This window comes from Triturus cristatus, chromosome 1_1 (assembly GCF_964204655.1).
Source record: "Triturus cristatus chromosome 1_1, aTriCri1.1, whole genome shotgun sequence".
Taxonomy (NCBI): Eukaryota; Metazoa; Chordata; class Amphibia; order Caudata; family Salamandridae; genus Triturus; species Triturus cristatus.
The window spans coordinates 97,042,045-97,186,223 of NC_140579.1; the positions used below are offsets into that span (position 1 = coordinate 97,042,045).

Genomic DNA, 144,179 nt, shown 5'->3' on the forward strand with positions numbered 1-144,179 from the left:
TCAGTACTGGGCTTAAACATGCAGCCCTGAGGTCTCTCCTGATAACAGGTGAATAAATCGGAATTCGTAGTTCGGCTGATTTTAGAGGAATTTTTGTACGTTCCAAAAATCGACTGATACTTTTCTGCTGAAAACCACACAATGGATTCCTATGGAAGGAAATACAAGTTACTGGTAAGTACGCTTAGAATTACTTTTCAGGGTCAGTGCTGGGCTAAAAGATGCAGCACTGGGTTCTCTCTTGATAACAGGTGAGTAAATCGGAATTCGTAGTTCGGCTGATTTTAGAGGAATATTTGAAAGTTACAAGACTCCACACTTAGAAACTTTTCTGCTGAAAACCACACAATGGATTCCTATGGAAGGAACTGTTACGCTTAGAATTATTTTTCAGGATCCGTGCTGGGCTAAGAGATGCAGCACTGGGTTCTCTCCTGATAACAGGTGAGTAAATCGGAATTCGTAGTTCGGCTGATTTTAGAGGAATATTTGTAAGTTCCAAAACTCCACACTTAGAAGCTTTTCTGCTGAAAACCACACAATGGATTCCTATGGAAGGAAATACAAGTTACTGGTAAGTACGCTTAGAATTACTTTTCAGGGTCCGTGCTGGGCTAAAAGATGCAGCACTGGGTTCTCTCCTGATACCAGGCGAGTAAATCGGAATTCGTAGTTCGGCTGATTTTAGAGGAATATTTGTAAGTTCCAAAACTCCACACTTAGAAGAATTTCCAAGTGAAACCAGTCAATGTTAGCCTATGGAAGGAAATTCAAGTTACTGTTAAGTACGGTTAGAATTACTTTTCAGGATCAGTACTGGCCTTAAAGATTCAGCACTGAGGTCTCTCCTGATAACAGGTGAGTAAATCGGAATTCGTAGTTCGGCTGATTTTACTTCGGTCCAGTATGTATAGAGACACTTTCCTACACCATCCCCTCCCTTCACCTCTGTGCAAACACGCCCTGTGGCGCATTTTAAGGTGGGGAAATAATTCTCCTTCAATCTTGAGGATCCGTAGAGTCCAACTAGCCCACTAGGTACATCCAGTAAGCGCCACAGAGCTTCGTAGCAGAGAGATGTAAAAAGGCGCACGGCCTGCACCACCTCTCTGCAATGCAGCGCAGTGGCACTTCCTGGAAGCAACTGGTGGGCTACTTAGCCCCCAGGGTCTCTCAGGATAGAAGAGGTATTTTTTCCCCAACTTAAAACGCACCACAGGGCGTGTTTGCACACGTCACCTCAAGCCCCGTCCCCTCCCTTCACCAGTGTGTAAACGCGCCCCATGGCGTATTTTAAGTTGGGAGATTAAGTCCCCTTGAATCCTGAGGGTCCCTAGGGTCAAACTAGCCCACTGGGTACCTCCAGTAAGCGCCACAGATCTGCGTTACATAGAGGTGTAAAAAGGGGCGTGGCCTCTGAACACCTCTCTGCAACGCAGCTCTCTGGCGCATACTGGAGGTACCTGGTGGGCTAGTTGGCCCCCAGGGACCCTCAAGATTGAAGGGGAATTAATTCCTCAACTTAAAACGTGCCACAGGGCGCGTTTGCACAACGGTGAAGGAAGGGGGCGGGGCCTGAGGTGACATGTCTGCAAACACGCCCTGTGGCATGTTTTAAATTGGGGAATTAATTCCTCTTCAATCCTGAGGTCCCCTGGGGGCCAACTAGCCAACCAGTTACCTCCAGTATGCGCCAGGGAGCGGCATTGCAGAGAGGTGTTCAGAGGCCACGCCCCTTTTTACAACACTCTGCAACGCAGCTCCGTGGCACTTACTGGAGGTACCTGGTGGGCTAGTTGGCCCCCAGGGGACCTCAGGATTGAAGAGGAATTAATTCCCCAACATAAAACGCACCGGCCACGCCATCTACCTTCACCACTGTGCAAACGCGCCCCGTGATGCGTTTTAAGTTGGGGAATTAAGTCCCTTTGAATCCTGAGGGCCCCTGGGGTCCAACTAGCCAACAAGGTACCTCCATTAAGCGCCACAGAGCTGCGTTGCAGAGAGGTGTAAAAAGGGACATGGCCTCAGAACATCTCTCTGCAACGCAGCCCCCTGGCGCATACTGGAGGTTCCTGGTGGGCTAGTTGGCCCCCAGGGACCCCCAGTATTGAAGGGGAATTCGTTCCCCCTCTGCAAACGCGCCAGGGGGCGCGTTTGCAGAGTGATGAAAGGAGGGGGCGTGGCCTCCTCCCCGATCTGTTTAAAAAAAAAAAATCTGTTTAAGAAGGGGGGCTGTGTAGCCCCCCTTCTTTTTCTTATTTTTTGGCCCTGGGGACCCCATCCCCAGGGCCTGCCCCCTAATTTTTATTTTTTATTTTAAAACTGTGGAGGGGGGCCGCGTGGCCCCCCTCCCGAGGCCTTAATCTGCCCCGGGGACCCCACACCCCGGGGCCTGGGCCTTTTTTTTAAATAATCTTTATTTGGAGGGGGGCTGCGTTGCCCCCCTCCTATGGCTACTTAGGGCCCCAGGGACCCCATCCCCCGGGGCCAGCCCTTTTTTAAATTAAAAAAAATAAAAAACATTTTGGGGAGGGGGGCCGTGTGGCCCCCCTCCCAGGCCACTAATAGCCCCGGGGACCCCATCCCCCGGGGCCTGGCCTCTCGTTGGGGACCGTGGGGGGGTGCCAATCCCCCCAAGGTCCCAGCCGGCTCCCACTTCCTGCAATGTGCTTTGCTTCATTGAAGCGAGAGCAGGGAAACCTGCTCTCGCTTCAATGAAGCAAAGCAGTTTGCAAAGCAGTTTGCAATGCCCGGGCTTGCCATTGTAAACAGCAGTGTCCCGGGGGTGGGCACTCCAGGAGCCGGCCCTGGGGGGTGGCGGTCCCCAGGGCCATCATTGGCTCCAGAAGGGGGGCCGCGCGGCCCATCTCCCACTTCATTTAAAGCCCCGGGGGGTGGTGGACCCCGGGGGTGGTGGACCCCGGGGCTTGGGGGTCCGTAACGGACCCCCAATTTTAAATATTTAGTGCCCCGGGGAGGTGGCGGTCCCCGGGGCGTGTGGGGAAGCTTGAGCCCCCCCACACAGTTATTTTATTTATTAAACAAGCCCCGGGGGATGGCGGTCCCCAGGGCTGCGGGGGGGCCATGAGCTCCCCGCAAATATGTAAATAAAGCCCGGGGCTGGCGGTCCCCAGGGCTTGTGGGGGCTTTGAGCCCCCCCACCCATTTTTGGCAATGCCCTGGGGGGTGGCGGTCCTCGGGGCTGAGGGAGGCTGAGAGCCCCCCCCACATATTTCACTAAAGCCCCGGGGGTGGCGGTCCCCGGGACTGGGGGTCCCCTCTGGCCCCCCAATACTATAAAATATTGCCTCCGGGACTTGGCCACCTCCGGGGGCTAACTGTAAACGAAGAGCGGGAGCCCGTGCTTTGTTTTTTTTTTCCGGAGCGGGATGCGCGGATCCTAAGCGCATCCCGCGAATTAAAAAAAATATATATTTTTTTTGGGCCTTGGGGGTCCTTGTGGGACCCCCTGAGCAGGCCTAGGGGGTCAGGGTGTTTCTACCCTGCCCCCTTTTTGCGTTTTTTGCGTGTTTTTTGTGTGCTTTCTTGTGCCTCGGTTCTACCGAGGCACAAGATGGCGGCCAACACTTCCTGATTCAGAGTGTTGGCAGCCAATTAGCATAAAGCTCGTGCTCGGGAGGATCAGCGGCCCTAGATATATCTATCTTTTTACTTTTGAATATCTCAGGAACTACTGAACGGATTTACACCATTTAAGCAAAAGGCACGAGTCTGAACTGAGGACTACCTCTTTGCCAAATTTGGTGTAATTCCGTTCAGCAGTTCGGGCTGTAGCTGCGTCAACAGGTCCTATGGGAAATTGCATGGGGAAAACGTGTTTTAGGACCCCCCTTTTTTCTCTGCCCCTGCTTGATGAATCACCACAAAACTTTCAGGATACGAGCGTACCGGAGCTGGCCAAAAGTTTGGAAAATTTCGCCAAGATTTGTCAACCGGCGCCAAAGTTATTCCCAATAGAATGTTGCGGATTTCCTATGGAAAATAGGTTCTAACTATAACTATCTACTGGCGACCGGCAGTAGATAATATATATATATATATATATATATATATATATATATATTACACACAGCTCTCTGCAGTAGGTATACTGACCTCCTGATGTAACTTGTTACCTGCAGGTTACACACAGCTCTCTGCAGTAGGTATACTGACCTCCTGATGTAAAGTGTTACCTGCAGGTTACACACAGCTCTCTGCAGTAGGTATACTGACTACCTGATGTAACTTGTTACCTGCAGGTTACACACAGCTCTCTGCAGTAGGTACATTGACCTCCTGATGTAACGTGTTACCTGCAGGTTACACACAGCTCTCTGCAGTAGGTATACTGACCTCCTGATGTAACGTGTTACCTGCAGGTTACACACAGCTCTCTGCAGTAGGTATACTAACCTCCTGATGTAACTTGTTACCTGCAGGTTACATTACTCCACGTCTCAAGTCCTGAAAAACAAAATTGTGGTGGGACTCACCAAGTCAGCCAGAATGGGTGTGACATCACTGTGTGAATCACAGGAAGTGCACATCACAGCACGTGACATCACATCTCATGACATCACAGCATGTGACATTTCATGTGGCATCACAGGAAGTGGCATCGCAACCCAGGACCTCACAGGAAGTGATATCAGATCTTAAGACCTCACATATGTTCAGCAGGTCTATCACGAGTATATCTGAGCGCTTTACAATATTTAACAAATTAGATTTTGCATCGGATTGTGCCAAAATATTGACACAACCCTGACGCAAAATCTGGCCCTCAATTTATACATTTGTTTTTTTTTAACCCTGCCATAAAGACATTGTCAACAAGGAGAAAAGTGGCAGTAATTCTGTTCTTAATTGGTCGCAATGTCTGTATTTTAAAATATCTTATTGAGTTAGTCAGTCAGTCTCAATAAGATATTTTAAAATACAGACATTGCGACCAATTAAGAACAGAATTACTGCCACTTTTCTCCTTGTTGACAATGTCTTTATGGCAGGGTTAAAAAAAAAAAAATTATTGAGTTAGTCAGTCAGTTGGGGCCGGCGCGATGGAGATCCACGCCTCCACGCGCACCTGAGGATTCCCGGCTCCTGGCTCCTCCCTTTCTCCTCGAGGCAGTGCAGGTTTCGGCGGCGGCGGTTGATGGCGTGAAGCGGTTGGCGTTTGGTGTTTGGTGTTTGGTGTCGGAGATACGATGGCGGGGAGCAGTACACCGTTATTAGCTTGACAGAAAGCTAGTTTTCATCATTCTGTTCCGGGCGGAAAACAGTTCGGCCCATTCAACTTGAGAGGTGCTGCTTCTCATACATTGCTGTACCTTGGGCGTTTTCAGCATTTCTGCATTGCAACGTTTTCAGCATTATTTCAGCCCAGTGCCTGTGTCTCGTATTGACGCTTATGCCTGAGGGTCTATGGATGCGGCAGTCGCGGTGCGAGTAAGCTGAGCTGCTTGCACCAGGGGCGCACCGGAAAAAAAATTAAATTCTTTTTTCAGCTTTCTCTTTTCAGTATTTGCTTATCGTAGCATTACTCGGTGACAACGATCAAAGCCTCTATCTGCTTTACTACACGCTGAATGCTGGACGCTCAGAGACTTTTGGGATGGGGAAGTTATTGAATACACGCAAGGCGAAGGCTTCACGTATCCAGGCTAAAGAGGCGCGGAACGCCGCCAAATTATTAAATAAGGGGTGCCTCGGTGATGGCAAGGCAAAGGAGAGAAGTAATAGTGCGGGAAGTTCAGAAGAGCTCGAGGAATCTATCTGTGAGACTCCATCTCCAGTCTTGAAAGCCTCTCACTGCACAGAAATCGCAGGCTCCTCGCACATCAAGGATGGGTCATCTACGCAGGCGAGCCCAGTGGAGGGGCTTAAAGGTACTAAATCATTTCCTCTCTTTGAAAAGAAAAATGTCGCGCCCGCCCAAGCTTCTCCTGCTCTTTCTCCTTCAATTATTCACCCTCCTAATTCTTTGCCTAAATCTAACATAGGGGCACCCCCTACATCATCTATGCCTTCTACGCCTTTGTCTAGAGATAATCCCTTAGTACATTCCCCAACAACTACGGCGGATGCATTGACTTTGGGAGGGAAGGATACAGGGACTCTATCTATTGACAAGTCTTTAATTCCCCCCGCTAAATTTGTCTCTAATGTCTCCAATGTGGACCACTTCAGTCCTTTGCTTGATTTAGATACTGAGACTGTGTGGGGAGATTAAGATGTCAGTCAAGGATATGTTAAATTTAATCCTCGATGAGGTTAGAGAGCTGAAGAGGTTTCAGAAATCTGAGCTTGCTTTAATCCATCAACGTCTGGACAAAATGGAGGATCTCTTTTCCACATTCCCTGCTCGATTGAAAGAAGCTGAAACCCGCATTTCTAGTTTGGAGGATCAAATGATCAAGGTTAAAGAGGACACAAATCAGCTCTCCCTCACTTCACGTGCACTTGAATCTAAATTGGACGATTTAGAGAACTATAATCGTCGATCTAACCTACGCATAGTGGGGGTTCCGGAGGGTCTTGAAGGGTCCAGCACGCTGCAGTGGGTCACCTCTTTCTTAAAATCTAAAGTGATTCCTAATCATGAGGGCGACCTGACTATCACGCGAGCACATCGCGTTCCCGCTCAACCTTTCCCAAATTCTTCTCTTCCTCGAACAATTCTATTGAATTTCTCTGACACACGGATTAAGGAGACTATTCTCTCAACGGCAATTCAGAAAAGACAATTTTTTGTCAATGAAACTGTGAAATGTCGCATTTTTTCAGACATGTCTGCGTCTGCTGCTCGGAGAAGAAAAGAGTTTGTCCAGATGCTACAATTGTTTAAAGCTAAAGGAGCTCAAGCCACGATAGCGCAGCAATCCAAACTTAAAGTTTTAGTGAAAGGCAAATTCTTTATGTTATCTGATATTGCAGCAGCACAGGAATTGCTCCGGGACATTTCCAACTCTTCATGAGGTTAAATTTGGGCAATCTATGGACTCTATGGACTCTGTTTCGTGTTTTTTTTTTAAAGATATAGGTTGATAGATGTGACGGATGTGCTTAGCTGGGAAAACTGTCCTGTCTTTCTCCTTGGCGGGTATGAGTAGGGCGAGGGGAGGTTCAGTTGAGCAGGGTGGAGTGCGGAATCCAGGGGGCCCAGGGGGTGCAAGATGTCACCCGAATGGCAGGGGGTTGGAACCGTTGGTCCGCGTGGGCTGGGGAATCTTGGCCAGTGGTGGGGATGGGGGTCACGGAGGTGTGGTTGGGGTTGTCTGGGTATGGGAGGGCTCCGGGGGGGTGGGGTCGCTGGGGTCGTGGGTGGTGGTGGGTGGTTCGAAACAAAAAGGAAACTGATGGTGTCTGTCTATCTTTCTTTATTTTTTTCATTTGTCAATATGTATTTATTGTATCTAGGGGGCAAAAGCGGTTCGGTGATAATTCTCCTTAGTCAATTTAATTCTGATCTCAATGTCTAACAAGGATAGTTTGAAGTTCCTTTCTCTCAATGTTAATGGTTTAAACAATATTAAGAAAAAGCGCGCTATGGAAGTTTGGTTAAAGGCCGAGAATCCCTCCGTTATTTTGTTACAGGAGACTCATATTCCCTCTTCCAAGCTTGATGGGTTTTCAATGCTCAAATCCTGGGCTTCGTTTCGGTGTTTCGCATCATGCGATGTATCTCAGCGAGGGGTGGCAATATTTTTGAATAAGAACTTATGTGCTGATATCATTCAATCACAACAGGGAGGCTCAGGACGTTGGTGCTGGGTCTCATGCAGAGTTAAAACCAGGCAGCGACCTTTTACCTTTGTATGTTGCTATGGACCTCTAATAGACGATGCCAGTTTGTATGAAGACTTGTTCCAATCTCTTTTGATGGTCTCAGGTGATATTGTTATTGGTGGGGATTTTATTGTGTTAATGGACCCGCATTTGGATACATCATCTCAATCATCCAAACAACTTAAACCGAAAGTCTTTCAAACCATCTCACATTATATCAAATTATTCGATCTTTCTGATCATTGGCGGGCTGATAATCTCTAAAAGAGATTATACCTGCTGGTCGGGTAGATTCAAATCCTCATCCCGCATCGATTTTTTCATAGCTTCTCGTAATCTTAAGCTCGGCTTTTGCAATACGTTGTTCAACGTATTCTCAGACCATGCTTTGCTTATTAGGGAGTTCACTTTTGGGGATTTTAGAAGATCCCCCAAAAGATGGGTTCTTAATAGAGCTCATCTTAATGACGATAAATGGGTCTCTGAATTAAAAAAACATGATTAAAGACTTTATAACTCTTAATATGGGCACCGCCTCCATAAGTATTATCTGGGACGCCCTAAAGGCCTTTATTCGCGGAATCATCATAGGGAAAGATGCGGCCATTTCAATTGTATCCAGGGCTCAAATCAAACTACTGGAATCCCGTATACATACACTTAGCGTTCTAAGGCAACAAAATCCCTCACGATCGGTTAAAGAACAATTAAATGAAGCTAAACAAAAATATACCACTTTTTTATATGAGCAGGGCGAGGTTTTTTTTTGTACTCAATATCAAAAAATATATGAAGAAAGTAATTTTACTGGGAGATTCTTGGCCTGGCAGGCCAAAGAACAAGCAGCATCTAATTTAATTCGGGAGTTAAAATGCCCGGTTTCGCATCAATCTACAATCGATCCAGATAAAATAGGTGCGATAATGCATCGTCATTATCAAAATATATATTCTCATCAGCTTAAAATCAATCAGTCTAAATTAAACTCCTTTTTACGGCAGGCTGAGATCCCTTCTCTTTCCCATTCCGAATAATTAATTATGGCAGATGAATTTTCTCTGGAAGAGATAGAGGCGGTGGTAAAAGATCTTCCATCAGGGAAAGACTACCCGCAGAGTTTTTCAAGGTTTTTTTTCCCTCTTTTTCTAATCTGTTTCTACTTTTGCTTAACTCCATGCTGTCTGGAGACTCAATTCCTGACTCTTTCCGCGAGGGCACTGTGGTCAGCTTTTTGAAGAAGGGGAAAGATGCTACCGATCCTAACTCATATCGTCCCATTACTCTTTTAAATTCCGATTACAAGATCGTCACTAAATTATTCGCTATTTGATTTAACCGAATTTCTTCTGATCTGATTCATAACGACCAAAACGGTTTTATTACCGGTAGACAGCTCATGACTAATACTCACTATTTGGCAGAAGCTTTGGATTACTTGGAGACACGGAGGATCCCTGCACTTATTTTGTTATTTGATGCAGAAAAAGCTTTTGATTTGGTGGTTTGGGAGACACTTTTTATTATTTTGCAGCACTTTCATATCCCATGTAACGTTATTAATTTCATTCGTAATCTTTATTCGGGTGCTAGTGCTAATATTATCATTAATTCACACTCGGTTGGATCTGTTTCAGTTAATCGTGGAACCCGTCAGGGGTGTCCTTTATCACCTATTCTTTTTGCTTTTTTTATCGAACCTCTCGCAATAGTTATTCGAAAGTCTGCAGAGATTTCACCCCCAATTCCATCTATGTCTAAGATGAAACTTTATGCGGACGATATCATGTTACTTATTAATTCCGATCTGCAGTCTCAAGCTCAGGCATTTCAGATTTTTGAGCAATTTGAGTCTTTTGGGGGCTACCGGATCAATAAAAAAAAGACTGAAATTTTGATTTGTGGCAATCATATTCCAGAATTATATCCCGATTTACGTGGCTGTATAAATAATAAACCTAAAAGATATCTGGGGGTGTTTTTTTCCTCTTCAGTTACAGATCTTTTCGGTTTGAACTTTGTTCCCCTTCTTCAAAGGGTTCGCTCAATGCTAACCCGCTGGAATAAATTACCTTTATCATTACTGGGTAGAGTCGCCCTGATTAAAATGTCTATTTTACCATTATTTAATTTCTTGTTTTCAACAATTCCGTGTTTTCTCCCAGGGTCTTTTTTCTCGAAAATAGAATCCTTATTTTCAAGTTTTCTCTGGGCACATAAAAAGCCCCGGATTGCGATGACTACTCTTTATGACGGTTTAGATAATGGTGGCCTAGCACTTCCAAACATTAGAGATTATTATTTCGCCTACTTTGCTCAGTATTTAACTCGTTTCAAGGTCCCTACTCCGAACCCAAACCACTATATTAGTTTTTTCTTCGATTTAATTTTTTCAGAGAGTCAAATATCCTCCCCTCTTCAAATACCTAAATCCCCAAAATTGGTTCGGTATAAAATATTAGCTTGGTTTTTCATGAAGCGTTCGGCCATGATTAGCAGATATTCTCTCTCTCTTTTTAATACCTCCTCTTTGCTGACTAATTTACTCTCCTCAAGAGGGCAGGGGGTAAGCTCGCATTTAATGCGCTATTGGACTAAGGCCGGCTTTAGCAAAGTGGGCGATTTTTTACATCATTCCAGGTGGTTAACTCCGTCCGAGATGCGCCTACTACTTTCTGGCAATTTTTTGTTAGCCGGGTCTTATAATATAATTTATAAACTTTTGCAGCCATTTGCACCCACCTCCTTCTATCAGATTTCCCCTTTTAACAACGATCTTTTTTTCAATAGTACTTTAATAAGGAAACCTGGTGAGTGGCAACGTCATCTTGCTCAGATTAAACAAGACGATTTAGGATCCAAAGTAGTTAAAAAATGGTGGGAACATGAAAAACAGGTTTTATCTTTAACGACGTGGCGGACCATTAATAAATATAATTTTTCCACATTACGGGGAGCCAATTGGCGCAGAATGATATTTTTTGGGAAATGGCTCCTCTACTATACCCCGGCGGTAATTGCCAAAATGTTTAGTAATTACACACCGATCTGCTATCGTTGTCAAAGCTTCGCCCCCGCTAACTGGACACATGTCATAGCTGAATGTTGCATGGTCAAAGAGTTCTGGGGAGATATTTTTGCTTTTTTATCTTCGATTTTTCATATACAGATATCTGTAAATTCTATTTTGATGCTTCATGGCTTTGATCAGAATCTTAATCTCTCTGTATCACTTGCCAAACTTCTATTTATTTGCATGGTAGTGGCCAGATCATTGTTACTTCAGAATTGGCGATCAACCCAGATACCATCTTTTTATGAATGGCTACGTAAAATGCGCAGAGTTAAGATCAGTGAGCGCAACTATGCGGCGAGGATTGGAGGGGGGAGAAAATTCGAAAAAATTTGGGGAAATTTTTTCTGACTCTCTTTGTATTAAGGTTATTTTCTTAATTGTTTCTGTTATTTTAGAAGGATCTTGGTTCATTGTTTCTGAGATGTTCTGGTTTTTGTAACTTTATATTTTTTTCTGTATTGTACTTAAATGTTGTATGACACCTTTCAGTTTCAATAAAAATAAAAAAAAGAGTTAGTCAGTCAGTCATATACTTTTATTCGATAAATTAATATCATAAAAAGACACAATTGCATTAATTAACATAAATATACAATTAAAAATAAAAACAAAAGGAACACCATAAATTCGTTTACATATCAATTTCATAAGGTATAAATTCAGGAACAAATGACACACTCCCCTCATATTCACTAAAAATTCCATGCAATTAATAATGAATAATAAATATTATAATAAATATTATACTTAAAATTAATTAAAAGGTCATAACCATTTAATAAAGTCTATATAAAAACACATCATCGTCCCCGGTCAAAATACAGCATTCCCTAGGCCTACTTTTTTCTTCGTGTTGCTGATTCGAACGGCTGCCACTAAAAAATTAGCGACATGAAAATTAGTCCGGACACTACTCAATAATTGTAAGTGTATAAGTGCCGGTCTAACCTGAGCAAACCCTACTTCCTTTAGCACCGGTAGTAGATACCTTTCCCTAATGCCTGAGTAATACTTGCAAAGCATGACAAAGTGCAAAGTGTCTTGTGATGACAGATTGTCACACTTGCAGGGCTCAGCATTATCCGGTGCTCCCCATTTGGGGAAATCTCCCAAAGAATAATGAATTAAATTAAATCGAAATCTAATTAACAGAGAACGATGGAAGGGTCGTGTAACTAGCTTCAGGTAGAGTTCCAGACCTGGTAGACTCACTAACCCAAAGTGTAGTCTAACTGAAGGTTTTTTCAACTCGAATTCCTCCCTTTCAGCTAATTGTAAGTTTACCATGGCAGTTTTTATCAGATCTATGTCTGCTTTCTTAATGATTTCCGGGGCCAAAAAAAGCTCTGGCCGGCCAAGTTTTTTAAAAGTGGATTCAATGTATGCTAACCACGGGATTTTACTGGCCATATCTAGAGCTAGGCAGTCATTCAGGATCATGTGGTTCAAAGTTATCTCCTCATTAACCAAGTCTTGAGCCAACATAATATCGGGGCCATTTTCACTTTATCTAATACATAATCCAGCCCCGTCTCCACATGTATCGAATAGGTAGGGGTTGACTGTGGCACAGATAATAAGGTTCTTAGAAATGTATTTTCCACCACTTGGATTTGATGATCTTGTGAGGTATACCCCCAGATCTCAGAACCATAAGTAGCTATTGCAAGGCACTTTGCCTTGTAGACCTTTAAAATAGCTTCCATGGGTCTGGCTCCAAGACGTTTTGAAAAGCCCATCAGGGCTGATGTGGATCTAGCAAATACATTTCTTTTAAGTTTCATTTGCGGTCCCCAGGACCCTTTTTCATCAAATAAGAGACCTAAGTATGTAAAAACAGGGACCCTACTAACCTCATCTTTCCCACAGAAAAATGTCATCATATTTTTCGTTCTACTTTGTTCCCCGACTATCATTACATGAGATTTTTTTGCATTTATTTTTAGATCAAGTGACTCCATAAATATGTCAAACTTCATTAACAATTTATTTAGACCGACTCCAGTACGGGCCAGCAAAACCACATCGTCAGCATAGAGGAGAACTGGTATAGTTGTGTCTGTCTCCTACTCTCGGAACATCTAACGATGCTCCCTTCAGGGCAGGTTCTAATGCATTAATGTATAGTGTAAAAAGCAGGGGTGCCAAAATGCACCCCTGCCTAACCCCTCTTTCTGATTTAAAATACTTTGTACATCTCCTGTCTTGGGTGACTCGTATAGAAGCAATCAAGCCACAATGGAGATCAGCAAGGAATTTAACTAATGCACTATCAATGCCCATATTTAGTAAAATTTGCCACAGCTTCGACCTATTTACTAGGTCAAAAGCTGATGAGAGGTCCATGAATCCCAGGTAAAGGGAACCCTTTTTAGCTACAGTATACTTATTAATAAGGACCTGTAAATTAAGACATTGATTTAATGTGCTCCTTTTGGCTCTAAAGCCATATTGAGCATTAGTTAGGATCCCGCTTCCCTCAAAATGATCTGTCAACCTAGCTAAAATAACTCTGCCTAGTATCTTCACAGCAGAATCTATCAGGGAGATAGGCCTGTAACAGGATGGGTCATCTCTTTGCCCTTTTTTAAAGACAGGAATAATGATGGATTTTGACCAAGAGATGGGAATTATGTTTGAACCTGATGCGTTAAAAACATTAGTCAATACCCTTGCCCAAAATCTAGGGTGACTTTTATAGAGGTCCGCTGGGACCCCATCCGGACCTGGCGCCTTATTTATCCTGGTCTCCGTTATTGCTTTAAATACTTCACTCTCCTGGAAGACCACTACTGGCGCTAATTCTGAATTAGAGATATCTACTTGTGGACTCTCAACCCCTTGACTTCCATAAATGTTCTCAAAGTGGGCAGTCCATTGGTCATCTTGAATATTACAATCAAGTCGGGAATTATATTCACCGGAAAAAAAAGGCTCGTTGATAGTTTGCCAAAATTTCCCACTATCCCTCAAGACCTTCTGGGACAAAAGTTTGTCCCATGCCTCATCCTTGATCTGATTTTTTCTTAACCTGATGACCTGTTTATAGGACTTCCTTAGCTCCCTAATTTGCTCCCTATTTCTAGGGCAATGTTTTAATGCTTTAAGGAGTGCCGAATGTGCCCCAGTACAAGCATTATCAAACCATCTTTTTCCACTAATAGTGGTTGTGGAATGTATTTGCTTCGTCAGCTTGCTACTAATATGTTTGCAAATAATACCAAAAGCTTCTACAATCAGTGTATTTGGTGCAACAATATCCAAGCAGATACTGACTTCCTTCTCTGTATTAGACATAACCTCCCCCAAGAAAACTTCAGGAATTACTTTCGTCCATTTCAATCTCCTGTCTTGGTCCGTTGATATCACCTCTCGTCTGGTGCCCATATTCTTGAATTCTATAAAACTTAATTGCCCCCCCTGGGCCATTTCTAAAATTACAGGGTTGTGATCACTAAAAACAGAAGACCCCACCTTATATGAAACAACACTGCCTAGGACTGGGGGAGTCATAAAAATATAATCTATGACTGTGCCTGTATCCGTGCCTTTATAGGTGGCTACCCTAGGACCTCCCACAGTACATCCCGATTCATAAAGATTTGTGGTGGTCAAAAATTTCTCTAGGGCCTCCCCTTGCATAGTGTGTTCAAAGTGTACAAAAGCGGAATATGGGGGACCATCTAAATTATCAAGAACACATTCTTGTCCACATGGGTGGATGTTAAAGTCACCCATAACAATAACCTCCGCCCATGGGTTTTTTACTTTATATGTCAATAAAAAGTCCTCTAGACATATTAAAAATTGATTTGAACATTCACTATTTTGAGAGTTATAAAAATTAACCAATAATAATTTCCCACACTGTGGCCGAGATAGCTCCACTGCCAGACAATTGTGGCAGCTCGCATCAATCTGTTTTAAGGAGCCATTCAAATTCAGGGAAAAAAACATTGCTAAACCTCCCTTTGCTCTACCATGCTGGGCCTGTTTAGCAGAAATAAAAAAATGTGTATACCCATCTATATAGAAATTATGGTTTGTGTCCCATGTTTCCTGAAATGCCATTATGTCATAGGGCTTTATCTCTTCCAACCAGGACCTATCCCTATGCTTACTTCTCATCCCGGCAATGTTCCAACTCAAACTTTTACAAGTTGATGTTTGGAGATCAGTATTAACCACTGGGCTTTCTATAACAGTTATCCTTTGTACTTCAACCCTCTCTGCCTCATTGGGGGCTGTATTAACCACCATCTGACCATATTTATCCCCTTGTAGTCAGTCACATTCTTCCATGCCAGATAGCACGTCAAATCTATTACACAGCAATATATTCCCCCAGTACTCCACTCCTTTTGCCCTCTAAAAAGCTGTTTATCCCCCCTCCCTGGAAGCGCGGGTGCGTAGAAATAAGACAGGGGAAGAGGGTGAATAGATGATACCGGATCGTTTTGGTACCAATCACAGATGTAATCCACCGCCCTCCAATCCCTGAAATTAACAACATAACAGTCCCCTCCCACTGACTTTGGTTTGTACCCAACCCAGCCCACTCTTCTGGCGTGGAGAATTTCAGCAGAGACATGTATTGGTAATGGACGATTCTTATTGAGCCAATGGATACACTTGTTCTTTAGCTCCTGGTATGATTCCCTCTTACCCTGACATAATGAAGGAGCCCCCACCAGAACCACTACATAAGGTGCAGACTCTGGAGGAAGCTGGATGTTTGGTAAAGGAGCTTCGCTATAGGCCATTATGCTTTTATGCGGTGCTTCCTTCTGTGTTAGAGGTTTACCAGACTCTCTTTGCAGCAGCATTCCCCTATCACCGGAATGCTCTACCCTTAACAGGTTGTTTGAGACTGGTTCAGGGGGATTTCCCCGAGGTTTTACCAAATTACCACTTGCAGACATTTTACTGGGAGCTATAGGACCCTTAGGGACTGAGGGGGGTATCTCTACTCCAAGGGTTGTAATTATCCCCTCTTCCCCTCCCCCTGCATAGTTACTGACTGGCCCAGTGGCTTGTTTCCCTTCCCTACCCTGGGATGAGGCAAGCAATAGTTCAAGGCATACTAATCTGGAGTCAATTGAGTCCAAACGTTCAATTAATGGGGCCCAAGACTTCTTAATCAAATGTTCCATTTTTGTCCAAAAGGGTGGACCCAACTCATTTATACTATTCTGTTCATCACGCGGATGGTTATTTATATCTTCACTTGCAGGGCAAGTACTTCCAGGAATATGTAGAGCACCTTGGGTTATGGGCTTGTTGACGGTCTGAGCTTTGCTAGGTTTTCTCTTCTTCCCAGGGGTCTGTACTTTATTACCATTACGGCTCCGTTTTGAAAATAGACCCTGTTCAGTTTTGGACGGCACCGCCTTGATACTAGTGGTTGACCGGGTTTTAATTTTATCAAATCATGTACCTGTTGCAACAGGGGTAACTATATCTATACTCGTATCTGGTATACTAGCGTTGCGGGGAAGCTCATTAGTCTGGGGTCTTGCTAATTCTGGTAGCCCCTGCACCCCCTCCTCCTCTGGGGATGCCATTGAGGCCACTGAATCTTGGGTATTAGTCCAGAGTAAATCCGGAGAACGAGCTTCAACTATCCTGCCCATAGAAGATCTTTTTTCAAAGGCGATGTCAAGGGATAGTCTTTTTTCAGTTAGCTCAATATCCTTAGCAAGAGCAGAGGACACTCTAACTAAAAAATTATCCAGAGTGCCCATTAACGCTCCTCCTATTGGCCTTCTATTATCTTTGGCATTATCCCTACAGATTGGTGGAGAAGCAGACATAATGTATACAAAAGTACTCAACCTAGCGTCGGTAATATATGCAGACAAAAGTTTGGTATGAAGTTTTCCGCAGACTGACCTTAACTGTAGATTGCAGAAAAAAGAAACTAAGGCCGGCCCGGCCTTGTCCGGTCCAGAACGGGCTAAAACGGGCCCGCCCTTGGCCCGGGCTTAGCCCGGCGCCGCCCGCGCGCGTCCGCGACGGGGAGGGAGCAACTGGTGTTTAAGCGCCTCCGGGCGCGCACGGCAGGAAGTGGGCGGTGCTGGTCACCGCTGTGCAAGCTGGGAGCTGTAGTCCTCCCCCACAGCGGCCGTGCGGTGTTACAGGCAACGGCGGCGGAGAGAACAACAGCGTCAGGGCCCCAGCAGTGAAAGTGTCCTCAGGGAAGAATGCGTGTCAATCCGACCTCAGGCAATAGGTAAATGAAGCCCCCGCTCCACCGAGGGAGCAACTGGTGTTTAAGCGCAGATGCTGGATTATGTGGCAAAACCATAATTATTTCGAAAGCTGCTTCAAGTCTCATATTTCCAGTAGCCTTGGTTATTCGACATGAGTCGGCATACCACTCAGTTTACAGTGCTTTTAATTTAGAGGAAAGCTGGTTGTTCATTGTTTTTGATGCGGATGGTTTAGCTATGTATACACTGGCATTCATAATTGTCTCTCTGTGATTAAAGGGAATGAGGCGCTTGCCTTATTATCCTGTTGTGTTGTCATCTTAGTACAGTGTGTCTACTGGATGGCAGCCATCTTGTTATCTGCAGCCATCTTGTTATCTGCAGATAACAAGATGTCCCAGATGTCGCAGCCGCCATCTGGGTTTCTGTCATGGCTCATTCCTCCCGGCACCCTTTCCTTTCCCTTGCTTTCCCAAGCGCCGCGCTCCACCCCTCCCCACCACAGAGCGCGTCCCCGCGATCGTGATTACTTTTGCTTTTGCGGCCGCGTTACTTTCACGGCCGCGGTGCCAATGCTTGTTTCTCTTTCTTCTACCATCGCTGATGCAGTAATGGGGCTATTGTCGGTACTTCCCTACAATCAATGGGGCATATTATCAAGACAGGCGATAAAATTATCGCCGCTTTAGCGGCAGAAAACTGCCGCTAAAACGGCGATAATGGGCTTGATAATATGCTCTATGGAATTCCAATTGAAGCCCATGTTAGACGTGAAGGACACATTTTATCGCCTGTCTTGATAATATGCCCCAATATGCGTTATATTAAGAGCAACGTAATAGTATATCTTTGAGCATGGTTGTGTGCGGGGCAGAGAAATAACGTGAATTTAGGATTATGCAGTTGAAGTGTTTGTTTAAATGGAACTGTCCCTACATTTGAGAGGCAGGTATGGTACTGCACAACCTGGCAGTGTTACCCATTCATTCTTTTTAAATGGTCACTTTCTAGATTTGGCGCTCGTTCCTCTGACTCTCAGAAGCGCAGTCGTGGGTCACTTCACAGGGTTTTTTTTTTTGTGGTTTTTTTTGTTATCTATTTCCTTTTGACGGTGCCACACGTTTTACTTTCCTGCAGCCCGTTGGATTTCCACTTGGCTCGCAGTACGCATGCTTGCTTTTTAAAAAATTACCCCTTTGTAGTGGTATACAGATATTGGGAGGGAATTATGAACTTTCTGGCGCACTGTCACTTTAATTCCGCTAGTTCAAAAAAAGGTCAGGCAGGACAGATGGGTAAAACAGCAAGAATAATAACCTCATTCATAAAACAGACGCCTACATAAAAGAATAATAACAACCTTCACGCGCCAAATGCAGAGCTGTTTACTGGATGCGTTTAAGCAACAAGGGAAAGTGTCCGTCTCAGGTGCAAACAGCTGATCGATCCGGGGATAGCTCTGCTGGCTGAGGCCACAACCCGCACAAGCTGTGTTTTTCTGAGGCAGTTTATAATTTAGTGAATGAACCTGTGACATGCCTGTAAAATGAGGGATCGCTTTGTTCTAAAACGCATCTGCCTGCAGCATCGATCTGCATATTCTGAGGATAGCGCTGCGTTCCAGAGCATCAGACTTCTAACTTCTGTGTAATAAAGGCGTTGTTGTGGTGTGTAATGGTGACACTTGCACCATCTGTGTAATCTGAGGAATAGCCGTGCTTTCTAATGCTTCCGCTTGTAGCACGCACTCAAACCGAAGGGTGGCTCTAATGTTAATTCACCTTCACGTCATTGCGCTATTACATTAATAACAGGTCGGTTATCTAATGCACGAACTTGTAGCATTCCTGTAATCCGGGCAACAGCCCTGCTGTTTCGTGTGCTGGCCTCCAACATCTGTGTGACATGAGCGACTGCTGTGCAGCCTGTAACACCTGAGTGTGTACGACATATGGGGGCAGTGCACCTGGCTCACATAAGGGCTAGTTCTGCTGTTTGATGCATAAGCCAGAGAGATCTGTGTAATACAAGGGATAGCTTGTCTGTTCCTCCAATAGTGAAATGGCCCGAGGAACAGATCTCCTATAGAAATGCACCTTCTTATAACGACCAAGCAGTGTGACGGATAGCAGCAGTGTCCAAACGCACATTATTCAAAATCTATAAACCTGAGAGATGGCTCTGCTGTACAATGGACCTGTGAATCAACGTCACCTGAGGGAGGTCCTTTATGTTGAATGTATCTGTATGCGTTCTCTTTCCTCTGAGCTATCTCAACTCTTTGCCAGGGCCTAGAAGGCCTTGTGGTCTGGATTCCTCGACATTCACTTGCCACATCAGTGTAATCTGAAGGGTAGTTATGTGGCATAAGAAATACATTAATAGTATATGTACGGCCTTAATAAAGCTGAGAGATCTCTGACCTGACTCTAGAAGACGCGATCGTAGGCTATTCAGATAAAATCGCCAACCACAACAAACAAGCATTGGCATAGCCAATAGGTCTTGCCTTTGGGACCTTATAAGTGTTTAGCCACGCAACAGTTAATGTTGTTGCAGTAAGAATATTGTGCTGCATAACTAAATACTTATAAGGTCCCAAAAGCGAGACCTATTGGCTGTGCCAGTGCTTGTTGTAAAAGCCGTGCAGCATCGGCAAAAAAGGGCATGCTCATGCAGCCACGTTATACCCGAGACTCACGCTTAGGTCTCCATCCATGAGCGTGCCTACTGAATGATGCAGGTGGTATCTATCTATCTATCTATCTATCTATCTATCTATCTATCTATCTATCTATCTATCTATCTATCTGTCTGTCTGTCTGTCTGTCTGTCTGTCTGTCTGTCTGTCTGTCTGTCTGTCTGTCTGTCTGTCTGTCTGTCTGTCTATCTATCTATCTATCTATCTATCTATCTATCTATCTATCTATCTATCTATCTATCATTTACCAATCCAGAACGGCAGAATATTCAGTTGCACTTGAGCACATTTCTTAAAGCAGAGTGGCCCGGCAACAACTGGGAGCTGCCACAGCGCCAAAAAAGTAAATATAAAAAAATAATTTGAAGCACCAGAAGGGATGAGAGAGCAACGAAGGAGTGGGTGGGGGGAAGCAAGACGGAGTTGGTGGAAGGGGACGCAGTCTCACCGACCACCTCCCCAACCACCAGCTCCTCAAAACAATCCAGTCAGTTTTCAGACCCAACCACAACTCGGAGACAGCTTTTATCACAACAACAGAAGACATCCATATGATCATGGACATGGAAGAAACTGCAGCCCACATCCTACTGGACCTTGTGGCAGTGTCCAAAAGAGTCTCCCACCCCATCCTCATTAGACAACTTAACAAGACTGGCATTCAGGGACCTCCTACCATCCGACAGATCTGCACTTTTATGAATAGAAAACTCAGCCAGTCAACCTTTCACCATAGTCCTTGAAGGCCAAGGAACTCATCTGCAGAATACCTTAGGGCTTTTATGCAGCCCTATCCTCTCCAACATCTACATGACCCGACTGGCCACCATCATCTATGCCCATGACATCAACATCCTCCCCTACGCCGACGGCAAACAACCTATGCTGTCCCTCTCAGTCAGATCCCCAACACAAGGAACAAAATAACTACCCGCATGGCCGAAGTGGCCTCCTGGATGAAGTCAAACTGTCTCAATCTCAACACCAACAAGACAGAAGTGGTGATTTTCAGAAAGGATGCCTCGCTGTGGAACTCCATCTGGTGGCCTATAGACCTCGGACATACACCCACCACCAAACCCTCATGCCGGAAACCTCAGTATCATCATTGTGGCTACTGAACGATACCAGAAAGACCATCAACCAAGCTCTCATCACCAGCAGGCTGGACTATGTGAACTCTGTCTATGCAGGAATCACCAAACATCTCAAAAGAAGACTGCAAAAATGTGAAACAATTACTCTAGCAAAGTGGTAAACTTTGTTCTGATGTGGATGGTAGGCACTTCATACTCGCCCATTCATCCTTTCAGGGATAAAGGTCTCTTTCTGGTGCTGATTTAATAAGGGGTGTGGCACACTATAGTGTTTTTACAGCTGAGCATGATCGCAGAGCAGATGTTTTACGAGGTCAGCGCCTTTTTTCCTTTTTTTAAATTGATGTGATTATGTAGTTAAATCTGATTTGAGCGTAACTTTGCATATAATGCGCGATCACATGCATAGCATGAACCTGTGCAGCAGGTGGAGTGGGACCGGAGCCAAGTGGCTTGACCTCCAGCACTCCTATTCTCCTCTATCCTACTTATGGCTGTTGAGAAGGCCTTGTAAATATGGGTCAGCACACAGCGCCACCAGAGCTTCAAAAAAAGTGGTGCTTCTGGGGCGCTTGGGGTCCGAGAGTCTCGAAGTGTAACGCTAATATAAATTATATTCTAGGGCCACCACCTGCTCCTTGTGGTGCCTCCAAAACTGTGTGCCAAAGGTCCAGGCGATAACTGTGAGATCCTGAAGAAGGGATGTAGGAGGTCGCCTCCTGGATGAATTACACTCACAGCACACTACTAGAACCCACTGAGTTGTCTGGCCTCCCAGACACTTTGGTGAGGTTTACCACATTTCGGCCAACTCAGTAGCCCCAAGGAAGTTGGAAAATATACAATGAAAATTAACAATATGGTTCCAAAGGAAACATTTTTTGATTGAGCTATAGTATGGAAAATAGATTTTCAAAAATAATCAATTTTTATTAATAAATATTTTCATATTTAAATGTCCCATATTTACAACACAACGCCGACAGGCAGCCAACAGACACAACACCAGCTTAAAAAAACACAATATTGCCCAAAACAATGGGAGTGTGGTTAAAAAGTTCTTCTGTCTAGACATAAGCACCCTAATTCCCGTTACAACAGAAGAGGCACACATTTCGAAACAACAGCAAAAACTGGCAATGATGTTTCGGTCTCATTATGTAAGACGTGCATGTGACCCTCTTCAGGACATTAGACTTTCTTATCACTATCTTGGTGCCCAAAGACACAAGGACAAATCAGTCTTATTCCCAGTACTACTTATGCAGTGAATAAACTCGAACAGGGAATCCTATATAAATCCCTAATTATTTCTATGATACGGGTGTCATACACTTTCATGACCAAAGGGTACACGGACATAATTCTAGCAATATTAATGTGACATAGCAGTAGAGACATAAACTGCAATTTATGGTCCATACCAGGATAATCCAAAAATCGTACCAGACAGGAACTCCATCTGGAATGGTAACTTTGTCACTAGGTTAAAGACCGCGTGGAGTGTCGAAACTAGTGCTGCTATGGTCCTCACTATGCACGCGACAGACAATTAGGCAGAGTGCTACCTCTGGAGGATGCATCCCTTTCAGACGAATTTCCTAGCTGTAGACACTGATTGTTTCTTTAATTCGTTTTCCTTTGGAAGCAAAATGTTCATTTTCACTTTTGTGAAGTCAGCAAAAACTGCTAGTTATGTGGCACATCAACCTTCAGTTTTGAAACCCAAACGCAGCTGAATCAGCTATTACTTTATTTAGACAGAATTTCCCACAAAACACACACACTAGTGTCTGTTATTAATCCTAGAATGGAGTGTGCTAATGCTATCCAATGACGATTAACAAATGGCCACTAACTTCTAGTGGGAAAATATCATTGTGAGTAGCCCACTGTCAGGGCCACTGGAATTATGCGATTCTACAGCAGTGATGTTTTCCGCATATTTATGGAGATGCCCACTTTTCACATAATCCACCATCTCACGCATAATTTCTAGATATTAAGAAAAAAATGGTTTGTATCTCAAACGGATCAAAAGTTTGTCAAAAAGCAGCCAGGTTTTGTCACGCAGTAGAAGGCCCTCGATTGGTCATCTTTCAGTAGCTTCCTGCTCCATTTCTGTATTTAACTGATATTATTGAGGTGAAACCTTTACTATGGCAGTGTTAGCATGGGTAACAAAGGACAAAATGATGAAGTAAAGCTATCATAAAATAAGCTGTATTGTGCCACATAATTTGCCTTTCATTGCCACATAGTTTAGTCAACCTTGTGAAATACTTTGGTCCTCTCCCGGTGCATAGTTCCAGTGGCCCTGCTCTTTGTATTCACAATATGTGCCACGTCGCACCCTGAGGTCTGCTTGTCTTTTTGTTATTTAAACCTCAGAGAATATTGTACCACAATATTGAAACCAAAATATCTTAATAGAGAACCATTGTGTCCGATGGGAAGATATTTTTGTAAGTGATATTCTGACATAAGGCCCCTGCAGGGCTTTGCGATGATAAATTCGGATAGAGCCTTGAGAAGTTGTAACAAATGATTCTTTGCAAGCTGCTGGTAGCTGGTTGAGCCAGGAGCAACTTCATAATACTTCATCCATCCTAAGCTCCTTGCAACTGTCAAGCCTCCCTTGCAGATCATCATTTTCTCCACAAGCATGCAGAGTTCCATTGTAGATCATTGCCATCCTACACATTTCCCTTAATAATACTTAATCACTAATCCTTTACTACACATCAAATCCCCACAGTAAAAACACAAACCCATAACAATAACACCAATATGAAAATATTAAATATACAGAAAGATTTAGCCTCTTACATAATCTTTCAAATATACCAGCAATTTGCGAACAACATTACCAAAATCCTGTGCAAATGGACAGGCCAGGGGTTTTGAAAGTGGGATCCACAGGCCTCCTTTACTAACACATAGGATGCATGTACTCCACGGGTCACATACACAAACACGCATAACATACACTTGGAATTTTAACGCTGTAGCGTCTTCTCCAACCAGGGTATCCGCCAATGACTACACCACACATGGAGCCCAGTTTTACACTTCTTTATTTATCTGTCTGCAACTGCGAGCTCAACATTCTAAACCAGCCTTCAATGCATTCCGCTCTAACACGTACGTCACAGTTCTCAGCAGCTAAAAGGGTTCTATCACTTCTTACTCGCAAGACACTACATCTTCCCTCTGTTAAAAAATGTAACCCTGGGCGGAGACCTCCGCTCCGCCCGCGGAGTGTGCGGAGATTTGCCTTCTCCGCGTTCCACGGAGAACGCAGAGAAGGCAAATCTCCACACACTCCTCAGCGGAGAAGAGTTTGCCAGCCCCTGCCTCCACCACCCAATAAGAAATACTTTAACCTTAATTAAAAAGAAACTTAAAACCACTTACCTGTGTAGGCAGCCCTCCTCCTCTTCCTCGCTGTACCAATAAGGCTTGAGAAAACTGCGCATGCACGTGTGCCCACGCATGCGCATTTCTTGCGGGAGATGTGCTGGCCTCTGGATCATCCTTGATGACTTTTGAAATTATGCCCTCCATTTTTGCCTCCATTTGAAAAGCAGCGTTTCAATGTGTGTGACCAATTTGATTGTCACCCACTGCTATGTTCCTGTTGCAACTGCCTTCACGGTCCCTCAGTCGGCTTGCAGCACCCACCAGCATCGTAAGCACACCCCCTGTGCTTTGCCTGGGCTGCAGCACCTGCCGCTGAGGCCGGACTGGCTCACTTTACTCAGGTTCTGGTAAGTTAATAACTATTTTATTCTTTGACGTGTCTATGGTTGCACTTTGTCTTCACCACTTTCAACTTGTATCATTATCTTGCAACTTGTGATTATTAATAGCTGCTCTTTGAAACCTGGTTGTGTCTACCTTTAGCGTCAATGTTCCGGATTACGTATGATTGTATATTGCGTAGCAGCACTGTACCTTGATATACAGTCTGGCCGTCAGGTTCTCAACCACCGATATTTAGAATTCTTTGCAGTGCTTTAGTTGATTTCAACTTCTTTACAACGGATGGAATTGTGCTTTGACTCTACATGCATTAAGTGCCGATTCTGTATTTCGACTGCAAAACATGTGACATGCACAAGCAGTATGCTTGCACCATGGCAAACTCTCTGGAAGAGCACTGTCTATCTTCGGGTTACTTATCCCATCCTCGTCGCCAGTTGTAGTGTCTTTCCCAGCCAGGGTACCCGCCAATGATTATTAAGCCACACACAAAGCTTATTTTTACACCTCTTTATTCGTCTGCGTACAACTGCGAACTCAACAATCTAAACCAGCCTTCAGTGCATTCTGCTCTAACACTTACATCACAGTTCTACGGAGTCTCTCAGGAGCCAAAAGGGTTCCTTCATTTCTTACTTGCAAGACTCTACAAACACTAGGTACCTTTCGTATAAACGGTTGCTCTGCTGTGTTGTAGAAGGAGTGGGATTAGATAACATGGTATAAAACTATCTGAGAGATGCTCATATAGGGCAAAACAACACATTTTTAGTGAGTGAGTAAAATAACCTTTAATACAGAATAGTGAGGGAAGATCGGTAAATGAGACTTTGAGCCTGATTTCGATTTTGACTTGTCTGGTCCGCTGTCACTTTTTTTGACAGTCTTCCCGTCCACAGCCTTGGAGGTCCTCCCGCCCGATTTAGATGTTGGCTGGACATTGGAGAGAAGACCGCCGCTGTCCTGCCTACTCCCTCAGGATATGCCTCCTGCATCGATGGCGTCCGAGGCTGGAGCAGCTGTTGGAGGAAGTCCCGCTGAGAATCCTGCCATCCAGATTACGAAGTTCCTTTCCTTCTAGGCAACTGTGGCTGGGAAGCCAGCAAGCTCATGTTGGCGGAAACAAAGAAATAGAGGTGAAACTCACCGTTTTTGGGACCACACCTTTGATTCCATCTTCAACGCCATTGTTCAGGTCCTCGTTGTGCTGCTGCTACTTGACCATGATGCTCAGCCACCCTGTTGTCACCGGATTTTAAGGTAGGCTTTTCTGGTGGGTGTGTGTGTACAGTCAATGTTGTGTGAATGTTGTTGGTGTGCATTGCTATTTGTAAAAACAATGGCCTGTACAAAGTACCTACATGCACGTATTGACATATATACAACATATATGTGTATTGAGATGTAAATAAGTAGAACTTATCTGTCTCCACGCCACCATTGCTCCACCACATCAGGACTTCGCTGCCAGGACACTGCCAACGGGAACATCCAAATCAGCTGTGCACATTCCTGCTGGCCTAATGGTGCCGGAGTACTGCTAGCCAGCAGAGAAGACTGCCACCTCGGAAGTCTTCTATCTCTAGCCACAACATCTAAGCACGGCGGGCGGACTGCCCGTGGCTCAACAGAGTACTTGGCAACAGCGCAGTGGCAGGACGACAGTAAGACCGCTAAGATCTAAATCAGGCCCTTACTTCTTTTGCACCAGGTCAGCTTGTGCAACTTACAGACCCTGCACCAAGGTTGTGATATTGCAGAAAAAGGACTGTCCTAGGCCTGGCAAACAGCAGGCTTGAGCTCTTAAAGTTTTAATGATGTGTATACTTGGATTCACATGTTTAAGCTGTCTGGTGACATGGGGCACAATATATAATGTTGTTTCCTTCTGTAGCTTACTTTCTCATATTGCTTGTGATCTCCTAAAGCCTTCTCCCCCTATAATTATAAAAAGTTGCATGAAAAGTTGAATTTGCTCTCCTCTGAATAGTTCCTTTCCTTCCTTTCTTCAGAGTGACCCTCTCCTTACCTTCCATCCTCTGCATGCCCTATGTTTCTAGAGTATAGGCTCGCTCATTCAAATGGCTGTCTGCCTTAATCTCTCTTATTGTTATTCTGCAAATGGCTTACACCTCATTTCATGGACCACAACCTCTCCTCCCTTAAAACCTCTCTCTGCTAACTAACAATAACTAACCCCAGTCAGCCTATCTATTTATCTCACCAACGATTTGCCTGGAACCACCTAGACACCACTTATATTGACACCTAACTAGGAAACTGGAGTAAATGCAAGAAATTTTTTTTTCCTTTCTTGAGAACACATTACTATTCCCAAAAACCAACCACATCACTGAACTGTTAAAAAATTATACTTAGTGTTGACTTTTGAAAGTAAAAAGTAGTTCTATTTCAAATTAGGCCTGTACACTTTTGACAAACCCCTGGACTCTGTGCATGGTATAACCATCTAGTGGCATACCGTATACAGAGCCAGCTTCCTACATTGGCGTTGTCACTGACTGGCGTTAGGCAGCCTGCCAAGCATAGAGATGTTTCTGAACCCCTGGGTGGAGAGCCTATGCCCTGGGACCACAAACAATTCACATACTGGATGGAGGTGTCGCACCTCCTCCCCCAGGATGGGCCCAGTGCGCGAAAGGGAAGCTTCAAAGGCCTCCCACCTTTGTAATGGGACCCCCAGCCTCTGCTGCCAGCAGCAGATGGAAGCCCCAGGTCTACTCCCCCACTGTGGGTGGGAAAACCGCGGGGAAACTTAGAAAGGCAAGGAGGTGTGCCCACCCTTGCCAACACCACCCCTCAGGTGGAGGAGGGAAAGTTAAGCACACTTTTCAGTCCCCTCTATCTTGAAGTTGAGGGGACTCCTCCAATCAGGGCAAGGTCAATGCCCCATCCCACAGGATGAGGGCATAATAGCGGGTGCTGTCAACCCAGGTAGGTGCCCATTGGCCCCACTTGCTAAAACGCCCCCTAAATGTAGTATTTAGGTGGCTCCCCCAGACCTGGAAACTAGCTACCTTTGACCTAAGAAGGACAAAGAAGACACCACACCGTGCAGCAAAGCTTGAAGACGAGTACTGACTTGGCTCTAGCCCTAGCGGCCTGACTCCAGCTTCCAAAACCCTGTGAGAAGACGATGCCTATCCTGACACCAGCGACTTCCAGAAACCCAAGGAAGACTGCCTGAACTTAAAAAAAGACCAGAAATCCAGAGGACAGTGGTTCTGTCCCCAAAAAACCAACGCAAAGGACTCCAGTGACCTGCCCACTCTGTACCTGATGCCTCCGGCCCGTGTCCAGATGGACCACTGACCCAGAACAGGTTCCCCAGCGATCCTGACCTCAAGTCCAGCATTGGCTGACCCCTCCTGGACTCCACGACGAAGCCTACAGCCTGACTCCAGAGGTTCCCCCTGACCACGACCTGCTCCGGTAAGAAGGCTCCGACTTCTAAAGGCACCCCTGCACCCGATGCCCCAGGGCCTTGGTGAGCCAGATTGATGGTGCCCTTATGACCCCCAACATCGCTACTTACCTCTGCTGTTGTTGGTCTACCTCCTAAAACCTCTGGTGCAACGCCTGCAGCCTGTTTGTTGAAAGCAAAGTCTCAATTTAAAAGCATTGGGTGCACGATGCTGAAATTGCATCCTGCACCCGACTGTCCCTGTGCCGCTTATGGTGTATGTTTGGTGCTGCTTTATGGCTCCCCATGCGGGTCCTAACCCCCAAACTTGGCCCCCTGCAACCGATTTACTTACCTGCCAGCAGCGTGGGTTCCAGCACCTCCAGTCTCCATTGACATGCATTGGGCTGAACTTCGATTTTGATCTCTGAGCCTGGCCGCACTTTACTGCTGTTGGTGCAGTTTTGGTACTTAACTGACCCTTACCCCTTGCTAATCTTTGGTCCCAAAGACAGGAACTGTAAGTTGCAAACTGACCTGTTTGACCACATTATTGGTTTCCTCCATAGGATAACATTGAACGGTTCAAAAATTGCAGTGTCTGCTTTTAAAGTAGAAAGTAGTTGTATTTAAAACATACTTACCTTATTACAAAGATCTTGGTCTTAAAATAAAGTACAAACAAAGCTTATTTTTCTAAAATGAGTGTGGATCTCCTTTCAGTCATTTGTTTATTATTGGTCAGTGTTGTGCAACAAATGTCTTACACTCCTCTGGGTTAGGCCTAAGGCTGCTCACCCACCATACCACTAATAGAGCACTTTGGGTTTTACATTTAGCCCTGTCCACTTTTGGGGAACCCCTGGACTCTGTGCACGGTATAACCACCTAGTGGCATACCATATATAGAGTCAGATTCTTACTATGCCTAGAGCCTAAGTTTACTGCGTCTGCATCATGTTCAATGCCAAACGAGAGAGAAAGAACCATGTTGGAAAGGAGCTCGATAATCTATTTCAACTTAATTTTATTGCAGGCTCGAAAGGCTTGTCTATGGGAGTTCCTGGCCTGTGAGGATTGTCTCCAGTGGTCCACCTCCACTGAAAAGGAATATGAAAATGGTCTGACCAGAAACTACCTGGGCTCTTCAACCAAAATGGGAAAGTTAGAAAATAGTAGATGAGTAGTATGTCCTTCCTTTTGGGTTGGGGGGTCACTACTTGAGTGAAATTAAGGGAAGCCAGCATATCTATCAGGATGCAGGCTAGCCTATGTGTAGTTATCAGTTTGTAAATTGAAGCCCCCTAGCAGCGTAAAATTATCATTTAAAAGGGTCAGAGCTTTGAAGAGCGACTTAATAAATTGCCCCACATGGTGGTAAATCCAGGCACTAGCAAAAGAAAGCTGGGCAAATACCGAGCGAAAACCTAGACCCTCAGCTCCCAATAATTCAGGCAGCAAAAACTGGTGCAGTGAAACACATGCTTGAAAGCAATGGCTACCCCACTACCCTTCCTTTTCACCCCTTCCAAGTGCACCAAAAAGTATCCTTACAGAATGGCTATTTATATGTCGGGAGCAACAGTCATTGAACCATGTTTAAGTCATAAATAGAAAATCTGGTCTTAAATCACTCAAAAGACTATATAAACATAAAAGACAATGGCTGGGTTCTCGGTAAGTTCCATGGCCATCTGTATACCGGGGCAGCGGGAGAACAACGCCTACCGTGGGACCTGGTCACACCTAATTGCAATGCTCCTCTTTCCCTAGCCCGAATGTGCCTATCAGGATGTAAACATGCCTTCTTTGAAGATACAATGCCAAAATTACAGCCAATCATGACCTTCGCTTAAACTGCAAGGGCACCACTGAGTACAGCCCTGCCGAGTTTCCCAGGTCCATGCGTGACTAGCTGCTCCAGTGGTGTAGAGTGCAGTGAAAAAGAGTGCAGAAGTGGAGAGTAGAGTTCATAGCGTAAAGTGGTGCAGACTAGAGTAGAGTGGTGCAGAGTGAAGTGGCAATAAGGGGCAGTGGCATAGAGTGGTGTGGTGCAGAGTGGAATAGAGTGCAGTGGTGTAAAGTAGAGTGTAGTGAGTGGCGTGGAGTGGTGCAGAGTAGAGTGGAGTGATGTAGAGTAGAATATGCAGAGTGTGGTAAAATGCCATTACAGACAACACATTTTCAATTGAAATGACCATTACATTTGCAGAAACATACAGTTTTACTAATAAAACTATACAGCGCACATACAATAATGTGTGGAAATGGCATTACCTAGTGCATTGACTTGTTTTGATCATATCAAAGTATTTGATTCCAACACACTTCAGAATGAACAAAAAATGTGCTTTATTTGTGCGTTCGAAATTCTGATATATTCTGAAATACTTGCACAATTCATTTAAATGTTGTTGTGTGCTAGAAAAAACTCTTTACTACCCCAGTATCCAACAAGATGGTCACATAAATCCTCTCACTTTTAAGTAAGAGAAAGAAAAGTAAACACAAAGCTCCATCAGAAGACAGAGACTGATATTTAATTTTAAATTGTTTAAATTGCATTTATATAGCACTTCCTATCCCTGACAAGGCATTGAAGTGCTTTACAGTGAGTAGCACGCTACCCAGGAGCCCATAGTTAGTGGTCAGTCCATTAGTTATTGGGGCTAGTTTTGAATACGAATTCCATGCATTCATGCCAGTTTCTTTGTGTTGTATTATTGACACAGATCTGATGATTGTAAGGGGCTCTGTGCTTGCTGGAATTAACAAGAGAGTCATGGTTTCCAAAAAGAGGTTAAGATGAATAGGCATGACATTTAGAACAACTTGTAACATAAAAGGCAGGCAGAAGGGAGAAGGGAAACCGTGGTGCACTAAATTGGGGGATGGAAGTAAGTAAAGTTTGATAGAATGTAAAATTTCATACAAATTGTAAGGAATAATACAGGTGTAGAATGTTTACATGCAATTTGTGGATGTAAACCCGCTGAAAGAAATACTTTTAAATTCTGCTCCTACGAAATGTAGCTCACGCAATCTTTCTAGAGACACTTAAGAGGTGACACCAATAATTCTAACAGTGAAAAGAAAGCCCAGTGCTTGTTGAGACAACACTACTGTCAAGTAGTGCAACAAATAAACACATTTTATTACCTGTAATCACACTGAGAACACCCCAAAGAGACCCCTTATACCTACTATAGCAGTATATTTGATACTGTAAAGAATTGTTACGAGTATGCAAATCATATGCACCATAAACTATACATATAATTTGAAACATATGTAAACACCCACCAATTTAAAAATACAAGACAACAGATACACACATTGCAGCAATCATTAGCATGTTCATTCCACGTTTGTGACTCATTCAATACCTGATTCAAACAGTGTTGCCCATTGCATGCTCCTGAAGACCACCCCCACAGAACACACAATATGTCCAGCAGAGTGGATGTGTCTGAGGTCACCTCCACCTTCTAGCATCTACCCTTGTCTTTGAATGCACAGTGAACGTGACGAGATAAGAACAAGATTTACAGGCCTGTTTACAGAAAGGACCACTCATGGAAGAATACAAGGAGAGTTGGTGTGCTTTGCTCCCTGGGAGGGACAAACTCACCCTGCACAGCCTAAACCAAATAAAGCCAGCAAATAGAGGGTCAGAAAATGTAAGTTACAAACAAACAAAGCTAATGGTAAGCCACGGGTGGAATGCATTCCCAAGGAAGCTTTCTGAATGTCCCCAAGATGTCTTTAGCAGCTGTCTGGAAGGCTTCGACCTAAAAGAGGACTGAAACAATGTGAGCAACTTGTTGTTTAAGCCAAATGATTGGCTACAGCTCAATCAGTCGGAAGGTACGCTTAGGATTGTTTTAGGTGTGGCCAATAATATTGACTAAAACCTCCCTATATCTAGCTGCATCAGCTTTCCAGACTAGAAAGTTATGGAAACCTTGTGAGCTGCCTTGAGTAAGAGAGGTGAGAGTGAATTCCAGTGGAATAGATTAGTGTGAAAATATATAAATGCTCCCAGGTTTAGTGTTAGTATCAGTACTGACTAAACAATAATACGACTATAGAGTTTAATAGTGGTAATATGGCTATAGAGTTTTACGGAGGGAGGTAGGAATGGGCAGGCTGGATGGGCCTACAAGTTTCAATTAAGGTGCTTATTTTTTGATGGGGGTTTCCTTGAAAACCTCTGAGCTACAGCAAGACCAATGAGCATAGTACTTGCATGCTCAATAGAATAAAAGAGAAACGTGTACTTTTAAGCAGGCCAAGGAAATCAGCAAACAATTTGGAAAAAAAACATTTGTATTCAGGTGACCTCAAGGCGGATTGGTTAACAATAGGGCGTGGCCCTCCAGATACAGATGTCTTGGAGGCTGAGCATTGGCAATGCCAGCTCTCACTAGCCTAGAATTTGCCAGCCACTTATGCAGGTGGCTTAGTCGATGATGCTTATATAGTTACAATGTTCTGAAACCCATCGTAGGTGAATGGCGGGCGTTTTAGGGGACATGAAGACTCCTTTAACTGGCAGGCGAGCTGGTTGACTTCGCAGGTGGTGTACTTCTGGTCACTTCGGAAGTAGACCCCATCAGGAGAGTAGAGGGAAGGGTCTTTATCAAAATAGTTGAATGGTCTCAGAAAAAAACCTGCAGAGTTTCCTGCCGTCGCAGTGTTGGGAACGTCCTCAGAGTGTGGAATGTGAAGGAAGCCAGCAGTGATCCAGGCAACCAGGTCCTGGAGAAATGAGAGACCAAAAATATTGATTTGTTTAATAACTGTGTAAAATTGTATTCACTTTTTTTTCATCCCCTTTGCACCTGCCCTCCATCAGTGATTTACGTGTCATTGCAGGTCAAGACACACCTGTAGCAGCCATTGACCATTAATTTATGACCCTAAACAGCAAACAAATTTCCTCATCGTATATGGTACACCAGAAACCTTTTATTGCTATTGTATTGTATTTATTTTACTGTTGTAAATTATATATAAAGAAACCTCAAACTCAATGTAAATTGAGACAGTCCTCAGACCTTTTGCCTGTAACTGTTCTGTTGAACTGTTTAAGTAAACAAACTGTTCCTGTTCTGCCAAATGCCTTTGGTCTTCTGTTTTTCAGGGAAATCCAATTTCAAGCAACACAGCAATCAAACGTGACTGTTTATAAATGTTCCTAGGACTTATGCCAGGGATCATAACACTGATCTAATTGAGTAGTTCTCTCAAAAAGTAGGTTGAGAACAGGAGACAATGTCAATAATGAAACACAATTGTGTGTTAGTGTGAGAGCTCAAATCTATGGACATCATAATCCCAACAACACTTTTATCCATATAGTGGCTGCTTGTGGGGAACAGGAGCCCCCAAAGTACACTGGAAAGAAATGCGAGAAAACGGGAACAATCCAGAGCCCAGAAATAATCTTAGTTTGATCATCTTTATCTTCCCACAAGCTAACAGTGGAACAACCTGATCTGAACAATTTGAGGACACTGAAGGGGATATTTAAATAATAGGTCGGTAGCAAACTCTATCACATCTTCTGCACAGATGTTCAGTGGTAACTGGCAGTGCCAACTAGTGGCATCACTGTTGTGGTTGTGCTTGCCTCTGCATATCCAACAACGGAGAGGAAAGGAGAGTCTGAAGAGGAAAGCATGGCAGGGAGCATCTAAGGCTCAGCCGCAACTTGTAAGATCAAAAAAGCTCCTTTCCACAAATGTGAACACATAACAGGACCTCTGAAAGGATTGCTGGGACTATGAAATGTGATCGGTGGAAATGATTGTCTGCTGCTCCTGGCATTATTCTGGGCAGCATCCCATAAAATATGTTTTGCTTCTTGATGCCACTACAGAAAGGGACCAAGCATATACATCTCGACCAGAAGAGTAAGGCACCACAACTGTAAAGCACTGTCTTACCGCATAATTAACCCCCAAAGTGTTTCTCTATTATTGAACCTCATGGAACTTGAGCTCATACGGCATGGCAAGCTACAGGCCCATGTCGTACACAACTCACTTCAGATTTTCCAGTAAGACAACAAATATGATGTAGGGAAATGTTTGAACCAATGCTTCTTGACCAACAAATGTATCTCCTCTGTTCTCTTACTGAAGGGAACTGTGAAACCATCAAGGAACTTCAAAAACTGAAGAACCGGGCAATAATTAAATTTGATCAGCTAAAAGTACGAAACTAAAGGTGACACGTTTTATTTATTTTAGATTTGTCAGTTGTGGAAAACGTCCCTGACTAAGACGTTTGACCATGGTTGGGTTGGTTGACGCTCTTCGTTGATGGTCTTCTTCTTGACACACTACCCTGTGCCTTGCTAGATTTCACTGCTTATTTACTAAGTTTTAATTTTTCTCAATAAGCTGAGCTGCAGCAGCTGGTTTATGAGACCTGAACAGGTGACGTCAAACGGGGCAATTGCTGGAGGTATATGGAGCCGATATAGAGATATGGAATCATGGGATTTGAATTCAATTCTCTGCTCCGCCAGAGTCAAGTGGAGAGATGTCAGAGTGGCTGTATGAAATGTTTACGGAGTCAGTTGGGACAGTGCTGGTGAGGTCAAAGCTATTGCTTGAAGTCATATTTAGTTCTCAGAGATCGCATTATCGGAAGGTCAAGTGAGAGAAACCTTATAAAAAGGGATTCAAATGCAGGTGGGCCTGCACTCTGCCTAAGAGAGAAGAGTTTACATCCAGATTAAGTAGAATCTGGAGGTGATTATGGAGACCATGAACATAATTGTGTTTTTCGACTATCAAAATGAGATCAGCATGTGCATGATAGGAGATGAAAGTAGAGCTTGATGAAGAGCATATGAGGATTGGCTAAAGAAGTTAGACATTTCCAATGAAATATCCGTTCTCATAAATTGAGATGAAAGCAAGGGGTGCATTCTTGGCAGGATGATGCAGGCAACTTTTTGGTCTTTGCAGAAGATTTTTGGTAGACTGGTGTGACTGGCAACAATTGTCTGTCTTCAGTGTCTACTATTCTTGCCTGCCAGACACACCTTAAATAGACTTAAACAGATATGCCCCTTTCAAAGCTGCAGTGATACCTACTCGTGACTCAGATTGACGTGTCACTAAAATATCGACGCATGGTTAAAGTTTTCGATGCATTGCAGCCCTTCAGTACCCCAAACTCTGTCCTCATGTAACAATTGTCACTAAGATTTGCACATCCAACAGATGCATCTTAGATGCATGTATCATTGCTTGTATCTTGGGAGAAGTCTCTCTCCCACCATTCCTGTTTGGGCCAACTAGTCAGAATGCATATTGTTTGCGGAAGTCTTTAAACCGCACCACTCAAATAGTTTCCCCATCTATGTGCACCATCAGTTATTGGGAAAAGTATGCCTTTTGCACATGTTGAGTTAATGGGCATTTCTGTGTCTTTTATTGCAGGACTTCTGTGTCATTCCCTACAGAGCCAACCTCCCCCTTCAAACCCTCTTCACGCCTCCGTCTTTCTCTCCTACCCATTATTTTACTACCTAATACACATAGTTAGAGCTCGACAATTAAATTGATACCTTTGTGGAAGTAAAATGCTGTGCTTTGGCCTCACATTAATTTCCACACATCTCCTGAAATCCAGTTATAGCTTTCTCTTGGAATTGCAGCCCATAAATCCCTCTGGCTCATGCACATTTAGCAATGTAATACAAACAATAGACAATGTTACACTCTGCACACCTTTGATTTCACAACCTGTGTCCTCTTCGCATGCAGGGGCTTAAGATGACTTTGCTGAAGCATCCTTTGTCAAAATCAGAGCTATAAAGTGCACCCCTTCAGCCACTGCGGCAGTAAGTCCCTTAGTCTGACGGGGCAGCACTTGTCCATGCATTTTGAAGGAATATATGACGTTACAACGCATGCAATTACAACGCATGCTTTTACAATGCAGTCTTTACATTGCAACTACCATTACATTGTATGATTTTACAACACGTCATTACAATGTATTTTTTAAAACTACCATTACAGCGCATTCCATTACAACACATACCATTACAACGCATAATACATTTAGGGCAACAGTAGGGTAACTGTTGGATAGTGTAGGGGTAAAAATTACTATTCCCACTCCAGTAAGTGCAACAGTAAGAAAAGTGTTGGATAGTGTAGGGGTAAAAATTACTATCCCCATGCACCCCAAAACCCATACCCACTCTAATGCTAAACAAATCTCCATTACTTACCTTATAATGCGTTGTAATGGTATGCGTTATAATGGCATGCGTTGTAGTGACATGCATTCTAATGGCATGCTTTGTAATGGCATGCGATGTAAAGGCAGTTGCATTGTAACAGTTGCGTTGTAAAGGTAGGTCATTGTAATGACTGCGTTGTAATGGATGTTTCTCCTTTTGAAGATTTCATCACCACTTCAGTTAAAACTAATATCCCATTTACTTATCGGTAATCTTCATTACCCCGAGTAAAGTCCTGCCCATCCCAATCATGTCCCTTCCCACCCCTTCTCTTTTGTTGTGTCTGGTCTTGGTACTAGCAGGCATGGAGGCAGGTGGGAGGGGCCTTTATTCAATTAAAATAAAGAAAAATACTAGCGTGTTAGAGAGGAGGTCATATGGGGGGGTAATGGCCCCATACACAAGCAACAGACCAAACCCCCATTATGATAAGAACTGCAGTCCCAGATACTAGCAACAGACTCGGGCCCCGAGCCCATTACAGCGGCAGCACGTCATAACCCCGCTGTCAATACAACCAATGAGCACAAACGCATACAGAAAACCAGGCCCCATTCTTATAAAAAACTGAAGGTCTCAGGCCCCGATAGCAGGTCAAACTCCACCCACCATCAGTAAAATACAAGCATTTGCAATGCAATAGGTCTCGCATTTATAAGAGTTTGAGCTATTGGCATTGTAAAATTACAATGCCTTTTATTTATGTTTTGGTTTTATAACAAATAAAAGGCATTGTCATTTACAGTGTCTGTAGCATAAACTCGCATAAAAGCAGTGTGTGGAGTGCAGCAGTGTGCGGCGTGCAGCAGTGTGCGGAGTGCAGCAGTGTGCGGTATGCAGCAGTGTGCGGCGTGCAGCAGTGTGCGGCGTGCAGCAGTGTGCGGCGTGCAGCAGTGTGCGGCGTGCAGCAGTGTTTCGCGTAGCAGTGTGAGGCATGCAGCACTGTGGCGTGCAGCGGCGTGCAGCAGCGTGCGGCATGCAGCAGTGTGCTGCGTGCAGCAGTGTGTTTCGTGTAGCAGTGTGAGGCATGCAGCACTGTGGCGTGCAGCGGCGTGCAGCAGTGTGCGGCGTGCAGCAGTGTGCTGCGTGCAGCAGTGTGCTGTGTGCAGCAGTGTTGTGCAGCATGCAGCAGTGAGTAATGCAGCAGTGTGCAGCAGTGTGTGGTGTGCAGCAGTGTGCCGGTTGCATCAGTGTGTGCCGTGCAGCAGTGTGTGGTGTGCAGCAGTGTTTCGTGTAGCAGTGTGTGGCGTGCAGCAGTGTGTGGTGTACAGCAGTGTGTGGCATACAGCAGTGTGCGGCGTGCAGCAGTGTGCGGCGTGCAGCGGTGTGCGGTATGCAGCAGTGTGCGGCGTGCAGCAGTGTGGCGTGCAGCGGCGTGCAGCAGTGTGCGGCGTGCAGCAGTGTGCTGCATGCAGCAGTGTGCGGCGTGCAGCAGTGTTTCGTGTAGCAGTGTGAGGCATGCAGCACTGTGGCGTGCAGCGGCGTGCAGCAGTGTGTGGCGTGCAGCAGTGTGCTGCATGCAGCAGTGTGCTGCGTGCAGCAGTGTTGTGCAGCATGCAGCAGAGACACGTGGAGGGTGAGGAGAGACACGTGGAGGGTGAGGAGAGACACGTGGAGGGTGAGGAGAGACACGTGTAGGGTGAGGAGAGACACGTGTGGAGGGTGAGGAGAGACACGTGTGGAGGGTGAGGAGAGACACATGTGGAGCGTGAGGAGGAGACACCTGTGGAGGGTGAGGAGGAGACACATGTGGAGGGTGAGGCAGAGGGTGAGGAGACACGTGTGGAGGGTGAGGAGAGACACATGTGAAGGGTGAGGAGAGACACATGTGGAGGGTGAGGAGAGACGTGGAGGGTGAAGAGAGACACATGTGGAGGGTGAGGAGAGACACGTGTGGAGGGTGAGGAGAGACACGTGTGGAGGGTGAGGAGAGACACGTGTGGAGGGTGAGGAGAGACACGTGGAGGGTGAGAAGAGACACGTGGAGGGTGAGGAGAGACATGGAGGGTGAGGAGAGACACGTGGAGGGTGAGGAGAGACACGTGGAGGGTGAGGAGAGACACGTGGAGGGTGAGGAGAGACATGGAGGGTGAGGAGAGACACGTGGAGGGTGAGAAGAGACACGTGGAGGGTGAGGAGAGACTCGTGGAGGGTAAGGAGAGACACGTGGAGGGTGAGGAGAGACACGTGGAGGGTGAGGAGAGACACATGGAGGGTGAGGAGAGACACGTGGAGGGTGAGGAGAGACACGGAGGGTGAGGAGAGACACGTGTGGAGGGTGAGCAGAGACACATGTGGAGGGTGAGGAGAGACACGTGTGGAGGGTGAGGAGAGACACGTGTGGAAGGTGAGGAGAGACACGTGTGGAGGGTGAGGAGAGACACGTGTGGAGGGTGAGCAGAGACACGTGTGGAGGGTGAGGAGAGACACGTGTGGAGGGTGAGGAGAGACACGTGTGGAGGGTGAGGAGAGACACGTGTGGAGGGTGAGGAGAGACACGTGTGGGGGGTGAGGAGAGACACGTGGAGGGTGAGGAGAGACACGTGTGGAGGGTGAGGAGAGACACGTGGAGGGTGAGGAGAGACGTGGAGGGTGAGGAGAGACACGTGGAGGGTGAGGAGGGTGAGGTGGAGGGTGAGGAGAGACACGTGGAGGGTGAGGTGGAGGGTGAGGAGAAACAGAGTTGGAGGGTGAGGAGAGACGGAGGTGGAGGGTGAGGAAAGACGGAGGTGGAGGGTGAGGAGAGACCGAGGTGGAGGGTGAGGAGAGACCGAGGTGGAGAGTGAGGAGAGACCGAGGTGGAGGGTAAGGAGAGACCGAGGTGGAGGGTAAGGAGAGACCGAGGTGGAGGGTAAGGAGAGACCGAGGTGGAGGGTAAGGAGAGACCGAGGTGGAAGGGAATCAGAAGTGGAGGAGAGAGGGAGGTGGAGGGTGAGGAGAGACAGTGGTGGAGTGGAGGGGAGGGGAGGATATCACTTTTACTTCCTCTCCTAGTGTAAGGTAATGCCCCCACCCCACAGGCCCTGCCGGGGCCGAGAGCAGATCACTGTTCGCATCAGCCGTCACCCGAGACCGCTCCGTACTTGTTGGTAAATAGAGGTTCACTATCTGTTGATATTGGGATTCACTTGGGGGGCTGACTTACCTCCTCCACCCCCAGGGCCAACACTGAGAAGGCATCAGAGACCTGGTGCTGCCTATGTTGCAGTACTGCGAGAGAGAGGGATGGGGGGGCGGGCGAGGAAGAGGAGTGGGGTTAGAGAAGGTACAGGTGGGGAGAGAAAGAGGAGAGAAGGGACAGAGACAGAAAAGGAGCAAAAAAAGAATTAGAGAGAGTAAAGAGGAGAGTTGGGGAAAATGAAAACATTACGAGAGAACATGAAGCAAAGAGGTGGAGAGAGAAGATGGGAGAGAGTAAGGACGCAGCCAAGAGATAGGGCAGAGACAAAAAGAGTCGAAACAATACAAAAGTATTTCCCAAACTCGTAAATAACCACGGGCCAAACAACTGATCTGCAATGAAGCATCCGAATCCGGTATATCATGACGTTAACCATGCAATAAAAAATAAATTAAAAACAAATAAAAAAACACGTATACACCATGTTGACCCTTTTCCATGCAACGTATTCTAAAACGCCATTCTCATTCATACATTCACAGCAAACCTGTTCACAAGGGTGACAGAAAATGTGGTATTAGTGTTATATTTTTATTTACATCCATACCCGCTCACTAATGCAATTAAAAGATTCATGACCACACGGTTAAACAAAACGTACTGATTGGCCTTGCCGTGAAGGAGAAACACGTGTTGACACACACCCGATCTGTGAAACGTTCACCCCACTTTCTCAAAATTGAAACCAGTGCATGTGTCCGACGAACTTCCTGCCGCTTATCTGAATGCACCAGTGGCAGAAGATAGTCACCATCTTGCAACAACACAATTAAAGGGAGGCATGTCTGTCTCTCCCCACCGCCACATGTCTCTGAGTTTTACTGTCTCATGCGAGATCCCCCTCCAGGAGACAGCTGACACCGACTCTTCCCCTGAGACAGTATGGGAGATGCGTGTGTGTGCATAGTGTGTGTGTCTATATGTATATATCTGTGTGTGTATGCATGTGTGTGTGTTTGTATGTGTATATGTTTGTGTATGCATGTGTGTATTGGTGTGCAAGTATGGGTGTGTCATTGTGTTCATTTGTCTTCATGGATGTGTACACATATGTTTGTGTGTATACCTCTGTGTATGCATGTTTGTGTGTATGTATATGTGTTTGAGTATGTTGGTGTGCGTGCTTGTTTATATGTGTATGTGGGGTTGGTGTGTTGGTGTGCATGTATATGTATATGTTTATGCATGTCTGTGTGTGTTTGTATATGTTCATATGTGTGTGTAAATGCATGTGTGTGTTTGTATGTGTGCATAGTTGTGTATGCATGTGTGTGTTGGTGTGTATACATGTGTGTGTTATATGTGTATGTATGGCCGGTGTGATGGTATGCAAGTATTAGTGTGTCAGTGTGCTTGTCTGCATGGATGTGTACATATGTTTTTGTGTGTATACCTATACCTGTAGATCCATAATGGCGTGCATGTATGTGTTTGTGTATGTTGGTGTGCATACATGTTTACATGTGTATGTATGGCTGGCGTATTGGTGTGCATGTACGTGCATATGCTTACATAAGTTTATGTGTGTTGCTGCCTGTGTGTATATGTGTTTGTGTGTATATATGTGCACGTGTGTTTTCGCGTGTGTGTCCTTCACACGTGCCTCCATTGGAAACCTACGCCAAGCGTGAGTTGAGATGTGGGAACAGCCAGTAATTCTGTCCGACTCCCGACATTGTCATAAAATACATTAGTAAATGCATGAAACGAATTTTTAATTTCCCTTTATGCGGTTTCTAGTAAAGGAGGGGTTCAGCCCTCGGTGGAGGGGGGTTAGACGGGGGTGCCCCGCTGGGTTCCAGAACTGTGTGCTCACTGTAACACAACTCAAACACCGTCTTTTGTCACACTCGTGGCCCGGCGCGTTGTGTATGGGGTCAGGCATCCTTCTGAGCCGTCCTCTTGTGTAGCGCTTCGAATCCGGAGGTCGCCTGATTCTAAGCGCTTCCACGTTTTGCCTGTAAGGGAACAGGGACTATGAGAGCGAGGGTTTCTCAGCATTGCTTCCTCCTGGCCATGTTTGACACTGCACACGTCCAAGGAGGTACATTAAAAAGAGAGTAGGACATCCGGGTATTAGCGGGGGTTTGCGAAGTGTAGGGGGGGCTGTCGAGGGTCGTTCGCTGTAGTTTCCAGGTTCACCGAGACTAGTTTCTCTCTTGCCTATTTTCCTTGGATACTTTCCTTCAACTCATTCATATACCGTTGACGAACCCATCGAGCTGGTTACGGTGAAGAAGGGTCATTCCCCAAAGTTGGGTGGTGAGACCACAGCTGGCCTGTTGATGCTGTCAACCCTCTGGTGCTCGGTAAACACTGAACTGGATTGCAGAGACGTCTTGCCAACTTGAACGCGTTCTGTAGAAACTAGAATGGAAATCTGGCGGGAAAAACAAAAAAATCTTATGGTCGGCAAGAAAGTGAAAAAAAATGTAAGTGTCGCTTGGTAGGCGAGTGGGGAGAGAGAGAGAGAGTCGGAAAACGAGTATGGGAGTCATGGTGGATAACCGTGGACCACACAAGCAGGCAGAGGGATGGGGGTGATACTCACGGACTGCTAGCGCCTGCTGACGGCCTTTCTCAATGAAATGGCGCCAGAGCCAAGGGTCAAATTAACAAGCCCGGCGGAGGCGAGACCTAAAAATCAGAGGGAAGAGTGCACTTGAGGGCAAAGAGGAAAACATACAGGGAAGAGTATGTGAGGGCAGAGAAAAAAAATACAGAGGGAAAAGCACGTGAGGGCAGAGAGAAAAATACAGAGGGAAGAGTCCATGTGAGGGAGGAGAGAAAAATAGAGAGGGAAGAGCTCATGTGAGAGCAAAGCGAAAAATACAGAGGGTAGGGCGCATGTTAGACCGGAGATAAAAACATAGAGGGAAGAGAGCATGTGAGAGCAGAGAGAAAAATATAGAGAGAAGAACACATGCGAGGGCAGAGAAAAAAATACAGAGCGAAGAGCACATGTGCGAGCATAGAGAAAAAATGCAGAGGGAAGAGTACATGTGAGGGAAGAGAGACAAATACAGAGGGAATAGCATGTGTGAGGAAAGAGAGAAAAATAGAGAGGGAAAAGCACATGTGAGGGCAGAGTGAAAATACAGAGGGAATAGCACATGTGAGACCAGAGAGAAAAACATAGAGGGAAGAGCATATGTGAGGACAAAGAGAACAAGTACAGGCTATGCAAAGCGGAAGTGATCGCGTTTGCGATCAAACATCAAAGCGGCGAAAGTGAAAGTAATCGAGCAGAGCATCAAAGGGCTGGGTGAGAAGGGAGGGGGGAATGCAAGGAGCAGAGGAGCAGCTGTGCACGTGCACGCCATCGTGCACTCAAGCTCTAGGCCAGCAAAACATGTAGGTAGCACTTTTGAAAGCCCACTTACAAAATGTCTCAGCGAGACCTAAATAATTGAGGGGCTTACAGCCGCAGCAGCGCACAACCCCGCTGTCATTAATGCTAAAGGCCCCAGGCACTTGCGGCCAACCAGTCCAGATGCCCAGTGTCAATAAAGGTTCGGATCCCATACAATGGCAGGAGGCCAGAACTCCACTGCCAATAAGTGAGTTTTTCTATTTCTCCTGTTCCATACTTGAGTGTCAGAAATCTCAGGGGGCGGCGGCTCAGCTAATAGTACCCGGAGGGGCCATCATGGTGCTTTAAGCTAGCAAGGTTACTCATAGCTTCCTAAGTATATCCATCTGAAGGAAAATACAATTTACCCACAGCTTCAAAGGCTGAAAAGTGCACCCTTAAACTGCCGAATTTGGTGCAGGAAACCAGGGTTCGAGCCTCAAGGTCGCGTCCACATCCTGTGATTCTGGGCAAATGGCTTAATCTCCCCGTGCCTGAATGTGTAATGTAAATACGGTGCTCATGTACAGCGCTCCAATACCTCCGGGTCGAGTTCGCGCTATATGAAAGATGCAAAAAAAAAAAAAAATACAATGCTTGGTTTATTTTATATCTTTGCCTGCTTGACGGACGGATGTTTCCATTTGAAACTTCCCGTCTTAGAAAAACATTACATATTGTATAGTCGCATAGTTACAATATCAGAGTTAACCTATGTCAAAAATTAAAATGGGAAAATGTACATTAATAGAGGTAGAAACTTCAAAGCAACATATATATGTGATTCAAAAAATTTAGAGGTAGAACTTGAATTTCTACCACGCTATTTACGAATTCTACCTAGCCGTACATTAACCCATTCGCTATACGTCCTCCTTAAACTTAACTCACATTTTTTTCTCTCGTACCATGTTTCTATTTTATTGGGTGATACCGCCCATGCCACCTCCTAGGCCCCTGTTTTTCTGCAACATCATAGTGTGGATATTGCCGTTTTCCATAGTGGAAAACGGCGATATCCTAGATGATAGGGCCTGTGGTTTTAGCCACAGAATCCTTCCCCCATGTTAAGTGTGCATTAGTCAGGAATTTAACAGACGTTAAATTCCTGCGTTAACGCGATTTAAATAATCGCTACCCTTCCTTGTTAATATCGCAAAGCTGCCTTTGCGATATTTTCCCTGGTTGGTTTCACAGCCACGCCTACTCTGCATCTCATTAGCGATGCAAAGTTAGGCGTGCTGGAAACGGGCGCTAAGTCAGCAAAACACGCGATAGCAAACGGCCGCAAAAGCGGCGATATTTTTATGGCGCCGCCTTGTTAATATGCCCCTTCATTTTTATCATCGGATAAGTACCTTTAGTATGGACTAGGGAACCTAGTGCAGATTAAATACATTTTGGCTGGTTGGTTGCTTCCTGTGGGGTTTTCCTGGTAGATGGCTCTAGGTGCAGTATTCCTTCCTACAAAATGCTAAACCACCACCAGCAGCCCTGTGAAGTTCCCCATGTCCCTGCTTGTTTTGCAACTCCACTACATGTTTTTTCTTTGAATTCTGGGACGTGTAGACATTGTTTATTCCATAAAAACACGGGATTACAAGTCCAAGAACTCAAAGGAAACAACCCAGACTGGAGAAGCTCATCACACATGGACTTGAGAAACTTGGCAGCTATGCACCAGGACTGCAGGCCTTGGGGGCTCAGAGACCTTATGAATCCTCTCAGAAATGCGTGTTTGATGCCAAGGTCACAAGGCTAAATCCCGGCGGGTCCTCTCAGCCTTTCATTCTTATGAGGTTAATAAAATGAGTACCATTGACTTGGGTGACAATAAACATCTGTTATCCATCGCCAAGATGTCCCAAGGGTGAATGTGTGCTTTACAAATATATTGTGTTATATTGTGTGAAGCTGCTTTTGGGTGCTACCATTGGCAGTGCCAGAGAGCCATCATCCACATAAAACACTCACCTATTGGTGGGGTGAGGGAGCTCCAACAAGGCAAAATATAAATGTTGCCTGGAGCGCAGAATATCCCTATAATGGAGGTGAATGCCACAACTAACCCTTGAGTGCTCAAATCGTTAGACTCTGCTGCTATCTTTTCTCTTCCCAGCCAGGTCATTGTGCTGTTATATGCAATATGCCATAGAAAATATGGGGCAGCAAGCATTTCAAAGAACAAGGGTAGCAAACCAAAATATTGTCAGTCAGAAGACTCCTCAAGACCTGGCTCTTCGAGCAGTAGCAGCACCCCCCTCCCCTCAGCGCCTTGAGACCCTCACGGGTAAGTAGTGCGCTTTACAAGTGACTGATTGATTGATTGATAGTATATGTTTGTTATTGTATGGCTTACCAAATTGCACCAGCACTGTGCCGTCACCTGAAGAGGTGTGGTGCCGCGGCCAGGGCGACTGACTCTGGAATCTGGGGAGCACGGTTCGATTCCCGGCGCCGGCGGCAGATTAGCCCAGCACCATGTGACTCTGGGCAATAGCTTGCTTAATCTTCCCGACGGCCCCCAGTGCCTAGCGACCCTTACGGGTGATTGTTCGCGCTTTACAAGTGTGGATTATTATTATTACAACTTTGATTACCCATTGACTATTTTGTTATAAAACTTGTATACTTAAATACAGAGCATCGGCCATCCTTTGTGTTGATTTCTCATTCATGCATAATCATGTTGGCCATTTCCCAACATGCATCAGTAAATAATGTAATGACTCCTTGGGGACCATTGTCTATATGTGGTTATAAGTGATATGGTTTCACTCTTCTTCCACTGACCTCGTTTGTGATGTTCTCCTCATTTATAAAGTCAGTGAATCTCACAGTCGGTGTCCAGGGGTCGTTTTGGTTGAATATGGAGGTGCTCTGGAGCTCTTCCTCCTTGCGCTTGGTGACCGCCAGCTTGTACCTAGGAGTTAGAAGAGAAGATATGAACATTGCTGAGCTGGGATATGGAAAGGACATTGGTTAGTGGCTCCACTGTCACTGATCCTGGTTAGTCTTTGTAGATTCAACAGAAGGGTTTGAGTATGCGGAAGCCGGGTGGGGGGGTAATGTTTTGGATATACCGCCTACGGTCCCAGTATTCAATAACACTGGCTGTATCAACTTCAGAAGCATGAAACGCATGATATGTTCACTGAGATTGAAGAAACAAGCGCATTAACCCACTGAGGGATTTAGCAAACTGCCTATGTCACAAGTGGGTACACTCACCCCTCCCCCTCACTCCCCCACGAATAAAACAGACATATTTCAGGTTTGCATCACTGTAGACAAATATATAAACTTTAAAGGGCTCAGAGCAAATTCCAAAATGCACACAACTAAAAACCCTCAAACCATCCCAGAGTGCTTGCACATACAACATGAAGACATAATGTTATGCCATTGCCTGAAAACGATACTCAGTGCCAGCAATAAAAGCAAAGTAGTGTTCTCTTACGCCCCCTCACTTTAAACCTACCGAAAATAACTTGGAATAGATGCACAAAATACCCAGATGCAAAATCTAAATTTAAGAATAACCACAACCCACCCCTCACATAAACTGACACCTCAATCTCCCATGGTATTCCTTCCAAACCGTGAGCATTTAATCCCTAACCTACATCATCAATACCCAACATAAAGCGACTACATATCACAATGTCATCGCCTCCTCGACCATCAAATGAATCTCTGATGCCTTCCTACACATCGGCAACATCGTCAATTGTCGCTCCTTTTGTGGCTCTTCACTTTCTCAGTATCAGAAAGACCCTATTACCTCCTTGTTAGTCTTCCTCGCCACATGACTAACAAAGTGAGCTTCAGCTCCACACCAGAACCCTCCAAAGCAAAAAGTCAGCCTCCCAAGCCTCCCATCCCTTCCCAATATGGCCGACCCATTACACCCTGACCTCTACAAGAGGCGGGCCGGCCCAACCCATCAGCCTAAAACTACCAAGCACAACATGAAGCCGATAGCCAGACAGGGAGGGAGGGATGGGAACTCATGTGGTGAGGAAGGCTATTTTCGGAGTAATGAAGGTTACCGGTAAGTAACCGGGGCAACTCTGCTCACGGAATATATAGTTTGAACACAGCAAGAAATGCAAGTACCCACCTTCTTTTTATTGGTAAAATCACAGAGTGGACCAGTAACATCAACTTCCAACAGCATATCAATCCCCTACCCGTCTCCCGAAGCATTGAGAAAACAACCATCTAAGTAGTCAACCACCCTCTACATATCATTAACAAGGGAGTCCCCGTCTGCCTATTTCCTCAAGACCCATCAGCAGCTTTTCATTTTTTGACCAAAAGCCACTCTGTGGAACCCTCTTCAGAACCAGGGCATCACAGATATCAACTTGGCTCCCTAGGTTCATCTTGGGAAGATGGTCCAGATGACATCCTCAAGGTCAAAGATTATCCTCAAGTCCAATGCTACTAACTAAAGATCATCTTTATATGGATTACCTGGTTTTTTACTCACCCAACAAGACATCGATCCTCTGAAATACACGGATGATGCACAGTCCTTTATCACAGTTATCGGCCAACAACTTTGCGTGTTCGAACACCATTTAACCATAGATGTCTGGTGTATTTCTAAAAACCAATGTCCCAAGACTAATTTCATACTTAAAAAATGCAACACTTTTTGCCTGAGCTCGCATCTATTGTTCCGTAAGCAACTTAAAAGGTGGCTTTTTACGGATTACGCTTCTGTTAAGGAGCTTGACTTTGGGGGTGCTTGTTTGGGGTCGCCACCGGTCTTTCTGTTACTCCTCTGCTCTATGCGCTTTGATGCCTTTTGGTCAAATGTGCTCCAGAAATTTTATAAATAAAATTAAATACAAATTTAAAGCCAATCCGTCTAGGACCCATCTTGATCACAGATAGGGTAACTTCCTAATAAACTATTTCTTCAGTGCGTACTTTGTGCTGGTGGTTGCAGGTGGGCAGCACCTGTGCTCTTAACCAGGGGAGCGGGACTTATTTTTCATTCTCAGATTTGTACCCAGACCAAAAGAGAATGGCAGAAAAGGTAGAAAGAGATTAAATTAAGAACAGGTAGCATTGGCATCTGGCAACCCCTGCATTCTGTAGCTCTAGTGGTGTGCTCCAAAGAAAAGGTTTGGGTCCCTGCACTTATTTTATTACATTTTATGTTTGAGAAATTAAGCACTGGGATTCCTGGCACCTCTCTTGCCCCATGTAAAGAGTCATGCCAGCCCTGACAAGATTCCATAGCCCTTGAGTGACTCGTTGCTTCATTCAATTTTTTCCCTTTGTAAACCTAGACGTGTAGTCCTCGATTTATAATGGGATGAAGTCCCGGAATCCATTGAAGAAACCTGGGCTGGAGTAGCTAGTCGTGCATGAACCAGGGCAACTTTGAAGGGCTTCTATACATATTGAGAGGTCTTCATGCAGCTCCATTCCCTTCCTATTTTTCACGTAAGAGCTGAAAAGCAGAAAAGGAAAAACCTGCCCCTCCAACACCGGACTATGCTTCGTCACATATAATAAGGTGTGCTAAACCTATAGAGTTACTCTTGGTCTTTTAGAAAATGACATCTCTTCCATAGGCTACAAAATGGAAGCTTCGAACAGCAGTGTAAGTATACGTACGCCTGTCTCTGACGTCACTTCCAGTGCAAAGGGCAGCTCAGGCGAAAGTAAACACTGTTCCCCAATCCCTGGGTCCTAATAGGCAGCACACACACCTCACTCCTCCACTACCACATCAGGGCTGACTGAATGGACAGAGAGTAATATTTACTAGCCGGTGGCTGTGAGCCAGATTCAAGCCTGTGGTTTCTCTGCCCTTGCTCTGTCCAAGCAGCTAGTGACCAGGCTCAAGAGTAGGCAAGCATTCTACGCCAATGCATCACTGCACTTAAAGAGCAAGTCATTGCCACCAAGGGGTTACTTCCTTTGGTCTTCTTCTGCTTCACCTGGGTCTCCAGAGGTCTGGATGAAGTAGGTGGCATGGCAGATGGTGGCTACTCCACCGCCTCTGAGCAGCACCGAGGGAGGTGAGGTAATGGGCAGAGTACTCTTATGGCCACCGACCAGTGACACTCCTAGCAGCCACAGGTCTATGCAGCTCACGACTGTCAGCATCCGCACTGATGGGGTCCACCATGGCACCAGCTCTCTGTTCCTACTGAGAGCAATGAGCCAGGTAATCAAGGAGGAAGGTGGAGAGAGGCCTTAGAGGAAGGTGGAGACAGCGGCAGGATGACGAGTATTGGGTTTTTATGGAAAGGTAGTTACCAAGGGTCATTATGACACAATGCATCATTTCAGCTGTGCTTTCGTTGTTTATTTCATGTCTCTGAGAACCTGTTGGTGGAGACACAACCCTGTTATTGACAGCTACTCATCAATAATATACATAGTAGACACTATGGTCAAAATAGAACTGGAATATGTTGTGCCATACTATTCAAATAGTAGCCTAGGTGGATGATGTCAGTGCATTTTACCGCTGTGTGACTGAGGCTATACAAATATCCATAGAAAGGTATTTAAATTATCCTCTAAGCAGCATCGTATTCTGTTTTTAAAATACAGGATATCGCTAAAGGGAATATGTGTGCAATATGAGTCCCACTTAAAATGGAGTTCAAATATCATGTACCATTGTTTTCCGCAATGGAACGACTAAAATGGATGGCAGTCTTGGTAGCAACTATAGGAATTGAATATATAACTCAATTTTCTTAGTACAGCTAATTTTCAACGCTGGATTGCATTTAACAACTCACAAAAAGTAACCGGATGGTGTATCAACTAAATGTAAATATGGGTTATGAAAATTAGGAAGCAATTGCTTTGTAAAGACGAGAACCCTCACTCACCCAGAGGTGACATGCTTCATCATTGGGTTCCCTCTTGCACACTGCGACCGCAAGGTACACAGTGTGGGCTACAACTCTCCCTCAGGAGAGGAGCGTGAGGTGTTTTTTCTCCAATGTTTCTATGAGTGAGGGGCAGAGTGCACGAAATATTTCAAAAGTGAGTTTAAAACTATCTCATTAGAGGAAAATAATTTTAATAAGTATCCCATATGGATAGAGCTAAAAAACAGTTCCAAAACTCTCACTGCTCTAGAACATAGTGTGTTGTCTAAAGGCCTGGGTTTTCTTCCCACAAAACTAGGTGATGATTTTATGATTCATAAAGAATTGGCAGAGTTTGTTCGGCAGGTACGATTACACTTTTTCTTTACTAATTTAGATAAGGATGACTCTAATCTCGTTCCAAGTACTGGTTTTAGGAATAAATCTACCTTCCTTCCATCATTAAGTGCCTTCTGGAATAAATACCTTTGAAAAAGCTGTACTCAAAGAATATGAGTCCAGGTCGGATCATCCCAAATAACCCTTCTGTAACATCTCTAATGTTGAAAGGAAATCTATTGAGGAATTAGGAAATGATGCCAACATTACGATTAAACCGGCTGATAAAGGTGGTGCCACGGTCATTTTGGATACTGAGGTTTAACATAATAAATGTCTAAGACAGTTGAATGATGCCAGATTTTATACTCTCATTTTACAGGATCCCACGCCCAGGTTACAGATTAAATCTCTTGTGGAAGAGGGAAGAGACTCCAATTGGATCACTAGGAGTGAGGCAGAATTTTTGATCCAAAAACATCCCAAGGTGTCGGCGTTCTATATTCTTCCAAAAATCCACAAGGAACAAAGACCTCTACCTAGCAGACCAATCGTGTCAGGCATTGGTTCTATCTTAGAACCCCTCTCTAGGTTTGTGGATCATTTTCTTCGACCTATAGTGGCTGAGATGCCCTCATATTTGCAGGACAATAAGCATGTTCTTTGTCTCTTGGATACAGTGTCTTTTGACCCTATGTTGAACATTATGGTGACATATGACGTTGAGTCATTATATACTAACATTCCGTAGAATTACACTCTTGAAATTATAGAACATCTACTTGGGTGTCACCCAGGCGAGGATCAAACACCTAATGCTTTTGTCATGCAGTGTGCTAGGAGGATGGCCTTAAAAGAGAACTTTTTTAGTTATGAAGGTGATCTATATTGACAGACGACTGGAACTTCGATGGGCAGCACCTGTGCCCCCAGCATGGCTAATTTGTATATTTATGGCTTTAAAAACGAAGTTCATATACTCAAGTACCAATCCATTTCAACCTTGCCGCAAACTCTGGAGACGATATATAGATGATATCCTGGTCATCTGGGAAGGTGACCAGAATTCTCTAGATGTCTTACTAACTGGTTGAACTGTCGGGACATTAATCTCAAGTTTACCGGTGAAGTAAGTGCCATGACAGAATCATACTTGGACCTTCGACTATACCCAAAAAATGGGAAGATTCAAACATAATTATACCAAAAATCTATGGCTAGGAACTCACTACTTAGCTACCATAGCTTCCATCCACGTGCCTTATTGACCAATCTCCCGATAGCTAAATTCTTAAGGCTTTTGTAGGAATTGTAGTGAAGTTACAAGATATAAACAACAAGCCAAAAAACTTAATTGAAGAACTACTTGCAAAAGACTATCCTATTAAATTGGTACGTGGAGCAGAAAAGAGAGCACGCAATAACCCCAGAGAAGCACTCCTTGAGTCATATGAAAAACCTGAAAATAAGAGAATGGTTTGTGTGACTACTTTTAGTAATCTGACTGACAACATAAAAAGGCAATTAACAAATCTTGGCACATTCTGAACACGGTGCAATTGACTTTGGAGAAACCACTCTTTGCCTTGAAACGGAGTAGTAGTCTCCGAGACCTACTGGTACATACAAGACCTAGACTGAGACAACAAAGGGTAGACAGAGCACCTTGTGGGGAGCATCCCCGGTGACAGGGCACTTCCCTTGTGGTTCTTGTTCTGTTTGTCCATTTACTAAACATGTGACATAATTGGACATGGGTTTGAAAACACCTCGGTTACTCAATTCACATACAAATTGTAATATGAGCGGAGAAATGTACTTGATTACATGCCCGTGCTCGTTGGTATATATTGGGATGACGACACACAAGGTTAAACACAGGATGGTGGAACATCAAAGTGCCTTTAGATGCAAAAAAACAAATACGCCCATGACAAGACACTATGTAGAAATGGGCCATACTGAGGACGACTTTACATGGATTGTTATTGACAAACCAAGATATAAAATCAATATGGAGCCCCTTGATAGAGTGCTTTTCCGACGGGAACAGAGATGGGTGTTCCGCATTAAAAGTCATGTGACAGGACTTCATGAGGATATCCCTTGGTGCTCATTATAGACGGACATATACTTACAGTTAATATGTAAATTAATACCCTGTGATTTCGACTAACACCTTTCTAGATAGTGACACTATTATACTAACTCTTGTGGTAGGATGCACTGCACACATACATAGGTGTTACTTAACTTGTAGCTACGTTGGTTCAGTCCATTGGAGAAAAGGTGATGGAATATTTTTCATTTGAAGACACTTGATAGGACATGGGCTTCTATTTAGTCAGTTTTCTATCCATAGTGTTACAACAGAGATGTTATACATGGATCGACATTTGAAAACTACAATTCCCATCACCCCTGTAGTCTTCGACAAACACATACATAAAAGAAAGTAATAATGTACTTTGTAAGCTGTTTGAATTATGTATTGAAGTTACATGTACAATGGAAACACTGACATTCTTGACATCTTTATTTTTATGATACTGCCCGTGTGAAAAGAAAAAAAAAAAAAGAATTTTCTTCAACATTAACTGAACCGGAAGTAGATTTTCCGCTTCCAGGTAGTGACGCATTAAGCAGGAAGAGTATTAAGAGCGGATGCGGCCGGTCTCCTTTCGGCCTCTACGTAACAGCTGGAAGAACCGGGAAAGTCGGTAAGGAGACCGCGTTGGAATCCCATTATATGTTGAGGGAATTGAGTGGTGTTTTATGCGATGCATCGTTGATGCTTTTTAGCACATGCTTGTTGTTTTTTTGGTTTTTATACCATTAGCATAGAATGCGGGCAATATGGACATGAATGATTGACAAGCAACAAAACGTTAATGATGAGAAAGTAATGTAGACTGTAGACTCTCTGTTTAGGATACATTGAAGATGTGCTGTATAAGGGACCGAGGAAAATGTATATATATGACATGGTTGTGGTTTTAATTGTGCTCTCCATGTTGCCTTTAGATTCTCGAGACTCATATGTAGAGGACCTCCTAAAGGGAGAGGCAGACAATTGGTCTGATATTGGTGAGATGACTTGAAATACACCAATTCCCATGTGTGTAGTGTGGTGATTTGTCGCTGGTTTCTCACATTCACTTGGGTATAATTTTTGTTTATATGGGATGTAAATATGATATAGGTAATGTGTTTTTATGTTCACAGAAAACAGAACAGACTGCAGTTGGTTCCTTGATCGTCCATATAAATAAGTATGTTTTTTTGTTTTAATTCACATTGACAGCAGAGTGACATGATGTCGGTCCTGAAGAATGCCACGAATCTCTGGTCATCAAGGCAGAAACATGTTGACCTAGTCTTCTAGGGAATATCCATATCCTTATTCCTCACACAGTTTTTTAGCTCTATCCATAGGGGATACTTATTAAAATTACTTTCCTCTGATGAGATAGTTTTAAACTCACTTTTGAAATATTTCGTGCACTCTGCCCCTCACTCATAGAAGCATTGGAGAAAAAACACCTCACGCTCCTCTCCTGAGGGAAAGTTGTAGCCCACACTGTGTACCTTGCGGTCCCAGTGTGCAAGAGGGAACCCAATGATGAAGCATGTTACCTCTGGGTGAGTGAGGGTTCTTGTCTTTAGAAAGCAATTGCTTCCTAATTTTCATAACCCATATTTACATTTAGTTGATACACCATCCAGTTACTTTTTGTGAGAAGTATGTGAGTGGAGTAGTACCGTGGATGGTAATAATTCCTCCAATTATGACCTTCTTGTGAGATTATATTTCATTTAACAACCCAATGCATTCTGGGAATGGTAGTCAACTTTTTATTGGCGAACATCCCTGAGATTGAGGGCGAGGCACTGGGCCTTTGCACTACTTTCCCTATGTAGCTCTCCATCAACGTTCTCATCTGAGTGAACTGCCTTTTTTTTTTTTTTGCATATTTATATAGCGCTGAACTCGACCCGAAGGTATTGTAGCGCTCTACACGAGCATCGTATTTACATTACACATTCAGGCTAGGGGAGATTAAGCCATTTGCCCAGAATCACAGGATGTGGACGCGACCCCGAGGCTCGAACCATGGTTTCCAGTACCAAAGTCGGCAGTCACAAGAGTTGCTGAAAACCGACAGTGCAGGTCGAGGGGAAGGTCAGCTAGGCAAAATAGATGAGGAGATATATCGCGCAATAATCACTCCACGCAAGGTAACTTAGCGTAAAAGGCCATTTTATTAGGACAGGGTTGGACAACCATAACCAAACATCAGACAAACCCCCCAACAATCCCCAACAACATAACTTCTCATTCCTCCATTCTCTCCCATACTCCAACTACTCCATCCCACTTCACACAGCAACCGCCTCACTTATCCCATTCGCTTCCTCACTTCTCTTCCAACCTCCTCCATCATCTCCATTCGTCGTAAACTGGTATGACGCACCCCCACCTTTCACCAGTATCCCCCTCCCCGGAAGGGTGAGTATGCCCGTCATGGACTCCTCCCCCCTCCCAAATCCGCTCCAAGCACTCACAACCCGTCCTAAACTGGCACGCTTATAGAAAAACTTAGTAGCCCTCAATCGAATCCCTCGACTGTAGGGTGGGCGGGTGGCCAAACAACCTAACTAACCCACCCTGAGGCGCTGGGGAAAGGAAGAGGAAGGACTTCCTCTTCCAGCCCCCTTTATCCTCCTAACGACCCCACCCCTTATCCCACCCCTTCCATACCCTGTCCCTCCCTTGCGCGAAATCCCCGGGGGAAGACTAGTCCGCTGACCTTTCTTCCCCCGGGGGCCGCATCGCGCAATAATCTCTCCACGCAAGGTAACTTAGCGTAAAAGGCCATTTTATTAGGACAGGGTTGGACAACCATAACCAAACATCAGACAAACCCCCCAACAATCCCCAACAACATAACTTCTCATTCCTTCATTCTCTCCCATACTCCAACTACTCCATCCCACTTCACACAGCAACCGCCTGACTTATCCCATTCACTTCCTCACTTCTCTTCCAACCTGTTCTATCATCTCCATTCGTTGTAAACTGGTATGACGCACCCCCACCTTTCATCAGTATCCCCCTCCCCGGAAGAGTGAGTATGCCCGTCATGGACTCCTCCCCCCTCCCAAATCCGCCAACCAGGGAACCCCCGGAGGGCGGTTACCTGCCCCACCCCATTCCAGTGCACCTTTCGCCCTCACGCTCTTCGACACCAGATAGACTCGTTCCATAAACCACTAATAACATCCCTCAACTCCATCATATAGTACGCATTGCCCATGTGCGAAAGGTGCACGCCATCGTCTCTAAAAAGCAGGGGCTCCTCAAGCCGCAGTCCAGTGTGCGCCAGCACTTTGATCCCAATGTTCTCACAAAAGACCCACATTGCCCTATTCAATTTCCTTTGGGCTCGTTCAACCGCTGCGGGCTTCAATGCCCCCCTCCAGATCCGACGAGGGATGAACTCAGTCCACACAATACAGGCACCAGCCAGATTGCGTTTCATAGCCTCCAAGTCCCTTTGCATCAAATACAGCAACGACACCCCTGATTGCTTCACCAGGTCATTCTCCCCCAGGTGGATGATGAGCAAGTCCGGACATCCCCTCTGCGACACTTTCTTCGTCAGCCAGGGCAATAGCTCCCCCCAGCGCATCCCACTCTTGCCCCACCAATGTACCTCGTGATGGCTGCTTCTCAGGCCCAGGCTACGACCATACACCTGCCTGTCGGAATACTTGGAGGCCCAATGCACAAATGAATGTCCAACGATCCAGGTAACCGTCTTGGCTCCCGGACCCCCAACACAACATACGAAGAAAGGAGAAATTAGAACACGAAACATAACAGAACCGCCCCACAGCCGTCGCGCCCCTGCGCACCGTGCCGCTCTACTTCCTTACGTACCGCTCGCCACAGTGCGACCTCCATCTACCAATCCGCCTGATCTTGTGCCAGGACCACCCCAGCCGCGCAGCCGCCGTCGCCGTGCTGATCCGGAAAGAGTGCGTCCCATACCCTGCCGGGTCCCTACCTAGTCGCCTCACTGCCATACGCAACACCGCCAGCAGCTGAAAAGCTGTGACCCGTTTCCCGGAAGCATGACAAAAGATCTCTCCTACACTCCTACCCACCTGCCCGCAAAGGCTCTCCATTCTCGCACAGGACAAACACCCGCCTCTCCCGACTCGCACAACCATACCCAAGTGCCTCTTCCAGCCTGGTCTGTTTTCGACCTCCCCAGCCAAATACCCAGGCGCGCTCCATCCATTCGAACGTCCTCAAATACCCTACCCGGAGCACCTCTAGCCCCCAACAACTCCGAAACCCGGAAGGCCCCAAAAAACATCCACGTCATGCAGAACCGAAACAGCGCCACTTCCACCTCGTCATAACAACAGAAACTCAATTCCGCCAAGATGTCCACCAGCAATTCAAACGTAATAGCTGCACGCACGGCTGCCCCCCCAGTCCCCCCACGCACCCTACCCCAACCCCTCAACATCTTACTCAGCAACTCACTCCGTGCGGGATCAAACCCCAAATAAACCATCCGATAGAAGGAAATCCCCGCCAACTTCCCCGCAATCGTAACTGGCGACAAACCCTTGTCCATGCAGTGCAAAACATACCTCAGCACTCCCTCCTCACAATCCCCCTGCGACATACGCCAGGCATCCTTCGACCATCCCAGAAAAGCACCCAACTCAGCCCAAGCCAAACGATACGCCCGCCTTGTAGAATCCGCAACAGACTTCTCAACCAACTCCACCACTCTCACTCCCCCCAGCTCCAGATACCCTCCGGCACGTTGGTCTTGAAAACCTCTGCTCCGGGCGCCAACGTTCTGAAACGCTGCCACTGCGAACGAGACAATGCATCCGCAACGTCATTGCTAGCGCCCGGCACATGCTTCGCGCGAAACAGCACATTGAAACGCAGACACAGCAGCATAAAACTTCGCAGCAAGCGCAGCACCCGCAGATCCCTGGCCCTCTGATGATTCACCAGGTCAGCCACCGTCCGGTTGTCCACATGGAACAACACTGATCTGTTCTGAAATTCCAGCCCCCACACCTGCAATGCCACCACAAAGCGGAAAAAACTCCAAAAACGCAATACTCCTGCCCTGTGTCAACCAGTGCACCGGCCACTGTTCCGCGCACCATCTCCCGTCCCAGAAAATGGCAAAACCTTGTGCCCCAGCTGCATCCGAAAAGATTTGCACCTGCCACACCATATTGTCATCCGCAAAGTCCAAGGAGACCCCGTTGAAATCGCTCAGAAACGTGTGCCAAGTCCGCAGATCCGCCCGCACGCCCATGGAAATCCGCACCTTGTGGTGGGGCAGCACCTCCCCCGACATGGCCAGCCCCAGCCGCCTGCAAAAAGTCCTGCCAGCCCTCACCACGCGACACGCGAAATTCAGTAAACCCAACAACCGCTGGACGGACCTCAAGTCAATCTTCCGCTGCACCACCACATGCAGCAAAAATTCCTGCATTTCCTCCGCCTTCTGCTGGGGCAACCGCGCCACCCAGGCGACCGAGTCCAATTCAATCCCCAGAAACAACAGACAACAACTGGGCCCAGCCGTCTTTTACGGCGCCAAGGGAACCCCAAACTCACCAGCCATTTGCTGAAAATGCCTCAACGCGCCCCCGCACTCGCTCGACTGCCCACGCCCGACGAACAAGAAGTCGTCCAAATAGTGGGACACCAGCCGGTGCCCCGATCTGTCTGTGAAAGCCCACTGCAGGAAGGAACTGTAAGTCTCGAACAGCGCACAAGATACCGTACAACCCATGGGCAAAACCTTGTCCACGAAGATTGCCCCCCCAAACTGCATCCCCAGCAAAGGAAAATCCGCCGGGTGAATGGGCAGGAGGTGAAACGCAGACTTGATGTCACACTTAGCCAATTCTGCCCCCCGGCCACACGCCCTCACCAGCTCAATCGCATCATCCACCGACACATATAGGACCCTGGAATCCTCCTCCGCGATGAAATCATTCACCGACGCCCCCTCCGGCCACGAGAAGTGGTGAATCACGCGAAACTCCCCTGGTTCCTTCATCGGTACCACCCCCAAAGGGGATACGATAAGCTCAGGCAAAGGCCACATGTCAAATGGGCCCGCAACCCTCCCTTCCAGAACTTCTTTCCGCAATTTGGCCTCCACCACCCCCGGCAAATCTTTCGCTGACCTCAAATTCTCCGCCCATCTGCGCTCCCGCGGTCCTTGATACCCCACCCAAAACCCTTCAGTGAACCCCCAGTAAAGCTTCAATGCCGCTTCCCCATCAGGATACCGGGAGAGCCACGGACTCATGGCCTCCACCTTAACCGGCGTAGGAGCCCTTCAGCCCAGACTGGCTCCGGCCCTTGGTAATCCGCCACTGCTCGGAGGGAGTGGCCAGCGTAAAACATTGTGTGACCGGGTGTCGCCCTCCACACTTAGAACACTCGTGTTTGAACTTACACGGGTAGCGGGAGCAGAAGCCCTTGTTAAAGTTCCAGCAGGCCCCCGTGGTGGCTCCCCCGCTCTTGGCCGACTGTCCAGCTGCGCCGGCAGCAGCAGCCTGTCCTCCTGCACTCGTGACACCAGTTTGTCCTCCCCCCGCCCCTGTCGAAGCGGGACGGGACTGAAAAGGCCGATACGTCACCGGAAGCCCGCTGGCCGTATGCGTGGACGCGGACGATTGTGTCGACGACATCCACTGTACCCACAACTCCTGGTCCACCTCTCCCCAGGGCTTATCAGGATTCACACTGATCCGGGCCCGAAACTCCTCATCATAGCTAAGCCAGGCGAAACCCCCAAAGTGCATCTGCGCTTTGCGAATAATATCTATGTATTTAAATAACGCGATGGCCCTGTCCTGATGTTTTTCGCAATAAATACTCACGTAAATCAAAAAGGCCGACGTCCAATTCTCCATGAACACATCGACATACTCATGTTTCCAAATCCGTGTCCTCGTTTTTTCGGACAAGTGCGACCCTAAAGGCATCGCCAAGCCCATGTAGGGCAGCTTCTTTTTGTGCTTCTCCCCCCCCTCATCTTTCCCATCCTTCTCCCCTCCTTGTCTGTCTGAACACCGGCCCCCACGAGCCGCTTCCCATCCCCCCCCAGGTCCGTCACCTTCTTCAGGTCCGTCCCCTGTGCCGTCGCTCCCGCCTCCCGCACCGATCCGTCACCTACCCCCACTGACCTGCATGTCTTCTTACTCTCAGCCTTGTCCCCCCCTACCACGCACCCCAACTGCAATGGTGCCGGGCACCTCCTGCGCCCGTCCGAACACTGGGGCCGTCGTCCTCTCCACGGGCGTCCTGCTACAGGTGGCCTGTTGCGCCTGCAAAACACCAACCTTTCGGGTTGCCGCCTTTCCCTTCACCTCATGCACCTCACGCAGCTCACCTTCCTCCAACTCCTCACCATCCGACTCATAATCCAGCTCCTCCTCGAAATCATCCGTACACAAATCCGTCCGCACCTCACGCACCACTCGCTTCACACCCTTGCCATGCGCACCCTGCACAAACCATACTCCGGCGCCGACGATGCCCGCTCCCGCGATGGAGGGCAGGCCGCCGCGGACCCCCTGGCCTCAGCAAACTGCGCTGGCTTGAATCCCCCCCCCCCCCGCGCGCGGGACCAACATAGTCCGAAGGGGCCCCAGCGCCACCAGGTCTCTGAAACGTCAAGTCAGTCCCTGACTCATCCACCCATGTTGTAAATTGAAACAACGATGTGATTAAGCATTTACTAAAGACATTAATTCCCCTTTTATAGATCGTGTTTTCTCTGTTATGTTGACCGAAGCTTGGACTCCATTTTGTATTGTCATGCTCTTGCGTGTTCCCCACGAGATGAGTCCAACCTCTGTGTTAGTTGCTCTTGCAATCTGCCTAGTAACAGTCTATAAATAGCTCCTTTGTCTATCTGGCACATGCCCAGACTTGACCACATCTGTTATCAGTTAGCCTTGCTTGACCATGTTTTCGCGGGCTCAAGGAGTGCGTTAGCTCCGCCCACATATTGATTCAGTATTGAAAATGACCATAAATGGTAATGTTCTTCGGCCTCATGTTGTATCCACCCGCTTATGAGCCCCTCTGTTGTGTATAAAAGGGGACCATGTACGAAGGTTCTTTGTGCTACTCTATGCAATACTGAAGAGTGTTGTGTGGATTGTAGAACCACCCTTAAGGGTTAATAAATGCTGTCTTTGTACTTTGCAGTTTCCGTGCCAACTTCCTTATAGATTCCATTACAGGAGAGCGAACCCTTGTGTCCTGCGGGCCTAGCTGGGGCCTGTATTCATCACCCATACCCACCAGCCGCGCCCTGCCGCCCGCCCCGCACTTCCCCCGCGTGCCGCCGCCCCGCCCTCGGACCGCACCCCCCCGGCGCCACCCCCCCCCGCTGCCCTCTCCCTGGCCTCGCACATCTCCCCCCACTTACGCTCCGTCTCCTCAATCAACCGACGCTGTTCCCGGATGCGCTCCTCCAACGACATCCCCTCCCACCGGTCGTCCCACCGGACATCGCCCCTGCCCACGCCCCCCCTAGACCCCCCCGCCGCCTTTGCCGGGCCCTTGCTTTTGCCCCCCCGCCCCCCACCCTTCCCCTTGCACCCACCCTGGACTCCGGGGGCAATTCCCCCCACCCACCCCCCTCCCCCCTGCCAACTCACTACCAGAGAGATACAGCGCAAAATCCTCCCCCACCGGCTCCTCACTCTCCTCCCCCGGGTCACTGTCCTCACTGTACTCAACCAGGCCCCCGCCCCTCCCCCGCCCAAGCGCCACGTCCCCCCCGCTCCGCCTGCACCCCTCCCATGATCGCCCCCGTGGGACCTCCTGCACCAGAATCACCTGGCCCCCTACCCCCCCTGACCCCCCCCTCCCCCACCCCGCAAACTCCTGTGGCCCCCAGCGCAGGGGGGCTCATACGCCGACCCCCACGCTTCCCCCCGTGTCCCCCTCTCCTGGCCCCCCCCCCGCGCGGTCACCGCGTGCTTTTTTGGAGGCGGTTCCTCCATACATGCTGCCACTGCCGCCGCCACCCCCGCGGAAGCCGAGCGCGGTGTCCGGGTCATCCCCACCCATGCCTGGTCTAAAACCCCCAGCCGCAGGAGATCCGCTGTCCCCGCGCGGCCGAGGAGCTGCAGCGCTGCGCGCACCGCAGCGTTATCTGGCCTCTGCCCCTCGCCTACCTTCATCGCCGATCAACCGCCTCCGCGCCCCCAAGATCCCCGCCTCCACCGATGCGTGCACCGCTCCCAGGCCGCCACCCGTCGCCAGACTGGGCCGCCTCGTGTCCGCCGCTCCGCCGCCTGCAGGCCCCGACAGAAAAACCAACGCAGATCCCGAAACCCTTCCAAACAACCTAACTAACCCACCCTGAGGCGCTGGGGAAAGGAAGAGGAAGGACTTCCTCTTCCAGCCCCCTTTATCCTCCTAACGACCCCACCCCTTATCCCACCCCTTCCATATCCTGTCCCTCCCTTGCGCGAAATCCCCGGGGGAAGACTAGTCCGCTGACCTTTCTTCCCCCGGGGGCCGCATTTTCACTTAACTCAAAGCCTCCTCTAATTAAAACAAATAAATAAATAAACCACATACTTAAGCGGAGACCACATGAGAACGTTGTTTTACAGTTTAATGGAGCCCACCAAAGTAAACATCGCAGAGTACATTGCTGATTGCTTTTAAACAAACAACTTCGTCCTTTGTGGATTTTTTGTCTCCTTTCCAGTGAATTGTTAGTTTTTTGAAGAGTTAAATTCACAGGGTTAGAAGAGCTTTCGTAAATAAAAGATTACTGGGACATTCTCAGAAAGATATCATTAATTATCCTGCCTACTTTTGAGTAGTTTTTTGTTTCCTAATTAACAGTGGATTCCAGGAGTACTCCTGGGAGAGTTGGAAAGTGCTTTTCAGGAATACTCCCATGCATTAATGTTTATGCATGTGTAAATGCAGAAGGTGTACATTTACACACTCGGATATATTTTGTAAAAGTGCATTTAAAACATGTTTCTCTATTTTTTAATCCTCTACATAGAAAATAGTATTACTCTTGGAGTGTTTAAACTTCAGGAAAAAAAATCAAAATAAAAACCATCCTTCTGGTCTTTATGTTTGTGTTCATTAATCATTTCATTCGTCCTGTGCGTAGCAGTTTTTTATTTTAAAAAACACGGCAGTAGGAAGGGAAAAGGTCAACGCCTGCTTCTGTTTTCCACATGCCAGTCTCCATGGTGACGGGATGCAAGAGGCAGGCATTATAATCGAGCCAGGCTCGAGGCTAGCCTTGCTCGGCTGGACAAACTATATATTGCAAACAGCCCAGGTAAAATTGAAAGTACACAAAACACAACCCTTAAAATCCAGCAAGTGTTTAATGTACCAGAACTCACCCTCTGAGAATAGTAACAACAGAGAGCGGTTGCTTCTACTTGTGAAGTATTTGCCCTGTTTCCTGATTGTTAGTATGATGACTGTTTGATTGTGGCTAGAACTGCCTTTTAAGAACATAACACTTTGAGGTTACTTCCTCGAGGGACCGTCCCAAACGTCCTCTAAAGATGCATTTTTATTCTATTATGTTTGATGATCCTGGCCCGATGTGCTTTCAACATTGCCACTGATGTATTTCAAATCTCCCTTGAGCACATCTGAATCCAAACTACCAAGCCAATTCTTATACTGGGAAGGAAACAAGCTTCCGGGGACCGGTTTCTGGCATCACAGCCTTCGTCGGCCCGGCTTGCCTGAATCCTGATGGTGCAATGAGCAAGGGACTCACGTCTGAGCATACCCTCCCACACCGGAAGCTTGTTTCCTTCCCAGTATAAGAATTGGCTTGGTAGTTTGGTTTGCCCTGTTTCCATCATGCACTGGGACAGGTACAGACTAATTTGCATGTAGCCAGGTTCTGAGCTGGGATGGTGCAGTGAGCTAAAAAACGGTGATGGATTAAAACCATGATCTCTTGACTTGGTAAGAGTATTCTGCATCATTCAGAAACTCTGTCCATCACCACCCCCTTTTTCCCTAATCGTTTTTATCCACACTCAGTGTGGGAGGGTATGCTCAGACGTGAGTCCCTTGCTCATTGCACCATCAGGATTCAGGCAAGCCGGGCCGACGAAGGCTGTGATGCCAGAAACCGAAAAAAAAACCCGGAAGCTTGTTTCCTTCCCAGTATAAGAATTGGCTTGGTAGTTTGGTTTGCCCTGTTCCCATCATGCACTGGGACAGGTACAGACTACTTTGCATGTAGCCAGGTTCTGAGCTGGGATGGTGCAGTGAGCTAAAAAACGGTGATGGATTAAAACCATGATCTCTTGACTTGGTAAGAGTATTCTGCATCATTCAGAAACTCTGTCCATCACCACCCCCTTTTTCCTACAACCGATCTATGTTCTGAACCCCCAAAATGGTATTTGAAGACCGACAGTACAATCTGGAGAGGGCTGCAGGAGATACAAAGCTGCCACTGAGAGTGGCGAATGCAGACCTTCTCAGGGCATTGGTACGACCCAAACATTTAATTGTGCCCATGACATCTAGAGTCTGTGAACTGTTCCTGTCTCGGAACGCAGCGGATCTAAACAATGGGTCAGTCTGTAATGCAACTGGCGCTCATGTAAAGCGCTTTCATACACTTGGGGCGAATTTGCGCTACATAAAACTGCAACAAAAAAAAAAGCAGAAAGGGAAGGGACCTCACACCAACATGTTAATGTTAATGTTAAGGCGATTTCTAAAGCACACGATTACCCGAAGGTGTCCTGGCGCTGGATTACTTCTCTTTAGACAACATGTCACCTCTCCTTTCACATAAAAGCGGTCTATGGTGACTGCAAATCGGCAAGAGAGCTATTCTTGCATAGATGAATGAAGGACCACAAAAACGGGCCCTCTCCTCTTTTACCACATGCGTTACATTGCTTGGCATAAATATTGCATCCACAACACCGACCTAACCACTACATCAAGAGGTAAGTAGTAGTAGATGTATGCCTAACTCAACCATGCACAGATGGGCGATGTGGCAGTGAGATATTTTTGCAGGCTGATATTGGTGACGTCGGTATAGCATCATACAGCCTATAGGCGAATGCAGACACCTACCTTGCCCAGTTCATTGAATTCTCTACCGGACTCGTTTCCGGCAGGTACTCCCCGGCGAAGCTGACAATCTGGATCCGGTAGGAGCGCGGGTGACCCCACTTGTTGGTCTGGTTGCTGGCGAAGTGGACGTAGCGGGGCATTTTGTCATTCAGACGATAGGCAGCCTGGTTTTCCGTTTCCACCACTTGTCGGACAATCTTTGGCCTTTGAATCTGCACTTCTGGTTGCCAAGGGATGTTGAAAGGCTCGAACTTCATGTGTTGTGTCAAAAAAGAGTTAGAGGTTCCTGGAAAACAAGAACAAAAGATGCAATTTGAGGCTCCACTCTTGCTGCCAAGCCTAGAGAAGAGGAGATGTTCTGTCTTGTGACACAAAGTTACAAACCCTGATTCACCATCTGACTTCTTGTTTGCTTTCCGGAATTTTAGAACAGTCCATCATGTAGATATTTTGAGCCTACCTTGAGGTCAACGTCAATATCTCATTAAATCGGCCATAATGACTCATGTTGACTACTAAAGACGCTTACATGCAGGCGGAAACTTATCGACACCAAAGGGGATGATGGACTTATCAACACACGTTTGTGCGAAATGATGTGAACATGCATGACCAAACCCATGGACATACAATGATATCCACCTTGATATACACTCACACCAGTGCTCAATGTGTAAAAGAATAAGCGCTGGGTCCCAAGGTTTTGCAAAGAAGCCCGCGGCCTGCGCTTTTGAATGCCAGCATGCCGAATACCAAGGATGCATTCTGTTGCTTCCATCTTAGTCATCTTTAATCCACCACCAGACACTTCCTATCTCCTTCTCTAACTCTTGCTTGTTGTTGATCCCTGCATTCTCCATGTGTCATTATTTTCTAGGTGTTCTCTTCCTCCCTCTTTCCCCCTTTTGTGTTTTTCTGGACGAAATCCTGTTGTGGAAAAATAAGTCCCGGTCCCCAGAAATAGGTGCCCCTGGCTCTCACCTGCAACCGCTGGCTCAAATTAAGCACTGACTCACCCATTCATGCAGACATCTCTCGGTGAACTAGGAGCCTTAATTAAAGAAGGGGGTCTGCCTTCCTCTTCATATCCCCACCTCATCTAGAGCTTGGCAATGCGGCGTTCCCGATGATGGAGCTGCTGCTGGCTCCACCCTCAGGCACTTCTGCTCAGTGGACCATACACCAATGGAAACAGAGTAGAGAGGCCGTCCAGTGTAGCACAGCCCTTCTAATGCCATCTACAAAGGATTTGTGTTTTTTTGGAGAACAGCAAATTTAACCCTCCTGGTCCAGAAAAATCTCTGAAATATACCTTCGAGCTGGGCGCAAACTGTCTTAAACCTTACAAAAAGCGATGGTTGGAAGACTTTGGGACAGACATCTGGGCACAACCCCCTACTTGGGAAGTCTCAGCACAGAATGATGGGTGAAATGCTTCAGATAATCTCAGCTGCCAGAAATTTCTCTGGACTGCATTTATATCCATTGTTTTTTCAGCTCTGCTGTGCCATTACAAACAGGCACCAACCTTATGCAAATGAGTCTTGGCTCACTGTGCCTTAGAACTCAAAACGCTATGATGTCTGGTAGGATAGGTATACCCAGCCACGGGTCTGAGTTCCATGTGAGATAGGACTCAAGATACACCTCACCGATGAGGCCCAGTTACCAGTCGCCTCCTCCTTTGGTACCCTGAACACTACCACTGATTTTGTTTTGTTGAGTGCTAATAGTTTGAATGGGGTTGTATAGGGGCCAGAAATCGAAGGTCAACAACAAATATTGTGACCAGATATCCACCAAAATCCATAATATTGTTAGTTAGGATTGTATTTCGATAGGAAGAGCATTTCTGTTTTCCTAATAACGTTGGTGCCATTTGAGGAATTTTCACAAAACTTTCCAATAAAAATGTTCTTTCACCTCAGCTCCAAACTGAAAAGTTTCATCAAGCGGGGGATGAAAAGAAGGAGGAGTCCCAAAACACATTTTCCGTTTGGAAATGTAGACACAAATACAGCCAAACCCTCTGAACGGATTTACACCAAATTTGGTGGAAAGTTAGATCTAGGTCCAGAAAATGAGCATTTTGTGATTTGGTGTTAATCCATTCAGTAGTTTCTGAGCAATGTAGGTTAAAAAAACCTATAGATATTTTATGTGGTGGATAGCCAAACCATGGACTCGGATTGGCTGGCCACAACTTTAAGTTCAAGTTGCGTCCGCCATCTTTGGACTCGGGGACTCAGTCCCCATGTACTCAACAAATAAGATAATTATGGTGCAAGGGGGCCGGGTGGAGGTACTCTCACACATTGGATGGGTTGGGGGGGGGGGTCATAAAGCGTCACCCTCTGTGATTTAAACAATAAATGTAAGGGTTTTGTTTTTGGCATTCACTGGAACTTCTGGTCCACCATGGCAATCTTCGCACGGCCCCTAAAGTTTGCTACACTTGAATCTACACACACGCACATATGTGTGTATATATGTATACTGTTCTTCACAATATATGTATGTCGATAGTAAATCTAAACTTACCTATATATAGTTACCTTTAAGATGCATCGTGAGAGTAACTATAGTATCTTTTTTTAGTTATATTTCTTTTAAAAAGGGACATGCATGGTCCAAGATGTTCATCTGATTCTTGTTCATGTTTCACTGGTGAGGTTGCAGGACAGAAGTGCTTTGGATGAGGGACAGGGAAAGGGTAGGGGTTGTAGGGACACCTGGAGAGGGGCCTTGACAAGGGTTCAGGAATGTTGGCAGTCACCCTCCAAAAGGCTTTGTAAAGAAGCAGTAGGGTTCAGGAGGTTGTGGGAGGGAGGAGGCAGTTTCCCTGTGCCAGTAGTGACAGGGTGGGGTGAAAGATGGAAACAGGAATGAAGAGTAATAAGTAGGGTGAAAGTAGGGAGGTTAGGAGGAGGGTCTGCGGAATAGGTGGTTGGATGAGTGCAGTCACTGGAGAGAAAAGCATGCGGAGAAGGGGTGCTATTTAGCCCCAGTCTCTCAGTGTGCTGGGAATCTAAAGTGAGTGGCTGTTGCTATGTAGGAGGAGGGGAGGCTTAAGTGGGAGATGTGTGGGATCAGGGAAAGGGGATAGCGCGAGCCAGACAGCCTTGCTGTAGTTGATTTTCTAGCCCCTACCCCTTCCTAGAATATGCTTTCATTGCTCGAATTTGCTACTTCAAAAGAGTCCATCATGAAAAGGGTAGCAATACAGCTGTTCTGCAGCAGTATTGTTGGCTCTATGGCACTGACGGTAAGCAACATTGTACACACACACAAGATACTGCCTGTAACTACTCATTGCCCTAGGAGCCAAGGAAAAGGCCTCACGGAATGAAGAAATGACGACTTAGAGCCTGACTTAGACTTTGGCAGAGAGGATGCTCCATCCCAATGTGACTGAGTGCCCTCTCCACCAAAGCAAAGTTCTGCACAAATCATTTAGGGTCAGGAGCAACCACGGTCCATGCAGGTAACAGCAGTGGTGCGATGGGCCGGGTAAAGGGGGGATTTTGAGGGACGCTGCAGAGAGAAAATTAAATAAATAATACATTTTTTCTCGGCATCGTCCCTTGAAATTGCGCCTTACACGGCCCCACCACTGTTACCTGCCTGGACCGCGGCTGGTCAGGAGGAACTTGATTATGTAGACAATGGAGAATACTCTGTCTCCGTCGCCTACATAGAGATCTGACAGACAGATGGAGTAAGGTTTGGCTGTGTGTTCCCCACCCTATTTGGAATGGGTGAACACATGGCAAGTTTTTATTGTCCGAGCAGTGAAAACTACAGAACGACCCCCATGCCATGGGAGAAATCTCCCATGGTGAGGCGGCATTGTTTCTTTTAATTTTCAAAATGAAAATTCTGCTAACAAAACTTCTTTTTGAAAATGAAAAAAATCGAAATTTTGACGTACAACTCCGTCAAACTTTCAATGCATTTACAGGAACTGCTGTCACAACAGTTCCTGTAAGTGCACGCGATGTCTGCTGGGCCGGCGTACATCTCAAAATGTGTCTGGCAGGTACTCCCTCGGGGCGACAGGTCCTTTCCTCCATCACCCTGACAGAGTAAATTTTGTCTTCCAAACTCAAAATCAGGTCCTTGGTTGGTAGAGGTCAAACAGGGAAGGTAGAAGAGAGAGGTGTTTGTCTAGAATAGACATTGGAAGAAGATCAGGCTTTGGAGGGAATCAGCCTTTACTACGCAACGGTTACAACGCATGCCATTACATCGCATGCCGTTGCAATGAAAAAGGTGTGCAGCAGTGGGTAGAAGGGGTTGGATTTAACACCAACACCTTCCCTACTGTTGCACACACTGGAGTTGGAATAGAAAATGAATCTATTCCAACTTCCAGCGCACCCCCGACAGAAAGTCGGGGTACAGGTTGGCGTTGCAACGGCATGCGATGTAATGGCACGCATTGTAACATCACAAATTCGGCTTTGGACATTGTTTACTTTTGAAATATCAAACCCTGTGATGAAGACAATGAGAGACTATTTGCCATCATTGATGAGTTCTGATGACTTAGGTCAGAGTACCATGTTGGCAATAGAGACAGTCTGTCTGCTCTACTTAGAGTTGGGCAGATCACCATGCTTCTGCTGGTGGTGAACCAGCTGGCTTCGCCAGCAGAAACCTTACATCGTCTGCCCAACAGACTTGGGGGTCTCAAGTTCATCAGACCATCCACCCTATTTACAGCAGACAATCCAATGTATATTTTTCCGTTCAAGACCACCAGCGAAAGCCCAGCATTCCCAAACAGAAGAAAAGAAAATGACCCCCACAACCTGGGAGAAAATTCCCGGGGTGTCAGGCTCATCAGACTTTTGTTTCCCAAAAACAAAGACCCACTTTGCGAGCTTGGTTTTGTAAAAAAAAAATGTTTACTGAATAGCCGCATGAGACAAGGTGGCCACTCATCAAACTTTCAGTGCCTTCAGAGAAGCCTCCTTTGAAGGCACAGAGATCTCTGCCAAGCCAGGAGAGATCTCTAAATGTTGTGGGCAACAGTTTGCAAGGTGGACGGACGTCAGGCCACCTGCCAACCTCTGAAGAGTCCCTAAGGCTGTACTTTCCTCCACTTGTGGGGTAAAGAGAGCACATAAGTACAGTTGCATTGAATCCTATTCTATTCAAGAATATTTGTTCCCAGAAGGAAATAAATGGCATACTGATTTATAAGTCTTAAAGTATAGGGTGTTAATTAGTGAAGTTTTCCTTTGCATTGTCTGTGGAACTGATTGATTGCAGGGGCCTTTTGCAGTGGTGTATAAAGGGGGGGCGGACTCCCCCATGCCCCCACTCGTACATGCGGCTGTCTCAGTAATCTGCCAGTACAACACCGGGGCTGCCATGGGCAGCCAAAGGTCTAGCTAAGGACAAAGGGGCAGATTTACAAGGACTGGTGCATCTGTGCATATTAGCAGGGATGCGCCAGTAAAGATACGACACACAAAAATACCCTTGCACCACCAGGAATGCGTTGCATTTACAACGCGGCGCACCGTGGTGTAAGGATAAACAGATGCGTGTTGCATCTTTTATCGTAAGGGCAGCGCATTGCTGAAGTTGTGTCGCAAGCGTGACGCAACTCTAGCAGTGCTCAGGGGCGGCCTATTCCTAACATGCTGCGTCACTCCTTACGCCTGCTTCAGGTTTCGACGCAGTGGCGTCATAAAAGTGACTCAGTGAAATCTTGTAGATTTCACTGCTTCACTTTTACGAGGCTTTTCTGCGTGCCATTACACCTGATGCAGGTATAATGTAGTGCAGGGCTTTACTATGTGACGCATCTCCTAGATGTGTCATGTTGTAAATATGTCGCAATGTGGCGCATTGTTAACGACACCGCTGCGTCCCAGGAGTGACGCAACTGCGGCGCAAATGTGTGGCAAGGGGCTTGTTAATCTGCCCCAAAGACTGTCAATCAGAAACGAGAACAGCCAGGTTGTATGTCAGTACCTATTAATAAATAGCATAATTGTGCATTCTCTGCATACGGTGTGAGATGATAATATGTACCTGTGTGCAAGGCTCATAATGCAAGGGGCAGCACTACTAACAGTTAGATACTTTGATAAATAATAAGTAATGTGTTGTAATTAGGGCTTGGACTGACCATTCCAGGCACAGGAAAAACTCCTGGAAGGCTGAGGACCAGGAGGCTGCGTCACGGGGTGGACGGAAAGATACGCAGCCTGGCTAACAGCCCCGAGAGAGCGCACACACTTTTCTTGTGGACCCAAATATAATGTTCTCCCCAAATTCCTACAGAGATGGTCAGACTCAATGACAACACTCACTTGGCACAATATATGTCAGATATAAACTAATTTATCATGCCAACATTTAGCTACCCATCCCCCACTGCCTGTACTATACATGGAGGGCTGCTGCCAAGGGCTATACTGGTCGTTAAAGGCCTGCTACCGAGTTACAGGCCTACAGTGGCTGAGGATTCATACAATAGCGGTGCAACCTAAGGCAGAAGGCTTATAATGCTAACAGAACATTCCACCCGCTGAAGGTGGATTGTTCTAACTTTTTAGGGGAGAAACGGAAAGCCAAGCATTGAGATGTTGGAGCAAAAGGTCTTTCCCAGTCATATTGGCCCTCAGCCCCTCCACTGTCTTCAGTGACCTCCCAAAACCCCAATGATCTAGTTATTGTTAGGGTTGCCCAAACCCCTAAATCCATTGAACTGATGTATAAATCAGCCTCCCACTTTTAAATTGTGAGATAAGATTAAAGAAGATTGGTTGCAGCCATTTGAAACTCAGCCTCGTCCTGTGGTGGCTCATTATTAAATGGAAGCTCAGCAATCTCAGCAGCAGTACTTCGATCACGGTGTGACCCTGAGCACATTGAAGAATTTGCCATCAGCATACAATAGAAGCGCTTATAGATTCAGGTGAATTATTTTGAAGCAGATTTATGAAGTCAATTTAAATAATCGCACGATAACTGTGCCTCTTGTGTCTGCATTTCAGAGAAGGTGACAGGGCCGCCCACCTTGTATGGGAGTGCGTCCTGCAGCCCAGGGCCCCCGGTAGTCTGAAATCAATACACGATGAGCATTGTCGGAGGCTGCTTGTATTTTTAAACATCCGGAAATATTTGCAGCTAAGCCACACCACTGCATCTACAAAAGGAAATGCCAAGGAGCCAGAAGCCAGGATCTTTTGGCAGGAATATTTGTTTAAAGCTGAAAGGAGCAATCATGCTCTCTCTGTGAAGATTCAACACGGGAGGCCTGGCCTCTGTGCCTGCCTGTGTATGCCTGTTTTATGAGCAAGAAAGGTGGGCCATGTGCATGACTGGCATGTATCACCACACAGGCCAATGTGCCGTCTTTAGATCCAGGAGACCTGGCTCCCTGTTCACTTGACAACATGTGTGATCGTGGCCAGTGCACTTCACCGTGTATCTCAGATCCATTATGCGGCAAAAACTGGGAGCACTTGGGAATTTGCCGATGCATCTATATAGAGCACCATATATGTATTTATTCCAGAGTTCTGTGCAGTGCTGCACTCGCCTTTCAGTCACTTCAGCGAGCTATGTTATTGCAGTAGAAATGTGCAAGAGACTAGGAAAATAGGGGCATATTAAAAAGCGGCAGCAATGATTATCGCTGGCCGCTCTAAGCCAGAATTTTTTATCGCTGGCTATCGCAGGAAATTATCGCCATGCTAGCGTTGTATTAATAACGCATAGCGCAATGGCGATAATTTCCCAGCGATAGCGATGTTTTCCATGGAACATCGCTGGTTTTCCAGCGATGTTCCATGGAAAACGGCGATAACCTTGCTGATACGACCCTGTGGTCGTATCAGCATAATCCACCCCCAATGGCAAGTATAGCTAAGTCTGCATTTTAGCAGACGTTAGTTTTTGGAGAAAACGGCTGTTTTCTCCAAAAACTAACGTCTGCTAAAATGCGTGGGCAGCATTGTAAATATTGCGATGTGTACATCAGCGATATTTACAAGGTTGTACTGCCTAGTGACGCCCACTTTGCATCTCATTAGAGATGCAAAGGGAGGCAGCGGGTAAAAGGGTGCTAACCTGCGCTAAAGCATGTTAGCACCCTCTTGTAAATAGGGTGATATTTTTATCTCCGCTTTTTTGGCTTTAAAAGCCAAAAAAGCGGAGATATGGCTCTTGTAAATATGCCCCGTAGAGTCCAGTATTTTGAGGTGGGGGCCCATTCGTGTATTCCGAAATCAATGGCAGCTTGTACACTTTGTGCACCATTGAAAAGACTGTTCACATGATGGGTATGAAAAGGAGTGCTTTCTGGTTGTCTGATTGTGTAGTCTTTGCACTCATTCTATGAGTTCCCAATTTAAAGCATGTTACAATAGAGCTCAGTCCTCCCAGGGTATTGCGCCATGGACTACCAAATTTGGCAGCAGAAAAACAGAAATGTTTGCACACAGAATTGTTCTTTTTGCAGCATTGTTACGGCGCTTTATGTTCCTGACATTCCTTTCATGTAATCCTTCAAGCAATAGAACCTGTTCTGCCTAAAACACTTTGGTACAGGCATCTTTAAAGTGAGTGAGATTTTGTGTTATACATTCCTTTGTGAGAACCTTTAAGGTGTAGATCAAGCCAAACAAAACAGTACATGGCTCCTGCACGCCACGTCAACAGCGGCTCCTCCGTTAAACCGTTCCGTGTTCATGACGAGCTCAGCTCGTCATGATTCACAGTGGAGCTGTGCTCATGACGAGCTCAGCTCGTCATAACTGCTGCGGCCCGCCCACGCGCGACTAATTCCCCGCCTGTGTGGGAGAATTAATCAGTGTGCGGGGTCGTGATGAGCTCAGCTTGTCATGAGCACAGCTCCACTGTGAGTCATGACGAGCTGAGCTCGTCACGAGCGCAGCGGCACCCCGGCCCCCCCTGCACCGCGGGGGAATTACCCCCGCAGGGAAGGGGTTAAGGCAGAAGAGCGTCACCCCCCCCCTGCAGCGAGCACAGAAGGTACACACAGAATAATACAATAATTGTTACCATTGTATTATTCTGTGTACCGCCAGTCGCGCAAGCGTGCGCATGACACATTTGCTGGCTTTATACAGCCGGCCAATCCGAAATGTGCACTTCAAAAGGCTGCAATCCCAGTACTGTAAAACAGCCGAGCGATTGCAAACACAAACTCTCAGTTTCAAAATGGGCGCTGGGTTAGCCTGCTCCAACCAATCCTGAAGCTGCTTTCTTCATATTTACAATCGTTTAGTTGCAGAAAACCCTTGTGTATTGTTTCATTTTCATGAATGTACGTTTGTTCAGTGCATTTCCCTCAAAAATGGGCAATCTCGTTTTTTTTGCAGAAAGTATGTATTGTTTTATGGGTATGTGTCTACAAAACGATGAGTCTGTGAAAAAGAAGCACAGTTTCTATATTTTGTGGAAAACCTTCACATTCTTCAACTTAGACAATTTGCGACATGCACGTTTTCTGTGGCAAACATGGCTAAATTTACATTACTTGCAGAAACAAATATTCAATGCCAGTTCATTTCGTAGGACCAAAGTGTCGGTCTTTTGGTGTGTAAGCCATGCCCCACTACCCCTTATTCACTTTGCTTTCTCTACCTGTAGAATAGATGCTTGTGAGAAGCTGGTTTGGTTTATGATGCAGCAATCCAGGCAACCCTTATGGTGATTTTAGTGGTCTTAGACAACCTTAAAAAGCTCTCTAAGTGGTAGCTGTGTAGAGCAGCCTTCAGACTTAGTCCAGAAAGAGTGTAAAGCAGCTTGTTTTACCAGAACATAAACTTATAGGTATAGATTAAGTGAAAAAGAACCACAGAGTGTATTTATAAAAATATGTATTTACTATAAGACACTCACTAACACATACAGATATCTTCTAGACAGAGATATACACAATGCGCACAAAACTTTTCAATAGATACAGGTTAGAAGCACAAAATATACAGTTGTCACCAGGGTAGAACAACCCATATACTAAAATAGTGGTACGCGAACCACGACTCGAGTCAAGACTATACCCAGAAGATGTAGAAGTGCTGGGTACCCAAGGAACCACCCAAGGTAAGAAACTAGGTACCCCACCGAGGCCGTATGCAGAGTGGGAACACGACCGCAGGTTCAATGCATGTCAACGGGTAAGTTGCGGTTGCAATTTTAAAGAAGAAGGACCCTTCCCAGTGGACCCTGAGGAAACCCTGTGGAAGACATAAGGTTGGGGAGCCTCCCCATCCATGGATACCCTTCGAACTAGGATACCTACAACAGGGAAGCCGGGTGCATAAGTGGGAAGTGGCGTCGCAAACCGCCATCAAACTCAACGGAGGACTGCAGGAAGATGCCGTTACTGGAGAAGGTGAAATTGTCCAGTGGAACACAAAGGTGGATTCAGGATGTGAAGTACTTGCAAGCAGAGGGGACAAGGTCTGCGCCACTCAGGAGTGACCAGGAGGCACAGAAGACGAATGGCCACTGATGTCGTGTTGCAGGAGAGATGATAGTGACCTTGAAGCTGCAGCTGTGAGGACCAGGCGACACTGTGGAAGACCAGAAGCCATTCACGAGCTGTCGAATGTCGAGAGTTGAGGGGTCGGTGTCTGTCGAGAACACCAACAAACCTTGGCAACTGCAAACAGCGTGGAAAGCAAAGAAGCTGCCGTGTCGAGACCAGCAAGGTCCAGGTGACTCACCACAAGCAGTGGAGTCAGGGCAGGCCCCTAGAAATCAGGAGAGCCTGCAGAAATCAAGGAAGACCCTTAACAGGACCCATAGGCCAAAGGCACTGGAGTTGCAAGAGGACCTTAAGCAGCTCACTACAGATCAAGGCCAACGGTGCATGTGATGTGGTGAGGACAAAGATCTTGGTCACAGGAGATGCTTGAGATTGGGGCTACTTCAAGCCTGAAGATCTTGATGGAAAGAAGCCACTAAGCCTTTGCAACAGGAAGTCAATGCAGTGCACAGTGGTTTGGTTCCTGCGGCTCTGGCGAGGGATTCTGGCCTCAAACCTGGTGAGAGGACAGGACAAGCCTTGAGGGATGTGAAGAACTACCTCCTGTGTTGCTGAGCCTTTTGGAGTCCGTAGGAGCTTAGGATCAGCAGGCCGGTCAGCTTAGTTGCGGTGTCTGCAGATGCAGGGGAGTGACTCCTTCACTTCAAGGGGGATTCTTTCAGGTGTTTTGGATGCTCACAAGCCTTGGAAGGTTCCTGTATGGAGCACATGCACGGACGTTGCAGCAGACGAGCAGGGCGGCAAGAGATCAGGAGCAGCAGGAGTCTTCCCAGTTGCAGCCTTGATGTCCAGAGTGCACAGACAGTTGAAGAAGTGGTGTCTTGAAATGAATATTGGCCCACAATTAATCAGGGGACCCACCCTCAAGTAAGCTCTTATGTACCCTAAGGAAAGGGTTAGGATTATTCAGGGTTCCTTCCCAGGGTAGGGGTTGGACAGTGGGGAGGATACTCTCATGTCCTTTGTCCAGTTTCATGCCAGAGCGGGAGCCAATGGTTCCCCGAGCTGCTTTGAACTGCACTATGCAAGAGGGCACCAAATGTGCCCTTCAAGCAGACTGAGTGGCGTTGGCAAGCGCTCCCACCCGGCCCCAATACACTAAACTCTGTCTGGGAGGTGGTGGCACCTCCCTGTGACAGCATACCTATTGTTCTGCCTTCCCCTGCTTGAGCTTGGTTCAGCAGCAGGAGGGCAGAATCGTGTCTCTGGTTGGCAGCTGCCATGTTGTGCTGTCTGGGTCTAGAAGACTGGTACCGGGAGCACTGAGGGCCTCCCGGAGGAGCTTTACAGTGCATGAAATCATACCTCCCACAGCATTTACAGTGTGGGGGTACGATTCCAACATGTTTGATACCAAATATTATAGGGTTCGCTACAGCCAGTTTAGAGATGGTCATCGCGTAATGACGCATGGCCACTCTACATATCGTAATGGCTGATGCACTTACAGCCTGGGAGAATGGACTCCGAAGGCTGTAGGGGTGTCCTGCTAATGCAGGGGCACCCTCACTCTTAGAACCGAGCACCCTGCCTTCAGGATTGAAAGGCCTGCTTTAGGGGTGACTTATAGGTCGTATGTGCAGTGACCTTAGATATAGGGAAAACTATATCTTTCGTAAGTGGTGCTAGCACCAGCTTACACAGGCTGCAATGGCACGCCTGTAGTTACAGTTTGAGTGGTCCCTCATGAGTGGCATAGTAAATGCTTCAGCCCATGGGGGGTCCCTGATGTACCTATGCCCTGGGTACCTCAGTACTATATACTAGGGACTGATAAGGGTATACCAGTGTCCAATCTGGGTTGTACCTAAGTACTTACCATACCAATTTAGGGGAGACAGCACAGAGACTGGGGTCCTGATTAGCAGGATCCCAGTCAGACTAGTCAGAAACTGCAAGCATAGCACCAGGCATAAAGTGGGGATATCCATAAAAGCAGATCCTACTTACCTACAATGCTTAAGCTGCACACACGTGTACCACGTGAAAACACTGGCAAAATGTACATGTGACCTGCACTGTGGGACGACTGAGTGTGGATTTAACATGGAGGATTTGTTCATCTCCACTTTCTGATTAATATTGAGAGATTTTACAGGTGGGCCTGCCAAGCGATTGTACAAGAGAAAGAAATTGAATTATTATTTTCTGGAATGTTGTAACACACACTTTTCACTCAGCACAAGCACATTTTGGTCTCACTAGCACACGGAGCACCTTGCCTAATTGTCTTATTTATAATATATTATAAAATTGCTTCAAAAATAATACCTACTCTATTTTTCTTAAGCTTGTGCTTTTCTTGTAAATCTTTTTAAGTCTTGGCTAGACAGCACAGTCTCAGAGAGACTGCGATATTCAATATGTGGGCTTCAGCCCTCACATGGGCTTCCCATTTGCTGGCTTCGTTGACTCTCTCGTATTCTTTCTCCCCATTTGTCCATGGCATTCATACGTCATGCCTCTTCTTGTGTTTAGCCCTCCCTGAAAGCATGGACCAATTACTACTATCCATCTACTGTTCCCATTTTAGAAACTGTTTTAGGAACTACTTTTTTCTTTGTTAAAGAGCACTTCATACAAGCGCTTGTGTTTTCACACACTCCAAGCTCCATTGATGTATACAGGCATGTAAATCTTGTTCTTATCTTGTCACATTTGTTGTGTATTCAAAGACTGAGATAAAATGTCAGATGCTGTGTTCCCAGGGCGCCTCGTTACTAGCCCTGGGCGGATCTGGCGTAGTGCCTCTACGCGTAGCTCCATGGAGTTTGGCAAAATCTCTGTGTAGCTCTGCTCCGCTCCATCTCCGCTCCCTCCCCGCTCCCAAATGCTTTAAAAAGGTGTAAATAAGGCACTTACCTGTTTTTCTGCTGCCTCTCGGGCCTCGCCGCTCTCCTTCCTGCTCCTGTCTCGTCCTCGAATTCCTTCTTAAAAAAACAAAAAACACTACGTTGTAAGACTTGCAGGTGCGCATGCACACTCGCAAGAGGTACAACGTAGTGTTTTTAAGAAGGACGTCGAGGACGCGAGAGGAGCAGGAAGGGGAGCAGCGAGGCACGGGAGGCTGCAGACATGCAGGTAAGTGCCTTATTTATACCTTTTTAAAGCATTTGGAAGGGGGGAGGGAGCGGCTAACTCTACTCTGCCACGGAAGTGGAGTTTTGCCTACCTCCGCGTTCGCCACGGAGTGCAGAGTAGGCAAATCTACACAATCTCTGCTGGTGGAGCAGAGTTACCCACCCAGGGTTACTCGTTACATTTCTTTCTCTGACTTCAAAGTGAGAGGAATTTTTAAATCAATGTCTCAAGGTTGCTTGTCCTTTACATTTCGACTCTTTGACACTTCCCTCATCGTGTCTGCCCTTCCTATTTCTTCTTGTCTTCTTCTCCTATATATATATTTGCTCTGTCCTATATTTCACCTGTCTTTCCCATTTCACCATTACCTGCATGCCCCCTGCCACAGGCATTTAGTGCACTTGTGCCTCACAATATGTGTGATGACAACTGTACCGCAAGCCCCGCCTTCCGAGGTATGAATTTGGGTTAGACCGTTCACTTACTAACTCTGTTTCTGCCTCAAATAATGTTGCTGCCCAAAATGTTTAATATTTATCAGCCTTAAAACAAAATCGAAGGAGACACAAGACAGGTTAGTTAGACAGGACAGCTTGCTGCCGGTTACTAAACGTAGCAGAAATCCAAAACAAATCCAGCATAAAATGGTTGCTGTTGATTAAGCCTCCCATCAGAGTTTTGTACTATTTGTCTTTTTTCTGTCTCTTACCATGAGGCTGTAGAAAGCAAATCTACCAATTTCCTTATTATGAAGCTTATAATTGGACAAATCCTTCCAGTTGGTAGTTTGAGTAGTTCCCTGCTAAGGCCACACACTCACATTATCCAGCATTTTTGGGGCACTTACTTTTTTTGTCAATATTATAAGTGTTGGACTCTAAGGAAATACCCTGGAAAGCGACAGTTTGGGTGTACAGAAGCAGAAAAGTGATGGGGTCTTAAAGTGGGAGATTGTGAGGAGCAGAGTCTGTTTACTAACTGGAGAGATGTAGGCAATGTTTTCTGATACCAGATTGAGCCATCATAAATGAGCCATTGAGGGTCCCCATAGCGATTCAAGAATTTATCACAGCAGCACTTTTTAATCTTTTGACACAGGCAACGACATATCTTTTTTTACAAGGATTTTCAGCCATGCTGACCAGCAGCTGTGCTGCTATACAACATGACTAAAAGACATTGACATTGAAAACGCCAATAATTCTTGCATTGCCGAGACCTATTGTCTTTGACAATGCTTGTTACATTTTTTTGTACATGAGGAGGGATTTGATAACTGCCTTTTAACTAAGAAAATGATGGCCAATTTATTCTGACAGAAACACTAATGTGTTGTATTGCCAGCATAATGTATGGAAACGGTTGCAAGGTATTAGGGATTTTTTAATTTTTTCAGCCTAAGAGCTCTTTCCAAAATTGGAATTCAGTACCCCTTGTGGGCCCTTATTGCTTGTGGTAGTCTTAGAGGAGGTAGCTCAGTTCCTCTTTACGCGTGGTTCAGATACCTTCTTTTCCAGCCTTTCAGAGGATCCAGGACAGTACTATTAAGAAATGCAGCGTTGTTCAGATGCATTGTTCATATTTTAAGTGAGTGACCGAAGCATTTGTTTGAAGCCAAACATTGGACAGGCAAGTGAGAAATTTTAGTTGTAAGGGCCCGCCTCACAACCCACCAATCTGAAGGCGGTGAATACGGACAGTGGAATAGGTGATGCAGTGTAAGATTAAGGGGCCGATTCCGATCCGGGTCGGAAGGCGGCCGGAAAAACAACGAGCCGCACGCGTGTTCTCCGGCCGACTCGTACAGCTGTACGAGCGAGCAGGTACGATGCGAGCACGTGAAATGCACTGACCGAGTTGTTTCCGGGTCTGAACCGCTCCGTACATCTTGGTCGTAAGCTAACTGTGGCGTGCAATGGATGCGATTTACAACCGAGCCAGTACGATGCACGCGTCGGACAGCCTGTGTGAGCCGGAGTGTCCGGCTCTCAAAACGTCCGGGTGGTTGCCTTTGGGGGTCCGCATCGGACCCCCCTGTCACCCGCAGCCCTACGACTCGGACACATGGGGAGACCCATGGGTCCCCCCAACACAGGCATGTACGGTGCGGATGGCACCGATGCATACCCACTGCGCGAGACGTACCCATTCAGTCAATGGGAGCCCATGTACGCGTCGTACGACCGGCTCCCATTGACTGCTTTGGGAGTCTGACCGAACCGAGACTGGCAGCATACGGCCGCATCGTACTCACTCGGTTGGACTGCAGGACTCCGGCTCGGTCGGAAAACACTCCGGATCCGGCTCGGTCGGAGTGCTTTCCGACCCGGATCGGAATCGGCCTCTAAGTTGTCTATTTCAGTTATTTTAGAATCTAGGCACCCCAGTCAGGGCTAGACTGGGAAAACAAATCAGCCCTGGTAATTCAGTTGGACCAGCCCCGGGGGGAGCTAGTGAGAAGCACTGCTGCTGCTTTTGTTACAGGGGGCCGATATTACAGCACTGCTACAAAACCAGCCCTAAGTAACAACAATGGCCCCCACCACTAAAACACTGGCCCCCACCCTTAAAGCACACTGGGAAAATGTCCGGTGCTCACTACAGCCAGTCCGGCCCTGATTCCAGTAGGTCTTCAGATAATTGTTGAGATACACAAGGTGTTTTCTTTAGTACATTTGGGTTGGACCGATTTGGATCATGTCGGCCGGATTCCTTTCCGACCGAGCCATACCGATGGGTTCGGTCGGAAAGGAATCCGACATGGATTTCCCGATTGTGGACGACAGGCTCGGAGAGCCCGTCCACCGTCCGGAAATCTCCCAGTACTCCCCCGGCCACCTCTTTGCGACCGAGAGAGTACGATGGCAGCTTTTCACTGACTTTTCGAGCCGTTTTTTCCGGCACGGATAGGCAGTCGGAAACTGTCTTTGGGGCCCCCCAGTAGGGCCCCCATGAGTGCGAGGCCGCCGAATGACAGCCTGGGGGCACCTAGGGTGCCCCTCTGTGGATCACTGCACCCGGTGGCAGGCACCTTGTTGTGCCGCCCACAGGGTGCACCCCTGCTTTCAAGGATGCAGGCCTGCATTCCTTGTATACAAGTGCGACCGAACCCTGTTCGGTCGCATCGTACTAGCAAGGCTGCAACCGACGACAGCAGGTTGGTCAGTTACGGCTCCTGATCGATGTCAGACGGACCTGAGTCTGTCTGACATCGGAATCGGCCCCTTGATGTTGGATCTGATGGAAAGCATTGGTGTTCTCCTCTGGAAAGCCGTGGACTGCTCACCATTGCCACCCTGAGGGTCAACTGCGAAATAGTGTACTTGGTGTCCTGTTTGCAGTGTTTTAGTAAGTCAGACCCCAGGACATCAGTGGTAAAAGGCCACAACCACCATGGTTGAGACCCCGTAGCCCCTGCTTGTCCCGTGAAACACGAGCAGTTTTTGACAATAAATCCGCAAGTTACTGCCTGTAGGTTTGTATGACAGCCATTAGAATTTGTCTGGCGATTCCCTGTTATTATCACAGAAAGTCACATGGTTCATCAAAGAGATGTATATTTAATGTCTTTTTTTCTGGCATTGGTAGCAGAAAGATGATAATGCCAGCCACAAGAAGGTGGGTGTTTGCTACAGAAAGGCTAATGGCATTGTACACTGACCACAAAACAAATGCTTTATTCAAAAGTCTATCTGTAAACCAGAAAAACAGGGAGTTCCAGACCTCTGCATATGGGGTGAGTCTGGATGGCATTGTTACTCATACAAATAGAATGGTCACAGTGGCTTTGGAAAGGAAAGACTAGGGTAGGGTGACTGTCAACTGATGTAGGAAGTCATTCCTCACTTTGTGAGATCTGGATCGGTGCAGTGGGTGTATGGCAACACATTGCGTCGTAGCAACCATAAAAAACACTTCCTATGATAGTGTGGAGATGACAAATTGAGTAACCACAATGAGCAGTAAGGGTTGAACTGTATATTTCTTAATGAATTCCCTCTAAATTATATTTTCAGTGCTAAGATCATCAACCAGCCAAACATTTTTACAAATTCACATGAGTCACCACTCCATAGACAGCCATTTAAACACCATGTGACGCTAAGGGGCCGATTCCGATCCGGGTTGGAAGGGCACCGAACGCGATCTGGCCGGAAAAACTACGAGCTGTTTTCTGGCCAACTCGTACAGCTGTACAAGCGAGCAAGTACGATGCAAGCTACATGAAATTCACCGACCGAGTCGTTTCCGGGTCCGGACCGCTCCGTACGTCTCGGTCGTAAGCTAACCGTGGCGTGCAGTGTATGCGATTCATAACCGAGCCAGTACGATGCACGCGTTGGACAGCCTGTTCAAGCCAGAGTGTCCGGCTCGCAAATCGTCTGGGTGGTTGCCTTTGGGGGTCCGCGTCACACCCCCTGTCACTCGCAGCCCTACGACTCAGACACAGGGGGAGACGCTTGGGTCTCCCCAACACAGGCATGTACGGTGCGGATTGCACCGACGCGTACCCACTGTAGGGGGCGCACTTGCCCGCGACGTACCTATTCAGTCAATGGGAGCCCATGTACGCCTCGTACAACCGGCTCCCATTGACTTCTATGGGAGTCCGGCAGCATATGGGCGCATCGTACTCGCTCGGTCGGACTGCAGGACTCCGGCACGGTCAGAAAACACTCCGGATCCGGCTCGGTCGGAGTGCTTTCCGACCCGGATCGGAATCGGCCCCCAAGAATGAAATTTAATGAAAGAAAGGGGAACAACCTTTACAACGCAACTTTTACAACGCACTACCATTACAACGCATTTTTTACAACGCATAATCCATTACAACGCATGATATTACAACGCATGACACTACAACGCATTTTTAAAAACTACCTTTACAACGCATTCCATTACAACGCATACTACCATTACAACGCATACCATTACAACGCATAATATTACACTATACTATCCAACACTTACCCTACTGATGCACCCCCTGGAGTTAGAATAGTAATTTTTACCCCTATACTATCCAACACTTACCCTACTGATGCACCCCCTGGAGTTAGAATAGTAATTTATACCCCTATACTATCCAACACTTACCCTACTGATGCACCCCCTGGAGTTAGAATAGTAATTTTTACCCCTATACTATCCAACACTTACCCTACTGATGCACCCCCTGGAGTTAGAATAGTAATTTTTACCCCTATACTATCCAACACTTACCCTACTGATGCACCCCCTGGAGTTAGAATAGTAATTTTTACCCCTATACTATCCAACACTTACCCTACTGATGCACCCCCTGGAGTTAGAATAGTAATTTTTACCCCTATACTATCCAACACTTTCCCTACTGATGCACCCCCTGGAGTTAGAATAGTAATTTGTACCCCTATACTATCCAACACTTACCCTACTGATGCACCCCCTGGAGTTAGAATAGTAATTTTTACCCCTATACTATCCAACACTTTCCCTACTGTTGCACCCCCTGGAGTTAGAATAGTAATTTTTACCCCTACACTATCCAACACTTACCCTACTGTCGCACCCCCTGGAGTTAGAATAGTAATTTTTACCCCTACACTATCCAACACTTACCCTACTGTTGCACCCCCTGGAGTTAGAATAGTAATTTTTACCCCTATACTATCTAATACTTACCTTAAATGTAATTTAATATTATGCGTTGTAATGGTATGCGTTGTAAAGGTAGTATGCGTTGTAATGGTAGTGCGTTGTAAAGGTATTTTTTTAAAATGCGTTGTAGTGTCATGCGTTGTAATGTCATGCGTTGTAATGGATTATGCGTTGTAAAAAATGCGTTGTAAGTGCATGCGTTGTAATAGTGTGCGTTGTAACGTCATACACCCTGAAAGAAACATTTATAAAGCTTGTAGCTACCCTTAGGCATCCCAGCGCTGGTTGCAGAAGCAGTCGAAGAAAACACCTTTACTGGACAGTGGCATTGAAAAGCCACGTTTTAAGTAGTTTCCGAAAAGACAGATGGTTGGATTCGGGATGTACGTGGTTGGGAAGGGCATTCCATAGCCTAGCCGCATTGTAGAATCATCAACAATCCTACCACTTTATAGGTGCATTGGTATAATCACGACATTCTAATTAAGGTTCACACAGATACTCTCCTGCCAGCACCATACTCCAAGAACATGGCCTTGCCTTTCTCAAATATTCTTTATGCACTGTAGCAGCTTTTCTCGACTTGATTCTTTCAGCAGCATCCTCCATCACGGCCATCGCCACCCTAACGTCAACCACATTCCTGCCCTCCTGAGAGCATCTTTGTCCAGCTTCCTCTTCCGCATGCTTAGGCCACCTCCTAACATCCCCTGCTACCCATGATGATCTATGTAAAACCTGCAGAAACACTTTCATTTAAAACTGTGAACTATTAGTTTAAAAACACCTTGAAACCCCATTTACCACATTGCAGACCTTTTAGTACTTGGACTGACATCTCCCTTTCCATATTTTCTCCATTTCTTTCCTGTTCTTTTCCCAGTTTATCTATATCGAGCTCACTTCAAAAGCAGCCCTTCTTCTTTCAAACCACTCTAAAAAGCTCCTATTAGGGACTGTAAGTGGTGTGGTGTCCGTTATTAAGGTAATTAGGTTTTCCTCTCTGTCTCCTTCATTAGTAAATCTCCTGGCACCACAAACTGTATCCTTTCATTTGTTCTGATAAATGTAGAAACTTTTCAAAGTGGCAGTTAGCTATCAACACACTTAACAAAGCCACATATTTTTCAATAGGTTCACATACCTTTTACTTCCGTGCATTCATGTGTTTCTGTGCTCTATCAACATCATTGTTATCAGGTGTCTTAGTCCAATTGATTCAGTTCAAGGATTCAAAGGCTGCAACACCCAGAAAGTAAAGATTTGTCAAGAGAGCCCAGGAATGGATACATGGACTGTGGAATCCCTGCTGTAGCTGAGGAACACTGCCACATTGTGTTAACTGCTGTGAAATTTTGTAATTTTGTTTGACTTTCTGGCTCACCTTTGTTTATCCCAGTAGACTCAAGATCTGTGATGCCTCTGGAGGTGCTCCATGTACTTTCCTGTTGTTCTCCAGCAGACCTAACTGGAGAGGGCACACAACGTGTACCCTTCAGCCATACTAAAGAGTGGCTACTGCTCACCCCCGCCAGGATATGAGGCGGCTGGTGGTTGTTTCTGTGCCAAGCTTTCAGTTTGACACAACTGGTGTCATTCTCATCCCCATGAGGGTTGTGCCATCTTATGTAAATAGAGACCCAGTGTTGGGTCAGTGGTGTCTTCTGCAAGGACATGCTACGTACAACATACCATGGAGGCTCCTGTGCAGAATAAGGCCATTCTAGCTTCTCTGTACTGCGCCTCAAGGTCTCCATCCTAGTTTCACTCTGATCGGGATTCTGGCTACCCTACATTCAGTTCAGAGCCTTGCCTGAACACGCAAGGGTGAAATGTGTTTGTTTATTTATTTAAATTCTAGAAAACTCATCCTAAATATATTGTCCTGGAACTGATAGATACTTCTCCCTACAGGAGAAACCCCAATTATTTCTGCTTGACTAGTAATGTTTTCAGGTGTTTCTTAAAATGAGCAAAGCCCTTTGCCCTCAGCCAGGAGCTGTCTAGAGGTAGCAAGGACTTCACTCAGGAAAACTGCATTGCCCTCATAGGGATCCCCTTTTCTTAGGCTACTAGGTGGGTACAGAGCAAGAATATCAATGTATAAATATCGATGTGCAGAAATATCGAGGTAAGAATATCGTGGGTGAGAAATATCGATTAAAAAAAAAAATATCGTTGTCAAGAATATCGATTGTTAGGTAAGTAATATCGATTGCGAAAATATCGAAGTATTAAATAAAATTTACAAAAATATAGTTGTAAAAAATATCCATTTATTATTAATGTTATGTATTTTAGTATTTTGTATGATATTTTTTTTTCATTTTTATTATATGTTTTAAAAACTTAGGTGCCGATTACGATCCTGGAAAAACCGGGTACGAACCGTCGGTCGGAGCGTTTTCTCCGTCCGACTCGTACCCGGGAAAAAAACCCTACAAACTTGCAAGTACGATTCGTACGGAAACACCATTTCCGTACGAGTCGGAAAAAACACCGACCGACAGTACAATACATACGAATGTGATCCGGGACACCGCGGACGTGACGTCCGGACGGAGTTAGGCATGTTTTTACGTTCCAGCAAGTACGATTCGTACCGACAGCAGTCCGGACGGCAATATTTTTACGGCACCCAAAAAGTGCCAGAAAAGCTAAGTACGCCGCAATGCGAGCGGAATAGGGGGCCCGGTACGCGCCGTCCCCCCCCCAGCCCCCGTATGTATGCGCCGTCCCCCCCAGCCCCCCGTATGTACGCGCCGTCCCCCCCAGCCCCTGTATGTACGCGCCGCCTCCCCAGCCCCGTATGTACGCGCCGAGCACCCCCCCAACCCCGTATGTACGCGCCGAACACCCCCCAGCCCTGCGGATGGACGCACCGTACCCCCAGCCCCCCCGCAGATGGACGCGCCATACCCCCACCCGTGTATGTACGGAGCGTACCCCCATCCATGTATGTATGGAGCGTACCTCCACCCCACCCGTGTATGTACGCAGCGTACCCCCACCCGTGTATGTACGGTGCGGACCCCCAGCGCGTAGCGCTGGGGGTACGCACCGTACATACACGGGTGGGGGTATGCTCCGTATATACACGGGTGGGGGTACGCTCTGTACATACATGGGTGGGGGTACGCTCTGTACATACATGGGTGGGGGTACGCTCCGTACATACACGGGTGGGGGTACGGCGCGTCCATCCGCGGGGCTGGGTGGGTGTTCGGCGCGTACATACGGGGGCTAGGTGGGTGTTCGGTGCGTACATACGGGGGCTGGGGGGGTGTACGGCACGTACATACGGGGGCTGGGGGGGACGGCGCGTACATACGGGGGGCTTGGGGGGGACAGCGCGTATGCGGGCACATGTCTCCATGGTTGCTATTGCAGTTCACTCCATACGGTGTTTTTTCCATATGGTTGTACAATCGGACGGACGAGACGGATCGTACTTGCGCGCTCGGACTTCAGTTTTCCGATTCGTACGTAAAATCGTCCGGGGACGTGTCGGACACTTTTCCCGACCCGAGGACGTGTCGGGGAATTTTCCCAATGCGATTCGTATGTATTTTTTCCCATACGAATCGTACTTGCCAGTTTGTACGGTTCTTGTACGATTCGTACGGAAAAAAATCCGGATACGATTCGTACAGGGAAAATTTTTCCAGGATCGGAATCGGCACCTTAGTAATTAATATTTTTGCGTTTTTAGTTCCGTAGCGGGTTGTGGGTTTATAGGGGAATAGGGTGGGAAGTAATTTAATTATATAGATTTTATTTATTGTTTATGGTAGTTAACAATTTTTTTTAAATTGAATTTTGCATTTTTAGTTCTGTAGCGGGTTGTGGGTTTATCGGAGAATAGGGTGGGAAGTAATTTAATTATATGAAATATATTCAATAATTTATATTTATTCATAATTGTATAATTGTGATGTTATTGAGTTAAATGTGTACATTAATTTATTAATAATTGTTTGATAGTTAGTTAATTTAAATTAATTAATTACGGTAATTGTTTAATTTTAGTTGTGTGTTGTGGTGTTTATAGATGTAAAGGGTGGGAAGGAATTTATTTTTTATTGATGAATTATTAATTATTTGTTAATTAATTTGTATAAATGTATTAGTAATTAATAATTGTAATTCATTTTAGTTGTGTGTTGTGGATATTATAGTGTTAAACAATGTGTAATTAATGAATATTTATTCCATTTTTTATTAATATATTTAAATTTCAATATTATTTATGTTAATAATGGAAATTAAATGTAATAAAAATGTAGATTTTTTTTTTATATTTATTGGCGTGGTATCCAGCACTTTCCCTACTTTAGCACTCCCTGGAGTGGGAATAGTATTTTTTACCCCTCCGCTATCCAGCACTTTCCCTACTTTTGCACTCCCTGGAGTGGGAATAGTATTTTTTATCCCTCCGCTATCCAACACTTTCCCTACTGCTGCACTCACTGGAGTGGGAATAGTAATTGTTACCCCTCCGCTATCCAACACTTTCCCTACTGTTGCACTCACTGGATTGGGAATAGTAATTTTTACCCCTTTGCTATCCAATACATTCCCTGCTTTTCACTCACTGGATAGGGAATGGTAATTTTTACCCCTCCGCTCTCCAACACTTTCCCTACTTTTGCACTCCCTGGAGTGGGAATAGTAATGTTTACCCCTCCGCTATCCAGCACTTTCCCTACTTTTGCACTCCCTGGAGTGGGAATAGTATTTTTTACCCCTCCACTATCCAACACTTTCCCTACTGTTGCACTCACTGGAGTGGGAATAGTAATTTTTACCCCTCCGCTATCCAACACTTTCCCTGCTGTTGCACTCACTGGAGTGGGAATAGTAATTTTTACCCCTCCGCTATCCAACACTTTCCCTGCTTTTGCTCTCACTGGAGTGGGAATAGTAATTTTTACCCCTCCGCTATCCAACACTTTCCCTGCTATTGTAATTATTGTCTTGTTAAATGTATGTTTTTTTTTAATAGTTTAATGTGTTAATTAATTATAGGATGTTTTATTTTATTTTAAATTATTGATATATATATGTATATTTTATTTTTATATAATTTAAAAAGTTTATAAAATAAAGATAATAGTTAATACAATGTATTTAAGTAAATATATGTATATGTACACATTTTTGTGTGTTTATATTTTTTTAAATTACGTTTATTTGTTACATTTAGGTACAAAATGTATTAAATATAATTTCTTTTGTTAAATATATTAATATTATTTAATATAGTTTGTTCAAGTTATATATATTTTTTAAGTCGATATTTTTTACATCTATATTTTTTACTTCGATATTTTTGTTTCGATATTATTATACTTACCTGTTTAAGTATAGGGAGTCGATATTTTTGTATTCAATATTTTTACAGCAATATTTTTGTTAACTATATTTTTTACATCGATATTTTAACAAGGAACCACTAGGTGACTTCCTCACTTGAGTGGCTCTTACTTGTCATCAGAGCACCCAGTTATAACCCCTTGATCCAGCAGTTCATATCCATCTAGACTTTGCTGCAACATCAGAGAGGACATTTGATTAGGGGCATAACTCTGTGAGCTGCTGTTTTCCTCAAAGCTAGGATCATAATCTCAAGGCTAGGATCAAAATTAAGACTTGGCTAGGAGGACAAGGAACAAGGCCCAGCTGAACAATGTCTGCTTAGAGGTTCTCATGAAAATGTGAGCCAATCAGGAACCACTAGCCAGATGCACTGTAGGCATCAGCTTTGAGAGACAGTTGAGGACCTGCAGGAGACATTCTAAGACCGTGTGCGGTCAGCCTGCACACTCACCCGCCACCTACCATTCTGTGACTTTGTAAAAAGCTTATATCAGCCCATTTTCAGGTGAGAAGAATGGAACTATTTTTCCATTCCATGTTGTGGTCATCTCCTATTGACTGAGGCTTGTCCCTCAAATGCTGAAACCACTCGACCATATTTCTAGCTCTTGTGGTTCCTGAGATACCATGAAATACTCAACTTTAACCTAACCTAAATACAGTTCCCTATCTAATAATATGAACTGGTGGCCCAAGCTGTGATCAAATGTTCGTGAGATATAGTTGTCTAAAGTTTGATACTCCTGGAAGACCTACTATGGCTACAAGACTAATTTCAGTCCTTTTTTGTGAAGTTGGAGACTAGTTAAGAGTTTAAGAGCTATTAAAAATAATGATGTAAGATATCCCATTGCTGAACATGTACACAACTGCGCATCTCAAGGTTATAACAAAAGTTTTAAATTCTTTGGGATAGAGCATTTGAAAGTAGACTCACGTGGTGGTAACAGAGAACTCACTTTGAGGAGACATGAGGCAAAGTGGATCATGCGTTTGAGGGCCGTGGAGGACGGCTTGAATTTTGATCAGGAGTTGCAATATTTTTTGGGTGATTGAGTCTATTGAAATGAGAATTTCTCATTAATTGATACAGAATTACTGAATTGATACATTCAATATTGTGTTTAGTTTTTACGATTCACCCTCTGATGTAGTCTAAAATTAAAAATTAGAAATTAAAGATGATTAATAATGGAATAGGTACACCTAAGTAGAGAAAAGATGCAGCACTTCATTAATAACACGTTTGATTGATATTATTGAGGCATGGCTTCTAGACGATTGTAATGGTACTTATAAATTGACATGATGTGTTTGCGATTAAGCTGCTAGAGAAAGCTTGAATCAATGATAAACTATTTTATTTCAAGGGGTATTAAACTCCTCAATGAGGGAATCATATTCATTGCACCTAAATCGGTGAGTTTATGCCATTCCAAGATGGCGCTGGCATTACAGGGTTTGTCCGAGTCCTTTTTCTATCTCGGATAACCTTTATGTGCTTCGGAGACCCGGAAGAGAGCAAACGTTACCTGTACTCGGGAAACGCTCTTGAAATTAAAGGTGAGAGTTAGAATATTTGTACAGTGCCTTAACCTATGTAATATCAAAGGGAGGAGTAGTTAATTTACTCTTTGTCTGTTATTGACGCTTCCTACCAGGATTTGGAAACATTGACTTATACATTGTGGCAGACAGCGTTTTTGGATAACTCTAGTACACGTGGAGTATTAACAGCTAGGTAAGAAGACTCCGATTGATTTATTGTTCTGAAATTTGTCTAGCGGCGAAAGTTTCTTGTAAATGCATTGAAAAGGCAACTAATGTTATGCCTGCAATAATGTTTACGAGTTGTTTTGGGGCTTAGATTAAATATGTGCTGGTATTATACTGATAGGTAAAAAGACCGCGATGGATTCATTGTTTTTAAACTTCTCTAGCGGCAAAAGTTCTTTTTAAATGAATAGGCAACTAATGTTATGCCTGCAAGAATATTTACGAGTTGTTTTGGGACTCAGATTGAGTGTATGCTGGTACCATACTGATATAGTGGACTCAGTACCTAAACCTCATTAGCTGGTTTAGAAGGATTTTGATATATTAAATAATGTTGTTTTTGTGACGTTGGATTATGGTACAATGACTAAAATCTAATATGACGTTATTTTGGTTTAGATTTGGAATCGATTATTATCCTGATTTTCACAAAGAGCTTATGAGATGGAGATATAACTACATAGTGGAGAGCTATCTATGATAAGGTATGGCTCCTTAATGAAAAGAAACAATGTTGTTACTAATGATTAAATATTCGAAGCGAGTGAACCCATTTGCCTCATAATATCTATAGCTGTAAGGATTTTATTTATGTTTTTCTAGAATACATCCAATAGAACTTTGAGGTACTTACGTCGGAAGGCTTAGTTTAATATTTTTTGCACAGGTGTAATAGATATAATTTACACTTTGATAGTGGTGTGAGAAACTGACAGTTTGGTCACATTTCACTGGAGAACTGGGTGAAGTGTAAATCCTCCTTGATCTTTTACTATGAATGCGTTGTGTATTCATAAAGGTTTATGTTATAATGTATTGCACCGGATCAAATAGTTTTGAATAACTCATTGGCATTTGGCTGTCACAAAATGTGGGCTCCATGGTTTTATATACACTATGATTACAATTACATACTCTGTATTACTTCCAGCCCTGATGAAGCCGTAGGTTAATCCTACCACGGCGAAACGCGTTGGCTTATGGGATTGGAGGAACATTAAAAGAAGAGCAAGAGCCCAACTGATTATTCGTTCTTGTGTGTTTAACAAACTGTAATTTGAATGATCATTGAAATTGTGTGCTCCGAAAAAATTGTATTGTGTTATTCGATCTTCAGATTGAATTTAGGGTAGTAGGGTGTTTTCTTCCCTTTATTTTGGATGCACCTTGGAGTTTGTCCTTTTGAGATAGAGTGTGATAACTATATGAGCGCCATAATCTATTCCTAGTACACCCGAATGATTAATTTTACTAGTTTGGAGTAACCCTGGGCGTAGTTCGCGAAGTAGCACTACGCGAAGCTACGCAAAGTGCACTTCGCACTACGCGAGCTACGCGTAGCACTTCGCGAACTGCGTAGTACCCTGTTCGCACTGTGCAAGATGTCGTTTTCAATGATTGCACAATGCGGACAAGCAACTGGCACTGTGCAATCATTAAAAACGGCATCTTGCACAGTGCAAGCTGTAGTTTTCTGCTGCTCGAGTAGATTTTTCCTCGAGCAGCAGCTTTCTCATCGCGGACTGGTTGTTTCTCATCGCGAGCGGTCGCGAGCATACGCGACCACTCGCAATGAGAAACATGACCTCCTCGCGTTGAGAATCTCGCCGGGAGGTTTATTTTCCACGCTCGCGATCGCCAACTTGATGTTGCTGATCGCGAACGAGGAAAAAGTCTCGCCGGGATGTCATTTTGCTTGCTCGCGGTCGCCAACTTGACGTTGAGGACTGCGAGCAAGCAAAAAATGACCGTTGCACTACGCAACACTACGCTACGGATGTTTGCACTGTGCTATGTGCAATTCGCGTAGTGCGAAGTAGCGCAAACTTCGCAAACTACGCGAGCGTAGCGTAGCGTAGTGCTTTGCCCAGGCTTAGTTTGGAGTATTAAAAGGTCACTCTTTAAATTGTGTGCAGTGTGTCCTTTGTCACTGACCACCAAAGCCTGCTATCCCCTTAAACTCTCTGCTACACAAACTCTTAGTATTCCTGCCGACAGGAACAGCAGTTCACCTATGGGTGGCAACTGCACCTACCATCACCGGAGCAGGCAAAAATCATGCTGTTATCGGTCAGCTGCTGCTATTGATCAGGCTCATTGGGCAATATGCTGATTTTTCTCATGCAACACTCATGGGTTTTGACACACTCCCAGGTTTCCAAGGATCCGTAAACCTGAGAATGCATCAAAACTGTTCGCCTCCCCAGGGAAGGCGTAACTAGGAGAAATATATTTATTTCTCCTCGTTTTTCCTCTTTCTATGTGTGCTACATTTTGCAGCACACATAGAAAGAGGAAAAAGCCTCCATTGATTGTTTTTGTGCATGAAGGAGGCCTTCTCTCCTCGAGGCAGGCTTCCAACTCCCAAGCTAATCCTTCCAACTCCCAAGCTAATCCTGGCACTGTTCTCATTCTGTTAACTAGCATGAGAGAAGCACCAGGATTGGAGGGAGCGGCCTCTCTCAGCCCTCTTAAGAGCACTGGAGGCTTGCGCTTTCTAAGACAGCTGGGTTAGAGAGGTTTAAAATATGCATGTTTGGCTGGTCGTCGCAAGACGGCCGGCCAAAGAGACATGCGCATTTTAAATTTAAGCACACAGCTCCCTGCTGCCACTCAGCAGCAATGGCCCGCCCCGTCTTGATGTTCAGTTTGGGCCGGATTGGTTGCTTAAAAATAAAATTTTAATAAATAAACTTTATTACCATTTTATTTTTCAGCTCTGGTTTGGGGGGCGATGCTCCTCCAGCTAGACCAGAAACAATGGGAAATGATTTTCACTCGCACCATCAATTTTTCAAGGCGCACCAGGACAAAACAGAATCCCTCTCGGCTTCATTCAACACCATCTGTCACCGCACCCTAGCCACCAGATCCGCGGCCACCGAAGTCATCTGCGGCATTCCACAAGGATCCTCGCTCAGCCCCACCCTCTTCAACATCTACATGAGCCCTCTCGCGGCCATCGCACGCCAACACAACCTCAACATCATCTCCTACGCCGACGACACCCAGCTGATCCTCTCCCTCACCAACGACCCCGCCACAGCCAGAGCCAACCTCCAGGAAGGAATGAAAGACGTCACGGAATGGATGAAGCTCAGCCGTCTGAAACTGATCTCAGACAAGACGGAAGTCCTCATCCTGGGACCATCCCACTCTGCCTGGGACGACTCCTGGTGGCCCCCTGCCCTGGGCACCGCCCCCAAGCCAACGGATCATGCACGCAACCTGGGCTTCATCCTGGACTCCTCCCTGACGATGACCAAGCAAGCCAACGCCGTCTCGTCATCCTGCTTCAACACTCTGCGCATGCTCCGAAAGATCTTCCGGTGGATCCCCATCGAAACCAGGAAGACGTTCAGCCAGGCCCTCGTCACCAGCTGACTGGACTACGGGAACACCCTCTATGCGGGAACCACAGCCAAACTCCAGAAAAGACTCCAGCGCATACAGAACGCCTCTGCACGACTCATCCTAGACATCCCCCGCCACAGCCACATCTCCGCCCATCTGAAAGACCTGCACTGGCTCCCAGTCAGCAAGAGGATCACGTTCAGACTCCTCACCCACGCTCACAAAGCTCTCCACGACATGGGCCCCAAATACCTCAACAGCCGCCTCACATTCTACACCCCCACTCGCCAGCTCCGTTCCGCCAGCCTCGCCCTCGCCACCGTCCCACGCATCCGCAGAGCCACCGCCGGAGGAAGATCCTTCTCCTACCTGGCGGCCAAGACATGGAACTCCCTCCCCACCCACCTACGGCTGACCCAGGACCACCTCTCCTTCAGGAAACAGCTCACGACCTGGCTGTTCGAGCAATAGCATCTCCCCCTTCCTCCCAGCGCCTTGAGACCCTTGCGGGTGAGTAGTGCACTTTACAAATCTGTTGATTGATTGATTGATTGATTGATTGATTGATTGAGACTCCACGACGCCAGCATCCGCGACAAGGCCCTCAACTGGATATGCTCTTTCCTCACCTGCAGAAGTCAGCGAGTCAGACTGCCGCCCTACATCTCGGAACAGACAGAGACCAATTGTGGAGTGCCCCAGGGCTCCTCCCTCAGCCCCACCCTCTTCAACAACTACATGGCCCCCTTCGCAACCATCGTCAGGCACCATGGGCTCAACATTGTCTCATACGCACATGACACCCAGCTTATCCTTTCCCTCACCAATAAACCCAACGTCACCAAACACAACTTCCAAGAAGGGATGAAAGTTGACACCACCTGGATGAAGAACAGCTGCCTGAAAGTCAACTCAGAGAAAACAGAGTTTCTCATCCTGGGACTTCACCCCTTCCAGTTGGGACGACTCCTGGTGGCCCCCCGCCCTCAGAAATCCACCCACGCTGACAGACCACAAACAGAACCTCGGAATCAAACTAGACTCTGCTCACAGTGAACCGCTACATCAACACCGTATCATTGACCTGCTTCAACACCCTCCGCATGCTTTGAAAGATGTTCAGATGGATCCCATCCGAATCCAGAAAAACTGTCCCAGACTCTGTCATCAGTAGCAGACTGGACTACAGCAACGCTCTCTATGCCGGAATCAACAAGAAACTCCTACGCAGACTACAGACCGTCCAGAACGCCCCAGCCAGACTGATCCTCAGCATCACCCGCCACAGCCACATCACCCAACACCTCAGCGATCTCCACTGGCTCCCAGTTGAAAGAAGAATAACCTTCAAACTCCTCACCTACGCATACAAGGTCCTTCACAACACCAGACCAACATACCTGAACAACTGCTTTTCCTTCCACGCACCCAAACGACACCTCCGATCATCCGACCACTGTCCTGTGCATCTACAAAGCCAGAACAGGAGGAAAATCCTTGTCCTACTTTGCTGCCAAGGCCTGGAACGACCACCCTCTCGACCTCCGGCAAGCCCCCACACTGCAGCAGTTCAGGAAGAACTTCAAGACCTGGCTCTTCGGATGACCCCAGCGCCTTGAGACCCTCGCGGGTGACTAGTTGCACTTTATCAACCCTGATTGATTGATTGATTGATTGGGAAACATTGATTAAGAAACACTGTATAAAATAGTGTACAGATGGCACTGCACTCCCGCCAGACTGCATGTTATGAACAACACACTCTGGGCTATGCTGGAGATAATGTGGAGGCGCAGACAGGATTCTACACATCCCATGGTTATGCCCCAAGATCGCAAGTTTTTGGTCACCGACCTCTGCCAGAAGGGAAATTGAGGATATGGACCTGATGGATAGTGCAGCCTGTGTTTTACTAGAAGCCACAAAAAGAGAATTTCCCATGGGTGATTGGTGCACTTTACAAATAGACATAACATAATATAACATATTAGCAACCAAAGAAACAATCGTGGGGCTATGGGGCAGGGCTGTTTTCCCACAAGGTAACACTGGGTACAGAAGATATGACAACTGATAGTCATTGAGAAAATTGCATATGAATTGAAGGACGAATAGAATAAATTTGTGAAACACAGGAACTCAGTCCCGAGGTATTTGAATAAAGACTGATAAGATGACGGTCCCTGGGGCCCCTGGACCCGGGCAGGCATCTTTGTGACTCTGATTAGAACTGTATTTTTTGGATGGCCCTGTGTGACTCTTCATAGCAAACTGCATAGTGAGAGTTGACCCAAGTGAAGGAGAAGGAGGGGAGGAGGGTTTAGTTACGGTTCAGTTTTCTGGTGGGAATGCATGTCTTGTGTTAAAAGTAGGATGGGCCACCGACGTTTACCCCTAACACTGAGAACAGGCTGTGTCTGTGCGGTGTGATATACCAAACAGTATGATCCCACTCCTGGGAGTGCCAGGCTCTAACACTGAGAACAGGCTGTGTCTGTGCGGTGTGATATACCACACAGTATGAACCCACTCCTGGGAGTGCCAGGCTCTAACACTGAGAACAGGCTGTGTCTGTGCGGTGTGATATACCACACAGTATGAACCCACTCCTGGGAGTGCCAGGCTCTAACACTGAGAACAGGCTGTGTCTGTGTGGTGTGATATACCACACAGTATGAACCCACACCTGGGATTGCCAGGCTCTAACACTGAGAACAGGCTGTGTCTGTGCGGTGTGATATACCACACAGTATGAAGCCACTCCTGGGAGTGCCAGGCTCTAACACTGAGAACAGGCTGTGTCTGTGCGGTGTGATATACCACACAGTATGAACCCACTCCTGGGATTGCCAGGCTCTAACACTGAGAACAGGCTGTGTCTGTGCGGTGTGATATACCACACAGTATGAACCCACTCCTGGGAGTGACAGGCTCTAGCACTGAGAACAGGCTGTGTCTGTGCGGTGTGATATACCACACAGTATGAACCCACTCCTGGGAGTGCCAGGCTCTAACACTGAGAACAGGCTGTGTCTGTGTGGTATGATATACCACACAGTATGAACCCACTCCTGGGAGTGCCAGGCTCTAAGACTGAGAACAGGCTGTGTCTGTGCGGTGTGATATACCACACAGTATGAACCCATTCCTGGGAGTGACAGGCTCTAGCACTGAGAACAGGCTGTGTATGTGCGGTGTGAAATACCACACAGTATGAACCCACTCCTGGGAGTGCCAGGCTCTAACACTGAGAACAGGCTGTGTCTGTGCGGTGTGATATACCACACAGTATGAACCCACTCCTGGGATTGCCAGGCTCTAACACCGAGAACAGGCTGTGTCTGTGCGGTGTGATATACCACACAGTATGAACCCACTCCTGGGATTGCCAGGCTCTAACACCGAGAACAGGCTGTGTCTGTGCGGTGTGATATACCACACAGTATGAACCCACTGCTGGGAGTGCCAGGCTCTAACACTGAGAACAGGCTGTGTCTGTGTGGTGTGATATACCACACAGTATGAACCCACTCCTGGGAGTGCCAGGCTCTAACACTGAGAACAGGCTGTGTCTGAGTGGTGTGATATACCACACAGGATGAACCCACTCCTGGGATTGCCAGGCTCTAACACCGAGAAAAGGCTGTGTCTGAGTGGTGTGATATACCACACAGTATGAACCCACTCCTGGGATTGCCAGGCTCTAACACCGAGAACAGGCTGTGTCTGTGTGGTGTGATATACCACACAGTATGAACCCACTCCGGGGAGTGCCACGCTCTAACACTGAGAACAGGCTGTGTCTGTGCGGTGTGATATACCACACAGTATGAACCCACTCCTGGGAGTGCCAGGCTGTAACACTGAGAACAGGCTGTGTCTGTGCGGTGTGATATACCACACAGTATGAACCCACTCCTGGGAGTGACAGGCTCTAGCACTGAGAACAGGCTGTGTCTGTGTGGTGTGATATACCACACAGTATGAACCCACACCTGGGATTGCCAGGCTCTAACACTGAGAACAGGCTGTGTCTGTGCGGTGTGATATACCACACAGTATGAACCCACTCCTGGGAGTGCCAGGCTCTAACACTGAGAACAGGCTGTGTCTGTGCGGTGTGATATACCACACAGGATGAACCCACTCCTGGGATTGCCAGGCTCTAACACCGAGAAAAGGCTGTGTCTGAGTGGTGTGATATACCACACAGTATGAACCCACTCCTGGGATTGCCAGGCTCTAACACTGAGAACAGGCTGTGTCTGAGTGGTGTGATATACCACACAGTATGAACCCACTCCTGGGAGTGCCAGGCTCTAACACTGAGAACAGGCTGTGTCTGAGTGGTGTGATATACCACACAGGATGAACCCACTCCTGGGATTGCCAGGCTCTAACACCGAGAAAAGGCTGTGTCTGAGTGGTGTGATATACCACACAGTATGAACCCACTCCTGGGATTGCCAGGCTCTAACACCGAGAACAGGCTGTGTCTGTGTGGTGTGATATACCACACAGTATGAACCCACTCCGGGGAGTGCCACGCTCTAACACTGAGAACAGGCTGTGTCTGTGCGGTGTGATATACCACACAGTATGAACCCACTCCTGGGAGTGCCAGGCTGGCTGGGCCGTGGATTCTTTGTATCAGTATGGTGAAGGTTTGTCAAACAGTATACTTAGAGCACAACACAACATGAAGACCCAGCATCATTTAACACTAGCACAACTTCCTGCAGAACACATTATACACCCTCTGTACAAACAAAGAGCACAGTGCACACGTGCCATATTGGGCAACAACCTGCTTCCAACAGCGCTTTATATATATCACCTTCCAAACAATATATGAGACAGAACATCTCACACACATCCAACATCACACATATTTACCACTTAGACCCCGACTGCGGTTGGCCCTGGAAATTCGTTTAGGGAGCAAAGTCCCCTTTGCAGCGAAAATACAAAATGTGCCTCACCCAGGGTTTTCCTTACTTCCTGGCAGGCTAACTGCACGCAGTTGGTTGAATGCATGGCCAGACTATTTGCAACTGTGCATAATTCCCCAATCAAAAAGCTGCAGAGCGAAATCAGGTGCAAATTTTAAACCCAGTAAATGTAGCCCGCTACAATTGCGGTATTTAATGGGTGCACAGTTTGCATCCACGCTTCATACTGGACATTTAATCGAACCACTAGGCTGAAAACAGCAGTCAATCATGCCATCAATGCTTACGACCAGGCAATAGTACACAGCTAAAAACGACTTGTAACAACAACCCAACTCAGTCAAGATAGTCAGCAGATGGATATCAGGACTTACCAGATGCTTTCAGTTAGTTCATTCACATGTAAATTAACCGGGTACTATGGCAGGCAAGTAACTCAGTTATCATGTAAGTATGTTGGTTACACCTCCCCAAACTTATAATATACACAATTATCAACAGCAGAATATCAGATATCCTCAAACTGCCTCAAATTTACCACCAGAATGCTGTCTGAGCTGGAACTCTCAATACTTGGGAAAGTAGGTACCGAACCTGATTGGCACGGTAAAGTACACACCAATGGAAGAATATGTGCCCTATATATACTCACAAAACAACATACCCTCCTAACCAGCCACCACCATACCTTGGGCCAGTAATACTTCATTCCACCCATCTCCCCACACTACTGTATTGTCAGTAACTCTACCTTCCATCCAACTATAAATGATCTTTGCTAGTAAAAATTCCTTTTCACCTATCAACCCATCCAAAGCAACTTCCAGAAAACCCTCGTCCAGGTCACTTCTCCGTTGCTAAAGCAAATAAAAATTCCTTCCACACAGCTATCCCCCGTGCCTCTACTGGAAGCCATCCTACCTACAAATTATTAAAACCATTTCACACACCCATGTTATTTTCATGTTACTTTACTTACTGGTTGCCATAATGGTTTCCCCTGTGCGCTACTGCAGGGCTGAAGGGATATAATTTTGTGTGATGTGGCATCCATGACCACCTGTGCATTTGTATAACTACCAGCCCTATCAGAGCTGGGTATAGCTGCCACCTATATATGCAACTTCCATGCAGGGACAGATTAAACCCTATTGAGACCCCTAGGCAGTCGAAATTTCATGGCCCCCCTCGTAAATGATCTCCTAATACCCAAATGCACCAGATTTGTGTGCAAACTGACAGCTGACAGAAGATGTGCTTTTTAAGAGTCAAACTGTTATGTGAATCTGATGTCTGGTTTATTAACTTAAAGTTGTATTTTGATCCATTGTCGCGGGGCATCTAAAAGGAGTGGGGCCCATAGGCTGGTGCCTACTTCGCCTATTTGGTAATCCGGAACTGCTTCCAAATCACAGTGGTTTGTTTATTTGTACCTGACAAAGGTATTCTTCAGTTAAGTAATGACACAAATCTTGGTGGTTCCAACACGGTGTACTTGACACATGGCTGAATTTGTTTTCTCTCCCCAATAATACAGTATCTGTCCAACTGTTTGCACAGAGCTGTGCAGCGTGATCATTGTTTATATGTAGGCTTTCCTGTTTCCAGTTTCTATTTTTGGTAAATTCCAGTGGGGTTTTTTCAGTGTTTTCAAGTGATTTCTATACCTTAAAAAACAGTGGTTATCAGTGGTTACACATTTTCGCGCCATTAAAAACTATAGAAACAGTGTGTTTCCCGTGTTTATGGAACGTTTTGCTTTTATTATTGCTTGCTTTCTGCACAGATAGCGCATGGTATATAGATAGTGTAAGTATATTGTGTATGTGGTCCAAATAGATTTTTGCAAATTAAACTTATTGTAGTACACCATACAATACTTCTTCAGTGAGTCTTTGGTTATGTGCACTCGCTCTTTCCTTCTCATGTAAACTTCTGTGAAAAGGCCCTCTCAACATTGACACTTGAGATGGGCAGAGCCAAAATAGCCAGTACGCAATTTGTTAAATCTGGCCACTGGTATAGCTTTCCATGCCAATACTGGTACACTTGAAGATTGCGATACTCAGGGCAGGGTCTTCAGTATTTGCACTGATCTGGACGCTTATACCCTCAGAGTTATTGAAGGGGTCAAAAATGAGGCAGCACTTTTGAACTATGTAGGAAATTCCCCTTTACAGAAGGGATCTAGAACAGAGTACCACAGTGAGGTGTCATTGACTTCAAATGTCATTGGTGGTGAAGGGACATTTCTATGCATCATTGCAAGCCATTTTTCATACATTGTAAAATAAAAGTTCCTGAATTGCTCTTCACCATTGCTTTGGAACATGTTACAGTGCCAAAGTCACTAAAGGTGTCACCCAGCCTACTCTCAAGGAGATGTTTCACATCTACACCAATTATGCTGAACACTTGGCAGACAAGGGTGTTTTCAGACTCTAGTTTTTATTATGTCCACTACAGCAGTTATGTTTTCCTGTAAAAATCTAAAAATCTAAGATGCAGTAGAGTGTACTTTGTTTCACACCACTATCAATATGCGACCAAAGATCCTCACATTTCTTGCCACTGGCATCATCACTCAGCAAACATTCTGTAAACGGTTGCCGCATGGATAATATGGCATCCACAGCCCCTTGGAATGAGAACCATCAGCTAAGGGACACAGTTGGGATGACTCTTTCTTTGATGCCGCATAAAGCACCAAATGATAAATATTTGGGTTTTAGTTCCTGTGCATAAGAAAACAGTGAACCAGAATGGACTAAAATGTCAATAGCATTCCTCATTAACTCTGAAGATTGTAAAGATGCTTTCAGCATGCCATCTAACAAGTGGCAAGGATCTCTTACAGGGAAGCACTTCAGCTCAGGTTTCAATTTTGACAGGTCATCACGCAGCTTTTTCATATACAAAGCTGAATCACTGCAAATACAAACAATATAACTCCAATCTTTGTTGAACTTGGAAGGAACCTTTTTTGCAGAGCATTCCAAGTGACACTGCATTCCGTGTTTTCCAAAAGTCTCGTGTCATGTTTTAACCACTATCCCAGATGCTTGGTGACAGCGCTCTTTTCACATATACTTGTCACTATACCTTGCATTGAATGTTTAAAGCCTGAGGTGTTGGCAATTCACCTATTATCCATATTGACTCACTAGAAACTGGGGTCTGATGCATTAAGGGTTTTTACCCATTCTCTGTGGGTAAATGTGATGCCACATATTAGAAAAGATTATTATAAAACCAGCCATTTTATCTATCAGTTAAAGAATCAAACGCACCCAAAATATCAGATATGATTTTGATTATTCCTGATTCTCGACAGTTCATAAAACAATTAAACAAGACCTAAAACATGCTTCTAAACCCTGCATCTTCAGACCTGAGACCACAAAACTGAAAAAAAACAAAAGGAAGCAGAAACAATATTTTAGTGGCACCCCTAAACAACAAAACTCAAGCAGATTAAGGTTAGCCCAGACTTTCTTACTGCTAGCTTGTATAACAGAGTTACATTGTATTGGCCCCTTCAGGAAGAAAAAAACGATTCTTTCACTCTCTTTTTCCTTTCTTTGAATGGCATTTAGTGTGTGGTTGTACGGGTGTTTTTTCAGTGTTTATATGTTTTCACTGGTGAAGGCTATTTTTCTATCAGGGGGGGTTTTATCAGTTATTATAGGTTTAGGCCTAACACCGGTCAGCCTATTTATATGTTATATTCTCCATGACTTTTCTCCCTAGCCCTTTCACCCGGACCTTTTCCCTGCCCTGCTTTTTAGGTCTGGCCTATTGGCAAAACGTTGTAAGTGTTCGGTGTTCCCAAAACGACTCCTGTCAAGAAGAACAATTGATGCAGGTTGTTGGCAGGGAAAATGGGGTGACACTGCAGTCACAACAGGAGAGAGGAAGGGCGAGTTCGAGAGGAGGTTGCCAACGCCAGGATACCAAAGAGGGGTGGACCAGTCTTGTACCCAATGAGGTGTGATTGATGGGTATGTGACATGACAACACAACAGTGGAACATGGGGGGGAGAGGCAAGAGGGAAGCAGGCTGAGAATCCAGACATAGGAAGGTATGACGTAGTAAAGTACTTACAGTACCTGTGGTGGTGCATAACTATGCCCAAAAATGGGACTTTCTAGATAAGGTGAAACTTATTTCATTTGTAAATGTTTGTTCACTCTGATTCTCCTGTTTTTTATTCTTTTGCCAATCTTTCTTTGCTCTTGGCTCATTCCATCATCTTCCTATTTTGCTCACACCTGCTAGTTAACCCTGCTGTTACCCCCTTAACTATTGTGCCTTACTATCTCTTATCCCTAATTCAATCCCTTCCCACTGTCCTTCTTATTCTTCACATTTACTTAGGCCTCTCCAGCTCTTACCAATATTTTTAGATGTCTTAGAGAAAGCTACAGCTGTGTCGCCAGCCTCATATAAACAAAAACAAATACTAAATAAAAAATACACTTATATTTACAAAAAGGAGTTCTGGGTTACTCTATTTAACTGTCATTCACATTTTGCGTCCTTCTACCAAAGCATACAGCATGGCAATTGATCAGCCCACTCCAGCCATTGGCTCTCTTGCATTGTGAGTGACAGCATTTAACCCAATCACATGCGTGCATCCTCCTAATGAGAAGTATACTTCAGTGCTAGGGCTGGAGGGACAATAATTTCCTTTGCCAATATTTATTTTCATTCTTTAGCCTTTTTTCATGTTTTTTAAGCAAAGCCAATAGTGCAATTTCCGTGAGCCAAGAAGACTTTTTTCCTGTGTTCGTCATTAGAACTGAAAAGGGTTTCAATACCCATTTCACATACGCTTGCTTGGTACCAGGCCCCCGTAGTCTTCTTTAAAATTATCTGTGATGGTTATATATATTTTTTTATTTCATTGTTTTTGGAAGCACATGATCGCCACAGGTAGGTGGCATGTTTTCCTTTTTAGCATTTATTTTTATTTTTGTTGCATATGTTAGAAACAAAAAATAATAACTGTTGCACCACCAGACCTATTGGCTTTACCCATGCATGGTATTATTTATTACATTATCAGGTGAGTCAGATTAAGATCTCAGCAGACAATTTCCCCAGATGGGTTTACTCTTGTCATTGAATGTCAGATAATGCATACAGTATTCCACAATATGTTATGTCTAAGAAATGCCCATACAAGATTCCATATCCCCCCCAAAAAAACAGATCCCAGCAGAAAGATGGGTCAAACACTGTGCTTAGCCGCCATGAATCACCGTAGTGAGCTACAGGATTTTTAGGTCTCGCTGGCGTTGCAGCGCGAAGCGCTGCCGCCAACGAGAACTATTGTTGCCGTGATGCCTCTCAAGGGAGACAGACCGGGGCACACGCAGCGATCGGGGTCTGTGGACGCGCTTCTGAGACGCACTTGCGCAGACGCACACGCACACACACAGACATGCGCGCACACACTCCTCGCCGCTGCCGACCCCCCTCACCGCATCCGTGGCTGCCTAACGCGCGCGCACACACCTCGCCACCGCCGCCGCTCCCCCTGTACAATGGGCAGTCATTACCTGCTTCTTGTGTGAATCCCTGTAGCACTTGAGTGATTTTCATGCATGACGTCACAGGCCTGTGTTGAAGTCTTTCAAGCGGGTCCAGTAATTAGAAGTGACTTGAAGTCAAGCCTACCGCGAGAAGAACAGGGTCAGGCTGACAGCCGGGAAGCTAGAAATCATTCGGCACCTGCTATTCTCAGAATACATTCCTCTTCTCAGTGCTGTCAAAGCATAGGCTTTCTTAAGCATCTCACACGCCCAGCAAAGATGAACACTTCCTGCTACACGTGCGAAAATGTTGTTTTCATTCTTCTCTATAATTATTTTCAGGTCAGCTTCTCACATGATGCTGCAGTTGTCACGTTTGCTTCTTCCACGTCCCTGTATTTAGTTGTGTTTCGTCACCCAGCATTCGATGGTAGCAGCTGCTGTAAATAGAGCAGGCTGAAGTAGCGTCTTGGTGTTTTTTTTTCTACGTACTTACGTCATTGGCAACATCAGACGGAAGCGTGCGTGTGTCATAAGTAAAGTTGCCTCCTTCGCAGAACTGTAATTGCGGAAAGCGACGCACGCGTGAAAGGAGTGGAATGTTTTGGGTGGGTACGTATAAGTAATTCACTGTAGCAATCAGCTGATGGCATCTTCTAATAACACCTTATAGGTGATGAATGTGTTTGATGACCTCAACCTTATATAATGAGATTAAAATATTATGTATACCTCGGACTACGTGGGGCCGAGCACACACACCTGTGCCAAGTTCCTGGTAAATTGAAATTGAAGCATACTGAGGCAGGGTTGAAACCCTCCGAGTGGGGAATGGATCATAATGTTATAGGTTTGCCTCTATCGAGGCTTCTTCAGTGTCAATATTGATTACTCTTTAAACTGGAGCTACACCGTTTGGTTAGTATCTACGAGTGCTCTGGCTATACTGAGGTTTTGCTTAATGACTGGGCTTGCAGAATTGCCTTTTCGAGCTAAACGTGTTTGATGAATTGGGGTGCAGTTTCAAGGCTGCCATGAGCCCTAATGCAAGAGAAATGTCTCTGATATTAGTTGGGCAGTGTAAGACAGCCAGAATTGGTGTGCAGTGGGCCCATCACACCCCTGCACACAGTTGAATTGCACGTGCTATAACTGCTATGCTAATGATACTGTTAACAGACCCTTCTCTGTTCTTGTTGTAAGCATTGTAATCCACGAATGATTTTCCAAATGTGTCCGAGATTTTGTTGTTCATTTTGTGAAAATGTGCTACCACCAGCGTGACTCGTTATGTTTCTGTGTTGGGTGGATCTGTTTACATCAGTGAGTTAAGGGGGACGGTTCTTGGTGTGTGATGGGTGAGACAAGAGGGCCATACAGAGCCTACTTGCCTTCTAGGCTTGTTTGCATGTTTATGGCCCGTCAGAAGTACATGGGTGTAAGACTGTTCATAGTAACGAGTGCCATTTTTTGCCATAGTAGACAATCAACATATATTTGTGCTGCCTTGGATGTATATTAAGCAAAAGACACACAATTGATGGCTAGATTCAAACTGGAACCGCATGGTGAGCAAAAAAAACGATGGATTTAGGCCCAGATCTCTGTACTGGGGTGAATGTATGACATTGTTCTGCATTCTGTTCATCAATTGTTCTTTTTACATTTGTCACCCCGAGTGGGACGGGTAAGCCCAGACGTGGGTCCCGTGCTCTCCATGCCACTGAAGTCAAGCTATCTTGGCTGATGAGAGCTGAAAGCCCAAAACCGGTCCAAGGATGCTTGTTTACCAGTCCAGGGAGGACCTGGCCTGGCAGTTCGGGTTGGACTGTTCCCATTGGGCGCAGGGTCAAGACTGATTTGCATATGGTTGGGGCCAAACTGTAATGGCATTGTGAGCAAAAAAACAATGGATTTAGGCCCAGATCTCTCTACTCGGGTGAATGTATGACATTGTTCTGCATTCTGTCCATCAATTGTTGTTTTTGCATTTGTCACCCCGAGTGGGACGGGTATGCCCAGACGTGGGTCCCGTGCTCTCCATGCCACTGGAATCAAGCTATCCTGACTGAAGAGGGGTGAAACCCCGAGACCTGGCTTGGCAGTGCGGGCTGGACTGTTCCCATGAGGCACAGGGTCAAGACCGATTTGCATATGGCTAGGTTCAAGCTGGAACGGCATGGTGAGCAAAACAAGCATTTGCAATGCAATAGGTCTCGCAGTTACACGAGTTAAAGCTATTGGCATTGTAAATGACAATGCCAATAGGCATTGTTATTTGCAATGTCAATAGCTCAAACTCGCATAAATGCGAGACCTAATGCATTGCAAATGCTTTTTTTATAAGTCGCGCAGAAGGCTGCCCTTCTTTCATATTTTTTAACTTTAGCCTTTATATCTTTTCAACCAGTAAATTTCTCAGGCTCTCAGTGAGTCAGTGATGGGAGCAAAACACTCACCTGGTCTTCCCTCTGTCCATTTCAGCAACAATATAACTTGCCTCACAGCCACTGTTCACTGTCTAACTTACTATGAGAAACCTTTAAAACTTTATGGCATGGGGAGGCACATTTAAAAGAACAAAACCTAAAAGGGTGGCTGGCGATCACTAGCCTTTTAATAAAGCTAGCACTGGAATCAGCTGTGAGAAGAAAGCTGGGAAAACATTCCTTTGATAATGATAACTCCATGTAACATTGCCCATACTAGTAAATTTGCATCCCACGCAAGGCCAGCAGAGGTATGTGTGAATAAACACAGGGACACACTCAACATATGCAAAACACCTTTTCAGTCCACATGTCTGCATTTACATAAAGAGGACATGTTGTTGACAAAAGAAATGAAAAATACAAATGGAATCAAAAATCTACATTTGATCTTAGTAAAAAATAGCTGGGAAATTAATTGAGTATAAATTCCGAAGAGCAGTAATAGCACTCACAATGAGCCTAGTATTGGAAAAAACATCCTTGACCCCTTCTTTTGATTGACTAGAACCAACCTCAAAAGCAAAACAGAAGCCTTATGCCTTTAGTGGCCAGGCAGAGTTTTGCTATGCCTAAAGTATGGTAAAATTGAGTAAAGGGGATTAACTTACCTCCAATGTCTAGGTCAACTTTATAATTCATGAAGTGGGTATGGAGCGTTCCCAAGGTGTGTTCGCCAACTCTAGACCCGAAATCGAGACCGTCGGCATAGAGGTATGAAGAACTTATGTAGCCCGTGGCAGACACTTTGGCTTCAATCACTCCATTCTGGTAGAACATAAAGTCCCACACATAGTCATAGTTGATGAGTGTGGAAACGGCCCTGATTACCAGGACGGTACTAGGTAGACCACCGTAATACATAGAATGCAAGTTGGAATAGTGCCGCCTCAGAGGTATACCTGCATTCTGCTCAAAAATGCATATTGAGTTTTTGACAGTTTCTGGAGTCTGGGATTCAATCATATGCTGGGTATCCACGTAGGTAGCTAGATAAGGGCAGTCCACTCCCCTGACCAGCTCATGCGCAAATCTTCCGATGCCAAAACTGCTGTCTATGTACCTGGTTACGAGTAAACCTGGAGCATTCGAACCATAGATTGCAATGGCCTCCTGCACACTCAGCTCGTAGACAACCCTCTCCCCCTGAAATCTTACATCAAAGAGTCGCAACCCAGAGTTGACGTGCTTTCCAAAGGCGAAGCTCCAGGACTGAAAGAAGACTTGGTTGTCTTTGACACTGTAACGTGGGCCGGTGGGCTCATATTGGAAAGGAGTATTTGCGGCGGTGCCCCCTAAAGGATTCATGGAAGCAATGTCCATTTCAGGTGGCACTTTACCCATTTTTTCAACCATCACTTTGCCTGTTTTATACTCCTCCTCCAGGTGAACCATATCGTTGAAATACTTGCCCTTGTAAAACACTTTGACCACTCTCCACTGGGAGACATCTAGACTTTGATGATCAACCAGGATTTCCAAGCCCACCGGGTGCAGGAAGAAGCCACTACCACTAACGTTATGGAAGAGGACAAACCACGTTTTGCGGTCCCCAGATCGGAACCCACGGGGGACCGTGGTGAGAGCAGCAAAGTTTGTCCCATCATAGTCATACGCATCTTTCAGGAAGGTAGGCGCCTTGGCAAACTCTTTCTGGTAGATCAAAGAGTACATTTCCATGTACTCTTTCCCAATCACAGGTCTGCGGTAGTAGGGGAGCTGGTCTTTGTACTTCTGCAGAGTGATGTCTGAGTGGTAAGTTGGGCGAGGCAGAGGGCCTACCACGTACTCCGTGATATTAGGTACTTGCTGTTTGCCGAAGAAGACCACCGCCAGCGCCTCTCTTTTGGGCTGTGGTCCTCTGTTGTCTAAGAAATTCAGGGCATCTTGCTTTTTGGGGAGCACGACATCGACGTAGTAAATGCAGTTGTCGGAGGGGTTCGCTTCCGCGGCGTCTACAAAGTCATCGCCAAGGTTCTGCTGAAGGTAACGCACCACCTGCGATAACTCTGTAGGGGTGAGGTCAGAAAAGATCACACCCTGGCCATCCTGCATTTCCTGTTGGCCAGTCTGCCTTTCCTGCTGGCCACTGTGTTTTTGGCCCCCGCACTCTTGCGCCTTGGCCCCTCCACCAGACAAGAGCACGCAGACCAGGGCTAAAATGGTGGCCAGTGCCAGGGCGAGCAGCACGAGCACGGCCTTAATATTCATGCCGGGGCAGTAGGCCCTGGGAGGAGAAGTGAGAACGGATGCTCCGGCGTCCTGCCCCGCGCGGCTGGAGTGGGTTTCCACTTCACGTGCCGCACATATTAAATGTGCAGGGGGGCGGCTGAGTTTCATCAGAGGATAAGAGACAGGCGAGGGGGGAATGAATGTGGCAAGCCAAAATGGGCGGGCTACTCTTTGTGGCATCCAAAAAAGGATTGCTTTCTTGGGATTCTGCACCGAGACAGCCGAGTGTCTTCAAGGCCGCCTCGAGCTGAGGGGGTTCATGTGAGGGCGCGCGGTGTTGTTTCCGCACTGAAAGCAGTCTGAGCGCTGACGGTGACGCAGTAAGAAAGTAACCATATTGTACCCATCGAACCCTCTGCCGGGAACTGCAGGCCTTCATTCTTATGTTTTATAACAAGTTGTCCACACCCTTTATGAACGCAAAGCAAAATAATTTCATTAAAAAAAAATGCAGAAGTAGGCATGAAAGTGTAGAGCGAGACTCTGGGCGGGAAAGCGTCCGTGAAAGTTTAAAGGTCAGTGCAGCACGTTGTAAATCAGCGCGTAATATGATTATTGCACCACACAATTGAAAAGCTTAACACCATCATGTTTATTTTTTTGTTGCATATTTATGTAGCGCGAACTCGACCCGAAGGTATTGGAGCTCTTTACACGAGCACCGTATTTACATTACACATTCAGATACAGGGAGATTAAGTGATTTGCCCAGAATCACAGGATGTGGACGCGACCCCGAGGCTCGAACCCTGGTTTGCAGCACCAAAGTCGGCAGTCTGGCCGACGGACCACATCCCTCCCCACTTAATGGATTTTCAATTTTCTTAGTGTAATGCGACCAATATTCCCGGATCCAGACATTCATAACTCAACCAGCCCTGTTTTTAAAACGGGGTGAACAGTACTACAAGTCCCAGAATGCAAAGACCACTTCTGGACTGAATGAGCCATTCACGAATGGGCCTGGAAAACCTGAAAGCTCTGTGGTCCATTATGAAGGGGCCTTTGAGGCGCATAATGGCAATGGTATGCCTTCGGCATTTCTGGCCTGTTTCAGTGCTTAATTTGAGCCTGTGGTTTCCGGTGCTCGGCACCAGTACTTGATTGTCAGCACCGGTACTTTTGACAGACTACCACATTGCGGCGCTGTATATCTCATTTAGAGATCAGGGCAAGAACAGTTCTTTATTCGTTCAATATAAGGTAAAAATTACTAATACCTGCCACCCACACCATCCTACTAGCATTGGGGGCATGGCAGAGTCCGAATTGTCTCACTTGTAGCAGTGTGATGGTTAGCAGGCTGGCATGACATTTGACAGCGCTGGCAAGGGCAATGGCTGTCCCAAGCTGCAGTTGCCTCCTGTCGAGGACCCAAACGCCTATGTCCCTGGCATCCTGCCTTTTCTTCTTCTCTCCTTCCCTCCCTCCCAGCGGCCTGGGTTCATTTTCAAAGCAGAGATGTAGGGATGGAATTCTGCTGCATGGCCTGCTGGTGCTGCGCGTTCCTGCTGCGTCTTGCTAGCCCTGTGCTTTCCTCCAGTGAACTAAGCTATCATGAACATCCACTGGTTGTCCTCCATCTTGCTCTTTGCTGTTCATCGTCAAGTGATGCTGGGGTGACCAGGGTCTCCCATTGTGTACTCTGCCATCTGATTGGGAGTGACTCCTGCCTCCTCAGCCCAGACAGTGTTGTGACTGGGGGTGGTGGCTGCAGGTTAATGAATACATCGCTAAAGGGTACCCATAGAAACGCACCTCAGTGGCATAGTCCAGCCTCAGCTGACCTGGGGGGAAGAGGAACTGAGAAGTATCTCTAAAGGAGCCCCAACAAGGTGAGACGTGACCCGGCTACTAGCGCAGTCCATCCATGAACCTCTTTTGACCTGTCACGTCAAGTTCTCCAACAAGCCATTCCATATCCTGTCTCAATCAACCGGGGTCACCCTGAACCTCTTGTTACCTCACAATTACAAACTTAATCTGCTCTCCCAGCCATGACACACCAGTACCACGCTTGGCTCGTAATCCACGTAACCAATCACTCCATTAGCCCTCATCAGCAAGTCACGTGATTTCAATCAATTAACTCGGATTTGTAGAGCACAGCTAATCACCCGTGAGGGTATCCAGGCGGAAGGTTCTTGCTGGGGTCAACCAAAAAGCCAGGTCTTGAGTCCCTTCCTCAATTCTGGGAGAGAGGATGATGTTCAGAGGTGAAGGGGGAAGGCCAAATTTACCCCTCAAGACATCATTTCTATTGGTCTCCTAAACCAATTAGCCCCTTCAGCCGCTCACTTGTTACCCGATCAGTCATTCTAGATAGTCATCTGTCATCCCAGTAACACCTAAACTCTGTTTCACTCCACGTCTCCCTCCCCACCCCAACCAGTCACACGTTGCTCCTACAACTACTAAAAAAAACACCAATTGGTCACTCGATCCGCCAGTCATTTCAGGGACCTATAATTCTATATTCCCGCCCCCTCCACCACCTATTACTATACCTCGTTTCCCATCCCTTTACTATCACTGCCATAGATATTGCCTTGTGCTCCCAACAACAAGCTGGACCTAGAGAAAGTGCCTTTTAGTGCAGCGTTGAACACAAGGCAACACTTATGGTCATTGTTGCATCCACTTTAACCAAAGGACTGCCCCTCTCCATAGCTGCACTGAAACACCCACAGCAGTTAGGGAACTTGCCTCCTCGGGGCAATGTTTTTTGTTGTTGTAATTATAGCATGTATGTCAGGCCTCCCTGCTTGTTCTAGACCTTTCTGAGCTCCAGGCCGATAGACAACAGTAGTGTTCACAACATGGGTGAACGAAAGAAGCCTAGACATGTATCCAAACACTCGCACATCTCATCCTTCTCTGTGCATGGTCAGGTGCTGAGACCTTTTTGTCCAGCTGTCTCACTAAATAGCCCATAGACGCTTTCTCCCTAGGAGACCTTGGAGATAGGGGTGCCTCCAAACGAGGTGCTGTCTCGAGCTTGCTGTTTACTCCCACATACGCATACCTCCAAAGAACCAGAGGTGCCGTATAAAGTTAGTGCATTCACCCCCCTCCATAGGTAGGCTTGCATCACAAGAACATTATAACTGCCCAAAGTTGCCCTTGCTCCAGCCTGCAGTGCGGGTACTACGTGAACATTCTGTGGCATGTCGGTCATTAAACAAAGGTGATCACCAAATATTCAGGGCACTTTGCACGCGTTTGTACTGAAAGGTATTCTTGACCAGGAAGTATTGGAATGTTCCTGAAGCCTGCCCCTTTAAACTATTGCATCAGCCAGTTGATGGACCCATCATTGTCGACAGCGCAAAATCCATTGGTGTCATACTCGACAAAAAACTCAATCTACTCTCCCACATCGATTCCATTGCAAAGTCTGCTCGATACCAACTGTGCCTTCATTGGGGGATACGTCGCTTCTTCCCGGAGCAAGACCTTAAAACCCTGGTCCAATCACTGGTTCTCTCCAGACTGGACTACTGCAATTCTCTTCTTATTGGCCTCCCCAAATCCCACCTGTCCCCCCTTAAATCTGTTCTCAATTCAGCAGCTCGTTTCATATATGGGGCCAAAAGAAGCGACCACATCACACCCATTTTATCCACCCTCCGTTGGCTTCCCATCGAGGCAAGATCTATCTACAAGACTGCCTGTATCACCCACAAAGCCTTGCACTCCTCCTCTCCTCGCTACCTGAGGAATAAACTGAAACTCTCTGGAGGCTCCAGACCATCACGTAATGCGGAAAATTTGTGCTTGAACCTCCCACTTTCAAGAAGGAAAGATCGATGGCCCAATCCTTTTCAGGCAACGCAGTGAGAATCTGGAACTCACTTGCGCCTCAGCTCCAGACCACCACCTCTTCCCAGGTCTTCAAAACTGACCTCAAAGTTCTCCTCCTGCAAAGACACTTCCAAATTTAATTCACGCCCTCTCTATTATCTGAAGGAAGTCCTGCCGTTATAGGAAATTCTGTTCTCCATGCCTATAGAAGTGCCTTCCCAGTGTGTTCTTATGTTTTGAGTGTCTGCCATTTATTACAGAATTATACTTCTACATGTGTTTTGTACTCTTTTGTAACATGCACACATCACTTTTCCTCTTGTAACGTATCGTTTGTTACCTCTTATATTTTGTTTGTTTTTGATACATGCACAATTGCCAACATTGCCTCATGTAACGTAACATTTGTTCTTGTGTTTTGAGTGTCTGCCATTTATTGCAGTATTATACCTCTACTTGTACTTTGTAGGCTTTTGTAACATGCACATATGTCACCTTTTCCTCTTGTAACGTATCATTTGCTACCTCTTGTATTCTGTTTGCTCTTGATCCATGCACAATTGTCCCTATTGCCTCAATGTAACGTTTGCTTTTGTAACATGCTCACTTGTCATTTTCTCCTCCTGTATCATTACTGTTCCTATTGTGAAGCGCTCTGACACCTTCGGGTAAAGTCTGCACTATATAAAAACGCATAAAATAAATAAATAAATAAATAAAATGGAGCTGAGGACTGTCTGCATCACCCATGCACCAAAGGCAGACCAGAGGCACAACCTTCCTATCCAAACCTGCTAAAGTTACATTGTTCAAGTCATTCATGGCCACCACTTAGAAGGTGAGAAGGGTGTAGGCAGTGATCCTGGCTATGGTAACCCACTCGCTCCATCTGGTTATAGCTTTAATCGATAACACCGCAGAAAATGACAATCTACCCAGGCGGACAACCTCCACTGCTGTCCTACCCTCCTCCCTTTCAGGGAGTTGCAAGCCCAGTGCGGGCTCCTATTCAAAGAGCTGTTTGCAAGCATCTTAGCACCACATACATGTGTTCTAGGCATACCAACACAAATATGGCATGTCACTCAAACATGACTGTATCCACAAACATCTGCCCACTGGAAAACACCACTGAAGTGACACAGAATGATCCTGGGTGCCCATTGTTTCATCAGATTCATAGGACATGACTACAAGGAAGGGTAGATGAGTTGAGAACATCGGTGACATTGAGTCAAAAACAAGCACCACCACTGTCTCCATAGCGGAGGCTGATGATAAGGGCCTCTTGGGTATAGGCTAAAGGAAGGATGGTACAAGGGGGTGCAGAAGTCAGAACTCAGGAAAAGTGCTCTGATATGATCCATGGTACATGGTGGGAGGACCAACCCTCACCTCACTCTAACCAGATAATGTCGGAAATGAATCGGGCCACCCACGACACAGCCCAGACTTGCCCTCGATGACAAAGCAATCCAACCAGATATTCACACCCTACACAGATGAGGCTGGACAGAGGGAACCACACAAAGAGCACAGGAAGGGCAGGCAAGGAAGACAAAGAGGGGGCAGAGGAGAAACATGTATATGTGTAATTGCAATAATATTACCCATTTATGTTGGTGTTGGTCAAACTGATTGTTTCAGGGCTTGGTTGTTTTTATAACTACTCAACCAAACCAATTTTGATAGTTTTAGAAGAATAAAAGACTGATGAAAATCCTGCAGGCTCTAGTTTATGCCTTGATTGTGACACACAAATGTCTGCAGTAGGTGCATCACTCACTGAGCTATTTTACTATTATTGTAACTTGTGTCCCACATGTTAATCAAAGATCCCTGTAACAAAAACAGTGAGCAACTGAGCTACTGTAGTTACAATACAAATCTAACAACCAACATTATATGTGCTCTGGTGCAGGCACATCAACCCTCTAAGGATTCATGAGGATTGAAACTATTACCATAGATTGACCTGCACAGTATTCTCATCCCAAGTCAGGAATAACAATTGAAATATAAAGAGGCTTTCCTGTTTTCAGTTTCTATTTTAGGTAAATTCTGTTGGGGTAATTCAGTGTTTTCAAGTGATTTCCGTGCCTTAAAAAAACAGTGGTTATCAGTGGTTACACATTTTTTCGCCATTAAAAACAACAGAAACAGTGCTTTTCCGGTGTTTATGTAACGTTTTGCTTTTATTATTGCTTGCATTCTACACTGATAATGCATGGTATATATATGGTGTACGTACAGTCTATATGAGGTCCAAATACATTTTTGCAAAGCACAAGTTTCTTACCTTCGGTAACGATATATCTGTAAGAAACAATAGTAGTGATAGATTCCTTACCTTACAATTACCCCAGGCGTCAGACTGGATCCGGAATGTTTTTGTCAGCAGTACCCCTGCGCGTCAGTAGGCATCGTCGTGCGGCTCTGCGTGCGTCGTTAGCGCTGGAATGACGTCCCTGGAGCTATTTAGACGCGCCCACGCACGCTGACATCAGTTCTGTACACGACTTTCCGCGCCAGGAACGCAGAGCCACGCAAGAAACTGACCACTGGTGCCATGAAACCAGGGCCCTGAAAGGGATGACCTTAACCCTAGAAATCAGTTCGTAAAATAGGGAAGTTGGGTGGGGCGGTAAGGAATCTATCACTACTAATGTTTCTTACAGATATATCATTACCGAAGGTAAGTAACTTGTGCATCTGAAAGAAACACGTAGTGATAGATTCCTTACCTTAGAATAGATACCCCAGCAATAGCAACCCTGGTGGTGGGTCTGCGAACCAAGATCACACCAGAAAGTCCTGGAGAACAGAACGGACAAAGAAGCCGTCTCTCCGGACTTGGCTGTCCAGCAGTAGTGCTTGGTAAACGTGTGCAGCGAGGCCCACGTAGCTGCCTGACAGATGTTATGCAAGGGAACACCCCGTCCCAAAGCAGTAGTGGCTGCCGCCGCCCTGGTAGAATGGGCGCGCAGCCCCACCAGAAGCCCTTTTTTAGCCAAAGAAAAGCAAGCCTTTATGCACAGAACGACCCACCAAGAGATGGACCGCTTGTGCACAGCCTGACCTTTCTTGGCGCCCACGTAGCCAACAAAGAGCTGGTCATCCACCCAGAACAGTTGTGTGCGGTTTAAATAGAATGAGAGCGCATGCTTTGGGTATAGACGGTGGAGCCTCTCTTCCTCTTTCGAGGGATGCGGAGGCGGAAAGAAGGTAGGCAAAGTGATGGTCTGCCCGATGTGAAAGGCAGTGACAACCTTCGGCAGAAAAGATGGACGAGTCCTTAGAACCACTTTGTCCGGATGGACAGAGAGAAAAGGAGGTTTAGAAGAAAGAGCCTGGAGCTCACTTACTCTTCTGGCAGAGGTGATGGTCACCAGGAAAGCTGTCTTTAAAGTGAAAAGACGAAGAGGACAGTTGTGAAGTGGCTCAAAGGGAGCACACATCAGATATGTCAGAACCAGGTTCAAGTCCCACTGAGGCATTATGAAAGGAACATGAGGGAAAAGATGAGTAATGCCTTTTAAGAATCTATTTACAACAAGGGACTTGAAAAGGGAAGGCTGATCTGGAAGCCGGAAAAAGGCTGAAATGGCCGAGAGATAGCCCTTGATAGTGCCCAGAGCAGAGCCCTGCTGGGCCAAAGAAAGGAGGAATAGAAGGACCTCTGAAAGAGGGGCAGAAAGGGGATCCACAGCCTTTGCTGTGCACCATGCCACAAACTTTTTCCAACAGCAGGCGTAGACGTCTTAGTGGAGGGATGCCTGGCTGCCAAGATTACGTGACAAACTTCGGGAGGCAGGTCAAAAGACGTCAACTGCCGCCGCTCAATCTCCACGCAAGGAGGTGGAGGCTGGACAGGTTCGGGTGGAAGACCGTCGCCTGTTGCTGTGACAAAGATCCTCCGAAGAGGCAGTCGGATCGGGGAATCGATAGCCATGCTGAGTAGCTCGGGATACCATACTCTTCGAGCCCAGTCCGGAGCCACAAGAATGACTTGGGCCCGGTCGTGCTTGATCTTCTCCAGCACTCTGGGCAGAAGTGGTATAGGCGGAAAGGCGTATAGTAGACCGCAGCTCCACTCGTGACGAAAAGCGTTGACCGAAACCCGGGATAAAGGCTGAAAGATGGGAATAATAGCCTGAAGATGCCGGACACGCTCCTCGGGAGGATAAACCCGGCACTGCGCTGAATCCAGAACCGCTCCAATGAAGAGGAGCTTCGGATAGGGGATCAGGTGAGACTTCAGCACGTTGATGGAGAACCCCAGCAAATGCAGGAGGTCGGCCGTAGTCTGGAGGTGGGAGATGACTGCCTGGGGCGAGCCCGCCTTCAACAACCAGTCGTCGAGATGGGGAATACTGGGACCCCTGATCTGCGCAGATGAGCTGCGACCACCGCCATCACTTTCGTGAGCACCTGAGGGGCGCTGGTAAGGCCAAAAGGGAGCACGGTGGACTGAAAAGGCTCGTGGCCTACCGTGAACCGCAGGTAACGCCGGTGGGCTGGCAGGACGGGAGTATGAAAGTAAGCGTCCTGCAAGTCCAACGCTACCATCCAATCTTGCGGGTCTAGGGCAGACAAGACCTGAGCAAGTGTTAGCATCTTGAACTTCTCCTTCCGGTGGAAGCGATTGACGTTCCGAAGGTCTAAGATAGGACACAGACCCTTGTCCTTCTTGGGGACCAGAAAGTAGTGGGAATAACAACCACAACCTACTTCTGGCCCAGGAACGCGCTCGATGGCCCCCTTGGCCAAGAGGGCTGTGACTTCCTGCTGAAGAAGCGCAAGATGGTCCCCCGACATGCGGTGGTATTGAGGTGGCATGGCTGGAAGGGAAGTCTCGAAGGGGAGGGAGAAGCCCCTTTGGACAATTTGCTGCACCCACTTGTCCAAAGTGATGTTGCGCCAGTGGGGGAGATGATGGCGAATTCTGCCGCCCACTGTGGTTTGATGGGCCTGAAAGGTCGGACTAGGAAGGCTTTGCAGTGGATGCTGCGGAGTGGAGGTGGACTGACCCGCCCGCTGTCCCCCTGAACCGCCTCGACGGTTCCCTTGTCCGTGGCTGCGCTGTTGTTGCTGCTGCGTTGCTAACGTTGTGGGCACCCCTTCCATGGCTACGAAAGGCAGAAGGCGGAGGAGGCCGAGTGGCCAACAGACCCAAGGACTTGGCCGTTGGCCATGAGTCCTTAAAGCGCTCCAGGGCACTATCTGCCTTATTGCCAAAAAGTCAAATGCCATCAAAGGGCACGTCCATCAGATTGTTCTGGACATCCCCAGAGAAGCCAGTTGTTCTCAGCCAGGCGTGGGGCCTAAGCGCCACCGTCGTGGAAATCGCCCTGCCCAGTGAGTTGGCAGTGTCAAGCCCACAACGGATGGTGAACTTAGCTGCGTCTCTCCCAGCAGCAATAGCTTGGCCGAGTACTGTCTGGGCCTCCTCCGGACAGCTAGGAAAACGCGTCCCACACAGAGTGGGAATAATGGCCCAAGAGGCATGTGGTGTTCACCGACTGCAGCCCTAAGCTGGCAGATGAAAACAGCTTCTTGCCAAGCTGTTCCAGCTTCTTGGATTCCCTATCCGGAGGTGCAGAAGGGAAAGAGCTCTGGGACGCAGAGGCTTGGACAACCAAGCTCTCAGGAGTGGGGTATTGGGAGAGGAAGAGGGGGTTGCCTGGAGCCGGGCGATGGTGTCGGGCCACGTTCCCGTCCACAGGAGCCCCTGCATTGGGCCTGGACCAGGTGCCCAAAAGAACGCCAGACAGTGCTTCATTAAAGGGCAGCATGGGCTCCAAAGAGGTCGCTGCCGGCTGGAGCACTTCTGTCAGGAGGTTAGTCCTGATGGCCACTGTAGGGAGTTTGAGCTGAAGGGCCTCGGCCACCCTACGCAACAACACTACGTAACTGGCTCCCTCCTCCGTGGCCACGGTAGGAGAAAACAGCAGGCCAAGTTCAGGTGAGGTGTCAAGACCACTGGCATCCCCCAAATGCTCTGCCCAGTCTGGGTCATAAGCACAGTCTTGTGCGAGAGGGTCCTCAGACCCCTCCCAGTCCTCCCCTTCCTCCGAAGTCTGTGGAACAGGCTGAAAATACGGAGAACGGACGTAGGAAAAAATGGCCCAATCGGCGTCGGAATCGGCGCCAAGCGGCGCCGATCCAGCACCGTGTCCGATTCAGGGCTGAAACTTGGGACGACGTCGTCCCGAGGAGCGGGCGACGTCGGAGGTGGTGTCGGTGGGGTCGACGTCGGTGGAGGTGTTATAAGGTCAACCAGCGTCGACCGGGGTCCAATTCCGGATCCCAGGGCGTCCTGCGGTGCCGGAGCTACCGGTGACGCCGGGGCAGAGTCACCGGCGATGGAAGGACAGGACCCCCATTCAGGCCTGTGGGGCCCAAAGGCGCACCGGCGGGGCCAGGCGGCCCAAAGAGTCAGGCCATGGCAGCAAGAAACTCTTGCACCTGGGCAGGCGTCGCCGACAGACCCGGGAAGGGTGGTTAGACCAGCGGCGATGTCGCAGGCTCCGCCGGAGCTGCGGGGGTGGCACCACCTGCACCCTCAGCCACGTCGTGCGACGGGCGAGGGGAAGTCGAGGAGCGATTATGCTTCTTCGACTTCTTTTTGGAATGTTTCGACTTACCCGACCCGAGTGCGAAGACTTAGCTCCAGAAGAATGGTGGTGACGGCTCCGCTACCGGTCCCTCGACCTCCCACGGGACCGGGACCTTGAGCGGCGCAGAGCCGACTGCCGGAATTCCAGCAACTTTCTGGACCGCTCCCGCAAAGTCTTCCGCGCCATCGCCTGGCAGTCGGGGCACGACTTGGAGTCGTGGTCGCACCCCCGGTAGTAGAGAGACACGCGGTGTGGGACCATCACCGACATCATGCGGTGACAGTCCCCACAGTTCTTAAACCCGGGCACCCCTACGACACCAGGAGTCGATCGACTCGAGAAAAAAGGAGACAAAAGGCCTAAAAAAACTCAGTCAAAAAATGACTGGAGGTACCAGCTCTTCCCGGATCTGCGCTTACTGGAACAGAAAAGAAAGAACTGACGTCAGCGCATGTGGGCACGTCTAAGTAGCTCCAGCGACATCATCCTGGCATCAACGACGCTAACAACGCATACGGAGCCGCACGACGGTGCCTACCGACGCGCAGGGGTACTGCTGATTAAAACTTTCCAGATCCAGTCTGACACCTGGGGGTAAGGTAAGGAATCTATCATTACGTGTTTCTTTCAGTGTAGTCAACCATACAATAATTCTTCAGTGAGTCTTTGGTAATTTGCGCTCGCTTTTTCCTTCCCATGTAAACTTTTTTCTGTGAAAAGGCCCTCTCAACATTGGCACTTGAGACAGGCAACACCAAAACAGCCAGTACACAATTTGCTATCTCTGGCCACTGACCTAGCTTTCCATGCCAGTACTGGTGCACTTGAAGATTGCGATTCTCTGGGCAGGTTCTGCAACAATTGTGTTGAACTGAGCGCTTATTAAGGGTGGGCGACAAATTCAGTTCCGCTCACGTAAATTGCGAAATTTTGCCATTTTCGTGTTCCGTGCGGAACGCAAAAATTTCGAAACTTCCCGATCCGTGGGGGAACGGAAATATGCAGGGCAGGATTCATTCTGGCACGATACTCCTGTCATTTTAAACCTCAACAGGAAGCACAAACAGATTTAAAGCAGGTGCCCTAGTTGAAGGTCACTTTCAGTAACGCATTAATCAGCACAAAAGATTCGTGAGCACGGTGGAGGCTAGGCAGGTGTGCTTTCTCCCCATATCTACCGTCAACAATTTGCTGTAATCCTTGATGGAGGTCTGTGCATCCATGAGTTTCTCGCGCGCAATCCCCGTGTAGTTCCTGACACCAGGACGTTCTGTCTCCTCATCTGCTGCTCTGGTCGGTCTCTGACCCTTTATAAACAAGAGACATGTTAACTGCATAGAAGCCCCGCCGTTTGGCCCCAGCCCACACACCAGTGGTGTGCAACGCCTTCCCACCCTTTCCCCACTATGATGGACCGCTCACTCGAGGGACCCCGGCGCCCATCGGCGCGGTGGCAAAAGTTACAGACACACATGGTCGCTGGAGACAACTCTTCTGGCCCTTTACGCAGCTGTAGTGTAGGAAAAACACTATACATTTCATTACCCACCGACGTAGCACTTACTGATTAGCCAGTAGAAAGTACTCCAGTTGAGTATTGCACAAAACTGTGGCATCTTCTTGTATGCAGGGCAGGATTCCTAGTGGCACGATGCTCCTGTCACAAAAATTAAACCTCAACAGGAAACACTTACAGATATAAATAAAGCAGGTGCCCGAGTTGAAGGTCAAGTTCAGTAACGCATTAATCAGCACAAAATCTCCGCGATCACGTGAAATTTTGGGTGATCGCGGAGATTTTTTGCAGTTTCGCGATATTTTACGAAAGGCACTTTCGCAAATTCCGCCCACCCTTAGCGCTTATACCCTCAGAGTTATTGAAGCAGTCAAAAATGAAGCAGCACTTTTACAACTGCAGAGAAAAATCTCCTTTACCGCAGGGATCTAGAATTTGTACAGAGTACAACACTGAGGGTTCATTGACTTCAAATGCCGTGGTTGGTGAAGGGACATTTCTATGCATCATTGCAAGCCATTTCTCATACATTGTAAAATAAAAGTTCCTGAATTGCTCTTCAACATTGCTTTGTTTACCAAGTGGCAAGCACTCTAACATAGAACATGTTGCAGTGCCAAAGTCACTAAAGGTGACACAGAGCCTACTCTAAAGGAGTTATGTTTTCCTGTAAAATTCTAAAAATCTAAGATGCAGTAGAGTGTACTTTGTTTCACACCACTATCAATATGCGACCAAAGATCCTCACATGTCTTGCCTTTGGCATCATCACTCAGCAAACATTCTGTAAACGGTTGCCGCATGGATAATATGGCATCCACAGCCCCTTGGAATGAGAACCATCAGCTAAGTGGCACAGTTGGGATGACTCTTTATTTGATGCAACACAAAGCACAAAATGCAAAAATGGTGCGTTTTAGTTCCCGCGCACAACAAAACAGTGCACCAGAATTGACTAAAAAGCCATTAACATTCTTCATTCACTCTGAAGATTTTAAAGATCCTTTCAGCAGACCATCTAACAAGTGGTGAGGATCTCTTACAGGGAGGCACTTCAGCTCAGGTATCGATTGACAGGTCATCACACAACTTTTTCATATTCGTAGCTGAATCACTGCAAATACAAACAATTTCACTCCAATCTTTGTTGACATTGGAAAGAACTTTTTTACAGCAGCATTCCAAGTGACACTGCCTTCCATGTTTCATCCTGTCATGTTTTTACCAGTATCCCAGGTGATTGGTGATAGCACTCTTTTCATATATACTTGTCACTATACCTTGCATTGAAAGTTTACAGCCTGAGGTGATGACAATTCACCTACTATCAATACTGACTCACTAGAAACTGGGAGCTGATATATCAAGGCTTTTAACCCATTCTCTGTGGGTAAATGTGATGGCACATATTGGGAACAATACTTATGAAACCAGCCATTTTACCTATCAGTGAAAAAATCAAATGCAGCCAAAATATCAAATATGATTTTTTTTTATTTTTATTTTTTTTTAATTTTTTTTGACAACAAACTTTATTGGCATTTGTAAGGACACCGGGGAATTTGTCCCCATACACGGTACAAAGATGAAGAAAAGAACAGTGAGAAGTGGCATCCTTGTTCAGCCCCCCCCTGGTCTGCAGAACATCAGACCCCCAAACCCTCCCCCCCACCCGCACATCACACCCGCCCACGGTCCAACACAGATATGCAATATTTCCTATCCGCATGAGCTCCATATTCCGATTACTCATCCACAATGCATAGGGCCCGGGGCCCCGAAGGGGAACCCACCGGGGCTCTGATTAGCCTCTCTATTGGGTCCAATGGCACTGCATCCCCCCGCACAGACAACACAATACCCCGATATCGCGCCCATCTCTTCCAGACTTTACCATGCTTATTCGGACAACCCCTTGCCAAGAATACCGCCTCTTCCGCAGACATGCAGCGATCTAGTGCTTTCTTCCAGGCCTGAACCGGGGGCGGGGCAGAAGACTTCCAATGCTGGGCAATATCTCGCTTGGCCAGCGTCAAACCCAAAAACAGGAGGTGTCGCTTATAGATGTTGCCCCCTATCTCCTCGGTACAATGCAACAGTGTTAAGCGGGGATCGGGGGGAAGCTCCCAACCCAGCACCCCCCCCAGGCAGGACAGAACCGCCGTCCAGAACGGGCGCAGCCGCCCACAGTCCCACACCGTGTGCAAGAATGTACCGTCCCCATCACCGCAACGGAGACACGTGGGGGACCCAATTAAGTGCATGCGCCAAAGGCGGTGCCGGGTGTAATACGCCCTGTGCAGGTATTTGAATTGTATGAAGCAGTATTTGGTGGCCACCGCAGCATATCGCGGACCCGCTATAGCGTCTGCCCAGTCATCCTCCGTGAGCGTGGGGATATCGCGCTGCCACGCCTCCTTGGTATTATCTAGGGTAGTGTTCATGAAGGTTGTCAGTGTCTGATAAATCTGGCGGATTTTGTGATCCCCGAGGTCTCCCATCAACAGTCTACCCTCTAGCGGGTGGAACTCCGGCAGAGTGTCTAGGTGCTGGATGCTAGGTGTGAGGGCATGCCGCAACTGGAGATATTTGTGAAACTGGGATTTATGCAGCTCAAATTCGGCCTGCAACACCTGAAACGACTTAAGCGACACTCCCTTCATTACATCCCCCAGCGAGGAGATCCCTATTATGTCCCAATAGCGAAAGCCCTCCAGACTTGCCGTCTCCTTGAGCAGGGTACCCTGCCACAATGGGGTGGCCCGCGTAAGCCTCAAATATGATTTTGATATTTCCTGATCCTCTGCAGATTATAAAATGATTTAAACAATACCTAAAACATGCTTCTAAACCCTGCATCTTTAGACCAATGTCCACAAAACTGAAAAAAGCAAAATGAAGAAAAAACAATATTTTAGTGACATCCAACAAAACTCAAGCAGAATAATTTCAGCCCAGTCTTTCTTGCTGCTAGCTCGTATAACAAAGTTAGATTGTATTGGCCACTTCAGGAAGAAAAAAAATGACTCTTTCCCTCTCCTTTTCCTTTCTTTGAATGCCATTTAGTTTGTGGTTATGTAGGTGTTTTTTCAGTGTTTATATGTTTACACTGGTGAGGGCTATTTTCCTTTCGGTGGAGTTTTGTCAGTTGTTATAGGTTTAAACCTAAAACCAGACAACCTAAATATAAACTTAAAGCAGAAACTGCAAAATGAAAATATGCCAAAGGTATTTTAGAGCTGATGATTTTAAATGATTTAATAAAGGCACACTGCTATATTAAAAGCTACTAATGAGATTAATACAAACATTGTTTTTTATGTACCCCTGGTGGCCCTTCCAGAACCCCAAACCATGCACAAATATCCTGTCTTTTTCTCTGAGAAGTGGCATAAGTCCAGTCCTGCAGATCTTCTAAGAGTATGGGGACCTTAACTGGATGCTCACACGCAAGGTCGCCTACATAGAACCAATACCCCTTGGATACCAACAGGCTGTTACACCATGGCATGTGTGCCTAATGGTTCTGAGACAATAGAACAGCAGTTGCAAGTTTTCCTACCCCGTATAATTGGTACAGCACACAATCAGCAGTGTAAGCATCCCTCATATAACAGGTGCAGCTGGACAGCATCTGTGCAAGTGTCCCTCCCTTAGGAGCAGGTACAGCATAGTAACAGCAGTACAGGCATTCCTCGCTGACAGAAAAGATCTAGCACTACATCAGCAAGACAAGCTTCCTGAATATAGCAGGCACAGCAGAGTTTGCCGCAACAGTGCAAATACCCATACCTATTTGAAGGGCATGCTTCAGTATGATTGTGTGGATCGGAAAGTGTATGGATGGCTGAGGTGGTGACTGGTTAAATATGGATGGGTAAGTGGGAAGTGAATGGCTGAATCAGTGTGGGAGTGGATAGAAGAATGGGTGGTAGGATGGTACGGTAAGTTGGTGGGCAGTTGGGTGAATGGGAAGCTTGATGGCCCATGAAGTTATGTTTGGATGATTGCTGAATTTGTGTGGATGGATGAGTAGATGTCTGTGGATGGAGAATGTGGGTGAAAAGATAGTCTGTGGTTTGAGGATTATTTGTGCAAAGGTGAGCAACGGTCAGTTTGTGTGTCTATGGAGGGAATAATGGGCACTTTGCCTATGAGGTTTATGGGTATTCTTTTGGTATGTGGGTGGATGTAAATGTGGAGTGATTATTTGTAGGTGAGCAGGTGCTGATGGATCCTTGCACCTTCATGCTTCTGCATCTGGAGCTACGCTTCTTGGCACATCATGAATAGTGATCTTGTAGGGCACTGACAATTGCATGCCGAGCAACAAAGCTCGGTGTATCACTGTAATGGGACAGCAGCACCACCTACTACAATTAGCTATCCTGATACTAGGACTGGGGTCCTGGCTTTTGTGCACTTATGTGTCATATACCACTGTTAGAAGATTCTTAAAGCATGCTGGTAAAAATTATCTCATCTGTGTCTCTGACAATGCTGGCTGTAAGATGGGGACAATACAAAAAAGCTCATAACTTTAGATGGAAACCTTCTCGGAATGATGTATAACAAACGGTAGCACTTAAATAAAGCTTTGACATGTACATTCTAAAACATGAGCCATCTATGGACGAGGTGTAACAAGCGGCAGCACTGAAATAAAGGACTGACATGCACATTCCAAAAAGCGAACCACTTCAGAATAAGGTATAACATGCGGTAGAACTGATAACAAAGTGGATGGCATGCACATTCCCATAAGTGAGCCATCTTATAATGAGGTGTAACGTGGTAGCACTGAAATAAGGGTTGGCATCCATGGTTCAGACAGTAAGCCATCCCAGAACGAGGTACAGCATGCAGTAGTACTGAAAATAAAGGGGTGAGATGCACATTCCAAGAAGTCAGCTATCCGAAAATGAGGTATAACATGCAGTTGTATTGAAAAGAAAGGAGTAACATGCATATTCCGAGAAGTGAGCCATCCCAGAATAAAGTATAACATGCAGTGGTGCCGACATGCATGTTCCAATTCTATGATCACATACACACAGCTGTGGCTCCAATAAGCGTGTTAACAAACTTGCATGTTATCAGAGCGCTCTTTATTTACAATGCTTAGGACTAACATTGCACAAAGCAGCAATAAGAAGTAATATTCTGTATGCTAAGGAACTGTGAGCACCTGTACATGTTTGCATTCTGATTTTCACCCTAGTACATTATACTTCAGAGAACTGAAGAACCAGCTTTCGCTGCTGAAGCACTGTGCCCTAAGCACCACACCCAAGGCCCGACAGGGGCACAAATCTCTGACACTGTTGGGGATTGACTCATCATCCAAGACAGTACACAGAAGTGGAGTGTCTTCATCTAACATGTATGATCCCAATCAGAAGGTCCCAACTGGCCCTGCCAAGCATGACCCAACTAGGAAAATATTCAAGGGTGTTGCCTCCCAGGTACAAACCTGAAACCACACCCATGGCCTTTCTCTTTATCTATGTTAATAGTAGGTTGGACGACCAACGTTTTATAACGACAATGAGAACTGGCTATATCTGTATGAAGTGATCCTGGGAGAGACAGGCTTATTGGGCACTGGAATCCTTGTATCAGTCTGGGAAAAGACCCACAGTATTGTCTAATAGTATACTTAAAACAGAAGATAACCTACTGACCGCTCCTTCTCCTTCCTCGCGGCCAGAGCCTGGAACGCCCTTCCGCTCCACCTCAGACAGACAACATCGCTCCCCATCTTTGCAAAAAACCTCAATACCTGGCTCTTCGACAGACCCCCTCTTTGATGGACTGGAACCTGCACCCCCCCACCCCCAGCGCCTTGAGACTCTTACGGTTGAGTAGTCGAGCTCAACAAACGCCTGATTGATTGATTGACCCAACATGACCCCAACAACACTAAACCCTAACATAACCTCTTTTGGAACACAAAGAGCATAGTGGAGACACGCCATTTATTTGGACACCAACATGTTTCCAACAGCCCTTTCTGCTAAAAAATAATATACATTGACTTCTAAATCAATATATGAGACAGAACAGACAGCTCACACATATCCAACAATGCACATATTTACTGCTTATCGTCTGATCGCACTGGCCCAATAAAATGCAAGAAGTGCCAGACTATTGAAACCATGCATAAATTGCGCTTAACCCGTTCCGTGCACGCGTCGGCCAAAGGCCATCACGAGCACTACCTCGCTAGTGCTGCGCACGTCCGTTGGCCGAGGCGGCCCGCCCACTCATTAGAACTCCCGCACCACGGCGGAATGTGCGCCGCGGTTAAGGAGTTAAATCTTCATTCTAGAAGTTGGAGAGAGGAATCAGGTGAAAATGGTGCACCCAGTAATTACTGCACTCTACTATGGTGGCACTTAATGGATTGCAATTGTATATATAACTACTTAGGCAACTGTTGAAAATATGGGCAAACAAAAAGAAGAACAAAAATCCAGATCAATCTCTGTAAGAAACAATTTAATAGTATCAAAAAGGCTAAGTATACAAAAAACATGATCAATATACATTAAATGATTAAATGATCCAAAATAAATTTTTCGTTATTTTATCACATATATTTCTTTATTTCGGCCAATTTGGCCATAAAAGACACATGTATATAAAAAAAAACAGAGAATCATAATAGCATACATGCAGCAACACTTTAAAATAATAAGTTTAAAAATGTAATACAGGAATAAATTTTCATCTCCTCAATTTAAAACACATTTCATTTTAGGAACAGATTTTTATAAGCATATACGGAGGTCCTACTCAGAGTATCTGACCAAGTTTCCTGCGAATAATATACACAGAGTAAAGGAACCTGCTTATGCTAAATACAATAAACTGGGTTGTATTGCTTTTTATAATCCTGTATGCTGTAGAACAGGATCTGGTTCCTAGGAGAGTACACATGGGTTTTAGCCATTTCTTTCGAGCCTTCAGGTAGGCACTACAACCAAACAACATGTGAACCTCATTCTCCGTACAGGAGTTTAAGCACATAGGACAACACCCGCTTTTGTCATTCAGGCCTCCCAGTCTTTTCTGTGACCAGCGTTCTGTATTATAGTTCAGCATAAGGATCCCATATCTAAACTTCAAGTAAAGGGACTTTGCAATAGGTGGCTCAATTTCATCCAAAAAGGATTCGAAACGGGGTTCGTCCTTAAAGGATAAAAAACCTTGAATTAGAGACCCAACTCTACTTTCATGTACGAGCCTGTCACTCATGTAGGACCAAAAGGCTCGTTTTACTATAGATTTAGAAAAGGCCGGTAAATTGTCAGGATTCTCCCACATTGAGTACAATCCCAGAAGCATGAACCATTTTTTAATATGCACAAGCCACTGAATAGAGTTAAAAGAATCAAGAATCAACAATTCTTGAAGGCCATTTCTGTATTCGAGCAGTTCTGGGGTAGACCATAACCTAACCCAAAACATTAATGGTCTTATAATGGCAAAGTAATCTGTTCTTTTAAAATTCAAATCGAGCTGGAGGGGTATTAAAGGTGTACTATTCGGGACCCTAACAATAGCTCTCATGAATTTATTATCCAAGCCCTGAAAGCTGTCTCTAGCCCAAGGTCCCCATATCTCTACTCCATACAACACAGCAGATTGAATTTTAAATTTAAAAAGCTCTAAGACAGGGGTTACACTCTTGCTTGTGCTAGCGTTCAGTCTACGTATAATAGGTTTAACGTTGTGGGCATATGATACCTTACTTTTCTCAACTTGGGCCTTCCAACTTAGTTTTGAATCAAGTGCAACGCCCAAATAGGAAAAGTTTTCCACAGTTCCTAATTTCTGGCCATTCAAAGTCAAAAACCCTCTGTCCGGTTTGCTGGGGTTTAATGCCATACATTTCGTTTTATCAGCGTTTATTTCCAGACCCTTGGTCATGCAATAACAGCTAAAGGAGTTTAAGAGTGCCTGGAGTCCTTTCTTGGTCTGGGATATAAGAATGGTGTCGTCCGCAAAGAGCAACGCAGGCACCCTCTCTCCATTAAGCTGCGGGGAATCATTAGTACAACCATTCAAATAGTTGGGAGCATCATTAACAAACAAGGAAAACAAGGTAGGGGCCAAGACACACCCTTGGCGAACCCCACGTTCAATGGGGATGTTACGTATCAGTTCACCATTTGGACCCCACCTGATGTTTGCATAATTTCCAGCATGCAGCTCAACTATTTGAGCCAAAAGACACCCTGGCAAGCCTACTTCACTTAAGGTCCTCCAGAGCAAGTTGCGAGGGACAAGGTCGAATGCGGCTCTCAGATCTACGAAAGCTACATACAAATGACCTTTCCTAATATGCACGTACTTCCAGATCAAACAACAGAATCTGAATATTTGATCTATGGTACTAGTCTTGCTCCTAAAGCCGGCTTGAAATTTAGAGATTATTTTTGAGTCCTCCAGCCAATCATTAATCCGAAACAGTAAGTGTTTGGCATAGAGTTTTTGCAGGGTGTCCATTAGACTAATTGGTCTATAGTTTGAAGGTACCGATCTGTTCCCCTTTTTAAAGATTAACACAACTTCCGCTGCACGCCAACTATCTGGAAAGCAACAGCTTGTAGACAGAACATTAAATAAACGATTTACATAAGGAGCCCATACTTCGATGTCGTGTTTATAAAGATACCCCGGTATTTTGTCAGGGCCTGGTGCTTTGCTATTTTTTAGTTCATTAATCGCCCTTATTGTTTCCTCCAGTGTGAAGTCAAGGGGTTCAATAGGAGGGGGGCACCATAATATCTTGTTGTCATCACCATCATATTGTTTATAAAGGGATGTGAAATGGGTCACCCATGTCATTTCATCCAAAAACGTGTCTTTTACAGCTCTGCCTGCATGCCCCTCATTTGCCACCAACCTCCAAAACCCAACATTATCATTAGTTTTTGCAGCAACTAGCATTTCTGACCAAATCGACTCTTCCCATAGTTTTTTTGATGTTTTTTGGGCACACTTATATGCCTCCCTTGCAAGTTTGACTCCTTCTTTTGATTTGCTTTTAATAGCAAGCAAGAGGTTTCTCTTGGCCAACCTGCATGAATGATCGTACCATAGTTTTCCGTGACTTCCCACTCTTATATTTTGTTGCTTTTTCCTTGGCATTTTTGACAAGCAAGTTTTTAGTTCACTGAAGAAAACATTGTGTAGTTCGATAAAGTGATCAAAGTGGACAGGTAGAAAAGATTGTCCAGCTATAGGTCCAAACATTTCCCCAAAGAGAGAGTACACCGATGCTAGGGCCTTGCCATCAGACAAAATATAGGGCCATTTTACTGCACGTCTATTATTATTTATGTGTACATCCTCACACATTTTGCCATTGGTGGTCTCAGATGATAGAGTAGCTAGGTTGGTAGTAATATCACTAAACATTTGCACATCAATGTAAAGTTCTAAAGGGTAGTGATCACTTTCCTCCCTACTTGCCACTTTTAAATCAATCAAATAATGCCAAAGGTTAAGTGAAACAAGTATGAAATCTAGATTACTATTGGATTTCGCAAAAGTTGGTTGTTTTGTCAGGTCCGAAGGAAGGCGGCCGTTACATGCTCTTAGACCATGATCTGCCGTTAGCCTAAGCAATTGAACGGCCAAAGTGGAACACTTAACAAAGTTTGAGGTTTCAAGCTGGGGAATTTTGTACACCTGGTCCTCATCCTCAAAGACGTCATTAATACCAGAAACCGGTTCGAAATTACAGTTTAGGTCGCCTCCCAAAATTACCGGGGTATCTCCAACTACCTTTTTCAAAAAGAGATCCAGTGTTTCCAAAGTAGGTGAGACCTTGGAATGGGCAAGTGGTCTATTATAGACGTTGACAATGTAACATTCATTTCCATTTGGGGGTACAATTTTTAGGGCCAGAATATCGGGTGTTCCTGTCTCTATAATTTCAACCCTCATAACCAAGGTGATTTTAAGCCATATGATCAACCCCCCTGACGGTCTCCCCCTATCAGACTGAACTGCCTCAGTGCCATAGGTTTTGTATCCGACTCTATGAGGAACATCTATTGCCCATGTTTCTTGCAATAAACAAAGGTCACTAGTATCAACATAATCAGCCCATTCAGGATCCTTAAGATTTTTACCAACACCAGCAATGTTCCAAGAGAAAATGAGAAAACGTGGGGTCAGTCTATTACTGGAACAGGTTTGATCATCAAAAGCCGGCATAAGTACCGGCTGATGATGAACATTACCTAACTGTATATCGGCAGTTTGATTCTCTGTCTCAATGACCACATCTCTTACTATAGTATTGGTTCCCCCATCTAGGCAACCCACATCCAGATCGTGACATACTTTATCAGCTGCTAGAGACCTTTCCTTGCTCTGGTGGTAATAAGACTTATTACCTAGTGTACAGTAGGTGTCATATAACTTGGGAATACAATCTGGCATAGTCCCAAGTCAATCGACAGCATCTAGACAACTGAACCTGTTAAAGGTGGGAATACCAGACCACATATTTCGATCTGCCTGTCTAGCCAAGTTGGGTACATAGCCGTGACACTGTTTGACAGTGTTCCAATTGGACCCATATTGTATGGGCCTAGGTGGGGGGTAAAAAAACGATAGAGGCCTGGCTTCAATGGGTGGTGTATCTCCATATGATTTCCATTTGCAAATCTGTTCAACACTATGGGGTTCCTCAAAAGAAATGACTATGCAGTCACCCATAATTGATTTAGCCATGGGTCCTACCCACGGCACCCTACGAACCATGAGGATTTTACTTTTCATATGATTCGGAATGGGTTTATTCGAATTTAACCAATAGATCACTTTATTTTTTAGAGATTGAAAGTTCTCCTCATATTGGTTTTCTAATTCAGGTACCCCTGTAAGAACAATTACAAATGGGCTTGCGTCAGGTGGTAAATCTATATACCCTCCTTTAAAGTTGTTATAAGCATGGCCAGATTGATTGTTTGGCTTATTAGGAACATTGGCAAAAGATCTATCAGTCAAGGATTTATTGCTGACAGGTAGATTAGATGTGGATTTATGTGGAACAGGGGTGTTGGGGATAGCAGAATGGGTAGTAGCAACATTTGGTAATTGAGGCGTTTTGCTTTGAACATGACCCTTCAGCAGAGATTTGTTAGAGGTATTTGCAGATGACGAGGTCGAGGGAATTATATTTGATGTAACTAATGTATTTGTTATCGATGTTTTATTTGTTCTTTTAACTATTTCCTCTTTTTGCTGCTGTATGCTAGTTGGATTTTTATTCAGAGGTATCACAGGAGCAGTAGCTGGTGCTTGCATAGACACTATGGGTACATCAGTGCAATTGAGACTTAAGCTAGATAGTGTAATAACACTTTTTTCTACCTCAAGCAACTGATTCTCAATGCCAGTTAACCTCACATCTAATGGCCTGAGTAGTTTCTTAAGCGTATCCCATACCAGTTTTAAAAACTCTTCCCTTCCCTCTTCCTGTCCTACCATGTTCAAAGAATTTCTCTGGCCCTCATTGACAGAGTGGTCAGTCATTATGACCGAGTTTTGCTCATCTGTACTAGCATTGACGCTTTGAACAATTAGAGGCGCTTGGTCAGACATATTATTAGCAATACTTACATTGAGTGTTTGCGGGGCCCCCCCTATAATATTTTGGCTAAAGGCTACCTTCGCCTTTTTTCTAGCATAAGCAGATATATGTTTCCGTTTTCTCTTATGTTTTAATGATGTCTTAACAGGCACCTGGCTTTTAATCAGGTATTGTGGCAATACCTTTTGCTTCTCACCATTTTTACTACCCACGATATTCCCTATCAGTGGGTCCGAAGATGGAAAGCTTTCAGATACAACACTGACAGAGGGGCCCGAGGGAACAAAGTCTTGATTAATAGAGGGAGTTGTTTCCTCAGCAGTAGAGTGAACCTCGACCAAGGTGATAATTGGTGTGGGGCCAGTAGTGCGCTCAGGCGTTTTTGAGGAGGCAATACTACCTAGAGAGGATTTTTTCCCTAATGCTAGTTCGGTAGAGAGCCTCCTTGCAGACTCCAGCTCCAAGGATACTCTGTGCTGGAGTTTAGTAATCTCATTATCAATTGAAAGGGTAGTCCTTGTGATAAAATCATCCAGGGTCCCTGTAGCCTTTTTCACGGATTTGGTAGACTTACTCCTAGTTTCACGGACAGACATTATTTAAACTATAGGTTGTTTAAAATTAAAACACAAGCGCAACTAAACAACGCAAATAAAAAAAAATATAACCAAGAGGGATGGCCCGGTCCGGTCTTAATCGGTCTATAACGGCCTAAAACGGCCCTGTCTTTGCCCAGTCTTAGCCCCGGTCTTTGCCCCGCGCGCGTCCCGCGTGCGCGTTGCTATCACTGATTATCAGGGAGAAGAACAGGTGGAGGGGGCGGGAAGAGGACCAGCTGCGGCCGATCAGCGCCGCTGAGCACGCTGGTCCTCGCAGTCCCGCCTCTGTCCTTGGTGTCAGCTGTAATGTCCCTGAAGGCGCGTTGGTGCTCCAATGCACGAGTGAAAACCAAGGGCTGGATCCCCAACAAGGTCTCTTGCCTGCGAGCGGCTCCCGCGAAGCGGGGGCCGCGGGGCGTGGCGAAGTGGCCAGAAAACGGACAGGCAAACAGGAGCAGCACTCCCAGCAAGGTCAGTGAAGTTACCCAAGCAGCTCCCACTCCGCGGTGATTTTAACAGGTGGAGGGGGCGGGAAGAGGACCAGCTGCGGCCGATCAGCGCCGCTGAGCACGCTGGTCCTCGCAGTCCCGCCTCTGTCCTTGGTGTCAGCTGTAATGTCCCTGAAGGCGCGTTGGTGCTCCAATGCACGAGTGAAAACCAAGGGCTGGATCCCCAACAAGGTCTCTTGCCTGCGAGCGGCTCCCGCGAAGCGGGGGCCGCGAGGCGTGGCGAAGTGGCCAGAAAACGGACAGGCAAACAGGAGCAGCACTCCCAGCAAGGTCAGTGAAGTTACCCAAGCAGCTCCCACTCCGCGGTGATTTTAACAGGTGGAGGGGGCGGGAAGAGGACCAGCTGCGGCCGATCAGCGCCGCTGAGCACGCTGGTCCTCGCAGTCCCGCCTCTGTCCTTGGTGTCAGCTGTAATGTCCCTGAAGGCGCGTTGGTGCTCCAATGCACGAGTGAAAACCAAGGGCTGGATCCCCAACAAGGTCTCTTGCCTGCGAGCGGCTCCCGCGAAGCGGGGGCCGCGAGGCGTGGCGAAGTGGCCAGAAAACGGACAGGCAAACAGGAGCAGCACTCCCAGCAAGGTCAGTGAAGTTACCCAAGCAGCTCCCACTCCGCGGTGATTTTAACAGGTGGAGGGGGCGGGAAGAGGACCAGCTGCGGCCGATCAGCGCCGCTGAGCACGCTGGTCCTCGCAGTCCCGCCTCTGTCCTTGGTGTCAGCTGTAATGTCCCTGAAGGCGCGTTGGTGCTCCAATGCACGAGTGAAAACCAAGGGCTGGATCCCCAACAAGGTCTCTTGCCTGCGAGCGGCTCCCGCGAAGCGGGGGCCGCGAGGCGTGGCGAAGTGGCCAGAAAACGGACAGGCAAACAGGAGCAGCACTCCCAGCAAGGTCAGTGAAGTTACCCAAGCAGCTCCCACTCCGCGGTGATTTTAACAGGTGGAGGGGGCGGGAAGAGGACCAGCTGCGGCCGGTCAGCGCCGCTGAGCACGCTGGTCCTCGCAGTCCCGCCTCTGTCCTTGGTGTCAGCTGTAATGTCCCTGAAGGCGCGTTGGTGCTCCAATGCACGAGTGAAAACCAAGGGCTGGATCCCCAACAAGGTCTCTTGCCTGCGAGCGGCTCCCGCGAAGCGGGGGCCGCGAGGCGTGGCGAAGTGGCCAGAAAACGGACAGGCAAACAGGAGCAGCACTCCCAGCAAGGTCAGTGAAGTTACCCAAGCAGCTCCCACTCCGCGGTGATTTTAACAGGTGGAGGGGGCGGGAAGAGGACCAGCTGCGGCCGATCAGCGCCGCTGAGCACGCTGGTCCTCGCAGTCCCGCCTCTGTCCTTGGTGTCAGCTGTAATGTCCCTGAAGGCGCGTTGGTGCTCCAATGCACGAGTGAAAACCAAGGGCTGGATCCCCAACAAGGTCTCTTGCCTGCGAGCGGCTCCCGCGAAGCGGGGGCCGCGAGGCGTGGCGAAGTGGCCAGAAAACGGACAGGCAAACAGGAGCAGCACTCCCAGCAAGGTCAGTGAAGTTACCCAAGCAGCTCCCACTCCGCGGTGATTTTAACAGGTGGAGGGGGCGGGAAGAGGACCAGCTGCGGCCGATCAGCGCCGCTGAGCACGCTGGTCCTCGCAGTCCCGCCTCTGTCCTTGGTGTCAGCTGTAATGTCCCTGAAGGCGCGTTGGTGCTCCAATGCACGAGTGAAAACCAAGGGCTGGATCCCCAACAAGGTCTCTTGCCTGCGAGCGGCTCCCGCGAAGCGGGGGCCGCGAGGCGTGGCGAAGTGGCCAGAAAACGGACAGGCAAACAGGAGCAGCACTCCCAGCAAGGTCAGTGAAGTTACCCAAGCAGCTCCCACTCCGTGGTGATTTTAACAGGTGGAGGGGGCGGGAAGAGGACCAGCTGCGGCCGATCAGCGCCGCTGAGCACGCTGGTCCTCGCAGTCCCGCCTCTGTCCTTGGTGTCAGCTGTAATGTCCCTGAAGGCGCGTTGGTGCTCCAATGCACGAGTGAAAACCAAGGGCTGGATCCCCAACAAGGTCTCTTGCCTGCGAGCGGCTCCCGCGAAGCGGGGGCCGCGAGGCGTGGCGAAGTGGCCAGAAAACGGACAGGCAAACAGGAGCAGCACTCCCAGCAAGGTCAGTGAAGTTACCCAAGCAGCTCCCACTCCGCGGTGATTTTAACAGGTGGAGGGGGCGGGAAGAGGACCAGCTGCGGCCGATCAGCGCCGCTGAGCACACTGGTCCTCGCAGTCCCGCCTCTGTCCTTGGTGTCAGCTGTAATGTCCCTGAAGGCGCGTTGGTGCTCCAATGCACGAGTGAAAACCAAGGGCTGGATCCCCAACAAGGTCTCTTGCCTGCGAGCGGCTCCCGCGAAGCGGGGGCCGCGAGGCGTGGCGAAGTGGCCAGAAAACGGACAGGCAAACAGGAGCAGCACTCCCAGCAAGGTCAGTGAAGTTACCCAAGCAGCTCCCACTCCGCGGTGATTTTAACAGGTGGAGGGGGCGGGAAGAGGACCAGCTGCGGCCGATCAGCGCCGCTGAGCACGCTGGTCCTCGCAGTCCCGCCTCTGTCCTTGGTGTCAGCTGTAATGTCCCTGAAGGCGCGTTGGTGCTCCAATGCACGAGTGAAAACCAAGGGCTGGATCCCCAACAAGGTCTCTTGCCTGCGAGCGGCTCCCGCGAAGCGGGGGCCGCGAGGCGTGGCGAAGTGGCCAGAAAACGGACAGGCAAACAGGAGCAGCACTCCCAGCAAGGTCAGTGAAGTTACCCAAGCAGCTCCCACTCCGCGGTGATTTTAACAGGTGGAGGGGGCGGGAAGAGGACCAGCTGCGGCCGATCAGCGCCGCTGAGCACGCTGGTCCTCGCAGTCCCGCCTCTGTCCTTGGTGTCAGCTGTAATGTCCCTGAAGGCGCGTTGGTGCTCCAATGCACGAGTGAAAACCAAGGGCTGGATCCCCAACAAGGTCTCTTGCCTGCGAGCGGCTCCCGCGAAGCGGGGGCCGCGAGGCGTGGCGAAGTGGCCAGAAAACGGACAGGCAAACAGGAGCAGCACTCCCAGCAAGGTCAGTGAAGTTACCCAAGCAGCTCCCACTCCGCGGTGATTTTAACAGGTGGAGGGGGCGGGAAGAGGACCAGCTGCGGCCGATCAGCGCCGCTGAGCACGCTGGTCCTCGCAGTCCCGCCTCTGTCCTTGGTGTCAGCTGTAATGTCCCTGAAGGCGCGTTGGTGCTCCAATGCACGAGTGAAAACCAAGGGCTGGATCCCCAACAAGGTCTCTTGCCTGCGAGCGGCTCCCGCGAAGCGGGGGCCGCGAGGCGTGGCGAAGTGGCCAGAAAACGGACAGGCAAACAGGAGCAGCACTCCCAGCAAGGTCAGTGAAGTTACCCAAGCAGCTCCCACTCCGTGGTGATTTTAACAGGTGGAGGGGGCGGGAAGAGGACCAGCTGCGGCCGATCAGCGCCGCTGAGCACGCTGGTCCTCGCAGTCCCGCCTCTGTCCTTGGTGTCAGCTGTAATGTCCCTGAAGGCGCGTTGGTGCTCCAATGCACGAGTGAAAACCAAGGGCTGGATCCCCAACAAGGTCTCTTGCCTGCGAGCGGCTCCCGCGAAGCGGGGGCCGCGAGGCGTGGCGAAGTGGCCAGAAAACGGACAGGCAAACAGGAGCAGCACTCCCAGCAAGGTCAGTGAAGTTACCCAAGCAGCTCCCACTCCGCGGTGATTTTAACAGGTGGAGGGGGCGGGAAGAGGACCAGCTGCGGCCGATCAGCGCCGCTGAGCACACTGGTCCTCGCAGTCCCGCCTCTGTCCTTGGTGTCAGCTGTAATGTCCCTGAAGGCGCGTTGGTGCTCCAATGCACGAGTGAAAACCAAGGGCTGGATCCCCAACAAGGTCTCTTGCCTGCGAGCGGCTCCCGCGAAGCGGGGGCCGCGAGGCGTGGCGAAGTGGCCAGAAAACGGACAGGCAAACAGGAGCAGCACTCCCAGCAAGGTCAGTGAAGTTACCCAAGCAGCTCCCACTCCGCGGTGATTTTAACAGGTGGAGGGGGCGGGAAGAGGACCAGCTGCGGCCGATTGAATACACAGGCTTGTTCCATCACTTCAGATGGAAGAACACATTGCTCTTTTAAAATATTTAAAATAACGCAAACATATATTTTGGATCATGTAATCATTTAATGTATATTGATCATGTTTTGGCCTTTATGATGCTATTAAATTGTTGTTTTTTATTGCGATTGAGCTGGGTTTTTGTTCTTCTATTTGTTTGCCCATATTTTCAACAGTTGCCTAAGTAGTGATATCTACAATTGAGGTTTATTCCCTGACTTAGGAACATATCTATTGACAGGGGTACCCCCTTTTTGTACACATAATGGGTTGCATCCATGATTCATAGCCCCCTAGTCTCAATACAGCATTGAGTCATACAATCAAGACTAAAGTATACAGGTACAAAAAAACAACACTTGCAATACCAACCCAGCTCAATCAAGATGGATATTAGGACCCACTTAATATGTTCAGTTAGTTTACACACACATATAGACTAGCTGGGCAATGTGGAAGTGAAGTAACCTGGGCCGGCTTTAGGGTGGTGCGACTGGTGCAGCTGCATTGGGTGCTGACCTGGAGGGGCGGGGGGGGCTCTGTGTTTAGCAATAACTTGAGATTTAAAAGCACCTGCTGCAGAGTTCCTTGTGCGTCCAACTTTCAAGCAGCAAATAAAATGGCAAGATAACTCATGGTGGATGTTCCTGCTAGAGAGAGATTGAAGGTTTGTCTAGTGGTAGTTTTGACTCACCATAAAGTAGCGCAGGGGATTAATATGCCGGGATGCAAAGGACAGACCTGTATTTTATGTGGTAGCTGAGTGGATTAGTAAAGCCAGCGCTTTAAAACAATAGAAATGTATGTGAGAGAAGGGCTATCGAGAGATGAGGGGCACTTTTGCAGGGTGGTAGTGAGGGAATACGAGGAGGTGATCATAGGAGGGGCGCCAAAAAAGAGTGTCGCATCGGGCGCCACCAGTGCTAAAGCCGGCCCTGGAAGTAACTCAGTTAACTTCTAAGTACCTGAGCTAGACCACCAGCCACACTCAACCGTCACACCATGGGCCACTCGCCTGACTTCCCAGGACTTCTGTGGAAGCGAAGAGCTTTCATCCCTTCCCCCTGAAGTTAATCCTTAGTAGCAGAAGAGACGACTGACACCAACGACTGACCAGGGGGTCAAATGGGGTTGGGAATATAGAGCAAGCGAGAGTAATGGTTCTGGTGTAACTAGAGCTACTGTGGAAATTATAGCAGGATCATGTTTACTCTAATTCTCCTGTTTTTCATTCTTTTATCAACCTATGGCTGCTTTCGGCTCATTCCATCCTCTCCCTATTTTAATGATGTTTTCCCCTCCCTCACTCTCTGATCTATGGTGTCTCCCTCGTTCTTATTCCTTTTTAATCCCTCTTTAGTCTCTCGTTATTCTTTCCATGTACCTATGCATCTTAATCTCTTACCACCATTTTTAGATCTGAATTAGAGACAGGTGTCACTGTATCTCCAGTCTCCTATAAACAATAAAAATCATAAATAATAAATACATTTATATTTGCAAGGAGGGGCTTTGTGTCACTCCTCTTCATCCCTTGTTCTAGTTGACTCCCTTGCCCATTTTGCGTCCATCTACTGAAGTGTAAAGCCAGCATGAACAATGGGTCAGCCCACATGAGCCATTGACTCTATTGCACTGTGAATGACTGCATTCACCCTAATCACATGCATGTCATGCATACTCCTAGTGAGAAGAATACTTCAGTGCTAGCTCTGGTGTGCCAGTGCTTTACTTTGCCAATATTATTTTCCATTCTTTAGCCTTCTACATTGCTTTTTAGTCAAAGGCAGTTGTGCCATTTCCTTGAGCCAGTGAGAATTATATTTTCCCATGATAGGCATTAAAACTAACAAGCATTGGAAAAGCCAATAGGTCTCGTCTATGCAAGAGCTATTGGCTTTACCAATGTGTTTTCGCCATGTTGTACACCAGCGTAGCTGCTGTTTCACATGATTAAAAGTTAGTGGCGTAGAGGAAGGTAGTGTGGAGTGTGATAGAGTGGAAGGGCAAAGAGTGGAATGGCAAACAGTGGAGTAGAGTGTCATAAAGTGGAGTGCCACAGAGTGTCTTGTACTGGAGTGGCATACAGTGGAGTTGTGTAGAGTGGCATGCACTGGAGTGGCATAGAGTAGAGGGAGTGTGTAGAGTGTATTGGTGTGGAGTGTTGCTGAGTAGTGTGTTGTAGAGTGCAGCAGCATAGAATTCAGAGGCGTACTATGCATAGAATGCAGTGGCATAGATGAGTGCGTTGCATCGCAGAGTGCAGAGCCATAGAGTGCAGTGGCATGTAGTGGTACAGAGTTAAGTGTAGTGGTATAGAGTACAGTGGCATAGTGTGAAAGATATGGCAGTGTAGAATGCAGTGGTGGAGAGTACAGTGGTGAAGAGTAGAGTGGCATGGAGTGCAGTGGCATAGAGTGGTGCAGAGTAGAGTGGAGTAGCGTAGTGCAGAGTAGAGTATAGTATAGTGCCCTAGAGTGCATTGGTATAGAGTGAAGTGGTGTAGAGTGGAGTGCTGAAGAGTGCAATGGCATGGAGTGAAACAGAGTAGAATGGCATTGAGTGCATTAACATAGAATGCAGTAGCACAGAGTAGAGTGGCATAGAATGCAGTGCTGCAGAGTAGAGTGTTGCAGAGTTCAGCGGAGTAAAGTGCAGTGGCATACAGTGCAGTGGCCTAGAGTGGAGTAAAATGAAGTGGCATTGAGTAGATTGGCATGGAATGCAGTGGCATAAAGTAGAGTGGTGCAGAGTACAGTAGAGTGCAGGGGTGTGGAATGGTTTAGAGTAGGGTTGACTGGTAAAGAGTGCATACGCCTTGACTGTTGCAGAGTATAGTGGTGTAGAATGCAGTGGCATAGAGTGCAGTGACGTATAATGCAGCTTCGTAGAGTGCAGTGGCGTAGATTAGAGTGCAGTGTAGAGTGGCAAAGAGTGCAGTGGCATAGAGTACAATGACATAGAGTGTAGTTGTGCAGAGTCGAGTGGCAGAGAGCGCAGTAGAGTAGAGTGGAATGGAGTGAACTGGTGCAGTGGTGCAGAGTGAAATATTGCAGAGTAGACTGGTGTAGAGTTCAGTGGCATAGAGTGGAGTGGCAAAGAGTGGAGTAGAGTGGCATAGAGTGCAGTGACTACTTGTTTCACAGTACAGTGAAGTGGCGTGGAGTGAACTGGTGCAAGGTAGAGTGCCGTGGTGTAAAGCAGAGGGGTGTAGAGTGTAATGGAAAAGAGCAAAGTGGGGTAGAGTCCAGAGGTATAGAGTGCAGTTGTGCAGAGTAGATTAGCGTGGTGTACAATGGATTGGCGTAAAGTGCAGAGGCGTGCACTGGAGTGGTACAGAGTAGAGTGCATTGGCATAGAGTGCAGTGTTGCCAAGTGGCATAGAGTGGAGTGGCACAAAGTGGAGCTGTGCAGAGTAGAGAGGAGTGGTCTAGACTGCAGTGGTGTAGTGTGCAGTGGGGAAGAGTGCAATGGTGTATAGTAGAGTGGTGAAGAGTGCATTGTCATAGAGTAGAGTGGTGCAGAGTACAGTAGAGAGGCTGAGAGTGCAGTGGCACAGAGTGGGGTGGTGCAGAGTGAAGTATGGTGCAGTCACGATTTTTTTGTTTTTATATTTTACTTTACAGTAAAGAAAAACCTTAGAAATTAACTGAAAAAACAAAGGTTAAAGTGGCGTTTTACATCAGTTTTGGGTTTTATCGGAAAGCCAAAGACATCAGTAGTAAAAGACTAACATTGTTGTAGTATGAGCCCAATCGCCCTGTTTACCCCCGGGCTACCCAAAAAATCCAATTACGAAAAGCATTTACATTAAATTTATTGGCCTGAAAAAATAATGTATATTGTTCCACACCAACAAACACATGCTCAAAAGATTTTATCGACTCATAATTCACAATTCCCCTGCCTGCACCCTACACACTGCATATCTCCGCATTCTTGGGCAATGTTTTCACTAATCTCTCGATTATTTACATGCACCCTTTATAGACTTTCCGTTCCAGGGAGGCTAGGTTCCCTCGCATAAGGACATTAAAAGTTGCATCAGGGAGCCTCGCAGGGCAGTGGACACCGCTTCAGGGGGATGTATCTGAGCAACTTGGCCAGAATCTGGCCTTCTCACATAACCATCTTCCCCCACATTGAAGATGGTACACCCTGTGAAGGGCCTAGCCTGTCCATAGGAGCAACCTGCGACATTCTCCAGGTAGCCTTCCCAGCCCTGATTATGCAGCTCTTCACATAGTGAATGTACATCCTTGCAAAAAGAAGGGTGCAATCCACACATGCTCAAAAACAGACCTTATTTACTCAAATGCACAAGGTGCCCCTAGTTGACTATCTTTAGATAGGGTGATGCTTCCATAAGGAGAGGTGAGGCGACAGACATAAGACACCACCACTAAGAGTCCCAAAATAACAAGGCCGGAAAACACAAAAATTGTGCTTTGTGGAAGAGGAACACTCCTGACTTTACAGATTAGTCTTCTAAAACATGACACCCATGTATGACATGTATGCCACAAGGTACCCAGCTTAGAGATAGGAATATGAGAGATTATGCAAATATGCAACAGTGTATGTAGTACTATGCATGTTTTATTGTTGGGCATGTTGACCTGTGTTTAGGCGTAGATATTATCTATGTTTTTGTCCAAAAGTTTTTGGGGAGAGTTCATACAAGTTACAAATCCATAGAATTGTCAAGTAGAATACATATTATAAACAGGTAAAAAAAAAAAGAACATTAAATTACATTGTCAATAGATGATGTGTAAAGAAAACTGCGACATTACACAACAAAGATAAATACCATATAAAGTGCAGGTGCTAGATCTTTAAATTAAATATATCTCTTCCAACTTTTTCAAAACTGTAAAGTTATCGGATAAAGTGCATAGTGCTCGCAGCTCCCTATTGCAGAGAATAGAAATCATTTAAAGTGCAGATGCTCAACATTTAGGTGTAACTCTAACCTAACAGTTTTAACCGTTTTCCCCCTAGAAAAAATATCATTTAAAGTGCAGGTGCTAAACATTTAGGTCTAACTCTAACCTAACAGTTTTAACCGTTTTCCCCCTAGAAAAAATATAATTTAAAGTGCAGGTGCCAAACATTTAAGTGTGATTCTAACCTAACAGATTTAACCATTTTTCCCCTAACACTTGGTTATAGCCCTAATAGACTCCAGCGTTTCTCAAACTTTTTAGTTGTGTCCGATTTTAGTGCATATTTTTTTCCAATTCTTTGATTTTATTTAGTTTCGCTCTCTATGCCTGAAAAGAGGGAACTATATCAGATCGCCAGCATTGTAAAATTAAGGATCTAGCCACCAATGCTGCGATGTATAGGCTTTAGTTTTTTAAAGTACTAGCGGGGGAACAGCCCAGAACTGCAATCGATGCATCAATGGATATGGAAGGGTCTAAGGTGGATCTGAGATAGAGTTCAATTCCCTCCCACAGACCATTGATTTTTGGACATTCCCAAACAATATGTGACCATGTGCCCCTTCCCTCTTTTGTGCAGCGGAAACACCTATCCTCTATTTGGGAATATAACTTGTGAAGGAAAGAAGGAGTCCTATAGATCAGCTATTTTGAGTAGAATTCCATACGCTTAAAATTTGCGCCTCTAAGTGTTGATGCATTAAAGATGTTAATTCTGTTCCATGTTGATAATGAGAGCTGCATTCCCTCCCTTTTCCAACATCTTTCACATATTTTATCATATGGCAAAAGAGTTTTATCTTCCCCAAAGATTTTCACCCAGGCACTGATCCTCCATTGGATCGGGGAGTCAAAGGCTTCACTAATATTTACTCTTACGGTAGTATTTTTTATATCGAATTTTTCCAACAAGGGTTTTATTCTGATAAATGACCACTTTAATATTGTTTTAGAATGCAGAAGCCGCAATTTGATCTCTGGCCATTGCTTCCAAGAGCCACTTATAATAAAATCCTGGATTTGTACATACCCGTTTTCTTCCCATTTTTTCAAAATACTAGTCTCTATAAAACATCTTTCCCCCGTAAAAAAATGGGACAGCATGGTTGAGCTAGTAAATCTTGGAATACAAAAAAATTTTAGAAACTGGGATTTTTGCTTGAGTAATCATTGAAGAGTCTTTCTTAGGGTACTTAGGCCCTGATTTGGATGGCGGGTGGACTCTTGTCTGCCCGCCACCC

The 144,179-nt window shown here is 46.4% G+C and overlaps 1 protein-coding gene across 1 annotated transcript; it reads right to left on the reverse strand.

Moving 5' to 3' along the window:
• Positions 1 to 30,398: 30,398 nt before the first annotated feature.
• Positions 30,399 to 109,317, reverse strand: LOC146869609 (amine oxidase [copper-containing] 3-like). Its single transcript, XM_085608596.1, has 4 exons — positions 107,616 to 109,317; positions 64,250 to 64,535; positions 45,665 to 45,794; positions 30,399 to 32,827 (listed from the first exon to the last, which is right to left on the reverse strand). Exons 1-4 carry the CDS (start codon positions 109,213 to 109,215, stop codon positions 32,543 to 32,545), a joined length of 2,301 nt encoding a protein of 766 aa, XP_085464722.1. The 5' UTR covers positions 109,216 to 109,317; the 3' UTR covers positions 30,399 to 32,542.
• Positions 109,318 to 144,179: the final 34,862 nt, after the last annotated feature.

Bases quoted from the DNA above. Each gene is read 5' to 3' on its own strand.
- LOC146869609 (XM_085608596.1), bottom strand. From the start codon at position 109,215: ATGAATATTAAGGCCGTGCTCGTGCTGCTCGCCCTGGCACTGGCCACC. The intron at 64,536-107,615 runs GTAAGTTAATCC...CTTGTTTTCCAG, and splicing joins AGTTGACCTAGACATTGGAG to GAACCTCTAACTCTTTTTTG. The intron at 32,828-45,664 runs GTCAGTGGAAGA...TCATTTCTCCAG, and splicing joins AGGAGAACATCACAAACGAG to GACCTGGTTGCCTGGATCAC.